Here is a 137,286-nt window from a genome sequence, read left to right as displayed (position 1 = left end):
TTGTGTCATCGGTAAATACTCCTATTGAATGGCTTCTAGATTCGGGTTGTTGTCATCATATGTGTCCCAATCGGGAATTGTTTGTTGACTTCAAAGAGCTAGAAGGTGGAGTTGTTTACACAGCAAGTGGCAATCCTTGTTTGACCAAAGGAATTGGTTCAATTCACTTGAGGAACCATGATGGGTCAATAAGGATTCTGGAAGATGTTCGCTATGTACCGAGTTTGACGAAGAAGCTCATTTCTGTAGGAGTCCTAGAATCAAAGGGCTTTGTTGTGACTACAGTAAATGGAGTTATGAAGGTATTCTCGGGTGCACAGGTTGTCATGGAAGGAATTCGGAAGAACAATAACTTGTATTACTATCAGGGTAATGCAATTATTGGGTCAGCTATAGTTGCTTCTAGTGATGATAATGAGCTAGAAGAAATCAGTCTTTGGCATTGGCGTTTGGGGCATGATGGTGGAAAATTCTTGACGGTTCTTGCAACTCAAGGATTATTGGAGGGACTACGTCCCTGTAATTGGATATATGAAGAAGGATTTCCGAACAAGAATGATATTGGCTATAAGGCAAAGTTGGTAGCTAAAAGCTACGTTTGGACGGAAGGAATTGAGGCTATCTCTCGAGTTGTTAAACATTCTTCCATTAGAATTTTGTTGGCCTTAGTAGCAAATTTGAATATGGAACTAGTTCAATTGGACGTAAAAACAGTGTTTTTACATGGATTCTTGGATGGGGAAATCAATTCGACTCAGCCAGATGGACTCAAGGTGGCTGGAGATGAAAATTGAATTCTACAGTATACTTTGAATACTGTGGATATTGGTCTAATATTTGGGCAGGACAAGAAAGATGGTCAATATGTAGTTGGGTATAATGATTCGGACTACGTTGATAAACGACGATCGACTATGGGCTATGTGTTTACACTAGCAAAGGCGTCGTTTAGTTGGAAGTCTACCTTGCAGTCAATAGTTGCTTTGTCTACCACGGAGGTAGAGTACATGGAAAGTGCAAAAGCTGTTAAGGAAGCAATTTGGCTTCATGGGTTGCTTAGTAAATTGGAAATTAAAGAGAATGACCAAGTTTACTATGCAAGGACGAAGCACATTGATGTTCGATATCATTTGGTGCCAGAGGTTATTGAAGAAGGTGGAGTCCTACTTCGGAAAATTTGGACCATGAAAATTCCTGCTGATATGATGACAAAGATTGTGAAAGCAGTCAAGTTCAAACATTGTTTGAATTTGATTAGTGTTCTCAGTATTTGAGATTTGAATGTGGCCCGGCCCACGCGATGCGTGAGGGGGGATTGGTTGCTCTGCTCGGTCATGCTATGCGTGAGGGAGAGCGTTGAAGTGGGAGCATCCCACATTGGTACTTGACTGTTACAGTTGAGAGTTGGCGCTTTTGAAGCGCAGTTGAAGGTACTATTGAAGATAGTCCAAGATGGTAGAGAGAAAATTCGCCAAGGTGGAGATTTGTTGGATATGGCTCATTTTAGACTTGTCCCACATTGTTTAGAAAAGGGACTTGTAATTGTTGAGCTATATACATATAGTGTAGAAATCCCACATTGCTTAGGAGTGGAGGGGTGAGGACTTCCTTAGCCTATAAAAGGGAGTCTCCTCTACCCATTGAAACTCATCTCACAACAAGTCTTATTAACTCCTAAGGCTTAGTTGGTTCTCTCTCGAGTTTGTATTTTGTTACAAACAATTAGTGGAGTATTTTGGGCAGTGCCCGAGGATGTAAGCCGGTCATTTCTGGCTGAACCTCGTTAAAAGGTTGGTGTTCTCTTTATTGTTTATTTATTAGCTAACGCTCAGGCTAGTTGGAGTTATATATTGTGAAGTTATTTATATCGTGTGAAATTCTGTCTAAGGAGTTTGGTACTTAAGTGGTCCGCCTGTGACCCACCATTCTTTCCTGGGAATTTTCCGGTATAATTATTTAGCACAATACGTGATTCGCTAGCGTAATCGATTGAGCTTCCGCAACACTTACTTCCTCTGGTTTAAACATGAAGGAGCTGTCATGGCCTGTACAGGCCGGCAATTTGGCGGTTACTTTTCACTGACAGTCCCTCAACTTTTATTTATCTTAGTCACTAACCTTTAATTTGTAACTATATTTTCCATGTACTTTTATTTTGTATCCGTATTGTCCTTGACGTCACTCAAACTCTGTTTTTACCAAGCATGGCGACCATTTGGAGTTCTATTTTGTATGTTTTACCGATCTAAATTGGACTCTAGTTGGCCGTCATGTTATTAGATTTTGATGAAAACGGAGCTGAAGTGATGTCATGGATAATATGAATTACCAAATAGAAGTTCAAGGAGAATATATTTTAAGTTAAAATTAGGATACTATAATGAGAGAGATGATATCACATTTTGAAAGTTTCTACTGTCTGTAAACATACACAGTCAGCAACTCTCAGTAAATTGATCTATAATGCATGCATTTACATTCCCAAGGGAGGCCAAGTTCTTGAACCTGAAGATTAGAAGTTCAAAAAGTACAGTACAATATTTCTATTACCTAATTCTATCCTGTTAGGCAATAACAATGTGATTGTCCAATAACATGTGCATCTGCTGATGATGGTTACAAGATCCTAAGAGACTACTAAGTTCATCATGTCGATCCTCGCGATGATCAAAAATTTTATGGACTAATCAGAATTCACGATTGATCATCAAACAAATTTTCAATAATGAGAATATATTACAAATACATGAATCTGAAGATTTAGAACAAGTAGGAATGGGAAGAATTATGAGCAGAGGCCATGCTCATGTGTTTTGTCAGGTAACTTGTTGTCCAAGAAAAAGGCTGCAGGACTGAAAAAAACATCTATCTAATGGAATTGGACAGAAATACAGTTGTAGTTTTAATGTTGTTCTTTGTAATAACTTATGCAATTTCCAAACTGTCAAATCTTTGCTCCTTTAGCTAAAAACAAAGAGTAGATAAAGATAGAATTTGCAAATTCGATGGAGTTGAATATATAATAAGTATATAACAAGTATATTATTATAAAAAAAATAGAAGGAAGAGTGTTATGAATTTTGTGGTGGTGATGAAAGAACAAATTGAAGTTTAGTTCTTATGCATGTGAAGCAACAGTATGGGTTCTCATATGGGTTGTCTTCATATTTACTTTTATGAGACTATTTGTAGCTAAAATAGAGCAGAAATGGAAATAATACTTGCATAAAACAAGTTCCAAAATTTTGGCTTTCAAATTTTAGAATTGAGTCGAATTTAAACTTGATTTTGAACTCTTCGACTTTAACTTGATTCGATTACATTCCTATAATTATTATCCATGTGCAAGCCAACATGCAAAGACCTCCAAAACCAATTCACTATTCTGAAAAATAGATTTTATTTTGGGAAAATTATAAGAATGGCTTAGACCCGAATTTGTTTATATTTTTATATGCTCAATATTCTCATTTTATATGTGAAAATGTTCAATTTGTATGCTATGACGCTACGTAAATGTATTAGCGATATATCTTTAAAGTGTAATACGATTTATCTGTTGAGGGTGTAAGAATGTTAAAATGAAACCATTTTTTTTAGATAAAGCATACAATTAAAAATTAAGGATTTTTTTTGGATAATTTTGTAGTTTCCCTTTTAGTTAAGTAGAACATTGTTTTATATGGAAACAAGTCAGAGTCAGGAATTAGGATATTGTGATGTTGGCAGATTTAATGGATATGGGGTCCACAATATTTATTGGGCCCTATGTGGGCTACCACTGAATATTCAACCCATCAGCTGTATTTATTACCAAGTAGACCACATAGAAATCAAATAACAAAACTTTCTATATTTGTATTAAATTCTCACAAAATAAAAATTCTCACAAAAATATGGGTATTCTTTTATTAAATAAAAATGCAAAAAATTTACACAAACATAGATTGATACACACTCTATCAAGCCTCATCTTCCTTTGTACATCAACAAAAAAATTGGCCTAATTATTTGTGAATTTTCTTTAGGAGAGGGCTATTGATTTTTATATCTACATTAATTACTGAATAAGACCAATAAAACAGACTTAAAAAAAAATTAAAAACTGTGAATTTAACTTCAAAAATGTGAAATGCATCTCCTATGTCGAGCAGCAACATTTTTCTTTTTTTGTTTAGTTTCTTCTTTCCAAGTCTTGGATATGTCAAGTGATACACTAATTGCATCTAGGGTTGCACCAGCTAGACCTTTTCTTGTGAATCCAACTGCATATAGTCCTTTTTTTCCTTTCCAACCATTTGGAAATGGGTCTTTAGGAATTCCATCTTCTGAGAAAAATTCATTCTCCTGTTTGCGAAAATGATACGTTAGCTCGATCCAACTCAACTCGACTATATTTTATTGTACTATTATCGGTGGCGGGATAAAAAAAATTCCGGAAATAAATAGTACGTGAACCATCTAATTCACCTTTGACCTTCCGGCAGCCCGACTTAACCTTTTTCTAGTCCTTACTTTACTAAAAAAATTGTTTCTTAAAAAAAAACAATTTGAAGATAGTCGGAACTGGAGCCTATGTAAGGATGTGAGTGATTCCGCCATTGACTATTATATTATAGATAGGGTGAGCAAATAGTCAATTCAATTAAAAACTTCTAAATGTAACAAAATTCGAATTAACCGAGTTATTTTAACTTTTTAATCAAACCAACCGAATTAATTAAAAATTTAAAAATATGAAACTAAACCAATTGAATTAGTCGGTTTTATAGTTCAGTTCAGTTGGTTAAATAAAAAAAATAAGAATAATTGCCAAAAAATCGGTTAACTGAATATTTAAAACTCATGACCGTAATCGAACCACGTTTTTCATTAATCAAATTAAACCGACTGAACTAGCCAAATTAAACATTAACCAAATTAACATAAATATATCGATTAATTCGGTTTTTCCAACCGAATTTTCGCTCACCCGTACTACGTGAGAAATTTAAAAAATACCGGAAATAGAAAAGTCAAATTGAATTAAAAGAAACCATATATGTACCTTGAGCCATGAAGGGACATTGCTACGGTATCCAGTTGCGAGAATTACAGAATCAATTTCAAGCTTTTGACCATTCACAAGCTCAACTTTGGCATTAGAAAATTTCTTGATTCCGGGAACAACTTTGATCTTACCAGTTCGTATTTTATGTAACGCACCAATATCAAGAACTGGAGTTTTTCCTTGAGAATTCTTGAGCTGCAATGGCCCTATTTTAGGCCTTTTGAGTCCGTGTTTTTCAAGATTTCCAAGAACTAGCCATGCAAGAATTAGTAGTATTTTGTCGACGGTCCAAAGGGGTAGCCATTTCATCATTGTTGCTGCTAATTCAAATGTTGATTTTCCGAATGTTTCTCTTGGCAAAACATGAACCTGCATGCAGATTTTAGAATAGGAAAATAATTAAAACACTGAGTTAATTAAATAAATTAAAGAATTTCTGAAACTCGGAGCCTCATTCGGTTTATAAAAAGTTTGTGCGGTTACTAAATTATAATATTTTTACAGAATAGTTACGGATTTTCAATTTTACTAACAATGACATGTTGTTTATATAGAGAACGGAAATAGAATATTCGTCATATTTTATTTATTCTAAGATTATCAAATTATATACTTTATTTCTTGATGAATGCTGATTTTTAGATAAAATTACTAAACGAAGAAGGTAGACCCTTTTCCATTCACCCCGTACTAAATTGATTAAGGGATATTGTTGTTGATAAAATTGAAGTTTTATCATCAAAATGTAAGATTTTTAAAAGACATAATTGTCCTTTTCCATTCACCCCGTAAAATACGTTTAAAAACTAAACTATATACTTTTTGTAAAACGGTTATCAACATATTTCTAGTTATATTTTGATAAATGAATTTTATTTTTAAAAAAAAATAGAAAATTATCCGATCAATTCCGGCCAATAATTGTCCATGTGACTGATGTACTGCCATGTAAGCAATATGTCGGCCACATATGCAATTATTCACCAAATTTGATTGGATAACCTTCCGTTTAAAAAAAAATAAAAGTTCAGTTACTGACATGAAATAAATGAAACGAATGATAATCGTTTTATAAAAAGTGTATGGTTTATAACTTGCAAAAATATTCTATAATTTGATAATGCCAATAATATTTTAACCCCCTTTAAAAATATTATGCTTACCGAACTCCGGACCACCATTGTTGGACTTGCATTTTGATTACAAAGATCAAGAGACACTTCCATGCCTGAATTTCCACAGCCAACCACCAAAACTCGTTTCCCGCGAAAACTTTCGCCTGATTTATAATCACAAGCATGCATAACTCCGCCGCCAAAGTCTTCCAAACCTTCAAACTCCGGCACCACCTTCTCAGCATTTTCGCCGCTCGCCACCACTAGCCACCGGCAGATATACTCAACTTCAGTCCGATCGCAACTCGTCGAAACAGTCTTGACTCGCCACAACCCGAAAGTCTCATCATATTTAGCAGACTGAACTGTTTCATTAAAACTTGGCATTATATCAAAATGTTTAGCGTAGGATTCAAGATAAGTAATGAACTGAAATTTTGTAGGGTACTCCGGAAAGCTTTCGGGGAACGGAAAATCGGGTAATTGACAGAATTTTTTAGGAAGATGAAGTTTGAGACGATCGTAGGTTCGGTTTTGCCAGAGAGAAGCAATGCAACTAGCTCGTTCAAGAAGAATGAACGGTACGCCTTTAGCTTTAAGACCGGCAGAAACAGCTAAACCAGACGGACCTGCGCCAACTATGACGGGCCCATTAACCCATATACATCGGCGAGATAGAAATTTATGATCTTCCGAGTCATAACAAGATTGAAACATTGTTGGTTTGTTTCTGTTTCCGTTTCCGTGCTGCTTAGAGTAGAAGTTTCAAGAATGATAAATTGGTTGGTAAATAAAGAAAGTGTGGGGTGATTTTGAGAATATAGGAAAATGGAAATTAGTTTGAATTGATGTTTGTGAAGGGGATAGGGAAGGGGTTTAAATAGGGGGAAATGGGTATCATGTGATTGGGATTTGAAATGTTAATTTGATTAAAGTGTTATATCAAATGATAAGTTTTTGTGGGTTGGGGCCGCCTTCTTTTGTTTATTGTTTGCATATTAATTAATTATTGCCATATATTATGGTATGTTTTTTAATTAGATTACATTCTTATTATAGATTTTATTTAATGTCTATTTTATAGGATTTAGATTCTACAACCAGTTTCTGATTAGGTCCTCTTAGGTAGACTTGAGGTAGAAATTTTATGTCACAAGCTATGATCTATGATCTTGAAGTCACGAAGTTTAATTCAGTTAGTTAAGTCATGTGTTCGTTAGAGATGAAAAATAAAATTAGAGGCTCATCTTTGTGATCAAAATATCTAGAGTAAGGTCATTTAAGGTTGTACTTATTTACATTTTAATTTGGAGTAATTGTAAAAAAAGTTTATAAACACCAGCGTGTGTTGGTGTTACAAGACAAATTTTAATTTACGAAAATCAGTCACCAAGTTTTAGTTTTTGGCAAATCAAAATATCGAGCTATTGTTCATTAAAAAAGATGAATTTGATAGATATTCTGAAGTTCCAATTAAAGCCACTTGGGATTCTTATCATTGCAATGGCTGCTTAGACTTCCATAACTCTTCTAATAATTACTTGCCTCAAGGATCTATAACTCTATAGACCCTGGTAATATTACGAATGGTCGACCTTCAATACGAGTTGATGATTTTTTTAAAAGGTATCGACTAATATTCGGAGTTACTGTGTCCGATTAACTCGAACATGACTACAAAATTTTTCCATAAGATTTTTGAAGTTGCTTCATACCCAAGACTCCAATCCTATGCATAAAATTTAGCTTATAAATTAATATACTAATACTCTGTGAGAAAGCTCCAGTATAATTATAAGATTTTGCTTGTGATCCCCTAAATAATTTTTTCATTATGATTCTAAGCATATGAAAGCTTCCTTTCTCCTCTAAAACTAACTCTTTTTGGAACATGTATCACTTGATGTCTGAAGCTATTGTTTCGACTAATTCAGATCGAGTCAGATAAAGTCCATTAAAACGATAAAATTCAATTAAAAGATACTTAAAATTGATCTATATATACTCAAAATTTGAATCTGAGACCTCTAATTAAAGAAGAATGAGCTCTTATCACTCCGTTTCAACTCCGCTAATTCTTTAGAACTAACTTTAAAAAAAGTTGAATCAGCTACTTTTGAAAAACCCTTTGTTTTAACATTGATACCGATGTTGAATCTTTGGTACCAATTGTCGTGACCGGTTCGTGACCGGATTGGTATGCGCAGCGGAATCGAAACCATTGGTAGGTATTTAATAATGGATTTGATCAACAAATAACAATATAGCAAAATAATAAATAACACAAGAGATTTACGTGATTCTGCTTTAAAGCGTACATCCACGGGCGAAAGATTATTAAAAGGAGTACAAAATTGGTGGAGAATCACCAAATATAGAACATATCTAGTAAATATGCCCTTAGAAGAAAAACCCACAAAGTGTTTCTCTCTCTACAAGAAGTACCCAAAAGGATAAGAATTAACTTATATTCCTCACATCACACACACCCCCTTTTCCCCTTATTCACATCAATGTCTACATTGTGTATTCGGTTTTTGGTGTTTTCTAAAAGGTGAATAAAGTAGGCTATATATAGTGAATAAATAATCTATATGGCATTAGGAGTATTAATCCTAATTGGATTTATACTTCCTAATTAGCCAATGATAACAAAGTTATCCTTCTCCCAAACACTTCATTAATAGAGTTCTAGGCATATTCCAACACCCTTTAACATATTTTTAGATTTATTTAGTGAACCAGTCAATATATAGAGTATAACCATTGAAGCAAGTAAGATTCACATGCTAAACTTGTTCAAGTACCCAAAAAAATAAGTTTGTTGGTTGGGCTTTGAAATTGAAGAAACGTTCTGCTACACCCTTACGTGCATTTGAAGAAATATAATCACAATTATCGTAAAACTTGAAGGAAACAAAATTACGAACATTCATTACACAATTTAGGTAAAAAAACATGTTCAAATTGTTAAACAGGAGATTGTCATTTGTCATATATAGTACCCAAATGGAAATAAACGCAGATGAAATCACGGATTTTAACTATATGAGGTTAGATAGCACATACACATCGTTCAATCAACGTTTTTCGTTTTAGAAGTGTGTTGTAAATTTAGTATTTCAGGTATAAAGTTTTTGAAATTTTCCTAATAAAATAACGTTATTTACCGTGTTCGTTTAAATGTTGCATTTTTATGTCCATGCTACCTGGATATGAGGAGATGGTGATTTCCTAAAATGATAAAAACAATCAAAGTGCTATTAATTCTTGGCAAATGGAAGTCTTGCTCTCTTCAAAAGTAAAGATTTTATTTTTAGTTAGAATTGAGATCATTTAAGAATATAAATATTTTTTTCCTCTCAAAAAAAAAAGAATATAAATATTTTTCCGAAAAAAATATCTTTAACTAATTATAAAAATAATTAATATTTTCTTCCTCCCCTAATAAATTTCATCGTTTTCATATAAGAAATTTATGCTGTATTTTTAGTATTTTTCACTTAAATTTCCTCTTTTGCCTATTTACTTATCTTAAACATTTATACGATAAGTAATTATTAAATAAAATTTTAATATATTTAGTAAAGTTGTAATAAGGATAAAAAATTCATCTCTTTCTAAATTGTGTATAAATTAAAATGAAAATATTAAAATAAAACGGTTTTACAAATAAGGGTTTTATTAGGTCTAATCATGTAAAAATATTTATTTATTTAAAATATTTTCCTTAATTAGGATAGATTGAGAATGTACCCACGTGGATTGGGGATTTGCAGCATTGGAAGGCTCATTTCCTTCTCCTATTGGAACTTGTAACCACACCACACCACCTATAGTTTCTAAATCAGTCTTGGTCCGCCCATTGGTCCATTTTGCATTGAATTAATAGAAATCCATTTCTCCATTTTCAATTTTTATTTTATTTTAGGCCTGGTCGTTGCAAGAATACTTTTTTTATTTTATTTGTGATCTAAATTTTAAATTTTTCAGTTTTAATTTATTTCTTAATTTTCAGTTTCAATTGTAATAATTTATTTTAATTAGAGTAAAAAATATTTAAATATAGCATTCATATTAATTTATGGTTGGAATCCTTAATGCTAAAAAGGAAAATTAAAATAACATGAAAAATATGAAAAGTATATTTAAATTTTGCTCTACTGCATTTTGAATAAATGGCTATCATTAAAATTAAACATTAAAATTGGCTAATAATTGACAATTTTAAAAGATTGGACTATAGACAGAAAAACTCAAAAAATGAGGTATTTTTTAAAAATTAGACCTATATTTTATGATATTATAATAGGGTTATACAATTCATGTGATCTGTTTACCACTAATACTAATGTAATTTTACTAACATCAATAATTGGAGTATATTTTTAGTTAAACTTCCATGAAAAATTCTCTTAATCAATTTGAGTATCAACAAAAATATTTTGAGTGTCAAAAAGTATTGCTCTCTTTGTTTTAATTATTTTTGACGTTTTAAATTATAATTTATTTTCTATTTTTAATAAACAACTTTTAAATTAAAAATCTTATTTTCTTTTTAGTAAATATGTATAGTTGTTCTTAAATGAATTCATTTTTCTATATTTTAATATAGAATAAATATTATTTTAATACAATTGTAAAATACACCAATAAAAAATAGCCATTGACATATCTGAAAAATTATATAATAAAAAATAAAATTGCAGAGATAATAAAATTTAATCAATTTAATTATATTTTTATTTAATTATTGTATTTGTTAAACAACTATCATTTTAGGACGGAAAGAATAATTATTTTATAACTATCAATATAGACAGTTCACATTTTTATCTATTTAGTATTCACATATAAAAATGTACTAGTATATAAATGGTAGATTCATTCTTTTAGTTGAGAATCAGTTCCCAAAAAAAATCATCTGGTTGTGAGAAATAAGGTAAATCCTAGTAACAGTTAAACTCAAAAATTGAGGCACAAAGAAGAGCTACTAAATTCGCAATCTAGTTTCCCAAAATTTAGATGGCAGTAATGCGAAAAAGGATGCGGCTGCACGTGCCATGCTCGTGCTTAGTAAAAATAATTTAAGAACGGTATTACTACCTCCGTTCTTTTTTAGTTGTCCATTTAGTCAATATTGCACATACCAAGATAATGTTTTTTTTGTCTTAATTTATAAAGAGAAATACTAATATAGCCCTATTAGTTAATAAATGCCTTTTAAATTAAAACATAGGGTCATTTATTAAGGATGGGTAAACTTGGAAGATAAGTAGCTAATATCACATGAAAATACTAAATGGACAACTATTTGTAGACAAATAAAATTGACTAAATGGACAACTAAAAAAGAACGAAGGGAGTACCACTTAAACTATATATAGTTCGAATGGTATACCAATATATTATTAAAATCGTAAGTTTAATTTCTTTCGTAAGGGTTCCTCTCTTTCAATAATCTAATAAAAACTATTGAACAACACATCTGAACTTTTTGTATTTAAATTAACCATCACTCGAATTGGTTATAATCATTATTTATTTAAGATTTAAACAATTGCATATATCAATAGTGTGTAAATGGTAATTTTATTTATTAATTCACCTGCGCTCTGAGCACGTGCTTGATAAGTTGCATTAAATCTAGCTACTCTATCCATGCAAAGATGAGGATAAGTGTTTGGTATTAATTTTCTTGGGCTATTAAGTTTTGGAACGAGTAGAAATCATCATTCCAAGAAATTAATAGCCCAAGAAAATTAATAGCCCAAGAAAATTAATTGTAGATTTTAAAGGGACTATTATGTATTATCACACACCACCACAAACAAAATTGATTTTTAAGGGGCTATTAAGTTTTGGAATAAGTAGTTTTTGTAATTTGGACCACTAATTCACATGAATCAATTGATAAATTTCCAAATGAAAATACTCTACCATATCCTTATATATACATGGGACCTATATATATATATTAATCAACATTGAAAGAAAAACGGCTGATAATTAAAAATAAATAAAACGATTAAAATAAAAAATAATATTGAATGAATTTCCGAACAACGATGCCCGTCGGCTAGGGGGCGGCCTCTTGGTTTCACCCGTGTTCGATGAAGGCGATTGATTCAAAATCGATTGATTTCATATAGCAGAAATTGTGGAAACTATGAAAGTAACTCAAAATTGAGCGATTGCATATAGTAAAATATTTGTGGGAAACATTAACCGTTCTATCATGTGGATTACATTTGACTATGCAAATCAACTCTTAATAATAATCTTATTCTTATTCCATTTCAATTAATCATAATCTTCTTAATCATGTGTATTAATTCATTATTGCTTGTCCTATTCTATAATCAGAAAATTTAAAAAAGTCACTAGTATACAGAATTATGTGCTTTGGAAACTTAATTATGTTTAAATAAAATCATAAAGGAGTTGGGAAGAAACAACAAAAGATATGTATCATGTTTAGGGCATATACTCAGTTTGTAAATCTTTTGGCAAATCTTCCCTTTCTATATATATTACCTTATTTTAAATGAAACTTGTACTATATTCCATATTTAACAACACTATAGCTACTCATTGCATTTGCAACTTCAAATTAATTGTAATTAGTATTGTAATACAGTAATTATTAGTGTTAATTATTATTATTCCCATCACTACTAGAAAATAACGGATCAGCGATGAAATTTTTTGTGTGTAAACAGTTGCTAAATAATATAAATTTGTTGTCGACTCCGTCAGTCAAAACCTCGACACCAAATAATTACCGATGCAAATTCAAGTCCGCCACCAATTTAGTATCGCAAAGTATCTCCGTCTGTACATCCCATCGCTAGCCCGCTGTGTTTTTTTAGTAGTGCATGAGTTTAGGTTAAAATTATTCTTTCTCCTTTAAATTTGAAAAATCACTATTTCTTCCGTGATGTTTATGTTCTCTTAAAATTTATGGAAGAAAGATAAAATGTGAAGGGGAGTTGCTGTTTTTCCGAATTTTATATTTCAAACCTAAATTGATTGAGTAATAGTGATTAACCCTAATTATTGGAGATTATTGTTAAGTTAAATTAGTATCATGATTATATAAATATGAATTGGGATTCCCTCAAATTTAATGAACTTGAGGGGGTTATGTTCATGATCTACATAATTCATTGTAAAATGAATGGTGTAGATTAATTTGATTAAAAACGCCGTTTATTTTGCAATGAACGGTGTAGACGTGAACATGACCCTCTTAAGTTTAAAATAAATTTGAGGGAATTTCAATCCTATAAATATATAGAGTATATATTGCTAATCTTCATTTTGTTTTTAGAATTAAGGATCTCCCTTCTCTTCACATGGAAACATGGGAAGTTGACAATATTAAATTGGAAGAAATATCTCCTTGTAGAAGCCTATGTGCATCATCTTCGGGAACATATTGGTTTTAGAACATTAGATAATATTTATAAAACTGAATTAAAATAAATTAAAACCCATGTTACAAACCCTTTAAACTCTCCCCTTTGACTTTGGTAATCTCTCATTGACTCGCTCTAAAACACTTATGCTTTTGTTAATCATACACATTATATTTAATCAGTATGCATATGATTCAACCAATACGAAGTAGCAGAATATATTTTACGTAAATAATGTTTATATTAAATTTGTAAATAAATTATTTTTGTCATAAAGGGTTCAAAAACAAATGATTAGTAGGTGACTATAATCAATAGCGGACCCAAAAATTGTTTATAAAATGGACATAACCATATTGAAAGTTTGTAAGATGAATAAAATTGACAAAATATAAATTTTAAGGTGGACAGTGTTTATTATTTCAAGGCAGAAAAATTATAATCTTAAATTTTATATTTATATTTTTTTTCAAACATTCAAAATATTAAGGTAGTCAACTGTACATTATAATCTCTTCCTAGGTCTGCCCCGCTGATAATCAATTTGTGATAATTTTATTAGACAAATTTGATACAGATTTCGTTATTATAAATAGCATAAATTTAAAATTTATTCGTCTTATTATTCGCATTTCTTTTCTTGATAAAAATTGTAATATTTCATTTTGAATAGAAAAAAAATTAAAATTATTTTTCTTATGGATATAAACTAAAATAATTACATGCTGGAGAATAAACTTTTGAATGAATTTACCTATAATAAATTATTAAAAATGGTATAGATACAAAAAAAAAAGTATTCCAATGGGCACATGTGACCTAAAGAGAGTTGAAGAGTAATCATAAGTTCCCAACAAAATCAATCATTTAACATTTTTGTTATATGATATCTTACTTTTCAAATACTTGTTTATACAAAATAATTTATGATTTATAAAATAGATCTACCAAATCCAGTCATCATTTGTCTTTATGCAAAAGATATATGTATAACCTTCTTTTTTTCATTATTATAATAATCTGGAGTTTGGAGTTGATGATGTTTATTATATTAATTGAAAGAATAAGAAAATCAGTTTATTTAGTTAAGAATAGAAAATGATTGTCAAATTAAGTAATTATTAAAAGAATAATTTAGGAGATGTATTAGTATATGTACCTAGTTAAGTATGGATTAGGTGAGATGATGGGCATATGGGAAAGCTAATTCTTCTGATGGTTTAATTATATTAATTTATGACACCATATCCTATGATAAGATTCAGTTAATGAAGTCGGTCATCAAGTTAAATGAATAGATGAATAAAAAATGTCTAAAATTGTGTCCATTGATCCTGAGACTGTGGTGGTAAATAGCATTTGGCTCAAACTAAAAAAAATGATGTTTTTTAGGTTCAAATAACATTTAACATTCAAAGTTCTCATTTATTTAAAGTCGAGCCGAGCAATTCTTTTATACAATACTCCCTCCGTCCCGTTTAAAAAGGGACAAATAACTTTTCCACATAAATTAAAAAAGCATTAACTAGTAGTCATTAATTATAAAAAGAGAAAAGGGAGTAAAAAAGGAAAATTCATAAAATTGGCACAAAAAACACGATATGGCCCTCTTAAATGGACAAATAAAATTGAGATATGTCCCTTCTTAAATAAGACGGGATAGTATTTTTCATTAGTGCTAATAGTAAAAAAGATACGAATTTTAGCAGGATTTGCAAAAAAAAAAAAAACTTTAAATACTGGCAAAATCAATTATCAACTTTTGTGTTTCACCAAATTATACCAATTTATTTTTCTTTAAAAAAATAAGAATGTGGCTGCCGAAACAGTTTATATTGACATCTCTACATAATTGTTTTTCAACGGAAAATAGCTTGATATTTCTTTTTTCTAAAACATGAAAGTTGATGGTCGATTTTTTCAAACTTTAAAGTTCAAATTTTATAGGGTTAATGTCATAAAAATTCACCAATTTTACACGTTTTCTCATTTTAATCACGCAGTTTTAAAAATTGTCATTTTCATATACGAACTACCAATTTTCTCAAAGTTCAAAAATCCGGTAAAAATTGATGAGTTGGCAACCGGATAATGACATGCCATAACGAACCACACAGTACACAAAGTTTTCGCCGGATTTTTAAACGGTGTATAAATTTGAGAAAAAACATGTAAAGTTGGTAAATTTTTATGACATTATCTCTATTTGATTTGCAAATCACACTTAATATGATATTTGTGGGATTCAAAGAGTGCCATGTAAACTATTTTAAACGACATCCACATTTTAGAATAACGTTGTTGGTAGTGAGGGCGTAAAAACCAATTTCAAAAACGTTAATGGCGTTTACGCACCTCTCTAAATATTAAAAGCACTATAGTTGATCTTCGGACCAAACATTAGGACATATATGATCCTTTTTCTATTTAATTTAGAGTCCACTGGGTATGCTGCAAATATTATTAAAACCTTCAAGATGTAGACAAAAGCTATGCAATCCTCAGAGCATTATCTAATACCAGAAGGTGGGATTCTGGAAGAATTTAATGGACTGCACAAAATTGAAATTAAAATTAAAATTGTTACTCACATATTGCTCAAAAAGAATGCACCCCAGAAAACATAGTTGTTGGAATAGTATATATTAAAAATAAATGTATTAATAAATATTTGAAGATGATGCAACTAACTCCATAACTGTAATAACTGAAAGAGAATCAGATTATAAATTTGAGTCAAATATTCTACAGAGCCGGTAGAAGAAGAATCAGACAAGAAATCATGTGATGACACATGTGACCACATGAATTTTGGAGAACAAATGGTCAACAACAACCTTTAATACCAAATTTTTCAGCTCCAGAATTGGCATGTGCTCTCACTGTAATTTAATCATTTGCTCACCACATATTTGCACTTCTACCGTTCTGCATATACATAAATAAATACATGGACAGCCAAAAATTCAAGGGGGGTAAAATTTTATACTTGTTAGGTAAAAGTTCATATAAACTGTTTTTAGTAAGAGAAAGGATTTAAGTATACAAATAGTTCAATGAGAGAAAATGTAGATGAATATATAGAATTATTATTATATTAAATAGAACTCTCATAATCTAAAGAGTTTTTTCTTATAACATAATAAATGTATTCTGATATAAAATAGAAAAAAACTAATGATTTATTATATAGAAAAAATGTTATCATCGAACGAAAAAAATAGCAGCAGGAGAAGTGAGAATGAGAGGTAGTCGGGGTGGGCGGATGTGCTATCTCCGCCACTGCGGACATACTATGCGACATACAAAGAGAGTTCCTCCAATCCTTTTCTCAACATACTCAAAAGTAAATTAGAAAGATGAAGGTATGTTTCAATTAAGAAAAATATTTGAAAGCTACTAATAAAATTAACATAACTATTTTTAAGAAAGTTGAACATCAAATAAATACATTATTTCTCTCTTTTTGGTAGTTTTCTTTTTCAACTATCCCTAAAAAAAATAGTCACCACACAAGCTAATCACCACATCACATATATTGTTTTTGTAACCAGACACAGAATAATAATACAACTTTATTCAATTTGCATTACATTTAATTATACTGTACCAAATGTAACTATTCAAATGTTCAAGGAAACAATTGTCTAATATTACAAAGAAACAACAATGTACAACAGCATTACTTAGCCAGCACAGAAAACTTCCATGGTTAACAAAAAAAAAACAAAGAAAGAAGGATATCAATCTATAACTAAATGAAAATAAATTTGTATACAGAAGTTCTGAAAAAGCATAATTGAGTATAAATATCGAAGGTCTGTTCCGTGACTTTGTACATGATTAGTCTCTAAACATCAGCACCCGAAAACACTACATCATCTAAGAATTTTTTCCTTCCTACCAGTCCTAAAGGAGTGCTAGCCCAACTGAAATTAATGATAAAAAAACTGTAAAACCCTATGAGAACCATCCTATGAGATTTTTACAATCCTAATTTAACATAATGATGTTACATTTGGGGCATTGGATGTTAAAATGACAGGAACACGCAGAAACGGATGTGGATTTACTGAATGGCGTCGACGGGAATTTCAGGTAATTGAATTTACGATAGGAAATTTATCGCTAAAAGAACCACAACTTTATTCCTGTAAAAAGTGGAAGTCTGGATTCTCAAGAAGGTCTGAAGCAGGTTTTATATCTGAAATGTCATTATCTTGAAAAGAACTCGAAACCTCATCAATTGAGAAAGGAATACTGCAGTAAAAATGTTCAATAAGTAAGGTTGGGGCTCAAGTTTCCCGTTTCAAAGATAAAGTTTCAATTCTAACCTGGAATCATCTTTCAACAAAAAAGACTTGCTATTTTCAATGTCGTGATCACCCATCAGCGTTTTGATGGTGGAAAGGACCTGCAACAAAATAGATTGAAAACCACGTCAAATAATAAGAACAATCTGCTATCAATTTATAAAACTCCTTTAGAAAGGGAATCCGACTGATCTTACATCCAAAGAAACAGTTTGAGTGTTGTGGTCATCATCCCAGTATAGCGTGCACATTTTGTTAAGCTGTAAGCTACTCAGGGCCTGAAAACAAGAACTAATCAGAGGCAGGCAGAAAAGGGAAAACATAAGTTTTACAGCTAATCTGTTTAGCAGTTTCAAATCCAGCATTATTTGAGGAAACTCGTTTACTTTACTAATGCTCGGTACTTCATTTTTCATTTAAACCCAATTCTTTTCCACTCAATGATTTCGTTCTTGATATTTTGCCAAAGACCTACAGGCCTCTTCCCAGGTTCTTTCATGTCTTCTCTGGATACAAATTTGTGATATTACGACAAATTTCTCGGATTATTTCCACATGTCAGACAAGGGAAGAAGAAGGCTTACCGGGCAAAGGTCACTAATAATTTCATCATAGGATATCGTTGACTTCTCATGTATAACCTGAAATGAAAGTTACTAAAATTAGACTTGGTTGGGAAGATCATAAAACACACGAAAAATATCTCAACTTGAGCTAAAGAAAGAGGAATAGCAGTTAAGCTGATTGCACATGATCCATTCTCCGAGCAGCATAAATTTATGGAGGAGATATATTACCAATTTTATCATAGTTTAAAGATGAACTTAAAAATTAAGGTCAAATTCAGTGATCAGTTAATCACGTAATCACTGAATTAATTCCATTGCCACTTCTGTTTCCCAACTTAACCATATAAACAGTTAGAAAAGAAAAGAATACTATTTATGCACAAAGATATTTCCAAGCCACACTATGATATCCAGTAAACATCAAATATTTGAACGAGTATTTTCCACAGATATACAAAATAAGAGATAGTGCATCATTCAGGCACTGGATTACCAAAAGATACAAAATTTGCAACTATTGAAAATAAACATACCAAGAATCCAACAGCTTGCCTTGTTTGTTTAAGTTCGTCCCAAGATGACCCTACATACTGCCATCAAGGAAATAATTAGAAAGAGTAATGCTTGCAGAAACTATTATTGAACATACTGAGATGTCTTAGACTTATTATAAAAAAGATCAACAATTTGTCAGCAACACACAAAACCTTGCAAAACCTATTTTTTCCAATTCCATTGAAATGTATATTCACAACAATGGGAAACACAGAGTAACATGACTGAATAAATATGGAAATTTAACACTTTCAACTTTCAAGTACTGATGGCAGGTTTTAACTCAAACCTGACAATTAAGTCAAAACCTAACCCTAAAATCTTTAAATTCCAGGTGATAAGAAAATATAACATTTCTTTGTTGATTGAGCCTTCTAGATGTTAGATTTCTGGGAGTTTATTCCAGGATTGGTGATATTACTATTTTGCAGAAACTCAAATAGAGTACCTCTTCTTTTGCCTGGCCACACCACAGTTCTAACTCAGCCAATCCGGTCTTCACATATTTTCCATGGCCAAATGTGCAGCATTCTCGATGAAGAAGAAGACTACGACAGCATACCACAGAATCAGAATGTCATGTTAATCTGGTAACATATAGGTTGATGCATTAACTTCTAAAGATAGAGCGTAATTACCTATTGAACAGCTGCACATTCATGTGTGAAAAAATTTGAGTAAAGATCTTTTGAACAAGAATTGAAGGTACCTAAAAGAGACCAGACATACCAAACAGTTCAGTAGAAGACAAAGAAAATCACTTCTATATAATGAGTAACAAACAAATAAATAACTTACAAAATTTTCTTTGAATATAGCTAACATCCCATCCAGGCTTTCAACAAGGCTGTTCCATTGATTTTCTGGACCAGAATCTAAAGCATTTCCCCTTGATGTACCGAGTACCTGAAACATTCGGATAGCATATCAATGGTGTTAGCAAATTGAAGTTTTAGGAAACAGTTACTCATTTTATGTACTAATGCATATGACGTGCAGTCCTACAAAATAGTAATCAAGAATTGAAAATTTTCCATCTCATCCACTCCTACTATCCTGCACCAAATATTAGAATTAAAATTCAAAGAGAAGACAAAGTCAAGCAAAGGAAAAAAAACAGATCCAAATTTTTGTTAAATGCCTATTTAAAAAACAGAAATTGTCTTTCCAGCAATCAGGCATTGTGAATTGCTAGCATAATACAGTTAACCTCGAATGAAAACACAATGTCAATGCCATAATCTTTCCAGGTAAATACATATATTTCAACAGGAGGGAGAGCAGAAAGATGCACTACAAGGATAAAAAAATGCAGTGAAAGAGGAAGAACTAATCAAAACAAAGGAATATGAGGTCGACATTGCACTCAAAAACTTTTTCTTTTTATCTTTTAAGGGGAAAAAATGGTTCAAATTAAAGAGAACAAAAACCTTCTATTGAAAAAATAAGAAAAGATCTCGACTCCTTTCAAAAGTTCAATGCTAACGATAACTTGAAATTGATCATGCAGTGAATTATATCCTGGAAGAAAATAAAGTCTATAACACACGATATGCATTATGCCTAGAAGGGTCCATACATGAGGATTCATTTACCTGAATACAGGAAGAGAGCAGTGGTGACAGGTCTTTCTTTAAATTCTCTCGAATGATTCCATATATTGTTTCTACATAAGCTGTAAGCTGTTCCTTAAATAACGAGGCTGGATATTTAGCCTCAACCATCTGTATCATGTCTTTACCAACTCTTAGGTTGGCAGAAGAAGGGGAGGAACGAAAACTCTGGAAAAAAAGTTAGACCACATAAGTTCTCTAAATAAACAGAATTCTAATAAAATTGACCGACTATGTCTTCAATTTATACGTGTCTGAAAAAAAAATTCGGTCATTTACATGCAAATAATATACAAAAAAAGTATCTCATTACTTGAGTCACCCTGCCAAAAAATGATGTTGGAATAGGCGGCTTTTGACTTCCTTTTAAAGTTCTTTGAAGTAAGCAAAACAGCATAGTTGTATTAGATAGCCAATAAGCCATGTGATCATTGTTATCTGCGTTCTGCGAAGGCATTGCGTACAAGATTAAACATGTCAGATGTTAGTCGTACCACCAAAACACATTTTATTAGTTCAGCTCCTCAGTTCATTGGTTTAGATAAGATTATTTCCAGTTAAGTTTGCTTGTTAAAATTTAAATTACCTCCATTGCAGAACCAATTATCTGAATAAGACGGTCAAATACGCTAGTTTTTTCTGCTTCAAATGATTTCCAGTGGACAAGGCATCTGTATATAGTAATTGCTGCAACGGGCTTTCCTTGACTGAAACCAAGATTTTGCTCCACACTTTTAATTAGAGAATCAACATTCTCCTGCTTCACAATAAGACAAAGCATTAAATAAAATCATAGAAAAACTTTAATTAAGAAAGAACTGTCAAATTGCACCCTTTTTAGCACATACATGTAACCGCTCAATTTGAGATTTCCCCAGTTTTTTGTCAGATTCTGTACCAAACTTTTTTGCTGGCGAAGAGCTCTGTGTCTCCTGTAGAAAGCAGGCTCGCTCAAGACCATAAATGATACTAAAATCAAATAATTGAAAAGGAAAAAAAAGGTAATCACTCATTCACAAAGGGAATAAACTGGTTGTCATTTTTCCTACTTACATGATGACCATTCTCCAGAGACTGTGACATTTACAACAAAAGGAAAGAACTCATAAGTTTTCACAATGGCAATGCTTTATAAGGAAAATGTTTGTACGTTCCCAACAATCTGTTGCATGTGTACCTGAGATGTAATGCCTAAATGTTCTGACATTTTTTTGACTGATGAACTGGATGATGTTTGGCTCCGTAGAATCTCATCCCTGGTTTCTCTATCAGCGAGTTTTTCTTCAAGCCTGAGAATTGAAGTAACAATCCACAATAATCATGGAGAATTCCAGTTATTTTGCCTCAAACTCACAAATAATAACACAAGAAAAATCACTAAAAAAAAACCTTTGCATGGCAGTTTTCAACTCAATTATCTTAGTCTCTGCATCCAATGCCTGTTTTAACCTTTCTTCACTGAGCTTATTGGTTTCTTGATACTTCCTTTCAGTTTCATCAATTCTCTTTTCGAGAGAATTTACCATAACCTGTGAAGATGCAGAAATAAAATACAATTCAACAGAAATTAATTTTTTCCATATTAATATCCTGTTCATGTTAGCTTGTTTTCAATTGCTCGATATGCTCATTAAAACCCTTGTAAAAACATTCAGAATAAAAGGTCTATACAAAAGCAATAAAAGTTGATCTTACCTTGAGCATCTCATTTTCAGAAGTAAGTTTATTCACTACTTCCTGGTCAACAACTAAGACCTCCTGGATGGTAGGAACATGTTCAATGGCTCTCTTTGCAGCCTCACATTCATTAATAAGACGGGCTTTAGTTTCTTGAAATTCAAGCTGCATCTCTTGCAAAGCAGAATGTAATTTAACATTCTCCCGTGTTTTGGCTTCCTCGAGGTCAGCCTGGACATTAGAGAAGGCCAGTTGCAAAGAATGACAAACCACACAATGTCAGAATAAACTCTAAAGCAACATTGAAAGATAGCCAACTTCTTGATAAAAACATCAGAAGATATTAGGAGAAGAAAAATCCAACATTCTTACCCTTCTTTGCTTTTCCAACTCCAGACTCCAGGTAAGTTCTTCAACTTGCTGTTCCAGTTTAACTTTGGCCTCTTGGAGTGCACCAGTCTCCTTAGCAGCCTGCAGAAATATGGGAAGAATCAGAAACATATTGATATAGCTACTTGATAAATGAAAGCTGAAAGACTATTGAAGCAAAGATATCAGGGATCCACCCTAGAAAATGCTCCATCATCATAAGGAAATGACTAAATTCATAAAATGATAATTCTGACCATGGAAAGTACCAGGATGAGGGGAGAGAAAGTAACATCAACATTCAAACGTTGACAAAAATTGTTATAGACGTCATAATGAAAGGAAGGAAAAGGAACAAGCACAAATTCAGAAACAGGAAATGAACTTATAGATGGCTTTTAAAAAGATAAAGAAATCAAGAAGAAGAACAGGTACCATTTTAAGTATCCGTAGTTCTCTACGTGCAACTCTTCTTCTCCAGGCACATTGCGTGATGATTGTTGCTTCCTTTAACATCAAATAATGGAGGGAGGTGAAGTATCTTCGGCACTCACTCTGTAGAAGCATTCAGTGCATTAAAATGGGAGAGCATTAATGTATATATAAAAAAATAAGGAAGTTTACTTTAAAAGAATACACCAATATAACCGGCGACTGGTCTATGTTTGTCGATTACATTGATTTTTTGGAAAGCTTACAAAACTAACAAGCATTGTTCTATATTCATTCAACAAATGCCAACTTGACACGGAGCGCCGAGCATAAACTTAAATTCAATCAGGGAAAAACTATAAAAATCTTAAGTCCAGAAAAAACATATAAGTTTCACCTGGATCACAATAGCAGCTCTTGTCTTCTTCCTGAAGCACAGCTCGATACGAGCAGCCATTCCACGCAGACCTGTCTGAATAGAAACAGCTGAAGAGCAGAGATTGTTGTAAACTTTCCTTGCAAGACATCTCCGAGAGTGTTTCTGGATCTTAAGACATGCAACTTCTCTTCTCAGATATTCATACTGATGACGTGCTACTTGGCCTGCAAATGATCCAAATAAAGCATGTAAAATTTCATCTAGTAAGATATAGATCTCAATGTACCATTACAAATTCAATTTGCTGACATGCACTACAGAAAGATAAATAATACCTCTGCACTGTGTCTGAATACTGATGGCCGACTGCCGCAACTGAACAAAGCTTTTGCGACAGAAGTATGAACGAACTTTCTTTTGAATAATGCTAGCTGATCTTCCTAGCACCTCGTTTCGGCGAGCATCTAGTTCTGCCATTTGACCAGCTCTGAGAAATACTTTTGTTTTGCCAATCTGCAAAAGAAAAGATCAGTGAGATTGTTTTGTTAAATGCTACAAACAGCACTGTATAGTGTATTGGCACTGGATGCTGGTAATGCAAACCCCACAATCACGTAACTGAACAAGAATTCAAAACGTTCCACCTGACAGAACTATTCCTAATATGCTTATGTCAGTGCATCATGTACAGGAGGACAGATGCAGGCATGAAGCATTACTTGAGATCTCCTATAGAAGTCATATCAGAAAACTACCTGATAACCTTGCAGTTTTGCCTTGTCCAAAAGCCTCTTACATGCAGTAGGCCCATCATAACTATAGTTAGACAAGATTAAGAAAAGAGGGAATAAAAAGTTAAATATGAACCAATTAAAAAGTGTCACAATCTAATGAATAATACATTTCCAAAAAAAAATCAGTAAAGCTACCTCCCAGTGAGAACATCTGGTCCGAGGATGCTAAAACGAGCAATAAATTCATCAAAAATCTTCCGGGTGGGGTATCCCGCACAGCTAATCCTGATTGCCTCCATGACTCCCTAAAGGTAAATGTATGTAGTCAAGTCCACTACAAATTAACAGGAAAAATACAAGGAATTCAAGTTCAAGGAATCTGAAATGATAAAATAATAATTCTTACCCCACAGCGCAGTTGCTGCAAAACATTATTGTTCTCAAAGATTGCTGGCTTTAAAATGTTATTTGGCTTTACACAACGAATGTAGTGTGGTTCAGTGGCACTCAGCGTTTCAAGCAAAGCTTGCAGTTGTTGCTGTATTATATACAGTGTAATAAGAGTGCAGTATATAAAATAAACTATTATGTACATCGCACTTATGGACAACCAAGTAATCGAACCTTAAATAAAGAACCTATAGACGAAAACTTTGATGATTTTGCAGAGTCCTCTGGTAATGGTGGGAACAGGCCTGAAACAAAGGAGCACTTGGACTCGCAAAGGAGAGCTTGGTGCTCTGCAACAACATAATCTTTGTTCTTATCCAGAAAGTATTCAGTTTGGTATGTAACCTAAAAGAAAGAAGAAACGGAAAAAGAACAAAAGTGAATAGTTGACTGCTAGTGTTATCACTAAAAAAACAAACAAGTGAATAATTGACAGCAAATCATAAATAATTGACGTACTCACATCACCCGCATAATGACAAATAGTGAAATCACTAAGTGCTAACTTAGGCTTGCTGAAGCGCTTATGGTCCTTAAAAGTATGATAAAGCTTTTGAGCAAACGTCTCATGTGTTGATCTGGGAAACATACTACAAGGACAAACAAGAGATGTCTAAACAAGCATAACAAAAAGAAAACACAAAACAAAAATTATCTTGTTTTTCTTTCACATACCAAGCCTCGTCAAGAAGAGCAATGATGCCTCCAGGTTTCTGAAGTTGAGAAAACACAAATTAAAATGATCAAATACAAAGAAAATCAAACATTTTCAATACATCAAAATAAGTCCCAAGTTACAGTTGATACTATATTAAAAAATTCTGTGATGGTGATTTGCACAATACAACAAGATCAGGATAAAAGCTATATATTTAATGTTTTTGATATAACATCACAAAATATACTAATATGATGTGGCCAATTTTCCCAAAACAAAAGAACTTCACCTTTTCAATTAGATCAAGCACATCCTGATTGTCAATGAACTCTATGTAACTCCAGTCAATTTCTTCTTTTGTATATTCTTCTTGCTCCATCTTAAAAACATGCTGGCAAACAAAATGTTTAGAGAAGATTAGGTAAAGAGAAGCTATTTGGAGGTTCCAAGGAACTCTAGAAAAGAAAAGGAATATGGTTAATGAGCAAAACCTGGTTAAAATGTTGCTGCAGCTTTTCGTTCGTCAAATTGATACAAAATTGCTCAAAACTGCAGAGAACAAGTTAAAAATTGTATAACTAACCATCAATAAGGCCAAATCAAGGCAACAAAGAGAAAAACATAAATTCTTTAATAATCAAAATAAAAGATAAATAGGATTTGCTGTAACTTATAAAAACTTTGTGATGGTACTCTTAGGCATTGTGATTTGTGAGTGAGATAGGGTTTCATCTTTGAGTTTCTGTGCTGGACCTTCTTGGTTTCAGTTTCTAATTTCTATGGGGCCATATACATTATTGTTGCCAGAAAATTATTGGCTTCCTTGTTCTTTGATAGATTATTTCAAGTTCTTAACCTGATTTGTTTCTTATGCAGAAAAAACTGCAGACTTTTCCTTATTAGGACTTTATTTAACCCTTTTCAGAGATGCATCTATTTAGTAATCTAAGATTCTTGACCGTCTATAAATTGTGTGCGGTTATTTGTTGCTATTCTTGAATCTCTGATGCATAATTAAAAAGCATTTCAGGCTTTCAGGTATTGCGACTCGGTTAAAATCATTTCAAAAGCTTCCATGAAAAGATCCATCATGTTAAATGTCACGCATTAGCCCCTAATGAGAGTAATAATTTGGATAACTGCTGCATCTGCAGGACGGCTAGGACATAACACTTAAAGGAGTCTTTTATATATGTGATCTGAGAAATTAAATGTTTGATCTTCAGGCGATGTTTAGCTATAGGGTTTGAATTTGTTTGTTCTGAAATTTCTAAGAGTCTTCATAAAGTGAGTTCTAGATATATAAAGAGTGTTGAAAAGATTTTTAAAGAAAAATAGGAAAAAAAAAAAAAAACAATTACTCCAGAAGGATCTAGCATTTCATATGTCCAAGTTCTGGCCATAGCAAGGGACTCCTGCACTCATTTGTATCTTATTTATTGCATCCTTTATTAGCTTCAGTTTGACAATATGCAAGGAATTCCTCATTTCAAAAGTACTTGCACAATCAACCCAATCACAAAGCCTTATGGTAGATATAGAGCTACACACAGTATCTGGAAGAAATATAAATAGATATAATGACCCACGTTTAAAAAACAAAAACCCTATGTTTAGAACCTTTAACTGAAGCTCACAGTTTAAGGATTCCCATCTAAAAAAGCAGGTATTTTTATGCAGTTTTCAAGGAAATTAATCTTCATAAATGATGAAAATAAAAGCGTACCGGTTAAGCACCTGTTTGTCTTGAAACTTTCAAATCCATAAATGTCCAGAACCCCAATCAAGGATTTAGAATTAGGGTCTTGACCAATAGAGTTATTAATGTTGTTCACAAGCCTGAAGCAAGAGATTTTAAAAATTAGACTCTTGTAAAGACTTCAAAAGAACAACATGATCTGGAGAAACCAAGCATGAAAGATAGTATATCCTACCAATCAAATAATCTCGAATAAACAATTTTGGCCAAAGCATCTCTGTTGACAGTGGCAGCAGCTGGATCAAGTGATTTTGTTATGGTCTCATCACGAGTCACTATCACGCGTTTGCACAAGGAGTCCTCAAGAGACTTTTCATCACACCTATATATAACTAGCAAATTACAGAGTTGCCTGAACTAAAGTAGACATAGAAACAATAAATCTAAGGAATTATTAAATCAAGGATTGATTACATGAAAAGTTCAGCAGCTGTCTTCAGATGGAACCTAGACTTATCATCCTTGGGTTCAGAAGAATCTGATTCATCTCCCTTCTCAAACTCAACATTGCCTAGATGTAGTATTGCAGCCACAACTCGAAATATTGCATCCTGCAAAGAACATTTTATAAACCATTCTCCTTGGAAAAGCCTCTATATCAACCAAAATATGTAAACTTGGTACCTGCTCATGAACATTTATTCCAACAACATCCATAGCCTTCCTAGTAGTGAGATACTCGTTAGAATCGTCCACTCCATCCAGCTCATAACAGTTTGACTGATTGAGATAATGAAATTTTCGAGGATTCCCAAGCTTGTACTTCTTCATATCCTGATACAGATGTTACGAAACACATGAGCATAAGACAGCTAACTACTACAGGAAACCCATTCAGATTCCACCAAAGTAGGAAACTTCAACAGTATGGCATCCACAAGAGCAAATTTCAATATGTTTATAAGGTTAGTGACAAGAAAAGAACACATACACCATACCCAAAAATTCAGGAGTTCTATAAATTTGCACAAAATCAGGGCTATTCAAATTTTATTTTGAGTAATGCAGTGTCAACTGTCAACAAAGGCATAACACATGCTCCTTCAGCTATCCATGGTTAAAACACCATGAACATCAGATACAAAATATGCATCCAATTTATCGTGAAGGTGATACAGATCTAGGTATAAAAATTTATGACTTATGACTTTCAGCTGCAGTCATCTGTTTTAGCATTTAGGTTTAAACTAATTTTTCAGATAGTGCGCTTTCAGATTACTTTTAAAGAAAAAATTTAATCTCCTTGACCAATTTTGGATGGTGCTTTTTTCAAAAACTACTGGGGGCACAAAGGCAGATAAAGCCCTGAATATAGCATCCAACCACTAGGTATTCTGGAGTGGGAAATAACTGTAGTAGATATAGGAACCACATCGAACTTCAGTTCGAATACAGAAATTTTTGTGATGTTACTAATATATGTTATATCTTTTCTTATATTTTTTTGATATTGATTTAAATTAATATTAATATCACTTTTATTTGTTACTTATTTGATATATTAATTATTTTATTATATTTTACATATTTAATATATATATTATGAACCATAACCTAGTGTCTTAAAAAGAATTACTCATTAGCATGCAGTGCTTCAGTTTACCTCCTCGGGAGATGAACATAGCATATTTAATAATATACTTTACGAATCATAACCTAGTGTCTCAGAAAGTATTATTCATATGCATGTAGTGCTTCAGTTTACCTCCTCAGGAGATGAACATAGCATGTAAAAGCAATGATAATTTCTCTCAGGGTCAGATACTTGACAAACGCGAGATCGTTCCAGTAAATAAGTCCTGATGGCAGCGCCAGTAATCCTCCCCCTTTGATCAAACTGAATCTCCACAAACTTGCCAAAACGACTGCAATTGAAAGAAGAAAGAATTATAAACTCTTAATATATAATATGACAAAATTTAGCAATCTCAATATTTCATTACCACCTTGAATTGTTATTTCTCACAGTCTTTGCATTACCAAATGCTTCCAAAACAGGATTAGACTGCAAAAAAAAGGCAACCAATCTATTACTTTTGAAAGAAAAAGTGCACGTATTGGATCATTGTAGAATTTAGGAGGTGAGCTTATGCTACCTCTAGAACTTTCTGCTCCACGGATCTTCCCTCACCTGCAGCTCTACCTCCCATGTAGGCCAAATAACGCATAAGCATCTTTGTACTCTCTGTTTTACCAGCTCCACTTTCTCCACTAACCAAAATTGCCTGGCTTATTCCCTCATTAATCATCAGTCTGAAATATCAATAATTGTGAGGAACCTCTGCTCCAGAAATAAACAAAGAGAAATAGAACAAAATTGAACAATTAAAACAGACGGCTTCATATGGCAATCACCTGTATGCTGAATCTGCAACAGCAAATGGATGAGGGAGCAACTCTCCAATGGCTGCCCCTTTATACTTTCTCATCACATCATTGCCATATAAATCAGGAAGTCTTTGAAAAGGGTTCACCGCTATCAATATATTCCCCGTGTAAGTCTGGAATCACCATTAGAGGGATTAGCTTTAACATGCCAACATATCTCATAATGAACTCGTCATCTATGTGGTTTATGGACAATGTTGTAAACATAACACGACAACTATCAAAAATAAAAATGGTCTTATCCTGCAAATAATCTTTTTAATGAAAAACAACAAAAAAGATCAGGAGGACAGGGACATATCACGTATTAAACTTACATATATTTCATTTTCGTTATATCTACAACTAAGATTGTATAGAACCCCTGGCTCATGCAGATATGCCAGCTTTGTCATATCATCCACACCGCAAGAAGGAAATTCAGGATCCTTTGGATAAACATCAGACGCTTCAACAACAATCTAAAATGAGAAACAATAACACAACCAATAAGATAGATAGAAAAATAACTATAGATTGCATCTGAACTACAATAATAACATCCAAGCATCTATCCAAATACAACAAATATTAATACAAAATTAGGTCAATTTCAACATAAAAGGAAGGATATGCATGTTTTCATGCATTTATATACTATAGTACATACTCTGTGTTGTCCACATAATGATATGATGACAAATTTAATATCACAAAAAGAACATTCATATAAAATACGACAAGAATAACTCACTGTCTTTCCAGACGTAAAGTTGACTGTAACCAATTCACCATTAATTGCAACAACTTCTCCATCTATCCAAGCTACCTGAGGATCCTCCAACCAAACCCAACATCCAACAAATAGATTTTCTGAAGCAACCTGAATGATCATCCATCAGAAAGGAAAAAAACTCCTTCAGAGTAGCCAAGGAATTAACAGAACAGTACAAGTTTAATCGTAAAAACAACGGCTACATCTATATATCCGAGGGCACATAAAAGGCGCACTGCAAACAGTTGAACTGAAAACTAGCAAACACTGGTGGCAAAGAGCATCAGATTCAAGTGATGCAACCAATATTATTCAGCATTTCGCTTGAAAAGAGACGTTAATTACATTACGATTCCTTTATAGTGTAACATACGCGCAAATTCAGTTGGCAGAACACTAAATAACAATTTTAGGATCCTGATTTACATGAACAGAGGATGTAAGGGGATATAAAAATTTATTCAGCCATTCATCCAAATTTTCTTTGCTCACACTACCTAAATTATTTATCCAGCATAACAGCTAACTTCACCATTCATTCATTGCACAATAAAATTCCCAAGCAGAGTCCAAAATTTAAGCAATATTTTTAGCATTATACTCAAAAATTAAACAAAAATAAAAACAAAATGAACTCACCATGATTAACCACAAAAGTTAATCAGATTTAGATCCAGCGTAAATCCAATGTTGCCTCCTCAACGCCAAAATGCAAAATGTATCATTATTCAAGCCAAACGACACATATTCTGATAATTTCAAATAAAACGCCGTCGCCTCATGAAGATCCAATAATTTCTCTCTCAAAATGCCAGGACCTGACTCGTTTTAATCACGTAAATGTTCACCTATAATAGCTTGTAATTGAATTCGCGCGGCATAACAATGCGAAAAAAACCTTGCTCTTCGAGTTTCAATTCAGAAATGGAAACACATGCGAAAATATGACAATGTTGCACTTTCAAAACCCTTGCAATTGAAGTTCTGCAACTATTATTAATTTTCTCTTTTGTTTTCAATTTTCTCGCGCTTTCCTTCACTTTCTCTCTGGAAAAGAAAATTTTCTGTTTTGTGTTTGTTTTGTTTCCCTCTTAACGCCAGAGGCAAAACGAACGTGAACTCAAACAGCACATATTTTTATTTATTTTTTTCTCGGAATTGCCCCTGTAATCTGTTGTTATTTATTCCCGGTGCAACGGTACGAGTGTTGGGTAATTTCTAATAAGCAAAGGGTCAATATGCCCCTAAACTTGTAACACGATATCACTTAATTCAGTTTTTACTTTTTGAGCAATTAATCTCTAAATTTTTTATTTTTAGGTCATACTATCTATAATTATATTTTAAAATGCGTGTAATACAAACTGAAAGTGAAAGATGTGAAAAAAAAATTAGAGAGCTTCCTAATTGTTATGATAAAATTATCCTAAATCTAATTTTTGCAATGAAAACTTAAATTATAGAGTTATCTAACCTAAAATTAAAGAATTTATTGGTTAATTGTTTAAAAAATTATAGGGTTATGATTATTAGGCAGTCATATCCTTATCTGATGTAAGGTCCACTTTTAATTTATTTGTAGATATCAATAAATATTAGTTCATTAGTGGATTTAAATAGCCGCAATACAAAAAAAATTGAGTTTAAAAATTGTTATCTTTTAAAAGTGGACAAGAGTTTTAGAACAATGATTTTTTCAAAATTGACAACTCTATTAGAACTAAGTGAGTAGTTTATTAATATCATAAGTAAATTAAAATTAGATTCTACATTAGATAAGGACATGATAAAAAGGAGAAAAAAAATTATAATCTGTAACAGTAGTTGTGTATTTTTAAACTGCGTGACAATGATAAAATAGACAATTATATTGAGACAGAAGGAATAATATCTAAAAAATTATTTGGATGCATGGTTAGCTTATGAAACCACCAATAATAATTACTCCCTCCGTCCCGTAAAGATAGAAAAAGTAGCTCTTTCACAAGAATTAAGAAAGTAGTTAATCTTAGGTAATTTGTGTTAATTTTCCTAAATTGTCCTTTTAATTTTTTGAAGTAAATCATAATAAATTAATGATTCACACAACCCAAAGCCACTATATAAATATTAGCCAATAGAATTGTAGATGCATAAAAAGTATACATTGAAACTCTAAATTAATTAATATTGATATAAGGGTATTTTAATAATTTTATAGTTAACTAACACTATTTTTTTTATCTTTATGGGACAAAAAAAGTAGCTACTTTTTCTATTTTTACGGGACAGAGGGAGTAATAAAATGGCTAGAATTTTATTTTCGGTTCTTGACACTAACCTTTTGTTAATAACAAATTATCAAATCAATGAGCTATATCTCAAATGTTGTAAATGCTAGGTAGCATACTGTTAGATTGTGGGTTCAAATTTTTTCACAAATACTCCCCTTTCTAATTATAAAAAAACGAAGAATATGATTATTGCAAAGAGAAAAATTGATTTCTTTGAAGTAGTGCAATCATCTACCACCAGATAAGTTTGTTATCCTAACAATTTTTTCTAGCTTGTGCATAATAGGTTGATGGGTCAATTTATAACATTAGGATTTAGGAACTCCATTTCTAATAATATGAAAATGACTATATTTTATTGATATGAATAATTTTATTATTTATGAATAACGTAATTTAAAAGTTTAACAAATCAACTTTGGACCTTTGGTCATTCCGAAACAGATTTAGAGGACTGAATACAATCAACCCGATCCAATAAAAATATTGTATCCATTTAAACTTTGTGATAAATCAGAGCAAGGTAGAAACCATTCAAATAAAAAAAACACGAATAATTATACAATACAACCGTTCCGCCATGTTATTCTTGCAACAAACTAATTGCGTGTTGGCCATGTGGAAAATTGAATGATCAAAAAATAAGTAATAACCAAAAGATTTTCTATAGCAAATGCTCATTGGCTTGATGTAAAAATAACATGGCGCAACGGTTGCATGGGAAAACACTCAAGAAACACACAAAATACGGCCAAAATCAATATTTTTTCTGGTAATTAGAGAGAAAGAAGCGTTTGTGGGAACTATAGCGATCTTGACAATTTACTACCGAGCGCTTATATCATTTGAGTTACAGCTTGTTGGTGCAATTTAATAATTACATACCGAATGGTTCTAAACAAATTAATGAACTCGAAATGATAGCTAAAGTACTATAGATGCGGGTATTTGGTTAACATAGTACTAATTATTGAACTCTATATGTATGTTAAAGTTAGTGGTTAGCTCTCATAATAATCACGAATTATTACTTTTCCAGAAGCTTTTATCAATTTATAGCCAAATTTCAGACAATGATGAAGAATGCGGGAGGGTTTTGTTTGATTATATGAGAAAATATGACAATAATAAATTAAGGTAGGAAAGGTTCAAGTTTGTGTGCTTATCTTTGACATAGTATAAATAAATTACATCATTTTCATGTGTTGTAACATTTTTTGAGGATGGAAAATAAATTGATATTGAGATCAAATTGAAAAAAATATTAGCAAAATATAGTTAAAGATTACATGTTATAAATAAAAGCAAGAGCTTAACTCTGCTTGATAAGAACATTTTTATTATCTTTTTTTTTAGACTTTAAAATCTAAATTCACAATACATATGTTTTTTTACTTTTAAAAATAATCACCATATAACTCTCCAGATTAGATTAAAATTACTGCTATTTTTAAATTTTAAGAAAAGTAGCTTTTTTTTTCTTCAAAATGTAAGCAGTAGATAATCGAAATTTCCTTACACGAGATTTTAGTTAAATAATCAAATTCTAAAAAGAAAAAAAAAACTTATTTTTTTAAAATGTATAATAGAAAACTAAGAATTTCAGCGGTGATACTTTTTATATTTTTATTTGTTAAAGCATATATCAATTCACTTTTTTTATATAATTTCAAATTAAGAAAATAGAATGGATTTTTATTGATATTGTTTTTTTTTCTATTTTGTATGGTTAATATTAATTCTTTTGCACTTTTCACCTTTGTATTTTTGGACATTCAAATAATTGATATCTTTATAGTTGGCAAATGGGTTCAGCCACTTTAAACATCTCCATTTCTATTTACTTTTGCAAGACTCAAAATTTAATATCATATTGAAAATGGAAGAAGTTTTTTTTTTTAATATATCAATACATGTTTTTAAGAGGTTATAAAGTAAATGACATTTTCGTTATTGTTCTAGAACAGCCGTGGTTATTTAGGAATCAGCTCATTATTCGTAACTGTACCTTCCTCAGGACCCATGATCAGAATGAGCGGCCGAGATCTATCTGAAAAGGGCCCACTGGATCCGGAAGTCCAGTTTCTCGTATTGTCCATAAAATGCTTTTTAGCGGGTCGTCTTCGTTTTGACGCTACCCCTTGTCGTTTTGTGATGACGTGTTCAATGTTCTATAACAATTATCAAATGCTGGAGTTGTATCCAACGGCTTAGAATTAATTCCGGAAATCACGGCGACCTTTGGCCGTTGGATATGGAGAAAAGAAAAGCGTCTTGTGGGGTTGACTACCTTGGCGGAAAAGAATGACTTTTCCCTTTTTAAGAGAAAAGGAAGACTTTGAGTAATTAAAATCTTTTCTTTTTGAATCAAATGAAAGCCTAATCATTTGAAATCGACTTTTCTATTTGTTGTGTTACTAAAATGAAAGGATTATTTCCGACTTATCTTTATTTGTTTTAATTTTATATAAAAAAATAATTAATTTATAAATAGTCAATGAGCTCTAACACGAGTGACTAAAGATAACTATTTAAAGATATCGACTCCAACTGGCTCACAGATAGCGATAAGGAAAGGATGGGCCGGATATAACTCTCCAAATGTTTTTATGAGATTTTAATTTGGAGTCTCGGCGCAACCAGTTTAGACCGATTTAACTTTATATATAAATTTAAACTACCAACTAACTTCTATCTCTAAAAAACAAAATAAATAAATTTATTATCAAAATAAATAATTTTATAAAATTATAAAAATTAAATTAATAAATAAATGTTTGTATAAAATAATTATAAATAAACTTATAAAATTTATTTGAACCAAATTTTGATTATGAAGAATTTAATGACAGTTGAAGAAAAGTACAAGGGTCTATATCAATTGAAGAATAATACAAGGATTTATTCGTATTGCTTGCCTCAAATTCAAAGTAAACCCACCTTATGGGAGCTCAGTAAGTTGAGGAGAAAAAAACTGAAGGCTTCTTTAAATAAGTACCCTATATAATTATATTTAATTAAATTTTTACTGTTGACTAAAAAAAAGTTGATGACATATTTTTTAAGTTTCTAAATTGCACAAATAACTTTATGATATTTGAGGATTACTGTCAACTATAAAAAAGGAAGGAAGTGGTTAAAAGAATCAAAATCTCCTACAAAATCTCAAAGCGTAAATATATAGCAATTAATATTCAAAAATCTTTAATAATCCTTAATTATAGTAACTGATAATTTGAATTATATGCCATAAACGGAAAAAGAAAAATCAAAAAAATAAAATGATTAAAAAAATGAAAACAGCAAGCATTTGAGAAACAAAAAAAATTCCAACAAAATAAAAAATTTATCAACTTATCATAAACAATAAACAAATATGAATACACAATATAAATTCATTTATTTGTAAAATAAACTGATATACTGTCAGTTTACATATAGTTAACCATTAATAAATTATTTTTAATAAAGAATTATTAACATCATAAAATCATTTTTAGATAAATCTAACAATAATATATCCTAAAATTAACAGTACACCAAATTAGTTAACTGTCAGTTAACCAGTAATCACTTATTAGTTAACTTTAACTAATAAAAAAAGATAATTAACATTATGTATTCATGTTTTAGATAACCAACACAAGTATAGTTAACCAATAGTGAACCGCTAGGAAACATATAATTACCCCCTAATTATTTTCAAAATTATTCAAATATAACAAAAAAAACAATTGAACATCACATTTCAATTATTTTAAAAATAATCATACGTATAAAAATAACTGTTAGTTAACTACTAGTCACATATTAGTTAATTGTAATTAAAAAAAAGTAATTATCAATATATATTCATGTTTTATATAAAAAAATCATACAAAGTTAGTTAACTATTAATTAACCATTAGAAAACATATAGTTAACCTTAATTATTTTTACATCATTGCTAATATCCCAATTACAATAAAAAAGACAACAGTTGCCAGCCATCGCGCCTTCGTTCATCATTCGCTTTCGTTCATAGTTTGCTTATTTTCGTCCCACTCCAACGACTACTTTCTTCGTTCAACTCAAACCGCCTTCGTTCATCGTTTTTTTCATCAGTTTGACAGATAAAAACTGCAATATAAAAAATAACAAAGACGATTCAAAAACTTTAAAAATGCTTGTAGAATTAAAGTTTCTGTTATAAATTAACTAATAGTATACTAATAGTTATCTAATGGTTAACTACATGTTACTGACAGTAATTATTTTTTAAAAATGCAAGAATGACAACGTTGAAGGTTGTTGTTTATTATAAGATCAAAGGAATTTTAATTAAATACGATGCATAATTCTGAACTCTAAAAGCAATTAATATAAGAAATTTTTAGAACAATTACCTTGACATCAACGGACGGAGGAGCAATCGGTTTGTTCTTTTTCACAATATTAACAGTGAAGTCCTCTTTTTTTTCTACATGAACTTCAATGTAAATAAATAAAGACGGTTCCAAAACATTAAAAATAAATTATAGAAGAAAAAAATAGCCCACCACCGCCACGACCTCCCGCCGACCTCCACGTCCGCCATCGAATCTTCCACCTCTTCCACGACCGCCATCGTCACCACAGATTAATGGTTCAATTTATTGGTGCGAGATAAAAGACAAAGAGAGTGAGAGCAGGTTTTGTCAAAATTGAATTTTAAGGTTTATTGGTTCATAAGTATTAGGTTTTTCTTTTGGATTAGAGAAAATGGAGAAATCAATGCCAAGGATCTCGGTGGAATCTTGAAAATTCTATCTAAATGGAAGATATGAAAATCCTTTCCAATTTTTTCTTACCATATTTTTCAAATTAAAAAGGTATAAAGTTGAGATAATAAAGATTATTTTTGCAAGCAAAAAAATGGCCATCGTAATGTTTAAAAATGAAACTTGAACCTATATGTTTGAGATTAATATGGGCTAAAAAGGTATTTTGTGTGATTTTCTCAAAACTGAATCAGTAGAGACTACAGAGTGGTTTAGCCTTGGATAAGTGAGTACATTAGAGAGAAATGACTAATGAGGCACTATTGAAAATTTGGGCCTGGGCTTGCTAGTGGGTTTGTAATCCTCTTCACTGCACAAGAACCTTAGGACTGACTGTCTATCTTAATGGTGGGCATTAATAGGACAAAAAATGAGATTTCACTTTTTCTGGAAATAAATCTCAGTAAAATGAGATTCTACCATCTAACAATATCAACATTTTAATTATTATGACCAACGAGATAAAAACATTTTAGTTGGCAAATAAGGTCAGTTTAATTGGTACGTTTTCGAATTTGAATTCAGAATTCGATCAAATATTATTTTAATTCAAAAAAAATGAATATGGAACTCAACAAGACTTGATTTGATTATTTAGATATATTTTTCTAAAATTAATTTAATAAAAAAATTCATTATAAAAATTAATGAAATAAAACTCAATTAGCCTCACGAGTCAAGTTGAGCCAAATATCTTAATGTTCGACTTCAACTAGAATAGCTTGAATTAATTACCAATTCGATTATCACTTTCAAATCTTTTATTAAATTAATTTTGAATAGTCGTTCACTTAGATGGAATATCAAATATGAAAGATAAACTAAAAGAGAGAAACCATTTGCAGTAATACACATCAAATTATCACCAAAAACTGTACCAATTAACGGCATGAAATTAATAAGAACCATCAACCCATTATTAATAATTACTAGTGATCCAACCTACAATATTCTACTTTCATGCAGCATATAAGTAACCAGACAAACAGATACAATAAACAGAGCAGATGCAGAACCAACCGATACCGATAAGAACAAGAGCTCTTCAAAAACAAAACATAAGATAAACCATACTACAAAATGTTGCAACCAAAAAACACATAATAAAGTTTTAAGAGTCTGCTGAAACTGCATTAAAAGATTACCGAATAATTGTGGTCTGCTCTTATTCTGCTGCGTCTTTGTCCTTTTTCTTCTTCTTTTTCTTCTCACTTTTATCAGCCTCGCCATTAGTCTTCCCTTCCTCAACAGTTGGAGCCTCCTCGGCGTCCTTATCTTTCTTTTTCTTCTTCTTCTTCTCACTTTTATCTGCCTCGCCGTTAGTCTCACCAGCTGCAGCCTCTTTATCTTTCTTTTTCTTCTTTTTCTTCTCGGACAATTCTGTATCAGATAAACCAGTTTCGCCTTTATCTTTGTGCTCCTTTTTCTTTACACTCTCGGTCTCTTTTTCCGATAAAGATTCATCACCCTTCTTCTTTTTCTTCTTTTTCTCTTTCTTTTCTCCTTCACTTTCCTCAACTGCAACTTCCTTTACTTCCTCTGCAATTTCTTCAATTCTAGCTTTCTTAGTAACAACGTTAGAAGCAGGGCTATCATCTTTATGCTTCCGCTTCTTCTTTTTCTCCTTTGCGTCCGCTACTTCTGTCTCTACTGCAACAGTCTCCTTTGCGGAATCAATGTTCGCAGCAGCAAGGCTAGCAACCATGGAATCACCTCCTGTGGGCAAGGCTACCAAATTCCGCATCCATTCTGAAGGAGTTTTCTCATTCGGCTTGCCATGCTTATCCAATTTCCCTTCAGCAACCAGCTTCTTCTTCATCGAAGCCTTCGGTCCCAATCCCCACTTCCTGGGGTAAGTATCCCTATCCATGACCACCCTCTTAATCTTCGCCACAACTCCATGATCACAAGTAGCCATCACTGCTGTAGTCATTTCAGCAATACCCAAAGCAATAGCCTCACCCTTAGTAGTCATCAGCACAACTTCCTCACCCGACTCAATATCATTCTCAAACCGCAACAGTCCAGGAATCATCAACTTAGCACCATAACAAATCGCATTCACCGCAGAATCCTTAACAACCAGCCTCTTATAACTTGTCAACAGAGTTTCTAGCGGCATAACAACTCTCCTCAAATAACTCTCATCTCTGTAATTATCATAAACCCATTGAGCATCCATAACATCATGCATAGTAACCATATTATCCTTCTCACCCAAAATACCCGACCGCACCCTCCGCAATTCTTGCATATGCCCACCGACACCAAGAATCAAACCTAAATGAACACACATTGTCCTAACATAGGTACCCGCTTCACAAGAAATCCAAAAAACAACCAAATTCCTATCGGCATCATACTCTAACAGCTTACTCTCGTAAATGGTTCGAATCCTAAGCTGTCGTTTAACAGCCGCAATCAACGGCGGACGCTGAAAAACCGCACCCGTAAGCGTCTCTAAAGCTCTAGCTACTTTAGCTGTATCAGCAACCTTATCATGTAATCTAGCAACACAAACATATTCTTTACCAGCACCTTGTTGAGACTTGACAAGACGGGTAGCTCTATCAATACAAACAATTAAATTACCTGTAACTTTAGGATCCAAAGTGCCGCTGTGCCCTGTTTTTTCAACTCTGAGAATTCGTTTAATCCACGCTACAACTTCGTGTGAAGATGGGTTCGACGGTTTATCAAGATTCATCACGCCGTAACGAATGTACTCGGCGAGTGGGCGCTTAAGCGGTGAGTAACCGGACGGGAGCGGCGTGTAGTGACCGGTTCGGACGTTGAGCCGGTCGTAGTTTTTTAGGAGGATCGGCCAGTTTGAGGTGTCCATTGGCGGAGTGGTGGTTTGGGGTTTGATCATGTCGGTTTTGTCGTTTGGTTCTTCCATTGTTGGGAAATGAGTAGTGACTGAGTGAGTGGTGTTGTACTGGTTTCTGGTTTGTTAGGGTTTGCAGTGTGGTTTAAATTTTGGAGAAGAAGGGTTTTAAGGTGGATTAGGGTTTTGCTTGTTTAGGGTTTCATGGGTAGTTGGGCCGGGTAGTAGAGTCTGGGTATTGAGCTTTAATTCATGGCCCATGGATTACATTTTGGAATTTCACTAACGTAAAAATAGAAAATACTCAAAAATATGAAATCATTAATCTATGATGTGTTCTAATAATAATAAGAATAAATTACTCTCAAGTGTTCCACATATATCATAATTTATAGTTTAGTCTTTTATGTTTAAAAATCAAATAATGTGGTCTTTATTTTTATTTTCATCAATAGTTTGATTTATTTGTCTATTTTTGGGTTAGACACTTGAGTCAAAGAACTTATGAGTAAATTAATTTTCAAACGCGAGTGACGGAATCGTTGAGAAAAATAAAAGTGAAAAACCATATTGTTTTCCTAATTTGATTTCGGCTGACTAGCACTAAAAATGAACAAACAGATTAAATTATTAGAAATATAAAAATGAACGATTATGTCGTTTGATTTTCATACACAAGAGATAAAAGTGTAAATTATAGTATATATGTTGGCCTCATATCGAATACTATCAAAACTAATTTACACACTAAATTGACAATTTAATGTGGGAGATGGACGTAGTTGATATCATACACACACTATGACTAGGTTGAGGTTGGACCCAAACCTTTAATCAAAATTTCATTATTCTAACACTATTAAGTTTTTGCCAATTCGAAAGCATCTTTAGAATCTTCCAAAATTCCACCAATTTAACGGTGAAACTTCTTTTCACGCTTAAAAATTGGTGTCTTTAAACTTTCAGAATTGTCCTGAATTAATGAAAAGAATTTTGCACATGTTTAGATATGGTCCTTTTTGGCCCTAGCTTTTCTCTTCAACCTTCTACTGCTGCACCGATTTGCATTGCTATAAAATGTGTGGATTTTTTTGACAACTTTTTTAAGAATGGTCTTTTTAATTTTTCATGTCAAGTTGAGAAGGTGAATTAAACTTTGGTTTGATGAAAAATAAAGGAAAAAGGATCATTTGTACCTTTAAGAGTGGACTTCAGAATCAAGTAAGCGCTCAACGTTTGTAAAGGTTCAAATATACCACCTACGTCTTAAAAAGTGAACAATGCCCCCATTTTGACTTATAAAGGGAAAAAGATCATCCATGCTCCTAAGGTTTAATTTTAGGATCAAACAAGCTCTCAACGTTCAAAAAGGTTCAAATAATGCCCCCAACGTTTTAAAAGCGAACAACCAGACCCCATTTTGACTTATAAATGAGATGTTGCGGGCCTGATTGTCGAAATTGGAGGGCCTGTTTGTTTATTTTTCAAGATGTTATGGGCATATTTAAACTTTTCCGGACGTTGAGGGCTTACTTGATCCTAAATTCAAATTGTAAGAGCATAAATTATCCTTTTTCCACTTATAAATGATATGTTGGGGGCTTGATTCCGGCTTTTTTCCAAAATAAAAGATGAGGTTTTGCATAGCCTATAATAGATAGAAACACATGAGTAGCTAAAACGTACATGAAAGACTAAACTAAAAGAGATAAAGAAATCAAAATCACAACACAAAAACACCAACCATTTGCAATAATACACATCGAAATAATCACAAAAAACTGTAACAGTTCATTGCATAAATTAGTAAGTACTATCAACGCATTATTACAACAAATTGTTGCATGAAAAATAGCAAAAACTTAATGAAAAATGGACCCATACAGCTACTACGGCACCCAACCATTTCTATATAATTATATAGTTTACTATGTGTAATTAGATTCCAAACAAAGTCATTTTCAAGCCAGGGAATCCAAGGGTGAGTTTGTAGAATTTAGCTATAAATGTATTTTTGTATGTATGTAGCGTATTTATGTCAATTAGCATGTATTAGGCAATACTCTGTACAAAAAAGATAAAATATACTTTTGTTTGCACAGAAGAAGTGAATATGCTCTGCATTTGTCTTTTATATTCACATCATTAAATATTTTCATTTATTGTGAGGGTTTTGATTTTTCTTTTCCGCGTTTAATTTTTAATTCACTTTTGATTTTTCGACAATCCGTTTAATCTTGCTTTAGTTCTGATTTACTGTAAATTTATCTTTATTTAAAAAACAAAACCTCTATTTCAAAAAAAAAAAAAAAATCTTAGCCGGGGCCGGAGCCTATACATGTTGAGTATTAAAGCTCGAACTTTATCATTCGACTTCAACCAAATCTTATTTTATGAATTCAATTTCAAACTCCTTAGAATATTTAATACTCAAATTATGCTCGGCTCAACTCGATTATCAATTTAAATATTTTAAAAAATTAATTTTAATATAAAAATAATAATATTGTTGTAAATATATATAATAATAAAGGATAAAAGAACGATGAACTAAAACTCGATTACATTGGCGTGTTTATTCAGCAGAGTATTTTAAACCTCGAATTTAACTCGATTAAAATTCGAGTAACTCAAATCCGAGCTCGATTTGATATTAAACAAGTCGCTTTTAAATATTTTTCAAATCAATTTCGAATAATTCGAGAGTTGGCTAGATTAATTTAGACCCTAACCAGCAGTTACTACCAGTTCTCTATAAATGAGACTGCCATTCTCAAACATCCAAAATTGCATTTGTCACTTCTCTAAATAAGGTTATCAAACAGTAGTCCAATGCATACATAATTAAATGCTCTCACCCACTAATTTCATTCTGACATATTTGAAGAGCCTTGCATTTATTGGTTCTTAGCTTGCATTGTAATATTACACCTTTATTAACATCATTTAATTAGTGATTGTCTTTAGATAATTAAGTGTTTACTTCCTATTTACCCTTTCTCATAGTGTTTGAATTATGCTTAATTACAATTATGTTATTATTGTGATACCATTAATTCTTACCTAAAGCCGATTTATAGTAATCATTCTCATATGAGTGAATTTAACAGTTTAAGAATAATGAAGCATAGAAGGTAGATGGGACCAATGTAAATCTGTCATTTTATAGGTTAATAATTGGATTGTGAATTGACTCAATCTTGTTACTACAATTATATTATGTGCTCCAAAAATAATGCATGTGAATAGCCTGAATATATGTTCATATATTAGCATACATATTCTTGTGCATAAATTAGACATTAGACATAGACAGTCCTCTTCACGGGTATACACATATATTTATGTTTTTATTAGGCATATAATAATTCAATAAATCAGGTTTTTGAGAGAGCATGAGTTTGGTTTTTGATAGGAAAAATGAATTCATCTACAAACAATTTTGATATATATTATAATCTTTAAACATTATTCTTTCGAACATTATCAAATACATTCATAACTCGTTTAGAGTTTAAGTGACGCGATATTATATACGCCGGATAGAATAAATTTTATACATGTAGATACTCCATGCTATATTGATTACGCTCCAAACAGTTCGTGGATATAATCGGCAACACCCGAAAAAATATTGAATATGGTAATTATGATAAAGTTTTGAGTAGATAAAATCATTTTTCCTTTTACTTATCAATGAAATGAAGGAGCCTCTGCAAAGAATTTATGTCATTCACACACTTTTTTTCTAGCTAACCCTAAACCCCACCATATTTCTATCACATTCTCTTTTCTTTTTTTCTTTTTCATTTTCCTAATAAAAACTATAGCTAAGCTATAAGAAACCAAGACTTTCTCCACTATAAATTACCAGCAGGTTAAGAGTATAATCAAGCCAAAAAAGAAGGGAAGAAAAAAAAGAAAAAAACTAGCTATGGATTGTTTTGGTGGCAAGAAAAGGGGCAATCGTGAGAAAGATTTTAGAGGGTTAGTAGAAAAGCTAAAGCTTCTTCAAGAGGAAATCAAAGGTATAATGTGTGAAAGAGAGAAGGAGAGTAAAGCTTATGAAAGAGATAATATGGTTTTTACATTTAAAGAAAGTGAATGGAAGCAAGAAAAAAAGAAAATTAAAGAAGAAATGAAGAGATTGAAAATTATGTTGGAAGAGAAAGAAGAGAAAATTAGAGTACTATCAATGGAAGATAAAAATGAGAACAAAAATTGGGTATTTTCTTCTGTTAATTCTAGTTTCTTGGTGGAGCAAATGAGGGAAGAGAGAGTGTGGAGAGATGAAGCTGTGGATAAATGGAAGAAACTGTATCTTGCTATCAAGATTGAGCTCGATGACCTTATTCAACGAACTCATCGTGGTGCATCTCTTTCTAATCATTTCTATGCAAACGCGCACACACATACACACATATAAAAAAAACAGTCATATTGTGTATGCATGCATTTGCATGAACGCATATATGATATATGCATCAATTTTGTAGAAACTATTACTTGATAACATTCAACATGCACTTTTGATTCATTCATTTTTCATATCATCTCATAGAGAAAGGTTCACAAGTTATAGCTAATCTAGAAGTTTGTTAACTAGTAGTACAAGAAACTGTCAAATTTTTACTTTTTACAATTCGAAGTACGAAGTTTTCTTTCTTTCTTTTTCATTTCGAATCGCCCATTAAAAATCCGACCAATCGGTACTGATGTGGAACGTCGGAACCAAAAAACAAAACCCATGGTAAGACGAATTCCATCGTCCACATCAGCATCGAGCGATTCGGATTTTCAATCGGTGATTCAAACTTAAAAAAAAAATTAAAAGTTCGTGTCTCAAATTATAAAAATAAAAAAAATAAAAAATAAAGTCACGTTGAAATTACAAAGCGTAGAGTTCGTAACTTTATTCAAATTTAATCCAATTTTTAATTTTCTCGAAATGACCATTTTTAATTATTATAGGAGATGGATTATATTGGAAAGCAGAAGAGGAGGAGATGATTGAAGAGCTGAAGATGGAAGTGAAAGTAAAGGATGAAACAATTGCAGAGCTAAAAGCTAAATTAGTCTTAGCAGAGCATGAAGAGTACAAGAGAGCAAGAGAAGTTGATATATTAAGGCAAAGTTTGAGAATTATGAGTAGTAAGAAATCACCAACTTATGCACCTACCAAACCCAAGTTACCACTTGTCAAACAAGTTTGGAAAGCATAGCTTTTCAAGTAATATTAAATTTCTACCTTATTAAATGAAGTTCAGTGTAACAAAAACTTGTAACTCTAAGATTGATATCATTGCTTTTTCATATAAATAAATTGACATAGTTACTTGTTTCTGTTTGATAGTCAAAGAGTGCACCAACTATAGAAAATGTTGTCTACAATAATAAATTGTGGTGCAATACTTTTGTAGAATAGACAAAAAAATGTGGGGCGCTATGAAAGATAGACCTAACTTATTGAATTTATTCTCCTCCCTATCTCTGGCTATGCATCTAAAGACCTAATTCAACTAGCAATCAATTCTAGATACAGAGTGGTCTCGTATCTGATAATATATTATCCATGTTTGTCCGTGTTTCAAAAACGGAGCTGACGACGGAACCAGTTCTACCGGAAAATGATGGCTAGTCCAGTTCGGGAAAAAATAAAGGAATAATTCTAGTTAGATTAAGATTTGATCGCTTACCGGTGTTTGTCCGGTGAAATCATTGCAATAAGATGTTTTTAGGAAAAAGAAAATCAAAAACTGATCAGGCCAACCGGTTAAACCACAACTAATGGCTCCTTCAGTTTGGCCAGTAGTTGAGTTTTCAAAACAATGGTTGATCCATACAAATGTTCTTGAAAAACTTTTCAAAACATAAGCTAGACTTTGGAGCATTCAGTACCAAATAACTTGTGGGTTCTGCAGCAAAACCTATAGAATCCATTAGTTTGAGCAAAATAAGATGAATATGTTTGCTCATCTCCTCACAAATTAGACCACCAAACTTTGAAATTAATTGTGTTCTATAACCACGGTCTGTTTTAGAAGTGATTTCTTAAGGTGTCACTACCAAAAAGAGAGAAATGGTTGGTTCTGTAGCGAAAGAAGAAAAATTTCATTAATACATTTTAACTCAAAAAGTTCGGTAGTCTGATCTGGATTGTGTTCGTGTCGTGGTAACCCACTTTGTTGACATAAGTAGGGGTCAACACGAATACGATCCAATTATTAATTATATCAATACAAAGACGACATGAAAACTAATGGCGTGTCAACTTATTTAACCTGTTTAATCTGGTGGGTCAATTATGAGTCGTAGTTTAACTCATTTATTATAAATAGATCGAGTATGAGTCATGTCAACACCACATGTAATCCATTTATTTAAATTGGTCAAATTTTAGGAGCACTAGCCCAACATGACACCACACAATAAGTTTCAAGCCGGTCATGAACGGGGTGAACGAGTTCACGTGTCAATCCGCAACACGAGATGTTTTAAGCCATGTCAAAACGGATCGATCCATTTACAATACAAACACGTTTAACCTCAAACCTAATCTGTTAATTTTTCGTGTTAGGCGCATCTTGTTCATGTTTCTATGACCCATTTTGACACCCCTAATACATACTGATACATATTGATACAGCATAGTGAAAGAAACATATTGTTCAAATATCAAAATTTCAGGTTCAATTTTGAATCTTTTCCTCTCCCATTGTAATAATAAAAAAACACCCAGTCCAAAGTGAAGAAATTTCTCCAAGCAATGATTATATTTTGCTAAATCAAAAATTACCATAAATTGTACCTTTCAAGAAAATATAATTAAAGGACAAGGGAAAAATATGCCGTGCAAGGCGTAGAAGAAAAGGAGAGAATGTGATCGAAGTATCGAACCCACAAATATCTTCCAGTGACATTATATGGAAACTACTTTCTAGCATCATTTTTTATATTATCACGCCTAAAATTTTACTATCTTAAGAGAGAATAAAAAGGGGTAAAAGAAGCTGTACAATTCTATTGTTTCCATATGCCTTTACAAGTATTCTTCCTATGAGATTCTTATAGGGACTTGCAATCTAGGGTCCCTAACGAAAGCAGTGTGCTGTTCTATAATAACTATAGTAAAGAGATATATACATACAAGCCCGATGCCCCAGCTACTGCCATTCAGATGTTACCATCTTGTTAGCTATTCGAAATCCTATCTTGTTCATGGCTCTCCAGCCTCCTAGCAGTCTGGTAATTTGATCTCACACTCTGGAGAAAAGCCAAATAACATCTTAATTAAGTTTCTTTTTTTTTAAATAATTGCTAATGGTGATGCTAAGTAGCTTGCGAGAATAAAAATCTTAATTACTACTTTAATTGATGAATCAACCTCTAACTCTAAGAGAACCACTTTTATTTGCAAAAGATTGTCATGGTAACCATCAATGAAAAAAGAAGCTCTTATGTAATTAGGGACATTTACCTCTAGCAATGTGATGTAATAGAAATCCTCCATATGCTGCATTAGTGCTGTACCATCTCGAAGAGCGCGGAATATATTGATTTCAGTTTGCAGAATTTTTTCAATCAGCTCCTTTTCTCCTTTCATCTGTGTAAAATGTTCAAATTCAATACTTATCGATCACAGAGGTAACTGTCAAGTAAATATAAGCATGAAGAAGTAAAGGGCGTCAATTTCTCTGATACTATTCAAATAACAACACGTTTATGTATAGGAACCAGGCAATGCATTCAACAAAAAAATTAAACATGAAAGCGTGTAACATCAGAGAACATATTCCTATAAAACATTGAAGTTTCTTGCACGTAGTTGGAAAAAAATTCAACAGAGACGAGAAACTTGCATATCATAAACGTTAAGCATCGTGACCACTTTGAGTTATATATTGGTAAACCAATCAAAGATGAATAAATTCATGCTTATATTGCGTCCACCCATAATTTGAAAAAATGAATTTTTCCTAAGGGAGAAAAAAAAATTCAAAGAAACTGCATAAAATCATATGAGCCAAATTACAGTTAAAAGATATTACCTACTTGAAGAACAAGATATCTGACCTGTTTTCATTATGTACAGATTGTGATAAAGAAGAACAAGTTGTACTTGACAATTAAGGAGAAAAATCAAACACCCAACTCTGGGATGCTGAAATTCTGTTAATTGACAAAGTATCATAAGCAATTTTAGGGATCCTCGCAATTTCAAAGTTCAATTTGACTCTTAAATTCTAGCATTAGATCCTATAACATTATGTTTATTACTAAATTACAAAGAATATACTGCAGCAAAAGTAAAAGAGAAAAAACAAAAGATCTGCTGTGAGACATAATGCAAGTTATAAATCAGAAATAAACCCTCCAAATGAATAACTAATGAAAATAGTTGTTTATTCGCTTTATATTTCTTACTTAACATCTGAAATAATCATGTGAACCATTATAAAATGAAGCTGAAATGGATTAAGAAAATGAATAAGCAGAAGAACATACAAATTCCTGTACAAGAACATCTGGTGTTGACTCCGCAATCAAATCAACTTCATAGCCATCTGTTGACAGCTCCAAATTTTCCTGAATAGAAAAATTTCAAATAACCATTAAATATTCACAAACTAATTTTATAAATGAAATTACATATATTGCAATAATCATTTGTTAACAGACTGTTCCACTATGCTGCTACATATTTCAGGTTAGCACAGTAATGCAATCGAAGACAAAAAGTTATCAATACAAACTACAGGAAGATCCAAGCATGGTGGTTGGGCAGTTTTGCACTGACCCAGCCTGTAACTTATTGTTATCAAAATAAGCTTTAGCTCCAAGATAGCTAGCCCGGAAAAGAAGTAGGATATTTGAACCAGGCACCATGAGATTACATAAGGATGCAAACAAGCAATCCTATTTAGCTTATGAATCATAGCCAGACAATTTATACAACTTGAAGAAAAAGCAGCAGTGAATGTAAAATAATATTTTCTTGCATTAGGGGGAAAAATTTAGCCTGATGCATAGTTAGCAAAGCAATTTTCCAAGAAATACCTAGCAGCAACGACGAAGGTGCATAAAAGTCTCAAAGACACATGGGCAGTTGAGTTATTATCTTAGACCCACACGTATTATTTAATGAACAAGCTATCTCTAATAGCAGCCATTGCAACTTAAATTCAAAGTGAGAAGAAACAACTCCTCATTCCACATAAGAGAGAGTTTAGCATATACAGTGTATAAAATATGATTGAAAAATTACTAGCACAGTATTTCGAAGCATCTGACATCCTGAAAATAATTTGTAGTCAGAAAAGTAACCCACCAAAACGTCTTTTAGTTCTCCAGCAGCTAGATAAACAGGCTGCGCTACATGGCAGTATCCCATCAAACGAGGAACTGTTGGTATGATATCTCTGTGGTTCACAACTCTCCAGGTATCTTTAACGTTCTGCAAAAGTGAGCATTAAATATCTGCTCAGACACTTCCAAATTGACAGTTTTAGAGCTCAGGAAAGGATGTAACTGAGCTAAACATGCATGAGAAAGTAATGCTTTAAAAAAAAAAAACTAGAGACCTAACACGAGGCGGTGAAGGCCAAAAATGAAATTTTTGAAAGGAGAGTGGACAGTAAACTATAGCCGAAGTCACATATTCTGACCAAAGTACAATTGGTTTGATTACAGGATTCATTAAGGGAAATAACACACATTGCTTAACTGTCTTGAAGATCAACATGCAGTTTACTCTAAGATTTGAGCTTCAATGTGTGTTTTTGTGTTTTAATTGTCAGTTATGAATTATGAAGATTAATAGGAGATAAATGGAAGTAGTTTCTTTTTTTTAAAAGAAAAAATAAATTCCTTATTATCCCAGCATTTATCAACCTGCAGCTAGTTGGATGGCTAATCCTTACGGCAAAGAATAAATACTTCATGCAAAGCAAGACAGTCAGAGTTAGCAATGCACGCAGCTCACTTGCAAATAAGGAATAGATCTCATAAGAAAGAGTAAAGAATACAAACAGAGTTCCAAATTTTACTCGAACAAAAGATTCTTACTACATTATCATACAATGCTGTATCACCTGATTATAGAGTTCTGCAAATCTTCTGTTACCAACTCTAGGAGATCCAAAGTTATACATACTCACTGAAATGGCAGCAGACCTGAGGAACATGATGAAAAAGAGAGCAAGACATAAATCATATTGTAAACCAAAGCTCACTTGCAGAGAACTCTCATATGTTAAACAGGATGTAAAAGAACTCACTTAGATAGCTGACTTGATGAAAGTTCAAGAGCAAGGAGGGTGGCCAATGCACCACCCAAACTATGACCAGTAACAAAAACATGCCATTTCACTGCTGGTTCAGCTCCATTATCACTGCAGAAAAATTGATACAGATAATTGTTAACTGATAAACTGACATTTCAAGGTAAATGTAACATCTATGAAAAAGATAAAAGCGAAATTGTGATTCCTTTGGATGCATTAACTTTGATTCTCTTACCCAGAGTATTAATTAGATGTCAATTAAACATGCAAAAAGGACTGCTATAAACCAAAATGTCAACATTAAAAGAATCCAAATACTAGCATGACCATCAGATTCACATCTTCCTTTGTGTTGAACGGTTGATAAAATCTAAATTCTCTTTCTCTAACTGGAAGTCTACCATACCCACTCTTTTCAGTGTGAGTATGTATCCAAAAAGTTTGCAGTACATTGGCGTGGAACATGCACCCATGTTGTCTTTGTGTCAACAAAGTTATCAGCTCAAGTGATGACTCAATTGGAGCACAAGTGCAATGGAATGATATAGATCCTCTGGCAAAACAAAGTTAAATATCCTCGAGGAAAGTTCTAAGGATTCACTAAAGTCATTTTCCTCATATGTCATGAATACTTAGCTCATGCTCAACTAGAGATAGTAAAACATGACAAGCATAACTTACCTATAACCAATTGCATGTTTGATGATGGAAATGATCCTTACCCTGACAGAATCATATGCACTCAAAAAACCACTATGCACCTGATAAAAAATAACAGCAATATCAACTACTTTATATTAGTTAGTGTCTAATAGCCAATCCACCTAAAATTAAGGGTCCAACTTTTACTGACTCCAACACACCCCGCATGAGAATGCCCATTGGGCTTGATGCATGAACAAGTACAAGCCCACTTTATTTTGTGCTCAAATATTTCAATAATTAAATGAGGATCGCCAACAATCGAGCACTCAATCAGCCTAAAAGTTCAAGCTGTTAGGTAAGTCTCCGACTATGGTTTTATTAATTCTAACAGCTGGCTACAGTTTGTGACACTGCATCCCATAAATATTGACCAAACAACAACAAATTTTGATGATGCATACCTGAACTTCTTGCTTGAAATCTCCACCGAGTCTTTCAGGATTTAAGCTACAGAAGGTGAATAGAAGTTGGGATTAAACAAAAAGTATAACATGGATGATTGAGTAAATAAAATGATTAGGGAACAAAGGACAGCCATACATAAGAGAAGTATAAACGATAAATAAAAAATTAGATGCAATGCATATAATATAGTGAATTCTGCATTCTGTAGAGTAACAGAACATAATAGTCACATTCATATATAACTAGAAGGTAACTTTCTGCAAGTACTTGCAATATATTTCCCCTTCAAAATATAATCCTACATTTATTTTATTTTCAATTAAACAAAGGAACTTTGTTATACCTACACCTACTGAGAAACTTTTGGTGCCAATCACATAACCCACCACCAAATTTGTAAAGTATCAGATTCACAAATGTAAAAGAATCAGTAAGATGTGTTAAAGCATATTAGGAATGTGGATATATTAGAATCAATTAGTCTATTAATTAGTAGCTAAATTATAGGCTAATTGATTATGATTGATTGTGATTGATTATTTCCTAGAATAGGATTTCCTTCCTAGAATAGAGATTCTATACTTGTATAAATAGCCTTGTAATTGTTGAACATAATACACAACAACTTATTTTCTATCTCTGTTTATAACATGGTATCAGAGCATTATTCTAAAGAATAGGATTTTTTTTTTTTCTTCTGCCTAAAGAAGCAGTGTAGTAGTATTTGCAGCAGTGTTGTGTTACCGCCTAACGAAGCAGTTAGTTGCAACTTTGTCGGTCATCAACTTTGGTGGAAATTATGACGGAAAATAAAATTGTGATTTGTCACTACTGTCATAGAGCGGGTCATATGAAGCGAGATTGCAAGAAGTTGCAGGCTAAGAGATCTCAGTTAATTTGTATTGCATCTACGGTTAAAACCTCTGTAAAAACGGTTACTATTTCTGCAGATGAGTATGCCAGGCTCATTCAATCTAGTTCAGTAAATGACGTTGCTGAATCAGGTAAATCTAGTACATGTCTTGTTTCTTCATCTTCAAAATGGGTCATTGATTCAGGTGCTACAGATCATATGACAGGTAATCCTAGTTTGTTCTCTAAATTTCAGTCAAATCAGTCTAGCTCTTCTGTTACTTTAGCCGATGGGTCACAATCTTGTGTTGTTGGTTCTGGAACTATTAAACCCACGTCATCATTACCTTTGTCATCTGTTCTTAGTTTACCTCAATTATCTTTCAATTTGATGTCTGTTAGTAAACTTACTCGTACTTTGAATTGTTCTGTCACTTTCTTTCCCGATTATTGTTTGTTTCAGGATCTTATGACGAAGAAGATTATTGGTAAGGGACATGAATCCGGAGGCCTCTACATACTTGATCCAGAAATACCAAAATCTATAGCTTGCACTGGAATTGTAACTCCTTTTGAAGCACATTGTCGGTTTGGTCACCCTTCTCTCCCTTTATTAAAGAAACTTTTTCCTCAATTTTCGAGCATGTCATCTCTAGATTGTGAGTCTTGTCAGTTTGCAAAACATCATCGTCTTAGTTCTAGTCCAAGAATCAATAAACGAGCTAGTGCACCTTTTGAGTTAGTACACTCTGATGTTTGGGGTCCTTGTCCAGTTACAGCTAAAACTGGATTCAGATACTTTGTTACTTTTGTGGATGATTACTCTAGAACGACATGGTTATACTTGATGAAAAATCGTTCAGAATTATTTTCTCATTTTACTAATTTCTGTGCTGAAATCCAAACTCAATTTAGTAAGCCTGTGCAAATTTTAAGAAGTGATAATGCTAAAGAGTATTTGTCAAACACCTTTCAAAATTATATGGTGAATCATGGTATTCTTCACCAAACTTCTTGTGTGGACACACCATCCCAAAATGGTGTTGCTGAAAGAAAAAATAGACATCTTCTTGAAACTGCTAGAGCTTTGTTATTTCAAATGCAGGTTCCTAAATATTTTTGGTCTGATGCCGTTTCTACAGCTTGTTTTCTAATCAATAGAATGCCTTCTACGGTACTATCTGGTGAGACTCCGTATCAAGTTCTCTTTCCTAATAAAACTTTGTTTCCTATTGAACCTAGGATATTTGGCTGTACTTGTTTTGTTAGAGATGTCCGTCCTCAGATAACGAAACTTGATCCAAAATCTTTAAAGTGTATTTTCCTTGGATATTCTCGTGTTCAAAAAGGATATAGGTGCTATAGTCCTACTCTTAGCAGGTACCTTGTATCAGCTGATGTCACCTTCTTGGAAAATGTTCCATTTTCTTTATCTTCAGGTCCTACTAGTCAGGGGGAGGATGATGATCTGCTAATATATACTGTTACATCACGCTCTGTACCTCCTCCTCGTGCTCCGGCTAAGCCTCCAATAATTCAAACATATTCTCGTCGAACACAACCGTCTAATCATGTAATTACACCTACTTCAGATCCTCTAGTTCCATGTCCTGAACCAGCATCTTCGTCATCGGATCCGCCTCCGAGCGATGATCTTCCCATTGCTCTTCGTAAAGGTAAGCGTACTTGTACTTATCCTGTGTCTTCTTTTGTTTCGTATGACCATTTGTCGTTATCATCTTGTTCTTTTATTGCGTCTCTTGATTCTGTTTCTGTTCCTAAGTCTGTAAAAGAGGCTTTATCCCATGCTGGATGGCGTAAAGCTATGATTGAGGAGATGAATGCTTTGGATACTAATGGTACCTGGACCTTAGTTGATTTACCTGCAGGGAAACGAACTATTGGATGTAAATGGGTGTTTGCTGTTAAAGTTAATCCTGATGGCTCTGTTGCTAGGTTAAAAGCTCGCCTTGTTGCTAAAGGTTATGCTCAGACATATGGAGTGGATTACTTTGAAACCTTTTCTCCTGTTGCTAAGCTTACTTCTGTGAGGCTATTCATTTCAATGGCGGCTACTCATCATTGGCCTTTACATCAATTAGATATCAAGAATGCGTTTCTTCACGGAGATCTTCAGGAGGAAGTCTATATGGAGCAACCACCTGGTTTTGTTGCTCAGGGGGAGTATGGGAAAGTATGTCATCTTCGCAAATCCTTATATGGCTTGAAACAGAGTCCTCGTGCTTGGTTTGGCAAGTTCAGTGATGCTATTGAGAAGTTTGGAATGAAGAAGAGTAAATCCGATCACTCTGTTTTCTATAAACAATCTAATTGTGGCATTATACTATTAGTTGTGTATGTGGATGATATTGTAATCACTGGCAGCGATTCCATTGGGATTTCATCTCTCAAGTCTTTTCTGCATACACAGTTTCATACTAAAGATTTGGGAGTGTTGAAATATTTCTTGGGAGTCGAAGTGATCAGAAGCAAGAAAGGCATCTTCTTATCTCAGAGGAAATATGTGCTTGACTTATTATCTGAAACAGGAAAATTGGGAGCTAAGCCATGTAGTGCTCCAATGATTCCTGGTCTGCAACTTACGAAAGATGGAGAACTATTTGAAGATCCAGAGAGATATAGACGATTGGTGGGTAAACTAAATTATCTTACTGTGACTCGTCCGGACATTGCTTATTCAGTCAGTGTAGTCAGTCAGTATATGGCATCTCCTACTATTGATCATTGGAAGGCAGTAGAGCAGATTTTGTGCTATCTAAAAGGGGCACCTGGTCGTGGAATCTTGTATGGTGATCATGGTCACATTAGGATTGAATGTTTTTCGGATGCTGATTGGGCTGGATCGAAAGAAGATCGAAGATCCACCACAGGATATTGTGTTTTTGTTGGAGGTAATTTGATTTCTTGGAAAAGCAAGAAACAAAATGTAGTTTCGCGATCAAGTGCAGAATCAGAGTATAGGGCTATGGCAAAGTCTATTTGTGAGATAATGTGGATATACCAACTCCTTGATGAATTGGGTTTGCAAGCTTCTAAGCCAGCTAAGTTGTGGTGTGACAACCAAGCTGCACTTCATATTGCATCCAATCCAGTGTTCCATGAGCGGACCAAGCATATTGAGATTGACTGTCACTTTATTCGTGAAAAGATTCAGCAAGGTTTAGTTTCTACTGGTTATGTGAAGACTGGAGAACAACTGGGAGATATTTTCACAAAAGCCCTTAACGGAGTTCGGGTTGATTATCTTTGTAACAAGCTGGGCATGATTAACATCTATGCTCCAACTTGAGGGGGAGTGTTAAAGCATATTAGGAATGTGGATATATTAGAATCAATTAGTCTATTAATTAGTAGCTAAATTATAGGCTAATTGATTATGATTGATTGTGATTGATTATTTCCTAGAATAGGATTTCCTTCCTAGAATAGAGATTCTATACTTGTATAAATAGCCTTGTAATTGTTGAACATAATACACAACAACTTATTTTCTATCTCTGTTTATAACTATAGAACTTTAAAAAAGTAAAAAAGATTATAAATGTACCAGACAATGGGGATATAATATAAATTTCACATTACCCAGTAGGAGCTAGCATTAAATCAGTCAGCAAGTCCTTCCATTTTGACTGGGAAAAAACAGCAAATAAGCATTTTCAATGTTTGCTAACGACATAAGTTCAATTATAGAATATGTAGATATGACATACTTGTTCCGTCCCCCTGAATGCAACAACTAATCTTTTCCGTGCAGGATCACGCCAGATTGCTACCTGCAGCATCCTATAACTTGGTGATTAAAGGAACAAAATCTTGTGGCCATTCACCACAAATTAAATCAGTCTGTTAGATGTTAGAAGGAATAAAAAACTTTTTTCTTTTGATCTGAATCCTCACCTGTGTATCCGTGGATGAATTATCTAAAAAGCATAATTTCTCAAATTCAGACTTAATAAAACTTGGATGGCCCAGGGAAGTAGCAAGCATTGCCCAAGCCTCCATTGCACTCTCTGCAGTTGAAAATAGTGCTCTCATCTCTTCAGCTTTCTTCTCATCAAATGCAGGCACATCCAGAGAGCGAATAGATTTCTCATTCGCAGAAGAAGTATTTTCTGAGAGGCCGGATTCTTTATTTAATTTAGAAACTGTTGCTGTCAAAACCATCAATGCACCTAAAACAGAATCAGTCTGCTTTAGTAAATCCTCTGTTGCCTTTTTTATATCTGGAAGTGAGGACTGAAGCGTGCTAATCGACAGCTGGTTACTTGCTTTATCACTGTCGACACCGTGGCCTTCAGGCATTGCAAGGCCTGATTCAATATAACCTGCTTCTGCGATCTTTTGTGATTGCAATCCAATCTTGTTTAATAAGTCAAATCCATCCAACTTGAATTCCATAGAAACAGGGAGGTCAAGTTTCTGGACAATACTTTGATTCACAATTTCAGCCAAGTTATTCCAGAATTGTTTATTTGATTGCATACTCCCACCAGCTTTTGTCACCAACTCCGCTGCATATCCGTTTTCTGAGCCACCATACGCATCATTTTCTTCACTACCGCTTGTGTGACCTAAAGAAGGTTCTGACACGTTCTCTATATCGCAATTTTTGTTGTCCAACGAGGCTTCTGAAATGTTCTCTAATTCTGAAGGAATGTCTGATACAATAGAATCGTTGGAACTCCCAACAGATTCTGAGCCATTATTTTTTGAAAATTGATTCTTAGGAAGATATGCATCATTGAATGACTTTAATTGGCCGAAAGCATATTCTACAAATTGACGGGCTTGAACCGTGTCAGAGCCAGCAACCATTTTCACTGCAGAATCAAAACCATTTTTCCGTAGAAAGTCTGAAACAAGGGGAATCCTCCACCACTTCTTTTCTTCTTCAATTTCACTGAAAGTTTTATACTTGACCTGAAACCTCATCAGAGGCTCACGAGTGTAAGCAAGAGAAATGTGTCATCTAAAACCACCAACAAACTTATGCATGAAACTTAAGAGCACTTAGATGTCAAAGAATGTTCCTATAACCTCAAAGGAGGAAGAACTCCATTCAGTCAGTGACAAAGACAATTCCTTGCACGTCCAAAATTTATCAGTGAACCAAAACTACTAGGATGATATTGATACATGGCACTGGATAAACATTTATATTTCATGGTCTCATCTATAGTAAGCCATCATATATTCATAGGCATATGAATGCTGCATGATCAAAACACGGTAATAAACACTAAAGTGTTGCACAATAAGGAAAAACAACAAGTAAAAACAATACAAAGTGGTCAATATACAGAATTGCTATGAAACCTTCCTTGAACAAGTTAAAGCGATTTAAAATTCTCAAAATCGGCAATTTAGAAATAAAATATCAAATCTTGCTAAAATTCGTCATGATTAATTGTCTCAGAATCATACTAATACTGCTGTGTCAGCCATCTGGAGGTAGCATGTGCGTTAAAAAAAACAGCAAGAAAGAAAGCATAAGAGCATTTCTTTAGCAGCAGCAACTTACCTCTAGCTGCAATTTCCCACCACCACCCATCCCTTCCAATTCCACCAACACCTCATGCAAGTTCCCTAAAAGAATACATTAATTTGTAAAATTTTAAGGAAATAAAGATTAAACGTTAATAATGTACTATAAAAACAATGTAAATTCTTTTTTGTAACTAAAATAGATCTGAATGTTCCTTTCATAATGAACTAAATACTAGTGCGATTATCAAGTTAACGGCAGAAAAATATTTAAGTTTCCCAATACTGTATTGCCAAGTATAGCTTTAGGAGATGTTAATGCAGGCCACTTAAGCACTAGGCCAAAATAAGCCAGCAATTCATATATTAAAGCATCTAGATCATGCATATTTTCAATATAAACTTACCATCGCAGAGGCATTCGAGACTGATGGCTGCATTACCCATGCGTTTATGTGGAGTTACAAGGTTCGCATCCCAAGCTGCAACCTGAAGTTCACTACAGCATGTAAGAGAATATTTTTCAAGATGTAACTCTGAATATATTTAATTCCAATATGTGAATCTTTTTCTAAAGTACCAAAAAGTGACGCAATTCCATCAAATGAGTTGAAATCAACCCAGGTATGATATAGTAATCCACAATGTATTGCAATAAGGAATCATCAAAGTAGTCATTTTTCATATTAGCAGAGACAGTACAGTAGAATAGAAAAAGCAACAAGGTAATGATGCAAATTTATAAGCAGTGATCAACAAGGAATTCATTGCTACACCTGTGTTGATGCAGCAATTAAAAAGAAACGTGAAAATACATATTGGAATTTGTATAGGATCATAGGCGATTTCCACATGAATATATGTTGATAAGAATAGGTATTTACCTGAAGACTTTTTATTGGATGCCGCTTAATGTTGAAAGTGAAATCCTCATTCCAAGTTGGTTCCTTTTTCCTTGACATCATGCATGTACATATACATAAATGAACAACTAAATGCTAATAACTGCAAGGCAAACTAGAAACTTTTTTATGCAAATGCCACAAGTAAATTGCACCGATAGTTTATAAGATTCATGAGGAAAACCATAACTTATCATAACTTTTACTCCACAAACTGCACGGATTGACTTCCATGTACCTAAAAAGTTCTGAACAAAATTTTTCAGTGCATTTTGTGACCATTACAAAATTCCAAACAAGCAATGGGCAGGGCTCATTTCCCTCTGTTTATTTTCAACAACGAAGGTTCTGACTCCAAAGTATTGCATGAAACAACATAAAAATATCACACAGCATATACCACTCAGCTCAGAACTCCTGATATGGAAGTGGCATAAGAATAAACATACTAAGAGAAAATAGGAAAAGTTATCTCTTGATATATTTTTCTTAGTGTAAATTGCCAATCATCTAGTAGTTCTTTTAGAAATCTTCAAGGGAACATGCTTCCCTAACAAGTTCCAGCTTCTACAGATTGTTACATTATGTGTATAATTAAACATAAAAGTACCAAATGCAAACGTTTAGAAAAACAACAAGACACCATTTATGAGAAAAGCATAAATAAGGAAAGATCGAGTCAGGGTATGGATGAGGCCCAGTGATAGATCCAACCTTGATAACATGCAAATTAATTTCTCATAATATTAAAAAACTTACCCCCATTTAACCTTGCTTTTGACAACCTGACTATCCAGCTGCAAGACCACATACGGATCACTCGTTCCCTGAAAGTACACCAGAAGTTAAATAAACAAGGCTCTAACAAAAAAAAAGAGCGAGTTATGAAAGGAACTCTGCCAAATAAGTCTTCCGCGCATGTATTTAGTGGTAACTATAAGCTGAAAAGAACAATGACGCACCCATGGATCCATCGCGGGCAAATCCAAGCCTTTTTTCAGTTTCAGAAATAACTGGCCATCGTATATCTCTCGCACAAATTCCCTACAAACATTCACATCTGATTTATGTTATTAATTGTGCTCAAGTGTAATGGCATAATAAATTGCATTCACGATGTTAAGAGTCAGTCACAGTTCAGTACAAATCATCTACTCTACAACAGCAAATATAAAAGCAAATAAACATGAAAAAATAATAGAAAAACAAGATGATCACATACTCTGAAAGGTAAATAGTTTTACAACCAGCAGCATCAACTTCCCACCTACCAATGTTTTCCTGATCAAAACAAATCCAAAATATGACAAACTAAGTAAATGAAAAACAAATTATATTCATCTTAAATTAATTAATTTACTTAATATAAACTTTCACGAACTCTAATTATGTATTAAAATTTAAGAGCACGACCGAATACTTTACTAATTTCAGCTGCAAAATTAACTAACTCAAGGAAAAATTGAATAAGGCAGAGCATAAGTAAATTACAGGCGGATCAGTATAAGCTTCAAAAGCGAAACCAGCAAGAATGACAGCAAGACTAATATCAAAACGAGGTCGTTCAATCTCATTCTCTTGCTCCTTATCAATTGAAGTGATAGCAGCGTCGCTAATATTATTTACTTTGCTAGAGCAAGTAATTAACCTAACTCCACTCCTGCTCGGTTCAAAAACCCTGTGTTTCGGGTTTAACCGTATCGGAAACCTAAACCCGCTGCGACAAAAATTTAACGTCCGGTTCTTGCAAGAAGAAGAAGAAGAGCCGAGCCTGTAACAGTAAAATCGAGGATTTGATTGAAGAGAAGCCATTGGATAACAGTGGCAGTTAGTGTAATTATTATTTTTAATATTTTATTTGAGTGGAACTATATGGAGGATTTTTGTCTGGTTGGGAATTTTAGCGGGAATGGGCATGATTAACGACTAACGTGTACTTTATTGGATGAAGAAGAAGGTTTTAGAAGTTTGTAGCTAATTTACGCAAATTTGGTCTGGATAAGAGGCAACGTGGGTGGGCTTCTGTTAATAGTACCGAATACCCTTACAGATGCACCGGTTACAAATCTCTAAAGCCCAAAGAAAAATATTTTGTAAATGATTTTGCTTTCTTTTGGAAAAATTACAAAGATACTCTAAAAACAGTTAATTTTTTAGAAAATATCTTTTCATTTAGTATCTATTTCTTGTTTCATTTAGCATCTAAAAGTTTTGTTTTATTCGTTATGTATCAGCGATGTGTTCTTGAGTATCCAAAATGTATCGAGGCAAAATTTTATAAATAACCCTTTTCATGTTCTAGAATTTATAGTAATAAAAAATATTCTCAAGTGAGCAAACCGTTGATAAAACTGAATTAATCGATTTATTTTGATTACATTTTATTGAAAGTTTTAATTAATTCAATTAGCTTGATTCGATTAATTAAATATTTAGATTCGGCTACGATCAATAGTATTAAAAATTTAGTAAACCGAATTAATCGGATATTTCATATTATAACTTATTATTCTTTATTAAACCGAATTAAATTAATCAACTAATTCAGTTGGTTCAGTCATTTATTTTAAATTTTTTATTAATTTGATTAATAAATTTTATTTAAAATTATTAATTTGGTCAGTTTCGGTTGGAAAATAAAATAATACAATTTTAATTAATTCTGCCGGTTACTATCAAATTAGGCCCTGTATTTAAAAGCTGATGCATCTTACATTAATTATTCTCGAATGTAATTAAGATTCTACTCCAAATCATAGAATAGAAACAGTACTGAACGAGCTAATTTCATCTGATTGTGTATGAATGAATGTCCGTCCATACCTATTGTTTATTGAAGTCCTAGTATATCACATGCTCACCATGCTTCAAGCTGAATGGCTGTTCATCTCTGCTCTACACGTGATTTGTGTCTTTCTTAGTATTTATTTAGCAGAAATCAGGTCAAGCAGATCTAAGGTAGAGACTGGAGATGCACGTATTTGTTCACATGATAATTAATTTTATGCACGCACAAAACAAGATCTACATCTTAGCTTTATCAACTCCAAAAAGGTCCGATGCTTTTGGGGTCAAATGCCGACCCTCCACTGTCTAGAGATGTCAAAACAACTTGACCGGTCGTGTTCGTGTCGTATTGATCGATCCTAATACTGCTATTAGGATCGACACAAACACAATCTAAGAAATAATATAACACAATGTGATTAACACATTAAGACAATCGGAATAACACGACTAACACAACCAACACGGCAATATAACACTTTTAATATGATTTGTTTACTGTGTATAAACAATTATAATCCTGTTATCACCTATATTATTATTAGTATAGTTTGTAGACATATTAGACGGATTTGCAGTCTATTTATTTCGTATTATTAATAGATGGATACATTTTCAACACAAAAACACGAAAACTCAATACGAATTTACTAATTTAATATCATATGACCCATTTCAACATCCTACTCCTTACCAGATGTAGAAATTTACGCCACATGAAATAATATTTAAATGTATAGTAATAATAGCAGATTTCCTGAATTCTTTTATTATAGTACAACATTATACATTTTGATATATCCCCTAGTTTTACATTTTTTTGCTCTTTATCGGTGCTCATAGCACATTTCTAGAGCTAGCTACAGCGTTAAAAAGGTAGCTATTATTATTCTTAATGCATTAGTGCCACTGCAGCCTCCTGAACTAATGGCTGACTCACATGAACAAAATGCTCAGCCTCACGCTCGACCTGCTCTCTACACCGATCACTGTTCTTCCCTTCCTTCATCTTCTTAATAAACGCCACAAACCGCCTCCAGTTGTCTTCCTGAAATAAATGAGGATTCATCCTCAAATACGTAAAAGCACACATCTCTTGATCACCCGAATCGCCATTGATACTCAACGATGATGCCTGCAAGATCTGCTCGTGGGCGGACTCATCGTATCGTGGCAGAGCATTTTCGCCAGCAAGTGGAACCTTTGCTTCTTGAGTTGCTAAAGCCACTTGCCTCACAAGCTTCTCAGGTGCACAAAGAGCATCCTGAGGCTGCTCGTGATCACGCATTTCAATACAAGTGAAGTTGAAAATCGCACCGTGGCGTCCTAACATTTGAGCAATAGGAAGGTAACCATCTCGGTATCTAGTGTTATAGTATCCAGCTGTGAGCTCTGGTGCGTGAGACCTTGTCCCATAGTGCCAGTGAATCCCTGCAACTTTTACTGAAATTTTTACCCCCGTGTTTTCAAAGATGGCTGTGGCTGATGACACTATTCTCTCGCCATGATCTAGGAGCATCTGCGAGTACCAATTGAGGAAGAATTCACCGTAAGGACTAGTCCAACCACCGCCGTCTTTTTTGAAAAACTGAGTATCTTCAGGCCAGTTGTTGTATTCACCAGCATCCCTAGGGCCTGTGCTACCCCATTCAGGCTTTCCATCAGCTTCAGCTGCAGCTTGCAGGCTGCTGAGCATATACTGCATCATGTCAAACAAATCAAGTTAAAACCAGAACAAAATAACGAGGCAATAAAGTTGAAAAGGTTCGCAATACCTTGTCATAACATTGGAAAGCTCCGATTCCTGGAAACCTCCATGTTCCATTTTGTTCAGGATATGACGGATAGCGAAGCTCACCAGCTGGCCCCATCCCAACTTGAATCTCCTGAATTGATTAAATCATAAAAGTATAAGATAACAATCTCTATCAACTCAATTCATCCAACAAACAGCATGAACAATACAAAAGGCTCTACAAAATAATCGCTCAGCAATTACCACAACGGTATCACCAAGAAGGTGCTTGAAGTTGTCTCTAAAAGCCCGCATAAAATCAGAGTAACATTGCACGGGTGTCCTCCCCTTTAAAACTGGAAGAGTGTCACACCCTAAAGATACATACTCATAGTTTCTTCTTCCCCACTGATCGGTATATGCAAGGTCTGGATCTCTTTCCATTTCCTCCACAGCCCACTTAGGTAACGGAATGCTGCATAAAAGAAACCACAACCACATTACTCAAAACCCACGACAAACAGAACACTAAACATAAAAAACAACCAAGTTATGAAAACCAGTTCCCAACGATGAATCATTTCAAATCAAAAATGTTAAAGAAATCCTTAAGAATAGGTCTAATAGCTTAAAAAAATCACAAACTTTTAATTCTCGCAAACTTGGATACCAACTTTCAATTGACAATTTTTCGTCCAAAAAATGTTGATGCAGATGTTTATTCCGGTGTATACATCAGCATTTTTTAGCGCTCGGTATCTAAAATTGCAAAAAAAATGATGGTCCATATATTAATTTGTGAAAATCCAAAGTTCCTGTTAAATTTGTAAAAAAATATGCTAAAAGTTCAAAAAGAATTAATATTTTTTTAACCTATTAAGCCTTAAGAACTTGCTAAGCTCGTCATTGTCTAATCCAAGGAAACAAACAAAACAACCAATAGTTTTCATCAAATAAGCCACAACAGTAAACTTTTACACGCAAGCATGATAATCAAACGTATGAACAATATTAATCGCGTGTGCATACGGTACTAAAAGTAGCCTAAAAAAAAGCGAAACAAGATAAAAAAAAAAAAAAAAAGAGGCCCACAAAAGAAAATAAATTACGTACGTGCAAGAATCACCAACGTTTCCTCCACACTGATGAAACGACATAACAGCTTGAACCTTAAGACCGTGTCGTTTAGCCATTTCCAAAAGCTCAGAATACCCACCCCAGTTATACACACCAGGATTTTCTCTCTCCACCAATCCCCACCAAACGTCCATCATTATCCCCTCAACTCCCGCGCTTTTCAACGCCTGTAAACTCGCGTTCATCGCCTTCCGTCTATTAACGGTGTTATTCATCGTTACACTATCTAACGGCATCATCACATACACCGGCACTCCCTTACGTCCCTCCGTTACACCTCCGTCTCTATACAACCTCTCCTCTACCGACGGCTCTAATTCCGCCACGTCAGCATACGCACGACACGCTACGGATAGATCTGCACGCATGCCGCTGAATATCGGCGACCTGCATGGGCTCGTCGGTTGTGATTTTTGCTCGATTATTTCCGACTTTTGAATCTTAATGTTTGGCATTTGTGTTTTCCAAACTGCGCTAACCGTCGTGGTATCACTTGCTGCCGTTGGTGTAATTGACTCCGTCGTCATCGGAGTTCCGGCGAGAGATCCGATCTGATGTGTAATATTCATCGCCATTTTTCAATTTCTGTTTTGATTTTTTCTTTTGATTTTTTTTTCGGGAAGAGAAAGAAATTTCTGTTTGTGTACTTAGAAAATTTACAAGAGCTATTTGGAATGGAATTTTGAAATGTGGAGGAGCAAATGTTTGGGAACCGGGCGGTGTAATTTATAGACAGCAAAAAGGATAACGTAACCGCTACTTTAATGACACGTGGACGTTGTAACACGTGGCGAGAAAGTATGCGTGCGAGAAGCCAACGGCTGTGATTGCTGCGATGCACGTGAAAATGACGGTGTGGGATCGGAAAGTGCGTGAAGATTCCAGCGAGGTAAAATATGACGCGCTTTTTGTATCGATGTTCCTTAACGAGGAGACACGTGTGAGTACGAAAGTGCAGTTACTAATAATAAAAAATATATTTTTATCTAAAACTATAAATATTAAACTAATATAACTGTCATTGCAAAAAAAAAATAACTGTATTTCTTAATTTAATTAATAAAAATAGTATTATAATTTATTTTAAAAGAATGATTGAATAAAAATGATACATTTAAAATATCATCGTAAAAAGCATCCAAAATTTCTAAAAACTTATTTATTTATAATAAATTTGTTTATTTAAATAATAATTAAAAATGAAATACTTATAAATTTAAATATTTTTAAAAAATTAAAAATGTGATTGTAGTTTAGTTTTATTTTGGCAAATTTTTATATATTAAGTCATTTAAATTTGAATTTATATAAAAAAATCTTACGTTAATACAAATTATAATTATATATTTAATCCAACATTACCAAAAAAATATAAGTAAATATGAGGTCACAAAACTCAATTAACTCAAAAAAATGAGCAAACATGTTAGTATGAAGAGTTTGATAGTGACTTTGTTTTTGTTCATTTTTAGGGCTTCTTATAAAAATATATATTTATGTGAACTGTTTGAGAAAATATATTTGCTTTATTTTCTTTACAAAAATAATTTTTTATTTTTATAATTATATATTTTTGGTTGGTCAACATAGATTTTTGATAGATCATTTGTAGATTATAAACTTTTGTTAATTTTTTTTTAAAAAAAAAGGATATGAATGAAGAAAAAAAATTGTATTTTTGTCAAAGTATAAAAAAGGCGTTTTAGAATAAAATAAAATAAAGACTTAAATGCACCAAAAAAACACCAACTTTCGCGTGTTTTTGGTATTTAACATAATTTTTTAATTTTGGAAAAAACATACATGAACTTTCAAAATTTTGCAATTAAGAGCGCGTGCGTATTTCCTTTGAAAAACAGGGCAATTTTATATCTAAAACGGCGCCGGTTTATTCTAAAACGGTGTCGTTTGACATATAAAATAATGCCGGTGTTTTTAATTATAAAATTTGAAAGTTTATGTACTTTTTTATAAATTTAAAAGATTATATTAAATATCAAAAACACACAAAAGTTGGTGATTTTTGGTGCATTTAAACCTAAAATAAATATAATAGTATTCCCCTGTTTTGAAGGAGGTTATGGAAAGTTTTAAAAGATTGGACTTTTGAATTGTCACATGGCGACATGTGAAATGGGTAAATCAGGCCTTCCCTCTTCTGAATGGGCCCTAGAGAGGAGGCCATTGGAGTCCAACTCTGCGAGGTGATACTAAATCTATTCATGCCCCCGTTTCGGGCCAGGCTTTAACTGAGCGCATTGAACCTTCAGAAAAGTCGAAAAATACTTGATTTTGTTATAATAATCTCAAAAATACTTATGTTTGTTTTTATTTGCGGACAATACTTATAAAAAAAAAATTGCACCTAGCACTTGATTTAATAAAAACATTAAACCTAACACTTAAAATCTTATTTCTCTAAACCCTAAACACTAAACCCTAAATCATGCTAAATCCTAAACCCAAAACCCTAAACTCTAAACCCTAAATCATGCTAAACCCTATATCCTAAATCTTAAACCCTAAACCATAAATCATGCTAAACCCTAAATCCTAAATCATGCTAAACCCTATATTCTAAATCTTAAATCCTAAATCCTAAATCATGCTAAACCCTAAACCCCAAACTGTGTTAAACCCTATATCATAAATCTTAAACCCTAAACCCTAAATCATGCTAAATCCTAACCCTAAAATCATAAATCCTAAACTCTAAAATCTTAAAATCTAAATTCTAAATCTTAAAAAAATGGAGCTAAATGTTGGATGAATAAAAAAATGGAGTTAAATGTTGGATGAAATAAAAAGGTTGGGTTAAGTGTTGGATGAAATAAAAAGGTGGAATCAAGTGCTGGATGAAATAAAAATGTATAATCAAGTGCTAGATGAAATAAAAAGGTGAGATCAAGTGTTGACAGAAAAAAATAAATGCTCAAATATTTTTGGAATTATTTTTGATAATCATGTAATTTCCTCTTGAACCTTTTCATTTTTAAAGTAAGTTTCAGTCCGGTCGAAGTCCGGTCTCAGCTTTATTTTTCTTATCCAAGCCTAGTTCTTGTATTTTACTTTTACAGGTTTAGACTGGATTATTTCGAATTTAAATACAAAATTATATGAAATAGAAATCCAATTCTGCCTAAAAATAGCGTGTTTCCTTCGAGATTGAGCTTGGATCAGGTTTGGAATCAAAAATTACTGTCCAAATTCGGATAAGAGAACGCGTCTGGACGGACAGAGCGAATACTCAGATCTATGAATAGGTCTACGTGAAACTCCAAAAACACTCATAATTCCTTTTATTTTATAAATTACGCCTTACACTCATAAATTACATTAACGCCTACAAAAAATATTTATATTTGCACGTTTCAAATAAAACGGATAATTTATTACGTTTTAGTATATCAGCGAGTCAAATATATGTTAGTTAAGAATTATGTGATTTTCTTATTAAAAATATGTACATACATTACATATATACAAAACAACAAATAGTGTTTATTTTATTACATTTATCACTAATAACGTAGTGATAACACATCTTATGGGCGAAACAATCCCATCGACATATAATGTCACTAAATTAAACGAGTGATCAGCATATCATATCTACTATAACACACCACGTATAGTTAACATATCAGTAGAGACTTTTCGAGATATACCAAGGGATAACCAATATACAACACCTCGGTCATCTTATGCAGAGTTGATGAAATACAAGAACATAACAGATATCTAAACCTTTGTATTTTCAAGAGCATGTGTGCTTAACAATTTTTGGGGACTACAGAACATCCCCTACGTTGCACGCATTTGATACACAACTCGAGGCATGATATAATGTGCCATCTCAGCTAATAAAATGCGGAGATCAAAGAAGAAGAAGGGAGCCGTCAGCAAAGGTTTGCATGGGTTAGTGTTTAGACTACCGTTTGCACCAAAATTAAAATTATAGCCAAAAGACCATAAAACCCATGTTATTTTCAAAAGGTAGAAAAAACTATAATGACTAATTGACTCTAGAGGTTGACTCCAAAAGTTAATTTCAAAAGTTGACTATATAGGTTGACTCCAGAGGTTAATTTCAGAAGTTGACTCTAGAGGTTGACTCCAAAGGTTAATTTTAGAGGTTGACCAATAATTTCTCAGAAGATTTAGAAGGCTCAAATCCATCTTCAAAAGAGTAAGCTCATATTTATAATGGCCGTTAAGCTGTGTTTAAATGGCAAAAAGCCCAAGGATATTTTTGTCAGAAGTTCAATTGGCAGAAGTCCAAGAAATCACGTGTTTTTTTGTGAAGCGACTGTTCAGGAGCAGTTTGTAGAAGTGGAGATGTGTTGTGAGAACGTGTGAGTTGAAGATAAGCGACAGTTTCTACAAACGTTAAAGGCTATAAATATGAAAGGAGCATGAAGATTTAAACCCCTGATCAATCATTAAAAAAACACGCATAAAGGCTAAACACTCAAACACTCTGCAATTTCAATTTTCTTCAATCAGTATAGAATTTTACGATTGAATCTCTATGTTTTTCTATTCAAGTTTTCTTAGTATTACTCATTGGAGTACTTGTAGTAAGGTTAATCAAACCTCAGTCGTTTGCTTTTAAGAAGTCAAGTTATGCAAATTGGAATCAACTTCCTGGCACGCCCGCAATTTTTTACACACTTGTTACGGTTATTCACTACGTTCGCAAAACGCCAGCAACAACTACCTTATGTGCAAACTTTAAAGATAATTCTTCTTTTCCTCACTACACTAACTTAAGCGTTAGAGCAAATTACTGGTGTCTTCCACTGGTGTTTCATCTTACCTGTATTTTCTCTTTATTCTCAGATACCCGGAAATAAATATGTAAAATATGTAAACTTTGAAATAAATTATACCATAATTAATTTGTAATTGTTTTTAAAATAGTAAGATCCTGTTTGTTTTCACCCTTTTGACCAAAAAAGAGAGTGGAATAACTTAATTTTAAAATTGATCCTAACTAACCCTAATTATCTCTAATTAATTTTAATTAAAACACTAATTAATTATATTTAATTAATACAAAATTAAGGATTTTTTCCTACCTTTTTTCCTAATCTTCTTCTTCTTCCACTACAACCTTCGGCTACCCCACCACCACCGACCGAAAAGCTCTGGCTAACCACCATCACCGATTGACCCAGACCCAGCGGGTCTGTTCCATCGTGAAGAACACCCGCTGGGTCTGTGTGAAAAACAGATCCGGTGGAATTTGTTCTTCATCGATTCCGGCAGTCAGACTGCCGATTTTTTTTTCTTAGTGCCGATTTTTTTTTCCGGTAGGTGAATGGATTGGGTTAATGGGTTTAGATTAATGGGTTTAGATTAAATGATAGAAAATGGTTAAAGTTAAAAATGAGTCCCTGTTTTTTAATTAAAAATTAATATGGTTTTAAACTTATGAAATAATAAAAAATTAATACGTTTTTAAAATTAATTAATTATCAATTTTATAAATAATATAAATATTAAGGATTATTTTAAACTTTTAACCATCCAAACCCACCTAAAACTGGAGAGTGTATTCAAGGGTGAGAGTGGAGAAAGGGGTATTTGATCCGTTTTTGCATACTTGTGATGCGATTTGATCCACTTTCACAATATTGGACTTATTTCATGTTTCGTGCTAAGTTTAGAGGGGATTTTGAATCTTCACTCAATAAAAAATCGAACAAAGGATCACTTTGGCCCCTCGACTTGGCACAAAGTATCAAAAACGTCCAAATTAGCAAAACGAGATCACTTTTACCCTGAACTTGTTAAATTTGGTACAAAAAGACCTCTCCCCACTCTCACTTAAGAGAGTGAGATACACTCTCCGGGTTTCTTTAATCCTAGGTGGTTTTAAATGGTAAAGAGGTTAAAATGATCCTAATTTTTTCTTAACATTTTAAATTAACTCCTAATAATTTAAAATAAAAACAATTTAATCCTTTTAAATTAAAATTTTATATAACAAATTAACCCCTAAATTTTTTTATATATAACAAATTAATCCCCAAACAAATAAATTTTTAACAAAAAAACTAAAAAAATTTAAATTTTTTTATAGACCCGTGGGTCCTCAAGAACAGACCCGTGGGTCTGTTCTTGAAGAAGAACAGATCTGGGTATCTGTTCTTCTTCAAGAACAGACCGGATCTGTTCTTGAAGAAGAACAGATCTGGGTATCTGTTCTTCAGAGAACAGACCGGCCGTCTGTTCTTCAGAGAACAGACCGGCCGTCTGTTCTAGACGGCGGGTCTGTTCTTCAGAGAACAGACCGGCCGTCTGTTCTCTGAAGAACAGAACGGTGCTGCTGCTCCTCAGGAGCGGCAGCTTCGTTTTTCCGGCGAGGAGATTCCTCCTCGCCGGAAACAGAAAAAAATTTGATTTTTTTTTTTGAAAAAAGTCTAAAAAGGTCCCTGAATTAATTAGGTTTAAATTATAATTAATTAGTATCTAAATATGATTAATTAGGGTAATTTTTAATTAATTAGTAACCCACTCTCCAATTAAGGTGTCACGTCAGCATAGGGGTCTTTTTGTACCGGTTTTGACAAGTTCAGGGTAAAAGTGATCCGGTTTTCTCAATTTGGACATTTTTGATACTTTGTGCCAAGTTGAGGGGCCAAAGTGATCCTTTGTTCATAAAAAATCACTCCTTCATAAATATTTGAGTTTTTCCGTACCCTGTGCCTTATTACGGCGATCTAATAAAAGATTCTTATTAAATTTGTTTTTTTTTTTTGATAAAATATTAAATTTGTTAGATAATAGTAGTACTAATATTTTTCGGAAAAATCTAAGAATCATCTAACATATACTTACAATTTGTCAGAAACACAAACAGATAAAACGTAAACAAATAAATTTTGTCTCCCCGCCATTTAAAATCGCTTTTCCGGTGGAATTTTCTCCGGAACGCTGTCGTTTTCTCGCAATTCAAATTTTCATCGGGATAATGGCGGAAACTTCCTCCTTATGTTAATCTTTGAATTCAAATCCCACAATGAGAGGCTCGTTTTGTGCTGACGATTCTAACGATCCATCGACCTCCAAATCCAATCCTCCAAAATCACGCCGCCACAGGTATTTGAATTCTTCAATTCTTCAAAATTTCAATTTCAAAATTTTGAATTCCGATTAGATTAATTTTGATTTTGTGCAGCGGTAGTGATAATAGTTATAAGAATGTGTGCGGATTGCTCGCACGACGAGAAGTTTGCCCACGTGCTAAGCACACATCTAAAAAGTTATGGAGAGAATGTACCGATCAGCGTTTCAATTTTGAATCCGATGCAAGGCGCGGTCTGATTTCTTGGTAAATCTTTTGTAGTTATTAATTGGAGTTTTATTAATTGGAATTGAAATTGTGGCGAAATTGTGGAATGATTTGATTTAGTTTTTTTTGGACTTGTTGTTTTTAAATTAGGGTTGAGGAGGAATCGTTGCTGCATTTATCGGCTAAGTATTGTCCGTTGCTACCGCCTCCGAGATCGACTATAGCTGCTGCCTTTAGCTCTGATGGGAAAACCATTGCTTCTACACAGTTAATGCCTGTTTTTTTATTGTTTGTTTTGTTTTTTATTTGATTTGGTTTCGATTACCGAAATTTTATTTTGTCATATGTTTGTGCAGTGGGGATCATACTGTTAAGATTATAGATTGTCTAACTGGAAAGTGCTTAAAGGTCTTGAGTGGTCATCGGAGGACACCTTGGGTGGTAAGTGGTGTGTTATGTGCACAATTACGATTATTTTCACTGTTGGAAATCTTAGGTTTTACTGCATGTATATGTTATGAATTGGAAAATGTGGTTATCCAGCAAGTCATATTTCAGGTCATTGTTTATGATTCTTAGAGGGTTGAATTGCACTCTGTCCCCGCTGGCAGTGTCTCATGATGTATTATATTATGGATACTTGTCTTTTTAAGCTTATTCTCAGTCTTGCTTATCTGACATTGATCGAACTTTTTATGCATATGTTTTTGACTGCTGTAGTTATGTTTTGTGAACTATGTTATTTTTCCTAACACCCGTTTTACATTTACAATGATCTGGATGTGATTGTAAACTAAAGGATAATGTAGAGATAGAGAGCGATAGGTAGTGAAACTGCATCTTAAAAAAGAGGAAATAAGCAATGTGGAAAGCACAGGATATAAATCTAAAGTTAAAAATTGTCAAAAGACAGGGGATCTCAGTTCTATGATTGCACTTATTATGTTCAGGAGTTATGGAAGCTGCTACTGAGGATAAATTTAGACGGATGTGCGAGGTATTGTTTAAAAATTAAAATGACTAATGGATATTCATTTTGGAAGTGACATTAATGAAGGTGCCTGAGATGGTTCAAGTATTTGTGATGGTTATGGACAGCGAGAATGGAGAAACTGTTGGCTTTCAAGTTTTAGTACGCAAGAAGAGGATTTTTACATGGACAAGGACATGGGTGATGACAAGATGGTAGTAGTTAATGTTATGGAGCTGAACAGTTCCTGTTATGAGTTTTGATAACATAATTTAGGGGATTTGATGAGAAAGGAAGCACACTGACTACGAAGTTGCTGTGTTTGCATTAAGTTGCAGTAGTTGGTTGGAGTAGCGTTTTATTTCACTTGCCCTTTATGGTTCAGGTTTTCCCGTGTTATTACTAACCACGTAAGTGGTGTGTTCTTGAATTTTATTTCTCTTTTGTGCTGTTTGATTGCTTTTTGTCCAGAGTGTTTCATCATTTTCTTGGCCTGCAATTAGGAGAATTCTTGTCCCATTTTTTTATTCATAAAATTCTGAAGTGTTACAGTGGAACCTTGATTCTAAACATCATATATCAAGCAAGGAGTTTTACATGATAGGGACAGTACATAGTTTGAAATTTGGGTTCTTATAAGTTGTCCTATGAAGAACTTAGTAGATTCAACGACATCTCTTATGTGAATGACACCAAAGGAAAGAGCTATTAAATGAATGGAATTGGGATATGGATGCTCGAAACTGTATGTCTATGCAAAGGCTCCACTATCTGAAGTTTAGTTTTTGTTTCATTTAGCACTGGTAGATGTAATATGGTAGAGAATCCTTTTATGATGTATATTTAAAATTTAGATTACTTTTTGTATGCAGAGTCTGGAGGTGCTTTTAGGACTTGTGATTAGGCCTTTCTCCTAGACCAATTAAGCTTATATTTGTCCATCTAGGTTGTCAAACACACCTCTCTTGTCTACGACTGAATTGATATCCGATTGTTTCCATATTTACCTACTCTTTTGCTATTTGCTGCTATAATCTCACATGCAGATAGGGTAAACATTTTCTTTGAAGTAAGGTGTTTCTTTCCTTTTATGTGTTACTGTAATTTTTCAGGTTAGGTTTCATCCCTTGTGTCCAGAGATACTAGCAAGTGGAAGCTTGGATCATGAAGTTCGCTTATGGAATGCAAAAACTGCGGAGTGTATAGGATCTCGTGACTTCTGTAACCACTTCCCCTGATGTTTTACATGGATTTTCATTTACAAGTTTGTTAAAAATTTATGGACTCAATTTCATTTATTTAACCATGCAGCCCGTCCAATTGCTTCAATTGCTTTTCATGCTCGTGGGGAGATTCTTGCTGTAGCTTCTGGTCATAAGGTGAGGTTGTTTTCTGTTATATTTCTTTACAAAATTAATTATGTTTGTCATCCGTTTGTTTTCTGATGGCCTTTGATGGGAATGCTCTATGCTAGCTGTACATGTGGCAATATAACAAAAGAGTCGAGACATCCTCACCACCTCATGTGCTGAGGACACGTCGTTCGCTTCGTGCTGTGCATTTTCATCCACATGGTGCTCCATTCCTTTTAACAGCAGAGGTGAATTGTTTTTGTTAAATCAAATTTGGATTGGATTTTTTACAACTATGTTTCTGTATGACTTGCTTTTGCAATATCATATATTTAGTAATTCACTTCCTTTGCAGGTAAATGACCTTGACTCATCAGAATCCCCAATGACACTTGCAACTTCTCCAGGGCACTTGTGTTATCCTCCGCCTACTCTATATTTGGCAGATACTCATTCTAGTGGTCACCTCAGTTTAGGAGATGAACTACCTTTGTCCTTGCCCTTTTTGATATCATTTGCTAGAGGGGGTAGAATACCTGTGCAGCAAATTGATAGAGCTTCTGGGTCAAGTAGTTCACAACAAAGACTTGATCAACCCACTTCTGTGCGGCTTCTGACATATTCAACACCATCAGGGCAGTATGAACTTCTTTTGTCTCCAATTGAACCAAATAGCTCATCTCCTGTTCCTGAAGATACAAGGAATGATTCTTCGGTTGACAGCATGGACAATGGAACTCCTCATTTTGTAATGGATACAATAGAGACTGCAGAAGTGCAGAGTACAGGAAGAAACAATCACATCTTGCCCATTGGTGATCAACTGCGCTGGGAAGTTCCTTTCTTGCATGGATGGTTAGTTGGTCAAAACCAAGGAGGGCGCGCTACAATGGATGCACATAATACTTCAGCTAATGAGAGTTTAATGGCATTTGATGATGAAAATCATATGTTGTCTGCTGTAATTCTTGCCAGTATTGGTCAATCTAGGGGTAATGCAAGATCAAGTCTACATAATCAATCTTCACGATCTCAGACGATCCCTATGACTGGCTCTGTTGGAACTACTGCTTTTGATAGCTCTTCGTATGGTGAAAATGATGTTGTTCCTGCTGCTAGCAGAATCCAATCTGAACTTGCTACATCTCTAGCTGCTGCTGCTGCCGCAGAGTTACCTTGCACTGTCAAGTTAAAAATTTGGCCATTTAATGAAAAACATCCTTTCACTGTTCTTGATGCTGAGCAGTGTCGCTTAACTGTACCACATGCTGTACTTTGCAGGTGTGACCTTTTTTTTCCCTCTGAATGTGCATTTTTAGACATTCAGTTTGCTATTATCTTATAACTTCTACATCATTTCGTTATCTAAGTTTAATTATATGCTAAGAATAAATGCCAAGATTAAAAACATCGCGTTGAATGAAAATTTCAAATTGCTCTGATTTCTTGTTATCTTCTGAATGTGCAATTTTTAGACTTTCAGTTTGCTATTATCTTATACCTTCTACATCGTTTCGTTATCTAAGTTTAATTATATGCTAAGAATAAATGCCAAGATTAAAAACATTGCATTAAATGACAATTTCAAATTGCTCTGATTTCTTGTTATTGTCATATTGCTCTTGAGCTGTTGTGGTAGCATAATTCCATGTGTGGTAGCATAATTCCATGTTTATGAAATAATGCATGTCCGTATATGCTTGCAGTGAAATGGGTGCCCATTTTTCACCTTGTGGGAGATTTTTTGCTGCCTGTGTTGCATGCGTGCTGCCTCATCTGGAAGCTGATCCTGGCTTACATGGCCAGGTGTTCCATGATAATGCAGGGGTCGCAACATCTCCGACACGCCATCCAATTTCAACTCATCAAGTTATCTATGAGTTCCGCATATATTCCCTTGAGGAGGCAACGTAAGTCTCAACCATCTCATCTATCTGACATTATATATTTATATTTGTGAATTCTTATTTATTGAATGTCTTACTGTTGTGAATTTAGATTTGGTTTGGTGCTATCATCCCGGGCAATAAGAGCTGCTCACTGCTTAACTTCAATTCAGGTAAGCTGCATCTTGGAAAATAAATATTTCACCCGTACATGATTTGTTGCATTTTGTATGCGTGTGTGTATGTATTCCTTTTTCTTAAAGATGTTTTGGGGCATATTGTATTGATTGCAACTCCTGTATATTTAAAATAGATACTGTTTTTTTGAAACGTAGAATAATTTACTGTGAATATTGATTGAACTTCACAAATCATATTCTGCACATGACTTGGCTCTCCTTCAATGATGCACTTGGATCCACAGTTGTAGTCTTCTGTTTTTTTAATGGTTTGCTAGTTGGACTTTGGTAAAAGTTTTCCCAGGTTTTGGCCTCTTGTTTTTTTCTAAGTAGTTCGTAAATATATACCTACCAGTTGGGAATGCTAATCGTAATACCCATGTCTGAATATGGCTATATAACATGGATACTTCTTGTAAAGTGAAAAGTTTAAGGTATGCTTTTGTAAATAACTGTGGTTAAACCAGTTGCTGTATATCGTGCTGAAGATTTGATACAACACTACTTGTGATAAGAATTTTGCTCACACCACTGCATTAATGATTTTTTGCATACCATTGTTAATGATTTTGCTCATACGCCCGTACCAGTAATGAATAGTGGGTGAACTTTGCTTATCAAATTATAGGCTGTGGAGGAATGGAATAAAAACAAAAGGACTAATGTGGATCTTTTGGAATATTTCCTCTTCGGTTTAAATCTCTGGTGGTCTTTTCTTGTCAAGACTTATGGTCTTGCATGCGCTCATTTCTACTTCATTTATCATGGGCAGAAACTGGAAACCATGGACATCATAATTGTTATGAAGTTGGTTCTTCTAGCTTATGAAGTGGTCCATGATTTATATTTATATGGGAATTTTTAAGGACCAAACAGCGGCAGATCCGGAAATTTTGCACATTGAACTCTTTATATTATAAACACCTAAATTATAAATATGTATAAATTTGTAACTATGTGATATTAAACTAGAAAGTTTTTAAAATTATCTTCGATGAGTAGTCATATCTTAAAAATAGTATAATTGCATCATGGTTAACACTATATAATGACATTATTAGTGTGAAGCAGGCTAAATCAATTTCAGTATAGTAAGGACTAGAGTTGTCTTTTTCTTCCCCTTTCTATTTGGTTCAACAAAGAGCACATTAAATTACTTAATGGATTAAACTCTATAAGTGAAATAGACCAATTTTTTTATTATTTTGGGAATATGATATGCTTTAAAGGTTATTTAGTTATTTTTTTGTTAAAAAATAATGGGATCATATGGAGATTAGTGGAGTCCAAGGACCCCATCATCTACATGCGGATCCGCCTCTGGGACTAAGCCTTATGGTGTTGCTGTCCCTCAAGCCTAGTGCAACTCTCATCCATAAGTTTCCTTTTTTACGTTATTATATTTTCTCAGTATTAGAAAGAGCCAAGCTTATAATATATTCCTTTAAATTTAAACACGCAAGTTGGACTTGATGTGAAATGAAATTGTTGCGAGTTAATGCTAGTTTGGAAGAGTCATAACTCCAATCCCAAGCCAATTATGTATTTTATATTGTTTTAATAAAACTCTTTTTTTTAATATGTAGTTCTCTCCCACATCTGAGCACGTATTGCTTGCATACGGTCGTCGCCATGGTTCACTACTAAAAAGTGCTGTCATTGACAGGGAGACAACAGTTCCAATTTATACTATTCTTGAGGTATAGATTCATTTTTGTAATTCTATTTGTTATGTTTGTCGTACACATTGTGCATTCTTCTTTCTAGTGAATGGAGCACTTTTAATGGCTTTTTATAGACATCTTTACGTGCAATAAGCTGCAGGGAATTAAATAATAGGTAGACTATTAGCATGCAGAAACTAGAAATCATTTAAATGAAACTTTAATCTTCAGCTTACTTTGCGAAAGAATCCCGTATAGTGAAAACTTTGTAGATGAAATAGATGATCTTTTAGTTTGTAATTTAGTAATAGATAGTAAACGCCAGGCAAGAGAGACGATGATATCCATAACAAACTCAACTCCCCAACACTTGGTTATTTGCATGAACATGTAATGCATCTAAATGCAAGCATTTCTGGTTATGTAGATACTTATGAAGAAATTCATGTGGCAATGGTATGATGATGCCCAAAAATAAAATTTTGAAAAATAATAAACTAGGATGCTGAATTCTGAGGAAACTGCTTAGAAAACGAAACTTGAAAGATTAACATGCTTTGAGTTTCCGGTGAAGGCAATAAAAGGTTGGAGGTGTTGAAATATGGTTTAGCTATGGAATTTCTGTGGGATATGCCATTGCTGTGTGATGAGAAATGAATAAATATTTACCTAGTGGCTAGTGACTAGTGAGGTCAAATGCTGAATGAGAGATAAGCTGATATTTGGCGAGGACTCCGTTTGATTTGGGATGAGCATTTTCTTTTAGCCATTAATTTTTTGATTTATTGGTGGTGTATTGATATGTATCTAGTCATGTTCGACGATCATGATTTGTACCGGCCACATTGACTGGGTGGATATGATTTTATAATTGTTTTTTGTTTTATTGTTAAATAAAAATATTTTTTCCCTTTTTGTCTTTGTCTGATAGTACTTTTACTTTGCCTATGAAAGAATTGGAATTAGAAAGCTTGCTTTTACTTTTATGTCAGGTCTACCGAGTTTCCGATATGGAACTTGTAACAGTCCTTCCTAGTGTAGAGGATGAAGTTAATGTCGCATGCTTTCATCCCTCAGTTGGAGGTGGGCTCGTGTACGGGACTAAGGTATGTGCCTAATGCAGAACTTGGGCTTTTAAAATCCCGCGGCTATTACTATGTTGACGTTAAAATGTTGTTATGATCCAGGAAGGGAAGCTTAGAATACTCCAATATGATAGATCTTATAGCACAAAGTATACGTCCTCCTCTGTACTTGACGAGTGTGTGCTTGAGGAAGAAGCAATGACAAATGTATGGCTACTCGTTCACTTCCCATATAAGCTGGCTTTATTTTTTGTGTGGATTCTAGCAGATACAAATAACATTTAGTTTATGAGCCTTCCAATTTAATTATGAACAAAGGGCAATTGCGGTCCCTGAACTTGTGCACGAGGGTCAATTGACTCACTTTTTTTGATCAATTGACTCACTTGACTTGACCTTTTTAATCAATTAAAAACAATGCTCTCTTCTTTTAGTCAACTAAGGACAATACTCTTTATTTTTTGGTCAATTAACTCTCTAGATTTGATTATCGCGGTCCCCAAACTCATTCATTTTGTACAGTTTGGGAGTTAATTGACCTAAAATAGAGAATATGATCTTTAATTGATTAAATGAGTAATTATGAGTTATATGACTTTGACGCACAAGTTTAGGAACTGGAATGACATTTGGTCATTGGAATTGAAAAATAGCTGACAGCTTTTAACACAACAAACTAGGTGTGGCTCATGGGTTTATCCTGCTGTGTGGTAACGTTGGATACATTGTACAATATTAGTCGGGCTCTGATATTACCTTGAAGGGTTCAATACGGACATGAAAGTGTAGTGTTCATTTGACTAAGCAATATATTAAGAATTTGGTTGTGAATGAACTTAAGATTGTTGTTGGATGATTTTGAGATCTGCTTCTATTTGTATTTTGATTGCTGATACAAACTTTTATCTCGTGCAGGTTCCAACGTTTGCTTTAGAGTGCTGATTAGTAATTCTTGGATATCTTGTGAGGCTTCCGCTCTCAAATGGTATGGTTCTATTTGAAATTTCTTAAGTTTTAACGGTTATGACAAATTAAAGAGTTGATTATTCATGCATCTATGGTTGTCATAAACTTCTCCGAGAGGGAAAGCCACCGGATATTTACGGAAACATCCCCTCTCTGTCTCTCATAAAAAAAATATTACTGTGATTTTGGTATGAATTTTTACTCATTTTTGTCATACTTCCAGGTGAGAATGTGTCATCGTGCGTACAATTATTATTTACTTGAGCTGTTGAAGAAATTAGGACTGTGCTTTCTCCAACAAATCAAATACAGTATCTTCCGATCCAAGCCACAGTTAGGGTTGTATATTTATAGAAGCATTATCATGAGAGTGGCGTTATTTATAATTAGGTTGTAATCATGTCCAGTTGTATTTGAACACTTGTTCGTATAGCAACACTGGCAAAAAAAAGGAAAAAAATAGAAGAAAGAAAAGAGATTCCAGATCCTAAATAGATTGTTGGGTTATGATATTTTTTTTTTGATATGGAAATTGGAACCATATTTATTACTTACTGAAATTCGGTTTTATTTGCACAACAAATTGTTAATTTAGAATTTCAAAGTTTACAATATAATTTCTTTTTACAATTTTATCACCAACAATCGACTTAAAAGCAGTCGGGCAACATAAATAGAAGTCTGATTATCAAATTAATTGCCAACTTAGAATAGCAATTCAATTTTATTTACACTATAAATTCAGAATTTAGAAATTGACTATTATTTTTTAGTAACGAGAACCCACTTTCTCGAGCTGAAGCCTAGAATCATTGTCAAATTTAGAGATATGGAGTGCTTCGCAAGTCCATATATCTAGCAATTCGGACTATAATGGCCATCATGGCCATCGCTCCATTTATCAGCATGGCACAAACGGGGTGGCAATTCAAGAGAACAAAAGAAGCATGGGCACAGATAGAGTGGCAATTCGAGAGAACAAAAGAATAAAAGGGTTATATCACGATGAGTCTTTGTGGTCCAAGATAAATAAATCATCAGGGCTCATAGACGGGCACCTTCACTCGGATTTCTCATAGATTTGGTCTGCTATTAGCGGAGTAATGATCGAATACTAATAGGATGAACTTTTTTTAGCTATCTATTCTCAAAGCAACGGACGGAAACATCTTTTTAAGTCACCGCAGATTCCTTTTCATAAAAATCGAAAATCCTGCGTAGGGATCGGCAGTTGGTCAGTCAAGACCAGTTGGGGTCTCGATCTCTCATTCCCCCCAAATAAATTATTCTTATTTGAACCCGCAACCATGATGCTCATGGCTGAAGCTTAGACCAGTATACCAAACTGGTGCAGGCTATTAATCACCATATTCCTTTTCACAATTGATCACCAGCAACCGGATATAGAAGCAGCAGAGTAAGCAGTCTAAAGCTCAGTGATTAAATTACAATTCAATTTTATTTGCAGAGTGAATCATGCAATGCTTTCAGATAATACTCCGGCAGAACTTGAAATAATCAAGTAATGCTTTCAGGTAATATTCCTTTTAAACCAAATTTCATTAATTTTAATTAACAATCATAGTAGAAAACAAAAGGACCAAACCCTAAAGGTAGATGAATCACAAGTAATACACAGCAAAAATTAACAGTAAAATTAATCCCATTAGATAATTTATATATTAGCAATCAAAGCAGCAATAAACATAATCATCAAATTAACTAACAGATTAAATTAATTGATGTCGCTGTCATCAAAATCATCCTCGAAATTGTTGAAGAAATCAGCATCAACCAGCTTGTTATCGATGTTCACCACGCCTTCACCGAAGATCTCCAACGGATCCACGTCATCAACGTCCATCGCCACCGACGATCCTTGCTCGTCCATGTCAGCAAAGTACTCCATCTGCATCGGCCTCATGTTCGCCGGAATTTCACCTGTTTATTCAATCTGTAGCTCTTCAAAGCTAAAATCCACGACCTTAGGGTTTATATACGAAATTATTATGAGTATAATCGACGTCGTTTTTATATTATGAAAAATTGTAGAAACGACGTCGTTAAAAAAAAGACGCGCCCCTTTCAAAAAGGCCAAAAATATTTGAGTTAATAGAGAGATAATGAGAAAGTGGACTATGGAGAAGCTACGTATCTTACGAACTGGTGGCTACAAATGGCCAGTGGCGGTGCTTCTGCCGGAAAATTCGTCGGTGCCGGAGTACTGTTGTTGACTAAACCTGGCTCCTTAAATATCCGTCGAAAACACTTTTTGCCATTAAAAAGTTCAGCACATTATTATTTTTTTCAAAAATTATCATATAGTTGTATCAGTCGCCAAAACGACTCGACGGTTTGGTCGCAGAGATTCAAATTTAGTAAGAATAAAAGCTATAGACAAAGCGGTGGTTTAGACGGAGAAGAAGAAGAAGAAAGTTCTGAAAGAAAACGCAAAAAGCGGAGGTGGTGGTCCGATGAAACGCCGTTTATGGAGGAACAAGAAGAAGAACCACCTGATATTTTGGAGGAATTTATTGACGATCTTTGGATTATTGAGGTAATTTAATTACTTATAAATTATAATTCATATTCTTATGTTTTTACTTTGTTTTTAATTGAATTAAAATTGTTGTTTTATTCATGCAATTAATGAAAATTCAGATTATTAGTTATTCGGATGTTCTATTAGAAATAAGAGAAATTCTTAGGTAAACTTAGTCCACCACGTTATCCGTAGACTGAGCTAATCATCTTATAACACGTTTGTAATATATGTGTGTAGATTTTAATTGTGATATTACAATAATTACTTCTGTTTGATAGAGAATCAAATTGTTTAGCTCATTGGTCAGTGCAGGTATTCAAATCCTACGGTTGGGGGCTTCCACTCATAATTATATCTTGGTTGATAGCCACTGGTCCTAAAGCTTTGCTTATGACATTAGCTTTCCCTTTTGGGCAGTTAATCACTACTTTTGTGTTTAAGAAGCTTTGGGGAACGGCTCGGAGTAAAAAGCCGAAACGCACGGCCGGAAAGAGGAGGAAAAGGAAACCATTTGTGACTTCTCCAAGTGATGTTGAAAATGAAGAACAAGAGCAAGAAATGCAGGAGGAGAGTGTGAAGGGAGATAATGTTAAGGGTTTTCAGTCTTGGGTAGGTAATGATGATGGTTCGGTTAATAAGGGAAGTAAAGAGGAGCCCTGTTTTGGTGGATGGGATGAGCTTGATCGGATGGAAGCTACGCAACGCCCACCTCGGAGGGACGGTCAGCCTCGGAGAAGAACATCGATGAATGGGAAATTGGGTAAGAGAGGAAGTAAAAATGATGTGCCTTTGCTGTTGAGATTGTTGATTTCGTTTTTTCCATTTTTAGGTTCTTGGACAAAGATGCTTTAGTAAAAATCTGGTATGCTAGATTAGAATCTGCAGTATTGTGAGCTTTTGGGTTGAAGCATGAGTTCATGATCGAGAAGGGTTGTTCGTCGACTCTGTTCGTTTTGAGCATTTTCCATTTCACAGAATTGGGAGAATATTGAGAAAAATTTCATGTTATTTTTGAAGTGTTTCATGGCAATGCAGAGGTCAGTTTCAAAACTTGTTCTGCACCTTATTTTATCTTCATATGTCATTGAACCTTTGTTAGTTCTCAGGGTCTCTCACCCTTTGTTTTATACAAACCCTTTATATATGATTACAAATTTAATCCTGAGGAATTAATTAGAAGTTTACTACAACCAGATAGTTCTGAGGCCTAAATGCTCATTTGATGGTGTATCTCCATCACTTGGAGTTAAATTTATTGAATATTAATGAATTCACTAAAGAAATAATTCGAAGTACTGTTTTTTTCCCGTTATAAACTGAAAAGTAATGCTTTAATCAATTTATAATAAATAGACTTTTTAGGCTGACAGTGAAACTACACTCTCACTATATAGAAAAACATTCGAACAATTAGATTTTGAAAATTCTTGCAAGTGCCCTCTTTGGAGTCATATATCAGAGCCCTCGTCTCTGCTGATGTCGTAATGCAGCCTGGACGGTCTATTTCGTCAGTAGCTGAAGCTAGCATAACTTGCGAATTTGTCTGGTTGAAAAATAGCGGCCTTAAGTTTGCGATATGACAAGGTCTCTTGAATATGTTCAAGGGAAATGTGGGAAACTTGATCCAAGTTTCTATTGAAACGATTGTTCGAGCTGGCTAATGAGAGGCAACCTTGTAAATGTCCCAAACTTGACTTCACTTCCTCTATATCTACTTTAGGAAGTATCTTGCATTTCCCCAAAAATTTCTGCTGCCAAATCAAACATAATTAACACAGTGTATATGATAAATCTTTTTCCATGTCTTTGATTTTAGTGTCACTGCATATGAGTGCCTATTGCCTGGTAATTGTTTGCTTCACCCTGGCAGAAGGGAAGGGATTCTTTTTTATCAACGGAAGGGATTCTTACAACCTTATAATCAAAGACAGATGAATCATATCCAAACCCTATAGCCTTCCATGCATGAAAAGGAAATATATGGTCAGGTTATGGGGAAGGTAATGTTGTAGGTTCTCTGGTAGAGGGATTCCATAGAATCAGACGCAGTCAGAGAAACACATACGACACCATCACAGCAACACATGATCTCCAATAGATCCCACGTGATCTCCAACGGATCCCAGGTTGATGGTGTAAAATCAGTCGGAAAGCTGTGTGATACATACATCTTCGCATTGTTGTTCTTCTACTTTTTTGATTGTTTCATAATCTGCCATTTTTATCAGCCAGCTTCTGCAAAGTTTCCGTGGCAGCTGTTTCTGCATTGCTTCAAGTCCTCGTGCAGTTTTCACAGCGTTGACAACGAACTTCTCTTGAAAAATCAAAGAAATTGTGACATTATGACGACTCTAGTAGTTCCTGGTGAAATTCTGCCATTGTGACGATTCTAGTAGTTCTGTGAAACTATGGCTGCTAATAAGAGAATTCCATTGCTTCGAAATGCACTTCAATCGGGTTAAAGATTCTCTCTGTGGACTTATAACTTCACCATTTCCTTTTTCAATTCTTTTGCGCCTCATGGTTCTTTTTATTTTAAAAAGCAATTTTTATAAAATAAAAAGCATTTCATAAATAAAGAGCAATAATTTTAATTCTAATACAATGACCTTTAAAGCGACAACTAAATAAAAATGGAAGGAATAAATTTTATTTATTTTATTTTTAAACTGAATTAAGTTTAGCTGTTGGAATATCTATTATGTCATAAGATTTTTTTTACTAATTTAAATGTTTATACTTTGAATTCTAACGTTTATATAATATATGAAAATAGTTTTTTTTTTACGATTTAACTAGTACAATGGTTAACCGATTCACACGATTGTTTTCTGATTCAGAGCGGTTGAACCAGATTTTTCATTTTCAATAGGAACAAAACCAGATTGGCCTCTAATTTGTGGTCAAACCTGCCCATCAGATCCGGTTCTTAAAACACCGGTTCCAATTCAATTTGCAATATTTTACATTTAAGAATAAATTAAAATGAACATATAAGTTTAAAAAAAAGAAAAGAAAAATGGACATATTAGTTTTAAAAAAATGAACATATATCTACAAATAAAGACCTTAGCTAATGTACATGCAACTTAAAGAACAGTGTAGGCCACTCCCTTGATTAAAGCGTCAAGCTTGGTCTTCACAAAATAATACTCTGGTTTCACTTGCTGCAGCCATTTCAAGCAACTGTAATCCGAACCAACTAATAAGCTTCTTAGAAATGTGATCAAAGATTTTAAAGTCCAATTTCATATTTATATTTATAGCCTATTTTTTAAAAAAATATACATGATTGATCCTTTTTCGGCTGAATTTAGGTATACCACAGGTTAAACAAAGCAAGCAAACCCACCAGACTCGGTTGTTATTGCGGCAGGCTATCGACCACTTCAATTATGGGTCATCTTGCAAATAGCTGCACTTTGTTGACATAACATGCCGATGTCGTGTCTTGGAGACAGCCGCAAAAACTCTCCTCATCCTTTGGGAACGATTTTGGCAGCGGATGATCCGGAATAACACCAACCTACGAAGCAATAAGAAAGTTGGTACGAATAAGAAGAGACATGCTAACTTAGCGAGATGCACAGTATTATAGAAAACCTTGTCAATATCGGTATGCGCCGGCGTCTCATAACGAGCAACTGTAACAGCCAAGCCAGAGCCATCAGATAGCTGAAAAACTGATTGAATCTTTCTGCAAATAGAATGAATACACTGGCAAAATTAATAAAATTATCCTTAAATGCTATGGAGTATAGAGGCACAAGTAAGTACCCTTTGCCATATGTGGGTTCTCCAAAGAGCACCGCACGTTTATTGTCTTTCAATGCACCAGCCAATATTTCACTTGCACTTGCAGTTCCCTTGTTCACCTAAAAAGAGAGCATTTATATTCTAGTATTTGCTGATTAAAATGTAAATGACTTTTAAACCGGAAAGCCCTTTACAGGTAAAGTAACAGCACATCCTTGATAGGAGTGTGCATCAAGTTCAACCAAATTAAACCGAATCAAAAGATTTACTTTTTCTAGAAAATCAAACTGAATCTAAATTTTAAGGAATTAAAATTTTCCAAACCTAACCGGATTTTTCTTTTTAAAACTTTTTCAAAAACCAAACTGAATCTAAATTTTAAGGAATAAAAAAAAACTAGAAGATTTTAGGTATACTTAAAATATAGAGGAAAAGCATACCAGTACAGCTAGGGGCTCTGAAGCTGCAATTGCAACATTTCCGTCTGCATCATATATGTCTCGAACACCACGACTATCACAAATATACACAATGACACCTTTGTCTAACCTGAATGGCATCAAGTAATACAAATAAGTACTAGTGTATGACTTGAACAAGAAAGAAAATAGCAGTTGATTTGATTGTACATTTGGTGTCGATAATGGCACAATATTGCATTATTCTGACAAACTTTGAGAAAACAAAAAAATATAATTAAACAAAAAGTTAGATTAATATTCATTGCCTTCAACATAAATGTTATTGGCACCAAATTCAAATCAAACTGCTGGATAATTAACTCAGCGACTAGTTCAAAGCAAACAAATATTAAAAAGTAAAAAGTATCATGTTTACGTCTAGCCATTGATTTAACTTACCAGATCTTGGCAATCTCAATTCCTTCGGGAAATGAGCCACCACTGCATAAAATTTTAGTTTAGAAAAGCTGCCAAATGACCAACTGAAAATGTAGCATGTTGAATGCCAATCACCTATTGTCTCGAAGGTCTAACACAAAGGCATCAACGTTATTACTCCTCAAAGTGCCAATAGCTTCCTTGACAGCAGCTGGAAAAGAAGAAATTATCAATAAGCATGTTAACTGTATATTTTTTACACTGAACATCTTATACAAAAACAAAAACAGGGCAGAGAGAAATGCAATGGATAAAATAAGACTTTAATGGAGCTAAATTTTGTTTCATCATGAAAGGAACACATGAGCTCTACAATCTAACAGATACATACAGCTCACACTAACTATTGTAAGAATTTCAAGGCACAAACAAATGAAAAATGCAATTGCATAGTAACTTAACCAGTTTAACATATTGAAAACATAGAGTCATCATATATATACATATTTCAAACAGAATAAATTTCTCTATAGGAGTATGATACAAAATCCATTCTTAATTACCATATAAATTTTTCCAAGAGTCATTAGGAACATGTCAGTACAGTTTCTTTAAGGAATCTAGCTGATAAACACAACTCTGGAAACTCACCTGAAGCATTTTGGTTGAATGTTGTAAGTTTAATATAGCCTATTTTGGCAGATTCCTTCCCTGAGCCAGAAACTTCACAGAACCTTGACTTCACTGGATTCAGAGACACCTTTTCTCTCCTGGATAGAAACTTTTAGATAGTTTTAATTCCACTAAACATTCTAATTAAAGTAGCTGAATTTACATCGGAATGACATAATGAAACACTTTTTTTTAGAGTAGAAGCAAATTTCAGGAGCGAAAATAGTTCTCAATTAATCAAAAGATTTGATAGCAGCGAAATTACGTCAAAGCAAGATGCTTTGTTTCAGGTCCACTGCGAATGGTTAATTCCACTGAACTGCCTTTGGGTCCCCTGCAATGATCAATAGTAGTTTAGCACACTAAAAAGTTGAAGAGTGATGCAAGAGGTCTTCTTGACTCTTTTATTATTATTCTTTATTTATTATATACTTTCTGGGTAGAGGTGTATCTTTGCTTATATTGAGAATAATCTGGCTAGAACTCTAGTGTTATACTATACAATAATGCACTGGAACAAAGATTTATTAGTAAAGCTACATACTGCAGACGATCTGCTGCATCATATATTCCCATGCTTTCCGTACTTGCATCATCTATTGCCAAAATCATGTCCCCAGATAAGATTCCAGCCCTACTTGCAGGACCCCCAGGAGATGCAGAAATGACAACAAGTCCAGATGGTGATCCATCAGAACCTGTAGGATAGCCTATCGATAGCCCTACACCTGTTACAGCACCTTGTGTTCCAGACTGCCTTCAGAGAAGCATGCAACAGATTTCAAATAAGAAATGTCAAATTTGTTCTTCCACAGTAAAGAATGGTATAGTTGATATGCAATTTCAGTAATTAAAAGAAATGCATTGTACCCTCAAACTCTTAAATTTCTCCGGCTCTAGAAAACGAGTGAAAGGGTCGCCCAATGTGGCAAGCATCTTCCTTATAGCCATGTCTGTTTCCAAAATAGGCCAATTGACTACTATCAGTGATATAAGGTTGACTTGTCACTAACTGAAATTGCTTTGAATTTACACCAGTCAAATATGATTCTTCAAAAACAATATTACCTATAGCCAAATTACATGACCATTACCAAATTATGAATATACAACAATGTCATTTTTCTTGAAAGTAAAACCAAATTAACTCCGCCGTAAAAAGGAAAAAAATGATACTTTCTCCCTCATCTGAATAACCATATCATAGATTATAAAATAAGTAAATGACATTTTAAATGATAAAATCATAACTTATGTAATATAACAGAGCCGTGGAGGTCAGGTGTTGATGCCATTCCTTTCCTAGTGATAACTATTGTTCGTTTGGTTCAAATGAATTCCACGAGATTCTTATAAAATCCATTTGTAAATGAATATAATTCTGTTTGATTTACTTATAAATTCATCAAGTACTTGTACATTAAAATTTTGTAGAATTGACCATGTTTATATCAAATGAAATACTATCATCAAAGCAGTAATTAGAATATTCAAGTAAGAATTCCGAAATCAAATAGAAAAACAGGAATAACAATTAACATACATGTCTCTTCTCTATTATTCATAGGTTCATTTCGCAGAGCATTTTCTCTGTACTTAAACCAACTCTGTCCATTGAAATTCTTATCAACATACGCCCGATCAATCGTCCTCCACGCCTCCAAGAACAACAGATTTTCCTCACTTAACGCCCCTAAAAAAACACAAAAAACAATCAGCACCAGAACAATCCATAAATTAACCTTACAAAATTACTTAAAATCAAATCAAATCAAATCAAACTCACAAGCAGGAGCATTGCTAGTACTCGTCGCAATAGAAACAGAGGTAACAACCAGCACTGTAACAACCAATCGTTCAATTTTTTTCCTCAAATTCCGCACGGAATTCAAGCATTTCGTCAAAAACGGCGCCGGATTACGATAAATTAGGTCATATTTAGATTCTGCTGTTGCTTTATTAAAATGAGTGTAAATTCTACGCGTGTGATTGAATTGATGTGATAATCGAGCTTCGAAAGTCGGCGGTCTCAAATTTAAGGGGTGAAATTGTGAATAATGGAAGTTTACGGGTGATGTAGTGGAGTTACGAAAAAAGTTAGGGTTTCTGTTAAAAAGTGTAGTTGCAGAGCTTGTAAGTATCGCCATTGCAAGGCAAAGGACAGCCCCTCAAGTTCGATAGTGTTTTCGTTATCGTAATTAAAAAGAAAAGGAAAAAGGTGCAGATACACCCTCAAACTATTAACCAGTGAATAATAAAGCTCCCATACCGCCATACGTTTAACCCAGTGTATACTTAATAACTTGTATACATTTAAGATATTTTTATAAGATAATCGTTTATATTTTTTTAATTAAATAAGTATTAGATCCAAGATATTCATAAATTAGTTGTTATTAGAAAATTATATTTAATTAAATAAATAAACATGTATTATTTATTTTAAAATGATGATTAATTTGAAAACGAGAGAGTATAAAATACAAATTCAATGGAAAAGAAAAGAAAGATACAGAAAGAGGCCTTCGATTTGATTTTGCAGATTTGGCAACTCATATCCAGACTTTGGACTAGTCCCGCACCAAGATGGGTATTTGTTTTCATTTTAAACGGATTTCAATTGTGATATAATATTTTTAATTTTTTTATATTTAAATTGATTTTTATTCAAATTATATGAATACCTTGTCGGAAATGTTATCAAATTTAAATTTATATATGAATATAATTTAAACTCATAAATCTATTTAAATAGAAAAACGTTTTACTAGTTCAACTATATTTTGAGAATAAGACGGGCATTTGTAAGCAGAATAAATGAAATATTAATGGCTGTCTGCCGTACACAGTGAAAGGTACTTTGTTCCACCACATAATCAAAGTCACGATGATTTTTAATAGTCAACGATCCCACTTTCATAGTAATCCTCTAAAATTGATTGAAATTAATACATTGCTTTATTATTTTAATTTAACCCCTTTTCATTGACTCGTCAACGGCCCCCTTCCAGAAAGCTTATGTAATCTTTCACTTTTAGAACATATTTTAAAATAATTAGTGATAAATAAAAAAAAATCATACTAAAGACAACGTGTGAACATAATAAAAGTTAACATGTGAACATGTAAAAGTTAACTTTTATAGGCATGCTTTAGTTCTACTAAGTTGGTTAATATTATGTCACAAAATGATATATGGAGTATTTTAAATTAATGAATGGAGTATTTTATTGCTTATTATTTTCACATGAATATAGTGTTTATCAATTGTTAGGTACCAACGAGCTCTAGCTCAAATGGTATAAGCGATGGGCAGCAAATGCTAAAGTCGTGGATTCAAATCCTCCCACAAACGCTTCCCCTCCCTAATTATTAAAAAAAAAAAAATCAATTGTTAGGTAGTGATGGATACCGAATCCTACAGTAAATAGAATGGAGCCGAGTCACAGGAGATCCGCTCTCGGGTGATACCGGACTCCTCACAAAGGTCTGGAGATATGAAGGAGATACCGAATCCCCTGAGATTCGGTGACATACCAACAAAAACCGAATCTCATACGATCCACCCAAAGCGCGTTAAGTCTGGGATTCGGGTAGACTACCAAAAATGGAAGTATTCTCCTATTCGGACACAAACATCGAATATGGAAGGATAAGCTCTACCTTAGAAAGATAAGACTATTTAGGAAGACGTTCCTAAATAGGACTCTTATCAGATTAAGGTAGATCTCGACAAATCAGGAGAATCCCTACTATATTGCCGAATTCCTACAAAGCAGGATTCACTTACCTATTATGACTCTACAAGGTATATTCGACTACTATAAAAGGAGCACGAGGTATGCCTAAAATCACAATTACATTCATATACACAAAACGCTGCTCAAAGCTCTAAACTGACTTTAGCATCGGAGAGTTAATCGGACAACCACCGTCCGGTTAGCTTTTACCCTGTTTTGCAGGTCTTACTCACCGGCTCAGAAGGCAGACTCCATCAGGTAGCAACATGATAAGAAGAAGAAGTAAAGGGTATCAACAGGAGTGTATATAGTTCTTCCATAATCAAGTAGTAATTTTTTTATAAAAATTAATCAAACTGAAATTTCGAATTTCAAGTAAATTGAACTGTAAAAATAAAAAATTGAAGACAACTCTATCTGTTATTGATTATAATATACTATAGAAATATTTGTTATAAAATAATAGTTTACGATACTAAAAATTTTATTTAAAAAATCAACTAATTAAATTGTTCGATTACTATATTAAAAAAAATTATTCGATTACTTTTCTATCTGTAGATTTTTCATTGTTAAAATACTATATGGAAATTGCTCATTATAGTGATATCAGAGAATTTTTTAGGTAGATTCGGTCCATCACGTCATCCGTGAACTATTACTTTATTACACGACATTAAAATATTAGCACTATCATAATATTACTATTCAAATGGGTAAAAAAATACTCCCTCCGTCCCACTTTAAAAGTCTCATTTGACTTTACACACAAATTAAGAAAAATTAACTATCTGTGTTTTTTATATTTTTTCATGTTTTACCTTTATTAATGATAGTGGAATTTTCCATAAAATGACTAAAAGAAGGGTTAAAAGAGAAGTTCAATGAAAAAATATTTCAGAAATAGAAATGGGACTTTTTAAATGGGACATTCCGTAATGGAATGTGGAACTTTTTAAACAGGACGGAGGGGGTAGTAATAAATAAAATTATGCTAGTACACGAATGACGTGGTAGATAGACTCTATCTAATAATTTCTGACTTAAGTATGCCCCCTCAACTTATAAGCAATGTGTAATTAACACATAAATTAATTTTGTGAACAAATCAATATACGAACTTGGTGATTATGGGTAATTTGTCCCATTTTGACAAATTGTCCCTTAAATTTCTAAGTTAATTGTCTCTTAAATTGACAATTTATCCCCTTAACTTGTAAGTTAATTTGCCAAAATGAGCTAATTGCCATAATCACCAAGTTCGTGTACTAATTTACTAATAAAATTAATTTATTTATTAACTGCGTCTTGCTTACAAGTTTAAGGAATAAATGGTTACTTAAGTAAATAATTTCTCAATGATATTATTATTTTTGAAAGAGAAAAAAAGATACTTCCAGCTTTATTGCATCATTCACAAGATCCTCTCCTCTTCTATTGGAAGAAAAAGAGCTAGCTGGCCCCATAACGTAGCAAACAATACATGACTTCATAAATGTCACGAATGAATCCATTTTTTCCGTTTTGTCAAAAGTTTATATCAATTCATATCACTAATTTTGTTTTCTATTTGATGGCTAAAAGTCTCAAACAACTTAAAAACACAATTTCATAATGACTACCCACTCACTCCATCTTCATATCACACATCCTTAGAAAATTCAAAGGTACAAACAAAAAAACCCAAAAAATTCCTATCCAAGATAAAAAGAAAAAATAAGGTCTCTATAATTTCATCATATTCATGTGAAGAAGTGAACTAAAAATTATAAATAGAATATAAAACCATTCTAGTCCAAGTCTTCGTTATCTTGAATATGGACACACACACCCACCAACCAAATATTGAATTTTTATCTTACAAATTCTAAAAGATAACATTTCCTAATTACTAATTTACCCCCTACACTTAAAATAACAGAAATTTAAAAAAAATACAAAAAAAATTCTAGATATTTGAATTAGGAGTTGTTGATGAAGGTTCAATTTTCCTCAGCTGAATTCCATGCTTGTGTGACTCATCATCATCATGGTAAATATAAGCAAACCCACCATGTCGGGTCATATCCATACCCGCCATTTCATCTTCAGCAGAAATCCTCAAAAGCTTCAGTTTATGAAGAACATAAAACAATGGACCCATTGTTGCACTAACCCACCCGATAATCACAAGAATCTGAATAATATGGGCACCCAGAAGCTTTCCACCGCCGCCCATAAACAACCCATATGGCCGACCCGGTCCATAAACTTGATCCACGAACCTCTCTCTAGCAAATAAAGCAGTAAAAATTACACCCCAAGCACCACAGCCACCGTGGAGCTGAGCCGCCTCTAACGGGTCATCATATTTGAAAATCTCAGCCAGTTTATTACACCCGATTAGAACCAAAGCAGCAACAAACCCGCAAATAATAGCAGCCCACGGGTCAACGACGGAGCAACCCGCAGTAATAGCAGCAAAACCGCCGAGTAAACCGTTACAAACATCTGTTACATTCCAATGACCGGATAAAATTCTTTTACCAAATAGAGTGGTTAAAGCAGCGGTACAACCGGCTAAGGTGGTAGTAACCGCGGTTCGACCAACTGCACTCCATTGACCGTAAAAGGCTTCAGAACCGGAGTAAGTGATCAAGATTTTGTTAAACGAACCAGGGTTAAACCCATACCAACCGAACCAAAGCATGAAAGTACCCAAAACAACGAGAGAAGCACTATGCCCACGTAACGAAATAGACCGACCGGAATGGTCAAACCGGCCGATTCTTGGACCTTCGATTACAGCACCCCAAAACCCAGCAATACCGCCGACCATATGAACAACGCCGGAGCCAGCAAAATCAATAACTCCGGTGCTGAACAAAAGATCGCCCGTATTAAAAGCCGAAGCCCATCCGTCAGCTGACCAGAACCAGTGAGAAACAACCGGGTAAACAAACCCGGTTAAAAACGAAGAGTAAATCAAATAAGCAACAAACTGAGTTCTCTCCGCTATAGAGCCACTGGTAATTCCGGCCGCCGCAATAGCAAAAGCCCACTGATAAAGAAAATTACTATAATCAAAAGAATCCGACGGTACTGAGTTCAGCGCGAAAAAGTGTTTTCCGATGAACCCATTCGACGGACCGCCGAAGGCGAACGCGAAACCGAAGAGATAATAGAATATCCCGCCGGCGGCGGCGTCAAGAACGTTGGTGAGCATGATATTCATGGTGTTTTTAGCGCGGACGGATCCGGCGCATAGCATGGCAAACCCTAGTTGCATGGAGAACACCAGATAGGCGGAGAAGAGAAGGTAGGTGGTGTCGACGGCGTATTTGGTGGCGGTGAAATTGTCATCGGAGGCTGTGAAACGAGAGCAGATGAAACTGGCGGCTTGTAAGGAGTTGGTTACGTTTGTACCGAGAAGCTGGGCCAGCTCGTCGGCGGAGCAGGCCATGGCTACCGTGGAGGCGGAGATGGAGAGTGATTGAGAAGATGAAGAGTGTTGTCAAACGGATTAAATTCAACAGATAAATATATAAAGAAGAATTTGTGTTATAGTAGGAAAATAAAACCGTGGAGATCCAAATATATAGGAAAAAGTTAAAGTGAAATCCTAATCATATCTTCATTTAATAAAAGTTCATTTTACCCCTTCAATTTATCATTGAATATTAAAAACTCACAATTTATTAATTTTATTATTATTTTGTATCCTAATGATGATTTAGAATTTAAATTGAGAAATTATAGTAGGTCGTTTGGTATAAACACAGATTTAATTTTTTTTGGTATTTTGTGCTAAATTGGAGGATTTTAATGACCCTTTATTATATTTTCATTATTATAAATTTCTATTTCTATTTAAATAGTATTGTGTCGTTGTTCTTTTACCAGTCAAACTCAATTATTCAGTATAGGGTACACATACGCGGACTTTTACGTGATTGGTATAAATAGTAAGTATTCTATGGTTGACTATAAATAATTTTACAATTAATTACTGAATAAAAGTTAAAGTCGACCGTCGAACTTGTATTCCAATTTTTTTTTTAAAAAAATTAATATCAAATCAATTTAAATTTCAGAATTTATGTTTTAGAGTCAAATAGATTACTTTAATTTTCATATTTGTATCCCGTAGTCAAATAAGTGACGCATTTGATATCCACTAGGGGTTACTTAATATACATTAAAACAATTTGAGATCTAATTGACTAAAAATGTATTATTTGACTTCTAAATATAAATTTAATTGATTTAAAAAATTGAAAATAATTTATTAAATTTTAAATATAAATTCGAAAGCTGAATTGATTCTTTATTCATTAATTATTAGACTATGTAGACATATATTAAAATATTTTGTATTAAAAATTAAAAGATGTGTCATCCATATTAAAAATAAAAACTTTTAAAGAATTAACTAAATTTAAATACTTTAATTTACTAAATACCGGCCAAGAATCTTCCGTATGGAATAATGCAACTCATTCCTAAATTTTAAAACAATTACAGTTAGACAGTTTGGTGCAATTTATCATTTGAATGTAAGCATTATCCTATTAGTTTCTAACTTATTTATCGAATTTAATTTTGCAACAAAATTATTTAAATTATCCGTATTACAGAATTAGAAACGGTGTATACAGATGAAGAGAAGAGGACTTCTTATTCAGTATCACTCATAGAACCAAAAAAAATCAGTACACTCATATTTTAAAAAATTTACATTTTTAACTTTATTTTAATTTTTATTACAAAAATATTGTTTTTAGAAATCACGTGAAACACTCAAATAACATCGTTAGAGTCTCGCCGGAAAATTTTCCGATCACAAGAATTTGGCGCAGTCAATTGCAGTCAAGAGTAGTCAATAACACTGGCAACAGTAATCAACATCGCGGTGAGCACATGCTATGTGTACTGTTGATTATTGAACTGTTGATATATTATATACGAGTGTTTTTAGGTGTATTTTAAGTGTTTATTTTGGTGCTTTTCAGTATTTTGAGCGTCCTTTCAATATTTTAGGTGTATTTTGTATAGGTCTAATTACTTAAAAACCACTCAGCTTATAACTTTTTTTCATTTATACCATGATTTAGGAAATTCTCGATTATACTGTATTTTCGATTTTTATGTTCGTTTGTAACCCAAAAGTAAAATTTTTAACAATTTAATTAATTTAAAGATGAAAATATTAAAAACAAGATACATAAATAATTAACATTAACGTTTTATTAGAGTATAGGTTTAAAATGAAGTACTAATTTAAACTCTTTTTCAAAAAAAAAATAGGTCAATTCAACTCGTTAGGGTAGAGATGAAACATAAAAATCAAAAATAGGGTACAATTGAAAATTTTACTAGGTCATGATATAAATGAAAAAGAAAATTACAAGGTGAGTGGTTTTTAAGTAATTAGGCCTTTTTGGGAAATTCTTACCTAATCCCGGTCCATGAATTTTCCATGCACCTACCCAACGAGGTGTTAGAAAATCTACCACAATTTTCTCTCTCTTCTCATTATTTTCTCTTTTTTTCATTTTTCTATCACCTCATTGGATATGTGCATGATTTTTTCATGCACCGGGTCTAGGTAAGAACTTTCCTTTTTGTATATTACATCGTTAATTTTAGAGCAAAGGATCAACGCAACACTCAAACTTGTGTCTCAGAATCAAATAAGCCCATTTTAAATTTTTTGGTCTATTAGGGTCAAAATTTGTATTTTCTGGGTCAAATAAATCAAATTTAATTTTTGAGTCAATTAGACCAAAAACTTATATTTTTAGGATCAAATAAGTTAATTTTAATTTTTGGGTCAATAAGACCAAAAACTGTCTAAATTTAGGTCAAGTAACCCATAACTATACATTTCAAAAGTGGACTTATTTGACCCGAAAGACAAATTTAGGATACTAGTTGAGCCAAAAATTAAAATGGATATTTGACTCCGAATATAGAAAGTTTTGGGCATAATTGATCCAAAAATTTAAAAAAAATTATTTAATTTCGAGACATAAATTTAAGAGCCGTGTTGACCCTTTATTTGTTAATTTTAAATGTATTTTTTTTCATATTTTTATTAAAAAAGGTTAGTATTTGGGAAAATTTAAAAACTTGCCCAAAATTTTTGTAAAAAGAAAATCCCGTTTATCAAAACGCATTTATTTTCATTAATATAAAAATTATTAATTAGATTAAAAAAATAAAAAGTGAATTTATTATTTTAATATAAATACTTTTTAACTTTTTTTTTTGGTAATTGAAAGGAGAAAACGATAATGAAATATGAAAACATACGATCTTGGCAATGTTATGTTGAACGCTCATATCATTTGATTACTACTCTCTAACTTAACATCCAATTTTAAAATCTGAAATAATCTTGTTTTGAGGTTTTAATATTTTTGTCATACGCTGTAGTATAGCTGTCACTATGCTAGAGTTAAATAATGGGAATGGACTCTTCAGCATTAGCTGTAATATTTGTAAACCCAACAAATACGTTTCTAATGGAAATTCAACAAATAGTTGTGAATTATGTGAATGGATTTACTATATTTACTTCGGGAAAAATCAAATGTACCATATTATTACTATGTATTAAATTAATTTATTATGCAATCAATATATTGCTTCTTTCTGAATGAAAAGATTCGTGCTGATATGGAATATTTGACCGGAACTTTAATAATTACTAGTGTTGCTCGTGGTGTGATTCGCCAAAATATTATATGTATGTTTAGTTAATAATTAATTTTATAATTATAAATTATATTTAAGTGTAAAATATTAAATAATTATTGATATAGTAGTTTATATTATTTATAGAGAATATAAATTGAAAATATTAAATAATAATTAAATTAATAATTTATTAAAATAATTTATCTTAATTAAAATTCTATATAATTAAATAATAATTAAAATAATAGTTATTAAATATTGAAGTAGTCTATTTGAGTTTGTACTCTAAACAATTATTCCTAAATAGTATTATAAGTAGTTTATTTTGATTATTACTCTAATTTTAATTAACACTAATAATTATTGTATTCGGAAAGATAATAATTAGTAGTAATTATTTGTAATCAAACTTTTTCTTTTGATTTTAATATATGGTTGCGAGAAAAATGATGTATATGCTATGAGGGTGTCAACCTAGTTGAGATGTTCGGGTGCGTTTTCTGATTTCTCGACTCCAATTTTTAATAAAAAATTAGTAGTAATTATTTAATTTTTATTACCTAATCTATTAAGTATTGTTATAAAAGACAACAAAAATATAAATTAAAATAATTAAGATTATCTGAATGCTAAACAAATGCAGAAAATTTTCATGCAAACTAACAAATAACAAAAAAATAATCTAGATGCATCCCATCATAATATATGATTCAATGTTTAACTATTCTTAACCACGAAATACTCTAAACTGACATATTAATTTTTTTTTTCTTCCCATGTGATAGCATACCCAATAATAATATCTGATAAATGACTGAGGAAACTTGCTATTGAAAAGAGGTTTAATGGACAAAATATTGTTTAAAGATTACATTGCATAATAAAAAGTTTTAGTAATTTGTATAGAATAAGGAATCTAATTAAATTCTTTTTTAGTAGTAGTAGTTAGATAGATTTCTTATTCTAATTCAATTATTCCCTAATAATAATAGTAAACGAATGTTCAAATTATTAAATTATTTGATTAACAAATTACCATAAAACCATAATTTAAAGAATCATTAAGGGAGGATTATTTGGTAAATTTGCCTGCCCCCCCAATCCGTGCTTTTATATATAGTATAGATTTAAATGCAAATCTTTCTCAATGGAACTTTCATAATTATTTAAGGAAAATTATTTAAATGCTAATAATCTATAATTTGATAAAAAAACACATTTTAACACTTTTAGAAACTTAATATATAGACGTGAAGACTAAATAATGTTCAAAATTTTGTGGCTAAACCGATTCTTAAAATAGAAAAGAAAAAATCATCTATTTAAATGAAAGAATTCCATATCTGGCAAAAAAGAAGAAGAAAGAATTCACTAAACCATTCAAATGGTATTAGCGTTGATAATATAGTGAAAATAAGAAATTCAATTTCTCTCACAAACACTCCCCTTTTTTTGATCTCCTTAATGATAAGAGAAAAATGAAGAAATTTTATACATATATTCATTAATGCCACTTCATAAATAAAATAATATCATAACACATCGTTAAATATATATAAAACAATTTTTAATTAATTATAGTATAAACAAATACACAACTATCGTCTGAATTTTTCTAAATTCTTTTTTTAGTTTTTTAACTTTTTTATTTATTTTAATGCTGAATTTATTTTAAAAGTATATTTTTAAAAAGTCTAATTATCACTGATATAATTTTTTAAATATAATATTATTGATTTTGTCCGCGGCGGTAGACATAATTTATGAAAGTATTTTATAATAAGCGCAATCTCTTAACTTCATAAATTTTCATATTGAAAAATTCAAATTTCTAACACAAACACAAGATTTTAAAGATAATAATAAAAATAAACACAAATCTCACCATGTTCTTCATTTGTGGCGGGATTCATGGTCCGTTGCGTATGCTTCATATAACAAGCAACAGAATGAAAATAATAAATTATTGTAATTCATTTATTTTCTTCGTAAGCTGTACATTTTAAATAACCAAGTTAAAAAGATTGTTTGTATCATACTCATTAATTTCCATTCAAACGAAAATAGGCGGAAAAATATACTAATAAGCCCCTACGATAAGAAAGTAGAAAATTTAAACATCTATACTAACAAAGACTCATTTAAACCCCTATCTTTCTGAAAAAATATACAAACAAATCCTATGGTTAATACAGTATCGTAAAGAGACCGTTCACAAAATCAATTATAAATGTCGGCGTCCGAATCATTGTCAACTAATAAATCTTTGTGATTACATAATAATTAATTTTGAATTTTAGTTGTCTCAGAATAGACTTTTAAGTTGTGTTGGATAATTTTGCTGTAAAAGAAAACATAAACAAAGTCAGCCTTTGTTTTTATAAGGCAAAGTAGAAAATTTAAAACTAAAGCCGGCATCGTTTGTGAATAAATTGCCAAATGGGATTAAATGCAAATGCTGACTTCGGAATTTCACCAATCATATAGTAATAGAAAAAGGTTCAAATAAACCCTATGGTTTATCATAAAACACAGTGTAGCCCTTTATGAATTTCACTATTTATATTCCATTGATCAAAACTTGCTTATTGCTTACACTCTATCTCCACGAGGAATGCTTCAATAAACTATTATATTGCTAATGAGTTATAATTTAAAATGGTATAAACGTTAATCAGTATTTTACTAGATCGCGGGGTTAATTTTTTTTTTAGTACAAACAATTTATTTTTCCAATGATAAAACAACAATTATTATATTTATTCCCTCCTGTTAATTTTTTCTTCTTTTCTGTCCGTAGAACTCTAAATCAATCAGAACAATAATAGGTATTTTTTAATGTCTTCTTTGTTTGTTAAACTTCTAAATTCCTCTTGGCAGGATCAGGATTAGCAAATTAAAAATCTTTCTTTTCTTTTATTTGGATTTGAACTTTCAAAAGTAGATTTTTCACATAATATAAATTGCATTTTTTGATGGCTAAACTTGTTGTTTTCAATTAAGATATTAGGCTATTATTATGTTTTGATGTATAATAATAGAGTAAAAATCCCAAAAAATGGTAAAAAAACTCAAAAAAAAAATCACATAAAAAGTGCAATTTGGATATTATTGCAAAAATTAAAAATTTTGAATATAATTGCAACAAGTCATAAAGGTTTGGATTTTTTTTGCCATTAAGCCTTATTTTTATATAAAAATACATTTTTTTTCTTTTTTTCACAAAGGTACGATTTTGATATTTATTTTTAGATAATTGGTAAATTTCAATAGATTGTAAAACAAGTTAAAATAAACGTATTTTAACCAAAAAAAATTAATCATAGCATATTTTTAATGTAATTTTTTTAGAAAAGCATGCAAGGCTTAATTTGTTCTCTAGAAAATTCACAAAATTAATTATAAAGCAGGTGGCTAATCAGAATCATTGTCAACTAATAAAATGTCAAAGAGAATTAAATACAAATGCTGACTTCCGAAATTCCACCGCTCATATTGCAATAGGGAAAAAAAATATCGGATAAGTCCCTATAGTTTATACCAAACCACAACTTAGCCATTTATGAATCTCACCACTTATATTTCAGTGCCAACACCTTGCTGCATATTTGCTTAGACTCCCTCTCACCAGAATATTTCAACAAGCCATTCTATTCATTGCCTCCTGCTAACATTTTCTTCTTGTTTCTCCGTTGATCTCGTAATCCTGACAGCGAAAATGTGAAAATTCAGAAGGGTGCGAAAAAACACCATATAAAAAACAAAAAGCAACACAACGGCGATTTACTTTTCTTCTCGTCTTTCCTTTTCCTTCTTAAGTTTTCGATACTTTTTCGTTTGTCTGCCATCTCTTTCACATCCATTCGAACCTAAGAATGACATATAGACAAACATCAAAAATTGAAATTGAAAATGATACAAAAGAACTATATAAAAATGGAGGGGAACTACAAAATAAACATGCAACTGTAACACGCCGCTACCTCATGCCCAGCATTTCGGAGTGCCTGCAGAGGCTCCACACAAGCCTGACCAATAACCAACAACTTCCTTCGTTTATTGTCCCTTGAGTTTACACCGTTACCCAGCTTTTGTCTAGCTAATTCTTCTAGTTGATGTTGCAAGAGGGGCGAAACACCAGACTGTTGTAAAATTTGAAGTCAGTGGTTCAAATCATAAAACACATTCACTCAATGGCTTCATTTTACCTAGTACAGGTATTATGCTGCATATAGGCATGAATCAACTATGCTTATGAACAACAAAGGTGCCCTAAAACTGGTAGCAGGATATAAGAAAAACCAGAATAAATACCCCTGCCAAATAGCGATGTGAAAATGACTTTGGCTGTAACGGACGTGAAAGCAAAGTATTTAGCTCCTGCAATTTGAGATGTAAAGAAATTGATTCATTTAGTATTGAATGAAAATGAAATGAACAAACTTTCTGATTCTAGTGAAGGCAGTTCATAATTACAGTAAGAATTAAGTTTAGACGACAAAACCTGCTGTAACTTGTTCAATTGTGTGGAGGTAATTTTCTTTTGCTTATGGCTGTTGGCTCTTTCATCCTCGCTGTCATCCTTCTCTAAAATTAACTCGATCGATTCTGCATTTCGTTCGAACCAACTTTTTTTTGCCTTCTCCTAAAGAAGAGGGCACAGTCAAGTTAAAAGAAACAGGTATAATATTGTAGGATTTCAGACTAGAAATTTTACACCCATAGGGCATTAAAGTAATAAAAGGGGAGATTTTGAAAGAAAAAAGGTAATTGAAGGAGAAAAGATAATGCAAACTTTTTAATAAGTCTCCAACTTTGAATAAGTTCATCCAAAAAACCATGAAGAAAAAATCAAAATGACAATCAAACTAAACATCACCAGAGAAGTATAGATTCATGCCTGTGAGTCTAATCGCGTAATCTTGTCTATTTGGCGTGCCAGAGATAATCGCTTCATCACCTCAGACATGTATGATTCCTCAAAAGGAAATCTTTGAAAACTTTCCTGTGCGAGGAGAAGATTCAATGCAAATGCAGTTAGCAGTAATAATTTGGCTGAAACAAACACTTAATTTGAAATTAAAAAACTCCCCAGTCGGCATTCTAAGTTCTATGTGAAAGATAACTAATTTGGAGGAAGGGGAAAAATAGAGAGGAAGAGGAAGCATAAATTTTTGCTCATTATGCATTCAAAATAAGAGAAAAACAAAGTTTCATAGTGCTACTACCTTTGAAAACGATTTGCATAAAGAGACAAATTTTGAGCTCTCACTTGGAGAGATCAGAGCAATACTGCATCCATCGGTTAAAGCTCTAGCAGTTCTTCCACTTCGGTGAACATAAACCTAACACAAACAGATAATTAGAGACTAATGAAAAAAAAAATTGATTACTTTGATAAAAAATATCTCAAAAGCATCTTCAAATTTCGCTTACTTCAGCTGAATGCGGGAGCTGATAATGAACTACAGTTCGCACACCAGGAATATCAAGTCCTCTAGCAGCAACATCAGTGGCAACAAGTATACAATGTTCATTTGAACGGAAACGGTCAATTGCCTGCATTGGATACGAGAAGAAAACAAGGGTTGGCATACTGGTGAAAAATTAAACAAATAAGTCTCAAGGTAAATTTTCCCATTCCACTAAACTACTAAAGCTACAATATCCACTATCTGCACTTACACATCGACAACCTAAAGGCTGTAACTGATTACAGTCTTTTGGATTACTTGGAAGCACAAAAAAGTTAAACTCCATTATTTACAGAAAAAATCACAAACCTTCAATCGAGCTCGCTGCTGCATTTGAGCATGAAGTGTGCAAACATTTACGCCAAGAATTCGCAATATGGAAGAAATATGGCGCAAAGCTGCAATTGATGTACAGAAAACGATTGTGCGACCTTGTCCATGAACACTCAATATGTAGTACAGGTATGCATCTTTGTCGTCTTCTTGGCAGCTGCAAAAGAACACTAAAAAATTCAGGAACCTGACTTCAGTCAAGAGTTATGAACAAAATTACCAAATAACATTAGTGGCACAGACGATTAAACTACTACTTTATACAATGTAATTGGCATTTTTTCACTGGTTTCATGTGAATAGAGAAATCACCAAAATCATATGTTAAAAGGCTACAATCAAATTACTTTGGCTCCATTGTTGATCTAGGAGATGCCAATGGCTGCAGGGAAATAGATTGACCATGCATGCCTGGATATATATGTCACGTATGAGCTGAAGATAAGCATTAACATATAGCTAAGCTATATTTATTAAAGTGACACAAATACTTGTCAAATCAAATTGCTTGGGAAGTCATAACTTTAGAATAAATTAATCTCAACATATGGCTATCATTGCGATTAGTTTTGCGCCATGGGAAGTAATCAATGTTTTTACAATGCGGTGTAGTTACAGTTTCGAACAGCATGCCTGTTATGACAGGAAGGAGAGGGAGCAAATTAGGAGCTTATTATCCAAAGCATCTACAGCACTACATTTCTTACTTCCAGCAATTGAATAAAAAATATACATTTTAAAACCTATTGTACAAAAACAGTGAGAACCTCAATGCATGATGTGGTCTCATTGGACACAAACCGAAACTATGCTTACCACATAAAGCTCATGTTTGCATTTAATTAAGCTCATTTAAAAGCGAATAATAACGCATTATTTTCCATATGTGAATTAATCTTTCAACTAAACAAGCTTACCACATAAGCATAGAACATTTAATTCCACAAGCATTCAGTTTTTTGTTCTTATTTTATTTAATTATACGAAGGACAATCAGCAATAACATATGGAAAGATGGACTTTCATGGGAAAACACCTTGCAGATAATACAACGAGAAACAAAAGCACTCGGAAACACAATATATATGCTTTAAAAGTCTATTCATGCTTACTATACCATTGAAATTTCCATGACAATTTTACTGATGAAAACTGATTGGATTAGGCACCTATAAGAAATTTTCCTAAACATAAACAAGTATGACTGTGAAAGAACTTGTGATTTCATAGGAAGCAATCCAAAACCGCCAAAATGGAAACTTGCTTTTGCATGTTAAATATGAATTCTCCTTTCTTATTCTTTTTCTATGAAAAAAAAAAGAGGAAAAGGGAAAGGGGATGTGTGCAAGAAATGAATTACGATTACAGTTATTAAGCATCCTAGGGGATCTACATGGCTTACCACTGGAAACAAAAATAGAAAGCAGATAGTAGCTTCTGACTATCACGCCACAAGTCAATAAAACAACAAAATGAATAGTAAAACAAGGAGAAGAGATTCAGATGTCAGATGCAATATATCATATAATAAATGCCATGTGAAATACTTACTCAATAAAAGATTCCTCAAGCTTATGTGCCAAAATTGATGCATTTGTCAAATCAATGATGGCAGCATTAGGCCTCATTCCTGCACGTTCAGAGAGATTTTCTATGGAATTCAATCCTTCAGGACCTGATTGCTTTTGTTTTAGCATACCACGCTTTAGCTTCTTGCGAAAATCAGCAGATAATGCTATTGTTGCAGAAAAAACAAAAGTTTGCCTTTTCTTTCTTTGCAAGCTTGAGCGAGTCACACAATTCTGCGTGTCTGGAGATTTCCCATCTACAGAGCCACTGGCCATGGGCAGCATGTCAATTATTGACTGCAACTCACGAAAATGTCCATTTTCAATCATTCTATCAGCCTCATCCAGCACGAAGAAAGACAATGAATGCAACTGCAGACATAAACAAAAAACAAAAACTAAGGTCAAATAAGTCCTCCTAGGAGTAGAATGTACAAAAAGATGATAGTGAGTACTGAGTAGTCTTCAAGTGCCTATATGATGTTAGCAAATTACGCCACCTATTGTAAGATGCATTTCTTAACTACTAGCAGTGCGCTGTGTGCTTGGAAACGATGATACTTTATTTGTAGATTCACAGGTTTTACATTTATTACAGGGCAGAGAGAGAGAGAGAGTAACCAATCGCCTCACTGCACTATGAGGCAAAGTATCTAATGGACCAATATTGTAACTACAAAACTCCAGCTTTTTTACACGGACAATCGGGAAACCAGACAACTCTCAATTGGCGATCCTGCCATCAATACATCACAGGATATCAGTTACCTCAATAAGATGACTTTCTCCTCCTGACATAAGTTCCCAAAGACGACCAGGAGTTCCAACAATAATCTCAGGCCTTCCTTTCAAAAGTCTTTCCTGTTTCTCCGTTGACATTCCACCAACAATAGTCATCATCTTAATGTTAATACCCTTAGCTGCTGCCTTCAGATGATCTGTAACCTGGAAAAAAGAAAAATATTCAAATTGAGCGTTTTTTTTATAAAATTACATTATACATATGACCAGACAAAATAGAAGATTAATATGACTCATATAACATTTAAGCCAATTAGGAAATCTACAATAAGATATGTTGATACATATCAGCTGAATCTTTGTACAATGATTACACATGATATGTAGGAACTATCTGTGACACTAAATTATAAACTAACGAGAATTTTTCAGCAGGATGCTAGGATGCTTTATAACTGTACAAGCTTGTTCATAAATGCCATATTGTCTTACTCTAAGTCTTTCCGCCTATGCCACAAGACCATCCAAAGTGACTCAGACCAATTATTGCAAGAGAGGAACTCAAAATGATTTTTGATTCATAGTATCAGCAGGACAACTGAGATGTCAACTAAGAAGACAAGATGTTATCATACCTGAAGTGCAAGCTCCCTAGTTGGCGTGATAATGAGTGCCCGCAGAAGGCCAGTTGGAGCAAACTTTTGAGCTTCATTTTCCATTTCGTCGACATAATTTGCAGCCTTTTCTCTTTCTTCCAAAAGACGTTGCAAAATAGGTAAACCAAAAGCAAGTGTCTTCCCAGAACCAGTCTCCGCAGCACCAATAACATCCTGTCTCATGAAGACATAACAATGAACACCAAAAGAAACTGCAGTCTCCACAATAACCCTCAGGAAATAATTTTATCTGACACAACAAATTAGACCAACCTTTCCTTGATGAGCTGCAGGAGGAATACAAGCCTTTTGTATTAATGTCGGTTCCTTGAACCCGAGTTTGTATATCGATTTCATTAGCAAAGGATGAAGTCTCAGCTCATTCCATGCATAAAATTCATCCTCATCAACAGACTCTCCATCAGAATCATTCTTATCACTGCAAACTACATTCATAATGCACAGTTCACAGTCTGACAAATTTTCAAGCTACTATGAACATAAAGACATGCCTTCACTTGCAGCAAATTGAAATATAGAGTTAACCACTTAAATTTGGCAAATGGCCATCAAATCACTATAATGCTATAAGTAAAGGACTAACCAGCTGGAGTTTCCTCGATTTTTTGGATTTCATCCGCCTTTTTCGTTTTATTCTTCTTCTTCTTCTTTCTCTTCTTTTTCTTTTTGTCGTCCTCTCGAGTATCTTCCTCCTCTATTTTCTCATCAATGCTATCATCAGCATCAGCATGCTTATTTTTCTTCAATTTCAATTTCTTTTCTTGCTTCACTTTCTCCGGTTTAGGAATTTCTAAACCGTAATCCGCCTCATCGATCTCTTCGAGCGAAAGAAAACCTACAATTCACAAAACAATCAAACCCAAGATTAAAACCTACTGCTAAATTTGGTCTGAGAATATAAATATCTAATTATAAACATAACATTTTCCATTAAAGTGACATATGTCCAAATTAATCTTAATTGCCCAAAAACACAAAATGCATTGATATGGCAAAATATAAAGTTTGAAAAAATGTTTCAGTTGAGTCCAAACTAAGAAACAATTATGAAGATAGGTTAAGAAGGATAGAATAGGGAAAATTACCTCCTTCAAGGTCATGAGAACTAATGAAGCCAGAGAAGTGATCGTCTTCAGTTAGAGATGAGTTCCAAGGGAGCGAGTCAAATCGTTCGAGTCCTGAGTCTTCATAGCTTCTCTTTCTCTTTCTCGCTAATTTCGCCTTTTTGTTGGAGGCGGGTAATGGTTGCGGCGGTGCTGTATTGGCGGCCATTGTTACACTCAGCTGCTGCTTGTGTCGCGAGTTTTTTTAAACTTGGACAAGAAAGACAAGACGCAGGCTAGGTGATGTCGTTTTTATTAGGCTTGGTTTGTTTTGCAAAAGGATTAAAGGATATTACAGCCAAGTCCTTGACGTTTAGTGTAAGAGCATCTTAGTCCTTATATTTTTAAGAACTCTTCTTGTAGTCCCTAAGTTATAAGATGTTAGGACCGTAGGGGCATGCAACCGAACGGAATTAATTGTAATCGAATTTTACAACTTTTTTAACCATAACCAAAATATGCATAAACTGAATTGTTATCAAATCAAATAAACTGAATTTTATTAATATTAATATCCATATATATGATAAATTATACCTAAATCCTATATAAAAATTACAATTCGACTAATTTAGTCGATTTGATTAATTTGACAACTTCATACAAAATCAGTTTCTTTAATTATTGATTTTGAAATTCTAACAAATTGAATAGAATTAACTAAAATTTTAAAAATTACGGATCATTATAAAACCAAATTAAACAACAATCAGAAGAAATTAAATTTTTGATTTAGTTCGGTCGGCTGAGTCTGAGCTATGCACAATTTGAGCTATTTGAATTTGATTCGAGTAAGCTCGGGTTCAATAAAAAATATTCATAAAATTATCATATTCAATGCTTTTAATTTTTTATTATGAAATGATATAATCTGGATATTTTATATAAAGTTAATATAGTAAAAAAATAAATTGTTATTTTATATGTGTTAAATATTTATTTAAACTTTTAAATTTTATAATTTTTTTAATTTAATATTCAAAACCGACTCGAGATTAAATTAGAGTAAATAATATTAAAGAAATTATAAATAGCACTTGGCAAAGTTAAAAAAAAATAAAAGTCTATTTGCACCCTTAAAGTATAGCAAAAAGCCAAATTAACTCCTTTCTAAGGCATTCCGAAGTTATTAACCACAAGAACACAACACCCAACCAAAAACTGAAATTCAGCTAAATCTCATGTTTTCACTGTCACTCCTCTCCAAATCCATACTCACTTCAATAGCTTACCCAAAAATCCCATTCCCAATTTTACCCTCCGCCATGTCCATCTCCACCGGCGCCGCCGCAAAATCCCGCTTACGCGGCGTCATTTTCGACATGGACGGAACCCTGACGGTGCCCGTAATCGATTTCGCCGCAATGTACAGAGCCGTGCTCGGAGACGAGGAGTATCGAAGAGTTAAAGCTGAAAACCCATCTGGTATTGATATTTTACACCACATTGAACAATGGTCGCCTGACAAACAACGTACGGCTTATGAGGTTATCCTTGATTTTGAACGCCAGGGACTTGATCGTCTACAAATTATGCCTGGTGAGGTTTTATTGATTATTTGTAATGTTTGTGGGTGTTGGCTAATTGTCTAAATTGATGCTTTTGTGAAATTCAGGTGTTGTTGAGCTGTGTAGGCTTCTTGATTCAAAGAATATAAGGTGAAAAATTCTTTCGTTTTTTTATACTGTAAGCTTAGTGTAATTTTCTAGGTATTTTTAATGTTTTTATCTTTGTTTACAGCTTGACCTTTGACTAATTTTACTATTTTAATACATAATAGCTTGTAACAATGGGATTATTTCTGGTGCGACGCGTCTAATTTGTACCCGGTATAGATGTTTTGTTGTGAAATTTACTGAGAAATATAATTATACAATATCATGATCATGTTGTTTGCAACATTTCTTTTGTGATTTTGTGCTTGTGACATTGTAGAAAATTGTTTATACTCTTTTATTTTTCTCGTACAGACGAGGGTTAATTACTCGAAATGTGAAGGAAGCCGTGGATCTTTTTCATTTACGTTCTGGGGTGAGTTTTACTATAAAGTGTATCTTGTAAAATGTTGTCCGAATGTGATGTGGAGTTTATCTAATTTTTGGTAATATTCTGCATATCCTTTATCAAATGCTAGAACTCACTGATTTTCTGAACTGCTTGGAAGTATATTGCCCTTTAAATAGAGTAATCCTGTATATTCCAAACTTCAGTTCTTCTGTCCCTTGAGCTTGAAGACTTGAACACCTAGAAAGTGCTTTTTCTGATTCCAGACAACAGTAGGCTTGCCTGGTTTTGTATTTGGATGCTTTACTCTTAGGGAACTGTTTTGTCCATTTTATTGCTCGGTTTAACATGTCATTGTACACAAAACATGTGCATACACTTTTCACCCGCTCTCCATTTACATGCATGCTTTGCTTATGAACATCTTCTTCTTCTTTTGATTTTTCCTCTCCAAGACATTAAGGAGATGTAATAATTTTCAGTATTGTCTGCTACGTTAAAATATTGCAGGTAACATTCTCTCCAGCATTAAGCAGAGAGTTCCGTCCTTATAAGCCAGACCCAGCTCCTCTTCTTCATATATGTGCAGCATGGAACATTCAGGCTAACGAAGTCATCATGGTTGGTGATAGTCTTAAAGATGACGTGAGTATGGTCTTTGATTCTTGAAATTTATTTTCAGACACTTTGATGAATTCCTTTTCCCCGTTTTTGAATCGTTATCGTAGGCTGTCCTTAAAACATAAACAATTGATATTCAGATCAAATGGCAAATATTTTCTTGTTCAAGCATTTGATTTGATAAATTCGATGGTTGGTGATATTAGTGAATCCAGACTTATTTACAAGCTCCTTTATGTGGCATTAACAGATTGTCTGTGGGAAACGAGCTGGAGCATTTACGTGTTTGCTGGATGAGACGGGGAGGTATGGTTCTTCAGATTTTTCCGAGTTGGGAGAACCAGATTTTAAGGTGGCTTCCCTAGCCGAGATTTATTCCCTGTTAGAGACAAATTTTGATTTGATGCCATAATTTCTCAAATCCACAACGGAGATTATAGTCAAGGAATCATAGTATTCTGTGGTATGAATGATGTAGTAATGGGGATATTCTCTGGTGTAGTAGTGTTGATACTACATTGTATAGTGTATTATGATTAAAAAAATGAGATTCACTTGTTTTATCTGGTTGATTTAGTTTCTGTTTTCGTTTGATTTTATAATTTTTGTTCTGTTTTAGTTTGATTTTATATTTACTATAAATTTCATGCTTTCTAGTTTTTGTGAGGTGTTAGTTTCATAATAATTAAAGTTTGGTTAGAGTTTAATAAAAATGCAAAAAAAATGTAACTGTATTTTTATAGAAAATGTGGCTTGGCGCCAAATCTGGTTTATTAATGCCATGTCATATGCCGGCCACCGTGTTGAATTGCTATTGGCTGTAGCTCTATTTGTCTACATAACAGAACACCTTAAAAAGAACCCACCTTCATTGCTCTGCATTTTCTTTAATTCGGCAGAATCCAAAGAAACAGTAAAAGATTAAAAATTTCAAGAAAATGAGTGAACAAAATCAAGAACCTGAAACCACCGCCGTTACCCAACTCCCTGAAGAATCAATCGATTTCCACCTTCTCCGCCTTGATTCCACCCCCACAACCACCGCCACTCACTTCCACACTCCATGCACTGCATGCGGCTGCTCCGGCGCCGCTTCTTGCAATTTCCCGACCATCTCTTCCAATAACAAACGCCGCTCTCCTGACCAGCCAACTACTTCCCTTTTCTTGGACCCATCTTCACTCCAAGATCATCAAATCCCGAAAAAACCAAAGAAACTGTTTCTTGATAATCCACCACTTCAAGAAACCAAAGAAACCGTTCCCATTTCACTCCGTGGTTTCACCAAGATTACACTCCCTTGCATCTCCCCTCCTCTCCTCCGCCGTTGCCACTCCGATCCACCGACGGCCCACCACTTGGAATCTTTTTCCGGGTTCGGTGCCAACGCTAATCATTTAACTACTCCCCCACAATCTCCACCAGACAATGTTAAAATGATGGCAGGTGGAAATTCTGCTGATACTAATACTGATTCCGGTTCCGGTGCCAGTGCCGGTGCCGGTGCTACAACTCCTGCTTCTAAGACACCGGTAACTGCTTCTCTGCCTCCACGGCCACCGCTGCTCAGGAGGACCGTTTCTGAACCTTCTCCTGATAAGAGCCTTTCTAGAACTTCTAGTTCTACTGATTATGCTTATGCTGCTGATTCCATCCCTAATTATCAGGTTATTTAGATTTATTTGGGTTTTTTTTTAGATTCATTTTTTACTTTTTATTTGTTTTTTTATCTGATTGGTTCTATGTTCTGATCAAGAATTGGGTTTCTTTATTGATTCTTAAAGATTCTTGCTTTGATCTATTTGGTTTGATAATTAGGTTAAAGATTCATGCTTTGTGAATTGATTTGATGATTAATTGGGTTAAATATCTGATGTTGATTTCATAATTGGGTTATGGATTCGGATTTATATGTACGAATTGATAATTGGGTTAAAATTTCTTGTTTATTTGGTCAATGTGCTAAAGATTTATGCCTTGTGTGTTGGTTTCATAATTGTATTTAAATTTTGGAATTGATGGTTAATGACAGTTGATGAAGAGGATGAGAGATTACACTAAGGAGATGAATCAGTGGTGGGATCAATTTCTGCCTGATCAAGACACCGGCGAGAAGCACGAAGAAGAAAATATCACTCAACATGCTAATGCAAAAAAGGTATTTGTTATTTACTGATTATGCTTCGAAAATCTTAATGTGGTTACTGATTATGCTTCAAAAATCTTAATGTAGTTACTGATTATGCTTGCCTTGGCGATAGAATTGAGTTTCAAAATTCCTAAAAATTCCGGAAAACCTGAAAGTCCGGTCTTTGTTATTAGTATCCTCTATCCTGTACATCTTTTTGGCTGAAAAGTGAACTGATTAGAATTGAAAATGAATGAAATGGAAATTTGAAGATAGTGTTTGATTATGCTTAGCTGTAGCATTGAGTTCTGAAATTCCTATATTTATGGAAAACTAATGTCTCTAGTGTATCAGGCGGATTTGGTTACGGATTTTGAAGAAGCTGTGAATGTGGAAAAGACCGGAGAGTGCTTGACCGTCCACTTTAAGTGTCCGTGCAGCAAAGGCTATAAGATTCTTCTCGACGGTAAAAGCTGTTACTACAGGCTCATGTAGATGGAAGATACCGGCTCCTAAACGAGTCCTTCATTCTTTGCTGAAAAACATTTCATTTACCGTGTCTACTCGCTCATTCGATAATCTTTTTCGTGTTTCTGTAGGTTCCCGTCTTATGCTTAAGTACAATATTTAGGTCAGAATAAATTCTGTTGTAGTAATTGCATATAGTTCTTTGTTGGATTGTGTAGTTAAGGAATGTTAGCTTAGATGAATCTCATATTCTAGTAGTAGTAGGAAGTTAAAAACAAAATCAATGAACTGCAATGTGTAAAAAGTTACATACTTTGAATGGATCATATTTTGAAGGTTCTCTCTTGAAAAATCTTATTAACATCTGTTGTAAAATGATAAGATGTTTATTGTTGCTATTATATTCATTTTGTTGTATGTATAATGGTATAATTTCCCTAAATCATCAGTTTAGTCAAAATAACCCTTAAACATATTTTATTTATTTTACTGTTTAGGTTGTTATGTTCTAAATTTTAGGGTGAACAAATGGTCGGTCGGTTAGGGACTCACTGATTTAATTAAAATTAAATTAACTGAATTATTTTATTATTTTTTAACCAAATCAATCAAATTATCAGGTTAAATCAAAATTGATTTAATTGAATTAACTAAATTTTAAAATGTAAAATTGAACCGATCTCATCAGCTGATTTGATTAATTCAGTTAAATTGATAAAATTAAAAAGTACAATAATTAAAAATAAACAAATAAACATGCATATATTGTTCAGTTAACTTGATTAACTTGGCTATTGGAATTTCTAACCATAATCGAACTAAATTTTTTGTTGATGAACTTGAATTACTCAAAATCTACCCAACTATTGCATATCTTCTAACTTCAACCCCTTTTAAAACAAATAAAAAAGGAAATAAAAAACAGAACTTCAGTAACATAAAATTGAAAGATACATTTTTTTTGGTACATGATGCATGAGCGGCAGTTTTAATCCTCCCACATTTAGACTGCCTTCTAATTCAGACGAATTATCATTCGAGAAGTGTGGCTTTTTGGCGGGAGATCTCTTGTAGGAAAACTCCGGCCCCAATTGTATACGATGCGGTTCGAACCCGCAACTTCACTTAAACCAAAATAACGTTTTACCAACTCACATGCACCATTTAGTTGCATGAAAAGGAACCCAAAAAGAAAAAACAGAGTGAAACTCTGTTTCTCAAACAATAATAAGGCTTCTTTGTTTCGTAAATATAATATTTTGTCTCGTGTGAATAACGGTGCACAAAACATAGACTGTCACGGTCAATATATATATATGTAAACCCTACCACCTGGTTCTTGATTATGGGTCCCTTCAAATCCTCCGTGACAATTACCAAATTAACAAAGAAAGGTATCATCATCATGGGTTAGAACTCTCTTCTTGTCTCCTCCATTATTCTAGATCTCTCTCCAATTCAAAAATTATTAAATTCTTCTTCTTCTTTCAGTAATTCCTCAATTGGGTTAGCAGAATTTCTTGGTTTTTGGGTCAACCATGGCGATGGTTCGGGTTCCTCCATCAACTCTAACTAAAGACCCGAAAAATCCAAGATTTTGTATTCACACTACCAAGTTATCTCACCTCTGTTTGAAACCAATTCAATGCTCGTTTTCCAATCTCAATGCTGTTCACAAGCCTGTAAAACCAGTGACTCAAAGTCCGGTTTTTTCCCAAGTGGGTGGTCAGCAAATGGTGGGTTTGAGTGGGTTTGGTTATTGGGTTCAGGGTTTTAGGTGCTTTCCATGGCTAGCTCTTAACTTTCATATGGCTAACCATCTGAACCTGCATCCATCGGTGTTGCAGCTTGTGCAACATTCCGGTAATCTTCCCATGGTGGCTAAGCCTCTCTATGGGATCCTTTCGGATGCTTTTTATATTGGTGGTGCTCATAGATTGCCTTATATTCTCATTGGAGGTAGCTCAGTTCTCTCTTAGATTATCAAACTTTGCAATGTGAATTTGTTTTCTTTTGGTTGATCTCCAGGTAGCACGAACACGGTGAAGCGGTGTTATTTTAAGGTTTTCTATGTTAAAAATGAAGTTTCATGTCCGAAACGGGACTTGTTGAATGAATGAAGTGTCCGTGCTGCCTATTTTGATCTTAATTTGTTGCATTTTGGTTTGACTTTTTTTGTTAAATTTTTGTTCTTGTAGCTTTGTTGATTTGGAATATTTGGTTATGTTCTTGAAGTTAGCTTCACATATTCCTTGGAATTGTCTTTTCTTATTCTTACAATGGTTGTTTTGATTGATCCTCAAGTTTTCAAGGTTGCTTGAATCCTAAAAAGAGAATCTTAATATGGATTTTGTCAAAAGGTTTTTTAGTTTATGGAACAAGCTAGAATACTTAAGGCAGAGAATATCATGTGGCTTTAAAGATTTTGTCTGCCTATATTTTCATTTGATTTTTATCATTATATGCTATCATCTGCTTCTTGTGTGAGTTTCCATGGAATCTTTGATCTTTTACTCTAAATATGAAAATTCCATGATAAGTAGAAAGTTGAAGTTTACTCTCTGACGCAGCTGAGCTACGTAGCACGGACACTTCATTTAATCAATGTTTTCCGTCTAGGAAACATGTCGGAAACTTGAAGTTTCGGACATAAAACTTTATTTTTAACATTCGAAACTTTAACATGACACTGTTTCTCCGTGTCTATGTCCAATGTTCCGTTTTCCCGTATCCGTGTCGTGCTACATAGCAGCTGAGAGCTAAACTTTTTACAGGACAAAATCCTGAGTCAGTTTTCTTACCTACTCTGACTAAAGACTGATGCAAATCAAATTATCAGTCTTATTGCAGGTTCTATCTTGGGCTCCATTGGCGTTGATCCCAGCTGCACGCGAAGGCCTTCCTAGCGTTTTGGCATGCATTCTTCTCGGCAATCTTGGCGCATCAATTGCAGAAGTTGCAAATGATGCTCTTGTTGCAGAGTATGGCCAAAAACACAGAATGAAAGGCCTACAATCTTATGGTTTTATGGCTTTGGCTGTGGGTGGAATTTTAGGCAACTTGTTTGGTGGCTGCTTCTTACTGAAAACACTACCTAAAAACATGTTCCTCGTATTCGCCTGTCTGTTATCTTTTCAACTTGCAATTTCATCAACTTCTAGAGAGGACTCTCTTGGTATATCACAACCAGCATATCAAAATCTTGCAAAGCAAGCAATCTGGGAAAATATCAAGAAACAGCTTAGCGATCTGAAAATGGTGTTATGCGAAGACATTATCTCTCGCCCTCTTATATGGGTCGTAGCCTCTATAGCCGCAGTCCCAGCTCTCTCAGGTTCGATCTTTTGCTATCAAATACAATGTTTGCATCTTGATCCTTCAATTATTGGCCTGTCACGCGTGATTGGCCAGTTAACGCTTCTCTCAATGACTGTACTCTATGACCGTTACTGGAAAGATGTGCCAATGAGAAAGTTGATAGCTGCGATCCAGTTCGTATACGCTTCGTCTCTTCTTCTTGACTTTGTTCTAGTGAAACAGATAAATCTTAGACTCGGAATTCCAAATGAGGTATTCGCGTGCTGTTTTTCGGGTTTATCGGAAACTCTTGCCCAGTTTAAGGTTCTTCCATTCACAGTGCTATTGGCAAGTTTATGTCCTAAGGGTTGTGAAGGGTCTCTTATGTCTTTCGTAGCTTCGATGCTGTGTTTATCGTCGATTTTCAGTGGATTTCTAGGTGTTAGTTTAGCTTCCATGATGGGAATAACAACTGGTGATTACTCAAGCCTGCCTATAGGAAGTTTGATACAGTTCATTGCAGCATTACTGCCATTGGGATGGATTATGTACATACCTTCTCAGCCCTCTATTGAGAAGGAACGAAGGAGAGGTGCTAGTAAAAGATCTCGAAGAAATAGAAGGATCGGAAGAGTCGCGCTACCTCCAATTTTTGTTTACAGGAGAGAGAGAGAATCTGAGACGCAGAGATAGGAGAGTAGTTGGTCTTGCAATGGACTTCGAGTAAAAGAACTGGAAGAAATAGAAGGATCGGAAGAGTTGCGTAACTTGCGGTAGGCTCAACTTCTGTTTAATGGAGAGAAAGAGAATATGAGACGCAGAGGTAGGAGAGTTGGTTGGTCTCGCAACGAATGCTCTGGCATGTTGTACGGAAACAGCAGCGCTGCAGCGCTGAAATCTCTGAAGCGGGAAATGGAAAAACGGTGTAGTTTATAAATATTGGTTATAAATTTAAGTTTCGGAGATTCGGAAGCATTTTTAGAAAATGGAAAGGAAACATTGAAATGTAGTATTCGACAAGTTTCCGACTAATATTAGATGCTCTGGATTAGTCCTGAGTGTAGTTTCATGCTGCACTTCCTTTCATTTTCTTTTGTGAATATAAATTATCTTCATTTTCATATCAGAATTTTGCCCTTGTTTATTATAAGAATGTTTTCGAGTCACTTTCATCAGTTAGTTCCCTCAAAACTTTGATAATTCACACAGATAATAAATTGATTCCCATACAGTACCTTGTTTGTTTTCATCTTTTCGTTTTTAAGGATCTTATTGTTTTGCTTCGACTTAATTCTAAATGCAATAAATGATGTGTTAAGAAATGGTTGGATTATTTATTATAATTATGTCACGCGGCACATTATTTGTGGATGGTTATAGTCCTACGCGGTGGATTAGGTTCACCTAAAAATTTCTCGCATGGTTAGTATATTTATAACACTCCATAATCATTAATTACACAAGAATGTCGAATTAAATATGAAACAAAGAGAAACATCATATAGAATATGCTAAAAGGGTTGGATTTAGCAAATCAAGAAAAGATTACAAGTGAATTAAGTGGTAAATGACAGAATCTAGTTCCAATCTTTATGTTATTAATAAAATGGATTAAATAAAAGAGCATTTTGCTTATGTCATTTGATCTTTTATCATGCAAAGAATACGACAGATAAAATCATAAAAAGTTTTTTATATTTTTATCTTTGAACTTCAAGTTTCGTTGGGTTAATATTATTCTTTGATCAACAATCAAATCAAAACTATTTCCTTAAAAAGATGATGAATTGAAGGAAAAATTTAAATAATAATCTTATTTCCGAAAATCTTATGACAAAATTCAATTGATTTTATTATACGATGAAATTCAATTGATTTTACTATAAAGTCTATTAAACGAATTTACTATTTTTATATTTAAATCATGGTGTATAGAGTTTGAGATTTAATAAAGCAGATTACCTCTTTCTTAGAAGAAGAAAAAGAATTACTAAATATAATGAATAATTTGCCTTTAATTACTAATTAACATTAACAAATCGAAATACTAGGTTGTAACAATGTTGTCTCATGCTTAAAGTACACATCATTAGATATGATCTCATGTGTTAAGTTTAGCAGATATCACTTCTATCAAGGATGTACAATCAATTTTCATTAGTTGTGCTTAGTAGATTCTATCGTAAAAACCGACCAACTAGGGCTCAAATGATATATGCGTTAAGCACAAACTGATCATAAAGTGTACAATTTATTGAATTGTTTAGGATTATGCACAAAGATTTAATACATTCAACACATATTACTAACCCATCATTAATTAGCAAGTCATTAATTAACCCTTCAATAATTCAGCTTCTCATATGAAATTGGATATTCCCTCCGTCCCGTTTAAGAAGTCTCATATTTCATTTTGGGATGTTCCATTTAAAAAGTCTCATTACTATTTTTAAAATATTTTTCCATTGAATACCCTATTTTACCTTTATTTTAGTTCTCTTAAAAGAGTTCTATAAAAAATTCTACTATCATTAATAGGGGCAAAACATGAAAAAACATGAAAAGACAAAAATAATTAATGTTTTCTTAATCTGTGTGTAAAGTCAAATGAGACTTCTAAAGTGGAACGGAGGGAGTATTTAACAGAAATTCTTATATAGACTGTTCATCACATCATTCATATACAAATACGGTCAATTAAATTATAATTTATAACACATCACTTAAATAATAAAAATAATAATATACTTTCATTCATTCAAGTTTTACACATTAATTTTTTGTTCAGGAGCGGAACTACCTTAGTCTATACATCATTATCATCATCATCATCATAATAATAATAATAATAATAATTTCATTCAAGTTTTACACATTTAATTATGTGTTCAGGAACGGAACTGCCTTAGTCTATATAGGTTTCAGCTCATGCTGAAATCAGAATTTTACTACAAATAAGTTAATATTTTAATAAATATACTAGTTCATAATAAATTCAAGGATAGATGCAGATTAAGTCCGAGATCACAAAAAATCAGAGGCAAAAAGTTAAATCAGAACTGGAAAAAAATCGCAAATCCGCCATTTGACATGTCATAATACGACTGACTCTGTTTACGGATGATGTGGTGGACAAAATCGATCTAAAAATTTCTCTTATTTCAAAAAAGAGAGCAAGCAACCAAAATTTACAGCTTGGAACATTAATCCAAAGCTGCAGATTAAGAGTCTACCTACTTTTAAACCCATTTTGGGTTGAATTACACAAAACAAAACCATCAAAACTAACAAAAGGGTGCCACTAAATTATGAATGGTAGCTTTGCCTGATGCACATGTTGCAGGAACACCATAATTACCATGGACATCATCCAAGTTCCACAGTCCATCCCACAAGCTATCCTGTTCATCATTACAGGCCTCATGATCATCAGGAACTGAACCATTAGTATATAAAAGTTCATGCTGATCTTCATTAGGGCAGAGTAAAGTTGTTGTTTCTGGCCATATTTGAGGACTAAATGGTAATTTAACCTGATAATTCTCATCAAGTAAGGACATGATTTTTTTCATGTCTAGTTGGTTTAGTTGCAGCAGCTGCTGTTGTTGAATCTGCTGCTGCTGTTCTTGAAATTGTTGTCTTTTCAAGTGATGAGTTCTTGATTTGTTTGAGGTTTCAGGGGACATTTTGGTCTTTTTCTTGAAATGTGTTCTCCAATAGTTTTTGATTTCATTGTCTGTTCTTCCTGGTAAGCTTCTTGCAATTGTGGACCACCTGAATTTTATTTTGTTTTTAAGTATGTTAACTTAAACAATAATGAAAAAAAAATTAAATAGAAATTAAAGTTGTGGTGGTTAAGGTAAATTACCTATTACCCCACCTAGCATGCAACTCAAGAATTATGGTTTCTTCATGAGGAGTTATTTGTCCCCTCTTCAAATCTGGCCTTAAGTAATTCACCCATCTCAATCTGCAACTTTTTCCGTTTCTTTTCAGTCCTGAACGATTAAAAACATATACGGCGTAGTCAGAAATATAAAAGAGCGGAACACACACGAAAAAGAACACAATCACTCATTGTAGACAAAAATATAAAAAAAAGCGGGTGGAATACAAGCGTAAAAGAATGAAGTCAAAAATACAAGAAAAAATTACTTGACATAGTCAAAAATACAAAAAAAGACGGACTACAAAAGAAAAGATTGTAGTCACTTGCCGTAGGCGGAATACAAACAAAAAAGGCGGAACCAATTGGCGTAATCAGAAACACAAGGCGAAATATAAACGAAAAGGAAGACAATCACTTGGTGTACAGAAAATACAAGAAAAACGAACGAAATACAAGCGAGAAGGAGCGTAGCCTCTCGACCAAAGGGCGAGACAAACATGTATGAGAAAACAAAATGAAGTGAACAATGAAATAAAAACAAAAATGAAGTGAGATTGAACAAACCTGCAAGCCTAGCAACAGAATTCCATCTGCCTTCACCATGTAACCTAACGTATTCAATAAGCAATCTGTCTTCTTCACCAGTCCAAGGACCTTTCCTCCAACCTTCTTCATTAAGGACACCCCACCCTAAATGCCCTGCCATTACTACTACTAATTTGCTTCTAATTATGGTTTTATGAACAAAAATTATTGCCTGTCTTCCAAATTCTATGACAATGGGGTCATGTTGATTGCATATTTATATATGCACTAAACACCTTTTTGTTACTAATCACTTTATTTAGTGTCACTATCAAATCATCCATATCCTTTCATGTACTACTTCATGATCTCTCAATGTACCATCATCCTTTCTCATTTTTACCACTTTACCCTTAATGTGTTATAAAAATGTAAAATTTTAAAAATAAATATTAATCCATAATAAAACATCATCCCCGAAGCTACAAATTTTTGAACTTCTTTGAAAATGTATCAACATTTGTCCGATTTTTGAATTTATGGCTCGAGATTACGTAAGTCAAACTTGACTGGTTTTGATAATTTAGTTTACTCTCTAAAATAATGTCAATACTTATACATTTTTAGACCATATTAAAATATTTTTATTACTCCATATATACCAATTTCAACAAGTTGCATTTTTTGTTTATTTTTTAACATCTTTATATTTAATAATGTAACAAATAAAGGGCATTTAGTGAAATTCGAAAAATTGTCAAGACATTGGGTGACATGTCTTAGTAAGGATCAAATCTTAATTAGATTACATTAATTTTGATGCAAGACAAAAGTGAAAGAACAAACTCATAATTTTGTGACACGTATGGACTTAGGGCTTATGTATCTAGACATATATACTACTAAAGTAATAAATCTAAATCATAATCTAAGATTTAGTAAATTAAAAATTGAAGTGGGTGGTCGAATTATTTAAACGGGAAATTAGTGGTGTACCAATAATTTGTAACCAGGTGTGTTGTTTTTTGCTTTCTTCTTAAGGAGATAGATCCATGTAGTCTCTAAAAACCCTAATTAAATACTATTTGTTGGATGCCATTTTGGGTATTGGAGATGTTAAAATATTGACTTTTATGGACAGGTGGTGAGTTTGTAGTTTTTAACTTGCAATTAAAGTGTTAACTGGGTTTGTAGTTTTAATCGAGAGAGAAAGTTGATTTTCATCGACGGTGATTTTCAACTTCTAGCCGAAAAATATTATTTCTTATCTCGTTTATTTCATATATTTTTTTAAATAAATTGTCCTGTTTTTTGAAGTTTTATGTATTTTTATGTGTTTTACTCGACATACAATTTGTTTTTATATAGATCATTAAATCGTTTAAATTTTTTAGCATTTGTTTAAATTTCACATTTAATTTTTGAAGATTAATATTTTTTATATCATCGTCTGAAGTATATTAGAAGTGGAACAAAAAATCAATGAAAATTAAGAGAGTGCAATTAGTATCAGAGAATTCTCCATACTTAAATTATTCTTGATTATTTAACACCTAAAAAAATTGTATCTTTAAATTTTTATTGTTATTTTATTTCTTTTTATATATCGGTTATAGGGTTTCAAACTGTACTAATCTTTATCTAGGAGAATCAAATTTTGCATCTTTTGATATCCTTGGAAATAAATTATCACTTGATTACTCCCTCAAATTTAAATTATATTACAAATAAATTCTTTTTTGAAAAAATCCTCTCAACAAAAATTACTAAAATGCAATGACAAACTTGGATGATGTTTTATGAACCACTTGCATAGCAAACTTAATTTGATAAATGATCAATCAACAAAAAGTTCATTTTGCCTCTCAAATTGATAAAAATGTCAATTAAAATAAATTTATGATTTTGGATAAAAATATGCAAATTTTGACTTATTTGTCTCATTTTTGTAAGTTTTATCGTTGTATATTACTACCGTTCGTTTAATAAATTATCCACGCATTGGTATTTTAATTTGTTAAACGAACGTGTATATGGATGACTCAATGAGTAGCCCGCTAATTAAGTCCATTTTTATTTTCTTTACTTAAGACTAGTTCATCATTTTCATGAGATGGTATTTCTTTTTATATATTTATAGATTGTTATTTTTTTCAGACAATAAATTATTGGACCATTTAGAGTTGAAGAGATAAAACGAGTGAAAATGTCTATTTTAAAAGAATTTTTGTTTAAAATGTCCTTTAAAGGTGTTTTTGTTTAAAATTATGATTTTTGATTTTATTTAATTTTTCGTTTCAAATTCGAGAGGTTAAATGAAACTTTGTTGAGCGATAAATCAATGTATAGCTGAAAAGCCTTGTATACTTGTCGATTAATTCTAACTTCTTTGTTTCCTCTCAAAATTAATTCTAACTTCAAACTCAAATAAACTGAAAATAAAAATTCAAACTACATCAAAACTAGCAAAGTGATCGCCATATGCCATTTTACCCTTATCTCTTTCAATAAATTATTGGACCATTTGGAGTTGAAGAGATAAAACGAGTGAAAAAGTCTATTTTAAAAGAATTTTTGTTTAAAATGTCCTTTAAAAGTGTTTTTGTTTAAAATTATGATTTTTAATTTTATTTAATTTTCGTTTCAAATTCAAGAGGTAAAATGAAACTTTGTTGAGTGATAAATCAATGTATAGCTGAAAAGCCTTGTACACTTGTCGATTAATTCTAACTTCTTTGTTTCTTCTCAAAATTAATTCTAACTTCAAACTCAAATGAATTGAAAATAAAAATTGAAACTACATCAGAACTAGCAAAGTGATCACCATATGCCATTTTGCCCTTATCTCCTTCAATAGTAGTAGTAATTAATTAAACTCAATTAGACACCAATAATCCGTGTTTTGTACGGCTTTTTTATGCTTACACTTCTTGGTTAACAGCTAAGCATTTGCACACTTTGAGCTTTTCTAAAGTAAATTTAATTAATTAGATGTCTTTTTAGTTATCATATGCTTCCTTGATTTAACATCTTTAATTAATTAGATGCCTTTAATCCATTTTTTTTGTACCGTCTGACGTGACAATTAAAGAGTGGATTGATTAACTTCTATATTTTAAAATATACTCCCTCCGGTCCGTAATATTAGTCGCATTTAGCTCCGGCACAGGAATTAAGGAAACAATAATTATGTCTTAATTTATGTATAATTTTACCAAGTTAACCCTATTAATTACACTTTTAAAAAAACTCTTTACTACGTAATCAAGTTTTGGAATTCTCAATATTCTTTTTGAAACAAGGAGTTGAAACTAACATACAGTATATATATGTGCATGTTTGTGTAGGCGAGAGAGATGAGTTCTTGGAAGTTGCACTATTCATTCTTTTTTTTTTTGATAATTGCACTATTCATTCTTTGTTTGTGTATTGTATTATTTCAATGTACATTTATTAAGGGTAAATCTGGAAAATAAAATAAAATTTATCTTGATAATCCAAATGCGACAAATATTATGGACCAATTTTTTTTTCCAAATGCGACTAATATTACGAACCGGAGGGAGTATAATTTTGAGTGAAAATTGGACGAATGAAATCTTACCACATAAGATGGATTAAAAGAGTTGGATTAAAAATGTGAGTTATAAAATATTGTCATTTCTTTTATTAATGTTTGAATGTCTATTCAGAGTAGATTACGTATATGTCCATAATTTTAACATATGTTAGTATATGTACCAGGATTTTTAAATTTTATAACATAATTTTTTAAACCTTTATCGTGTATTCATAATTCGTTTAAAAGCTGATGTGGTGGATGCTATCTTTTATGCATATAAAATTAACTCTACGTGCACAGTGGTAGAACTAGAACTCTAATTTAGGAGGGTCAAAATTTTCATTTTCGGCTATTTAGAAAAATCAAACAACAGTAAACACGGTCTAAATATGGTAATTTGCACTTGTAAGGACGGTTATAAAGAAAAACTGCCCCTAAATATATGTTTTTTTTTTCGGAAAAAAGAGTCGGCCGATCCTCCTAACCCTCCACTAGTTTCGCCCATGTACGTGCATATATTTGAGGAACATCAACTCTAAAATAATTGTAGATATATTTAAAGACAATAATAATAATAATATATATATACTAAAATTAAAAATTAAGATTTATTTAATAAAGTAAAGTAATGATAAATATATTTTCTCTCAACCTAAAAGAGAGTCTAGAGAAGAGCCTTCATGATTTAACATTCTCATGACTTTCTAGAAAAGCTTGATTAACTCTTCCAAAGAATTAGATCACTAAAATGTGAATTACAAGATTTTAGAACATTTGATTTAATAAACTTTTAGTTAATTGAGGTTAAATCATTCCTGATATTTAGATGAGTCAGAATTTCACTAGCAAGTTGGACCTACAATCATGGACTAAGGTTAACTTTAGCTCTAATTAAGCTTGAATATCACTTGAATTTTAATTTATTTACATTTATAATTATTCCTCGAAATGAAATTAGAAATAAATGCCAAAATTAGAATGATCTCAAAATCTTAATTGCATTAACTATACATCTTCATCTACAAGATTGGATTAGATATCAAATGCTTAAATCTGATATGATATTTTACAGAAAGCATGATGCTAATTGATATTTTCAAGTTGATCTAAATAATAAATCATTTTTCTAATCCAGTTGGATGCAATTGTGATTCAACCACCATAATTTTGTGGCTATTCTCTGGCTAATTATTTATCCCACAATTTAATAGATATCATTAAAAATTCTCATGATATCTTATATACACAATAAAATTAATTAATATATTAGACACATATTTATCAGGCCTAATCACTTAAAAATACTTCACACTTTTTACTTTTTTATTTATGGCCACACTCATCATTCAAAATCTTCAATTTTAGCGCGTTTTTTAATTTTTTTTCTTTCAATTGTAGCCATTTATTTAAATTGAAGTGTAAAAAGATTCAAATAAACCTATTATATTGTTTCATTTTTAATTTTTTTTTTTTGATAATTTTCATTTTTAAAATTTGTTATGATGAAAATGTAAATTGAAACAATATGAAGTAATATTAACGAAATATTAAATTTTTTCCATTTCAATTTGGACACAATGGTTATAATTGAAAGTGAAAATTAAAAAAATTAAAAAATAAAGTTATAAATAAAAAAATCAAAAAATAGGATATCTTTTACTTTAGTGATTAAGACTACTATCACCATTAGTATGTTGTTTCATTATGAAAAAAAGGCACATGTATATTCAAATGTTTTTTTGTCAAGAGATATATACTGAGTAGAAAGGCATAATACAAAGTGAATTACACAGAAGCCCTAAAATACATTACAGCACAAATCTTTTCACGTTAGCAAGTAAATGAGCTTCTTTATTGAAAGTTCTACTAATATGCGTAAAAGACGATTTTTGAAAGATTGTAGCTAAACGCCAGATATCTTAACAAATTCCCCAAGTTAATGTCAAAGGAACCATTTTTGAATTGATTGCCTGAGAAACTTGCAATGCGTCATCCTCGAAAATCATTTTACGTATAAAGTTTTTTTTTAATTCATTTGAAGGTTAATGTATCGCTTTTATTTTTAATATGTATTATATATAACAAAAATATTTAAAAAATAAATATAAATATGTGGAGATGTAAGTTTAAAATCTTCATAATTCTCACGGTTTGACATTACCAATCTAAACACTTTATGATTGGTAAATTTAACGTCCTATTGATCATTGCATTACTATCTTTTCGATCTAAAATATGTGAACTAAAATTAATAAAAAGTTATTGACTAATTATATTTATTTTTCGCTAGATTACTATTTTTTTTTACCAAAGCTAGATTGCTATTTCACCCGGCTTATAATATTTATTTGGTTAGAAAACAAAATTTGATCCATAATATTTTATAACATTAAGATGATTAAAAAAATTATTAAAATAATACTATAACACAAGAATCAATTATAAATTCAATAAATTTTAAAAATAAAAATAATTTAAGTTTTTTAATTTATGTGTTGATGGTTAAAGCGATAAATATTACGATTTAGAGAACAATTTTTTTTTAGATAGACTCAGTCCATCACATCATAACACCTCATTAAAATGAAAGTATTTTTATAATATTATTATTCAAAAGTGTATGCAAATAACAAACGAAATTATAAAAATATTTTTATTTTAATAAAGTGTTATGATATGATTGGCTTAATTCATAGATAACGTGGTAGACTGAGTATATATAAGAATTTATGAGAACAAAAAATTCTTAGGTAGATGTTAGAGAACATATGCGGTTTATTGCACAGCATTTTGAACTAAAAGTTTGACCAATAATTCCTCTATGTATGTGGTTGACTTGACTGTATCCATCAAGGAAGGTAAAAAGAAATAGGATAAATTTTAAAATAGAAGAAACCTAATTTTATTTTTATCAAACTCAATTAAATACGAATTAATTAAGATATAGATTTGATTATCATTGACCCATGAGTCTCAATTATTTCTCTTTAAAGACTAATCTCTGAGAATGTTTCCTTTTACTTGGACAATGTTTGCTGACACTACTAATTAAAAGTGCTAAAAAGCCTAATCAAACTTTCTTTACATGTAATTATTAAATTTTATTTTTCGGTTCATCCTAATCCTTTACTAATCTATCAATAATCACTTATCACGAAATTAATTTGATTAAATTTCAGATAGTTATTTGAGTATTAAGATCATGCTTTAATTTTGGTCAACTGGTCAACACCATCTTCTTAAAACACAATTTGGGTAGGCATACAAATTACTTTATTTTCCACCCTTGGATTTTATTTTTAAGTGTTAGATTAAATATTTGGAGGGGGGAGGTAGCTAGGTCATATTCTAATTTGACAATATAAAGAGCTATTGAACATTTTAACTTTCAAAAATAAATCATAAAAAAATATTATTTCTACAGGTATAGTTTAGCAATAAACATGTTTTATTTAAATTTTAAGTTTTATTTTACTCACTCTTACATGTTTTATTTAAATTTTTAGTTTTATTTTACTCACTCTTTCTTATTATAATAATTAAAGCAATACATATCTCATTTAAAATAACAAATAAAATTTCATTTATTTTAATTTCTAATTTTAATTATGAAAGAAGTTGACAATAAATTATTTTAAAGTTAATTTATGTTAGAGGTGTTTCAAAAATATATATGCGATCGAATAAATAGATCTATGAATGGATCGGACCAAATTTCAAAAGCTCAAACATTATATATATAAAACTGAATTACTAAACCTAAAATTAAAAAAAAATACAAAAGAGATCATTTAATATTATTTTAATATTCTTACATCTTCCCCTTTTTAATTCCATTAGCAAATGAGTATTTTCAAAATAAGTTAATTACTGATTAGTTTATTAACTAATTATCTTGAGAAATTTCAAAAAAAAAACTAATTATCTTGAGATTTTCTTTAAAAATTATCAATTTCTACGAGTATTAATATTATTTTTTACGAAAATAGACTCGTTATAACCATGTAGTACATCATTTTGATCCCTTTCTGAGAGATTTTTATAGTAAATAGAATTTTAAAAGCATATCATATTTTTTTTAAGTGTAATTAAAAAAAAGAATGAAAAAGGAATTGAATTTTCTCTTATATCAACTCAATGGGCTTGGGCTTGGCATAGGATCTGAAATTGTTCTCTTTGAGTGACCCAAGACTAGCATTTTATAAACCGGCCCAACTTTAATGTTGGTCAGTAAACCCGCTTCATCAAATGGATTCATCTTCACTCATCAAAAACCTAATTTCATAATAAACCCTAGGGTTTTTGAACATGCGTTTCGACACTGGGAGCTAGCACTATTTTCTAGGGTTTTCTCTCCGAGTTTTAGCTAATTTCTTCCTTAAGGTACGTTTATTAGCTGCTTAATTGTTTCGATTTATCAAGTTTTTTGTTTTAATTTTTGAATTTGATATGCAGATATGTATTCGTGTGTGTTAGATTTGAAAATATTTGTTTGGAGTTTGAAACTTATTGTAAGGAACTGAGTTCTAGTAAAATATAGGCTTTGAGTCGATATAATCGGATTCTTGACCGTTTAGGTTGTCTAATTTAATTTCACGAAGAGTTGCTAGTTCGCGGCTTTATGAGTGCGTAAATTGAACCGTTATTGGTTTGAATCTTTGTTTTTTGTTGTTTGCTGTTCAATTTCAGCTATAAAGATGAAGAAAAGGCAGAATATTGCCGACGAGTCGAATTCTGAATTTGATATCAAGTCTCTTATCCATGAGAATTCTGTGTTCTTCGACAAATTGATTGAGCTTATTCCTGCTAAGTTCTATTTACCTGTTGATGATACGGATAAGAAATGGTTCCAAGGTCTTAGCAAGGGTGAGAAAGCGTTGGCAAAGAAAGAATCTAGAGAAAATATTAAGAAAGCGCGGAGACAGAGGCTTGATCCGGAGAAGTCATCAGCGACTACTCTCGATTTGCTTATGAAAAATTTGGAAAACGAAAAGGCAGAAGAGGATGAGGGTAGTGATGAGGAGGAAGTGGAGATTAATCCAAGGATAACTGATGGTGATAAGTCGGCAACTTATGAAGAGCTACGGCAACGGCTTCATCGCAAAATTGAAGAGCTTCGTGGAGGTCGGAGTACTGGTGGTTCGGATAGAGTGAGGAAGAACAAAGGAATTCTACAAAAGAAACGCAAGAGGGAATCAGAGTCGGAAAATAAGGGGCCTGCATCAAAGGAATCAACGAAAAAAGCAGATAAGGATTCCGCAGCAAAAGAGGACCCAAAAGATTTCAAGTTCAGTCATGTTAAGCTCGGAGATGAAGAACACGGAAAGAACAAGAAAAGAAAGTTTTCGAAAGTAAAGGAACTCGAAAAGGCGAAACAATTGAGGGACGCTAAGAAGGATCCGGAGAAAGGGGATATTATCACGAAGAAGCATTCATGGAAAGCAGCGGTCGATAGAGCTGCGGGGATCAAGGTTCATGATGATCCGAAACTGTTGAAACAGAGCTTGAAGAAGGAGAAGAGGAGGCAGCAAAAGAACGCGGAGAAATGGAAGGAGAGAATTGAATCACAGCAGAAAATGAAAGCAGAAAAACAGCAGAAGAGATCACATAATATAGCGGATAGAATTCAACAGAAAAAGACTAGGAAAATTGCGAAAAGAGAGAAGAAACTCATGCGGCCCGGATTCGAGGGTCGGAAAGAAGGTTACATTAATGAAGCTCCAAATGCAGGTACTGCAGTTTAGAAATTTGTACATGTAATTCACTAGCAGAAAGAAAGATCAGTTTGAGTAAATCTGTTCTTCGAGAGAGTTTTTTTTCCTGTCCTTGTCTTACCTTTAGTATGTGCAATTATGCTGTTCGAATGTTGAATTTTATTTGCAGTGATGAAATTAGATGATGCTGTGAATTAATTTGATTTGTTGGATTATGAGTTATTCGATGTGTTGCTATAATTTTAGGATTACCTATGAAGAAATTTATAATTTTTTTCATTTAAAAGTTGATAATTCTATTCACCTATTTTAGTTTTTGACAATTCTATCAATGTTTTAAAATTTGGTAACCATAATTTCATATGGTAAAACAGCTCAAAACCTACCAATGAAATGCACCATTTTATTTATGAATTAATTGTAAATGAATTCATAAAATTCTAATATATAAATTACTACAATTAAGTTTTTCTATATAAAATAACTTTTCATATATTTTGATAGCAAGTCGGCTAAAATAACGGGATTTTTTTTTGAAAAATCAACAAAAAAATTGTATTAACTCAAAATCGTAATCACCTTTAGAAATAGGCAAAAATACTGAAAAATCCCCCACCTTTGAACTTTTTTTCAATTCCACCACCACCTAGGAGAATTTTCAATTGCACCCTATTTAGGGTTTTCAGTTTTCGTCTGCACCCTAAAATAAAAAAAATTGATAATTTAAGGATAAAATTATTAAAACCAACTAAATAGAAGGATTATATCATTATTTTTTTCATTTGAAAAAATACAAATGAAGGATTAATTTAAACTTTTTTCTAAATGAAAAGAGGTCATTTTAGTCAATTAGGGTACAGGTGAAAACTGAAAACCTTAAATAGGGTGTAATTGAAAATTCTCCTACGTGGTGGTGCAATTGAAAACAAAGTCAAAGATGGGGGGTTTTTAAGTATTTTTGCCTTAGAAATAAAATACTCCATGCTATAATATAAATGCCGACTTTTAACAATTAAATCATAACTAAACTAGAACCTGGGGACCCCATTTGTAAATTTCATTTTTCGAAGGGTGTTTTCTTCTGCGTATGGAAAAACCTCTACAAATCTTGCTATTTATTGCTCTCATTCTTGGTCCCCTTCATCAAGGCAGGTGCTTTATAAATGAAACAGCATCATTTACATAATTACAGGCCAAGCAAAATCCAAATTTAATAAACACATAAAGACAACTTAGATATATACATACACATCCATACTTATGTTACTATTATATTGAACACACCGTCATGATAACTTACAATAACTATAAAAACACAGCACTCCCTGCCAAAAGGGATGACAATTAAAATGACACAAACTTCTTACATTAAACCTACACATTTATGCTACCGACCGCTTCATCCTACATTCAAACCCTAGAACCTGCGACTGGAACGCCCTTGGTTACCGGTTCTCCACCAGCTCCGACGCCGTATTCCGTGTCGCGGTAGCCAGGACCGTATCTACTGCTGAACACTCCGGCATGAAGCAATACGACGTATAAGAGTTGGGTAAAGGCTAAGATTATCATAAATGCCTCCACCATCCTCAGTCTCCATCCTCTGTGCCCTCCTAGGTTTATTTCCTTACATGCCAAGCTGACGATCAAATAAATCACAAATTTTAGCGTATTAAGACAGGTAAAAAAATACCGATATGGACACCATAATATAGCGATTAGTGTCGTACCCGAAGGCCAGAGCGGTGACGGCCCAAGCCATCAACGAAGCCGAACCGGCAGCGGCTAAACTGTCATTCCTCCAAGCTCGAATATGGTTACCACCTGCAAACTTTGAAACTATCCCAAGAACAGAAGCTATCATAGAAACAGTAAGAAAAAAACTTGTTGCTCCATTTCCTCCAAAACCTGTAAAAGAAGTTATCATTTTAATCTACCCAAAACATACATATTTATAAATATATATAAAGAAGAAGAAAATATAAAATTAGGACTTACTTGGATGATAAGTTTGGCCATTGATATACCTGTTAAGACACCAACTAGCAAACCCTAAAGCTATAAAATACATAACCAAGTTCAGAAACAGAAGTGGAGCTGCAATATTTCTGCCTACTGTTGCCATTTTTGAACCTAAAACTCGAACAGAAAATTATTTTTCTTAAGTTGGCTTGAAATTGTTTTGGAAATGGTGATAAATTTTAGTGAAGTGAATCTTAATATAGAGAAGCTTAGCTTCGTGTATAGTCTGTAAGCTTACGTGTAAGCTAACGAGGGCATGTATAGTTTCTTATGGTTACACGTATTAGGACACGTGTCGACTTGCTGTTTTTGTTTTAATTCATTCGTGGAAGAACCCAGAAAACGGTGCATATCCATTTTTATTGTCTTGCTGTACTAAAGAAAGTTTACGTAGTTTAATAAAGAACTTTAAATAGCTTGTAGAAACCATCCATAAATTACTTATCGGAATTGGTTCGAAGTATTAATCGGCTTGATATTAGTTAGTAGATGCAGAAAATTTCTGCTGATAGATTTATTCACCGAATTTAAATTAATCTGGGCGAAACTTTGACAACCGGTTGGACAATCAAAAAACCATCCATAAATTGCATTATCAAGGGAGGTTTTATCATTTATGCATGGTGTGTAAAAATCGAATGAAAAACATAAATTTGGTTATGTTTTCAAATAATCAAACTGATTATCATGGATATATTATTTGCCAAATCAGTTCAGAATTATTTATTCTCTTCCAAAAATGAGTATTATTTGAATAATTCATCTCACTCTTAAAAACTTATATGTTCAATGGATGTGTTTGCTATTAAATTATTGTACACGTTACCAATGGTTTGGTACAAATGGTAAATGGTTTGATATCGCTTAAATAAGGTTTTGTGTTCTAATTTTGTGAATGCAGAGAGTTCTTGCAGACAGACTTACCCACTATACCAGATGCACAACGCGAATTGAATCCGGATTAGTTAAAACAAAATCTTGAGAATTGGATGAACAATTAAAAAAAGTATGGTACACATTGCAGGATCAGCTCATTTGGGAGATTATAAAAGGTCGCAATACAAGAAATTTTTATTTATACGAAACAACTATGATGGATTTGGTTTACAAAAGTTTTATTAGAGTTGGATTCGTTTATAGATGTTTCAATCCTTTTTTTCCATATTCAACTTTTGATTTTTCTAGTAATTCAAATTATATTTTAATCTTAATTTAGGGTGGAACTAACTTTGGTGGAATGGGGGATTAACTATACAATTTTTGGGGGGTTTAATTGATTTTTTTAATCTAAATTCTTTTGTTTTTTTTAAATATTTTTATTCATAAAAAGGAACATATTTCTATGCACATTATTAAAAAAATATAGGACTAATGGATTAAATAATTTAATTTTCTTCCTAATAAAAGCCTTCAAATAATTTGAGTCTAATTTAAACATTACCAGAGAATTCGACTCAATTGATTTGATAGAATCTGTTCGATCTCATGCGACTTCCACTTTATAAAAAAAACTAATGGAAATGGAATTTATGGACTTCGTTTTTACTTTTTATGTATAATTTTAACCTAATTAAGCGAGGTGTTTAAAGATTTTGTAAATGTTTATTTGAATAAAATAAAATTTTAAATTTGTATTATGATTATATAAAAAAAAGAATTTGATTTGGTCTATTAAACTATTTGTTAATCATTTAACATATACTTTAAGTTGTTGAAGGGCACAATAATCTTTATATTTTAAGATCATTATTCTAATCTTAACTATAGCATTAAAAGTGTTTAGTTTTATATATATATATATATATATATATACCAAATACCTTAAATAGAATATATGTCAACCATATCATCAATTTAATAAATATATTTTATTAAATTTATGCATATTATGTTTTATATCTATATATATATATATATATATATATATATATACTAGTTTCACATTACGTGCTACGCACGTGGCGCGTAATGTGTCTCGTCAGTTTATGTATTAATTAATTTTTTTATGATTATGTGAATGTATTTTATTCATAATCAATATTAAAATTATTATAAATTTTTATTATAAAAAATATAATATTAATAAATTAATTGACATCTAGAACATTTACTTATAATTAATTATAATTATACCAATGTATTTTATGTATATTAGTAAATTAGTTAGATTTTTTGTTGGGTTGGAAAATCTCTTACGTGTTTCACACGTGACTCGTAGTGTAATTCGTCAAATAATGATAATTAGTAATTATATTCATATTTAATTAATAATTAAGTATAAAATCTCAAATAAAAATTAAAATAAGAATTAATTATAATTTGTTTTATTTATAAAAAATATAAATAAAAACATCAAATAATAATTAAAATAATATTTTATTTGAAATGATTTACTTTATTTAGAATTCTAATTGATTAAATAAAAAGTGAGATAGTAAAAGTTAAATATTTAAAATAGTTTATTTTAATTATTACTCTAATTTTAATGATAATTTTAAATAGATAATTTTATTTTGTAAATATAAGATTTGAATTTGAATTTGATTTAATTTTTTTTAATAATTCTTTGTTTAAGTAGTGTGGAGTTTGCTTGGTTCCTTTCTTCCATTTATAGCCTAATCCTATTCCAATTAGAACAATTTAATAAGCTACCTTGTAAATAATTTTTGTTGTACGTAGATTTAACATTTCTCATTCAAATTAAACTCTAACTACATTATCTCTTTAATTGCTTTATCTCATTCAAATTAAACTCTAACTACATTATATCTTTAATTGTTTTATTTACGCGTTTCACACGTGATTTTTAGTGTGATTCGTCAAATAATTATATTTATTGCGAATTAAAAAAAATTATGGTAAAATTTGACTTTACTTGGTTTTTTAGAATAATATTTTTAAATAGCTAATTAAAAAGAGTCCAAAATAATTTATCAAAACACTAATCAATAGTCCATCATGCACGTAGAATGTTTTAGTATATACCAAGCAATTTGAAGGCTTAATTTTTTTCTAATAAATTTGTTTATTGGTATTACACAATTTGTACTTGTTTGGATGAACATTATCGCATTATAAACAATTTAGCAAGTTGCCTTTCTATGTAATCTTTGTTGTACGATAGGTTTAACAATTTTCTTATTCAAATTAAACTCTAATTGTGTTGTATCTTTAATTAATTAGATAATTATCATATATCTTCACGTAAGTTTAATATTTTTTTATTCAAATTAAACTCTAACTGAATTATATATTTAATTACTATATTTTTAATTAGACAATTACCATAAAACCTTTAATTAACTAAACAAATAGTAATAATTTATAAAAGGTTATTTAGTAAATTTGCCTGTCCCCCCCATCCGTGCTTTTATATATAGTATAGATATATATATATATATATATATATATATATATATATATATATATATATATATATATATATATATATATATATATATAGAGAGAGAGAGAGAGAGAGAGAGAGAGAGAGAGAGAGAGAGAGAGAGAATTTTAAAATAAAACCTGAATCGGGCTAAAAAGAAATTTTGTTCAAAAACTTTGAAACTGTTTTTTAATTCTCAAGTAATAGTCCTTTTACATAGGCTAATTGCTCAAAAGTATTACATTCTTTTTTTATGGCTCAAAATTTAAATTACTCTAAATTTTAATAAGTATTTTTATTTGAAAAAATATAAAGTTTAGTTATAAATGATAAAAAAAATGAATGTTTTATATATATATATATATATATATATATACATATATATGTATATATATTTAGCTATAATTACAATATTTTTATCAAACTTAAGTTAATGTTGATGCTTTCAAAAAAATTGCATTATAAAATAAAAAACATTAATTTTTTTTAAATGATTAAATATGTCTAATAAAAGATTAAGACTTTAAAGTGCAAGTGAATATGATCACATGCACTTTTGGGTCTAACACTTTGAAACTTTACAAAATATTCTGATGATTAATTTATTCCTTTGCTTTCTAAAAATTTAGGATTTGAGAAATGACATTGGGCCATAGCTGAGGTGATCATTGAATAGTGCCTCTTATGTCTGTGATGCTGTCCTTTAAAGGAAAAAATTACCATTGTTCCATGCGCTACTAAAACTAATCATTTAACGTAATAATAATGGTACATCATTCGTATAACAAACTAAGACGTATGTAATTTTAAAATACTTAATAATAAAATTAAAATATTAAATTTCAATTTTATAAATATCAATTAGTCGCTGTGTGAAACCGAATGAGACATCAAGTTATTTTCGAAACGGATGCAAATGGTCTTGGTCAGTTTATAAACCGTCGATTTCAATCCAATTCGATCTTTTGAAAATATTGAAATTAGAATTCATTTTTTCAATTAATTATATTGAAAAAAATTGGCAAAGAGGGATGGGTTGGGATTAGTCATGCACGGTTCATGGACTATCAGTTTTGGTTCATAAATGGCGGTTTCCTTTCCAACTTGCTTATTCATGGTTCCACTTTTGATAATCTGATCCAAAAAAGTTATTATTAGACTCATATTTTTAAACTATAGTTGGAATACAAAAATGACTTCAAGGTTAGTGATTAATTATCTCTAAAATTTAATTTGCAGTTTATCCTAGATTTGGTAATTGTGTTTATATATATTTACGGTAGGCATAATTATATATTCTATATAAAAAGAAAATATAAAATTTATAGTTAATATTTAAAGAAATGGATTTTTGAGTAATCAATATTGTATATATAATAGAATATAATTATATTTTAATATAAAAGAAATAACAACTTTATAATTAATATATGACAAGAATGTCAAATTATATAATTTTTTTATTTCTAACGTGAATGGCCGTTTTCTTGAAACAATTTCATTAGCACGAAGGTGTCTATAGAGTAGACCTGTTCATGAGTCAGATTTGGGCGGGTTTTGGGTCGGATTTAGGCGGACTTGACTTTTTTAAAGACAAGCCAGCGCCCGCCAAAGTCCGGTTTGATTAAATATACTATCCAAATCCGGCCCTAATTCACTATTTTTACGGGTTCGGATCGGATTTGGGCGGGCTT

General features: G+C 32.7%; 18 protein-coding genes across 25 annotated transcripts; 7 read left to right on the top strand and 11 right to left on the bottom strand.

The window, feature by feature from the left end:
• Window positions 1-3,883: 3,883 nt before the first annotated feature.
• On the bottom strand, window positions 3,884-6,986 carry LOC126667019 (probable indole-3-pyruvate monooxygenase YUCCA3). Its single transcript, XM_050359963.2, has 3 exons — window positions 6,214-6,986; window positions 5,048-5,419; window positions 3,884-4,347 (listed from the first exon to the last, which is right to left on the bottom strand). The coding sequence occupies exons 1-3, from the start codon at window positions 6,880-6,882 to the stop codon at window positions 4,120-4,122; spliced, it is 1,269 nt and encodes a 422-aa protein (XP_050215920.1). The 5' UTR covers window positions 6,883-6,986; the 3' UTR covers window positions 3,884-4,119.
• A 10,383-nt stretch (window positions 6,987-17,369) lies between these two features.
• Window positions 17,370-31,362, bottom strand: LOC126667885 (myosin-6-like). 3 transcript variants are annotated; one of them, XM_050361009.2, is made up of 39 exons: window positions 30,876-31,362; window positions 30,216-30,344; window positions 29,800-29,943; window positions 29,450-29,595; window positions 29,191-29,347; window positions 29,041-29,099; window positions 28,800-28,959; window positions 27,719-27,868; window positions 27,509-27,645; window positions 27,270-27,416; window positions 27,073-27,174; window positions 25,827-25,884; window positions 25,625-25,726; window positions 25,353-25,390; window positions 25,141-25,267; window positions 24,852-25,022; window positions 24,634-24,765; window positions 24,423-24,532; window positions 24,249-24,309; window positions 23,829-24,006; window positions 23,512-23,717; window positions 23,118-23,237; window positions 22,686-22,784; window positions 22,332-22,544; window positions 22,026-22,165; window positions 21,814-21,925; window positions 21,690-21,710; window positions 21,485-21,568; window positions 21,223-21,393; window positions 20,950-21,081; window positions 20,619-20,804; window positions 19,822-19,929; window positions 19,662-19,732; window positions 19,472-19,571; window positions 19,002-19,058; window positions 18,484-18,540; window positions 18,097-18,177; window positions 17,921-18,000; window positions 17,370-17,846 (listed from the first exon to the last, which is right to left on the bottom strand). In XM_050361009.2, the coding sequence occupies exons 1-39, from the start codon at window positions 30,876-30,878 to the stop codon at window positions 17,732-17,734; spliced, it is 4,464 nt and encodes a 1,487-aa protein (XP_050216966.1). In that variant the 5' UTR covers window positions 30,879-31,362; the 3' UTR covers window positions 17,370-17,731. The 3 variants fall into 3 exon arrangements, with proteins under 3 accessions (XP_050216966.1, XP_050216965.1, XP_050216967.1); XM_050361008.1 differs by lacking the exon at window positions 30,876-31,362 and having other exon boundaries at window positions 30,216-30,356; XM_050361010.2 differs by lacking the exons at window positions 28,800-28,959; window positions 29,041-29,099; window positions 29,191-29,347; ... (2 more) ...; window positions 30,216-30,344; window positions 30,876-31,362 and adding an exon at window positions 28,033-28,201.
• A 6,990-nt stretch (window positions 31,363-38,352) lies between these two features.
• Window positions 38,353-40,306, bottom strand: LOC126667887 (H/ACA ribonucleoprotein complex subunit 4-like). The gene has a single exon (XM_050361012.1). It carries the CDS (start codon window positions 40,205-40,207, stop codon window positions 38,474-38,476), a length of 1,734 nt encoding a protein of 577 aa, XP_050216969.1. The 5' UTR covers window positions 40,208-40,306; the 3' UTR covers window positions 38,353-38,473.
• Window positions 40,307-43,880: 3,574 nt separating this feature from the next.
• LOC126667888 (uncharacterized) lies at window positions 43,881-45,478 on the top strand. Of its 2 annotated transcripts, none has more exons than XM_050361013.2 (2): window positions 43,881-44,505; window positions 45,107-45,478. In XM_050361013.2, the coding sequence occupies exons 1-2, from the start codon at window positions 44,070-44,072 to the stop codon at window positions 45,355-45,357; spliced, it is 687 nt and encodes a 228-aa protein (XP_050216970.1). In that variant the 5' UTR covers window positions 43,881-44,069; the 3' UTR covers window positions 45,358-45,478. The 2 variants fall into 2 exon arrangements, with proteins under 2 accessions (XP_050216970.1, XP_050216971.1); XM_050361014.2 differs by having other exon boundaries at window positions 43,889-44,502.
• Window positions 45,479-46,995: 1,517 nt separating this feature from the next.
• Window positions 46,996-60,730, bottom strand: LOC126667886 (uncharacterized). Its single transcript, XM_050361011.2, has 18 exons — window positions 60,279-60,730; window positions 60,010-60,068; window positions 59,750-59,831; window positions 59,547-59,614; window positions 58,770-58,839; window positions 58,293-58,374; window positions 57,923-57,987; window positions 56,299-57,321; window positions 56,112-56,174; window positions 55,984-56,030; window positions 51,525-51,570; window positions 51,100-51,179; window positions 50,413-50,526; window positions 50,227-50,308; window positions 49,464-49,589; window positions 48,641-48,721; window positions 47,613-47,738; window positions 46,996-47,398 (listed from the first exon to the last, which is right to left on the bottom strand). Exons 1-18 carry the CDS (start codon window positions 60,597-60,599, stop codon window positions 47,327-47,329), a joined length of 2,607 nt encoding a protein of 868 aa, XP_050216968.1. The 5' UTR covers window positions 60,600-60,730; the 3' UTR covers window positions 46,996-47,326.
• Window positions 60,731-62,327: 1,597 nt separating this feature from the next.
• On the bottom strand, window positions 62,328-65,153 carry LOC126668989 (beta-amylase 1, chloroplastic). Its single transcript, XM_050362263.2, has 4 exons — window positions 64,423-65,153; window positions 63,574-63,784; window positions 63,350-63,460; window positions 62,328-63,273 (listed from the first exon to the last, which is right to left on the bottom strand). Exons 1-4 carry the CDS (start codon window positions 65,019-65,021, stop codon window positions 62,467-62,469), a joined length of 1,728 nt encoding a protein of 575 aa, XP_050218220.1. The 5' UTR covers window positions 65,022-65,153; the 3' UTR covers window positions 62,328-62,466.
• A 6,089-nt stretch (window positions 65,154-71,242) lies between these two features.
• Window positions 71,243-80,418, top strand: LOC126667403 (uncharacterized). Its single transcript, XM_050360369.2, has 15 exons — window positions 71,243-71,553; window positions 71,633-71,785; window positions 71,897-72,013; window positions 72,103-72,187; window positions 73,829-73,937; window positions 74,028-74,095; window positions 74,191-74,316; window positions 74,424-75,349; window positions 75,775-75,978; window positions 76,067-76,127; window positions 77,720-77,833; window positions 78,790-78,903; window positions 78,985-79,089; window positions 79,798-79,867; window positions 80,072-80,418. Exons 1-14 carry the CDS (start codon window positions 71,474-71,476, stop codon window positions 79,822-79,824), a joined length of 2,289 nt encoding a protein of 762 aa, XP_050216326.1. The 5' UTR covers window positions 71,243-71,473; the 3' UTR covers window positions 79,825-79,867; window positions 80,072-80,418.
• A 1,075-nt stretch (window positions 80,419-81,493) lies between these two features.
• On the bottom strand, window positions 81,494-81,838 carry LOC126667405 (small acidic protein 1). Its single transcript, XM_050360373.2, has one exon. The coding sequence runs from the start codon at window positions 81,770-81,772 to the stop codon at window positions 81,584-81,586; it is 189 nt and encodes a 62-aa protein (XP_050216330.1). The 5' UTR covers window positions 81,773-81,838; the 3' UTR covers window positions 81,494-81,583.
• A 117-nt stretch (window positions 81,839-81,955) lies between these two features.
• On the top strand, window positions 81,956-84,846 carry LOC126667404 (uncharacterized). 4 transcript variants are annotated; one of them, XR_007638178.2, is made up of 3 exons: window positions 81,957-82,405; window positions 82,706-83,430; window positions 84,264-84,846. XR_007638178.2 is itself a non-coding variant. In XM_050360372.2 (2 exons), the coding sequence occupies exons 1-2, from the start codon at window positions 82,025-82,027 to the stop codon at window positions 83,243-83,245; spliced, it is 816 nt and encodes a 271-aa protein (XP_050216329.1). In that variant the 5' UTR covers window positions 81,956-82,024; the 3' UTR covers window positions 83,246-83,583. The 4 variants fall into 4 exon arrangements, 2 of the variants coding, with proteins under 2 accessions (XP_050216329.1, XP_050216327.1); XR_007638179.2 differs by having other exon boundaries at window positions 84,210-84,846; XM_050360372.2 differs by lacking the exon at window positions 84,264-84,846 and having other exon boundaries at window positions 81,956-82,405; window positions 82,811-83,583.
• Window positions 84,847-85,334: 488 nt separating this feature from the next.
• On the bottom strand, window positions 85,335-89,851 carry LOC126669904 (carboxyl-terminal-processing peptidase 2, chloroplastic). Of its 2 annotated transcripts, none has more exons than XM_050363546.2 (13): window positions 89,462-89,851; window positions 89,204-89,353; window positions 88,531-88,613; window positions 88,205-88,413; window positions 87,926-87,994; window positions 87,640-87,758; window positions 87,124-87,199; window positions 87,010-87,051; window positions 86,590-86,698; window positions 86,171-86,268; window positions 85,997-86,090; window positions 85,746-85,919; window positions 85,335-85,579 (listed from the first exon to the last, which is right to left on the bottom strand). In XM_050363546.2, exons 1-12 carry the CDS (start codon window positions 89,805-89,807, stop codon window positions 85,794-85,796), a joined length of 1,521 nt encoding a protein of 506 aa, XP_050219503.1. In that variant the 5' UTR covers window positions 89,808-89,851; the 3' UTR covers window positions 85,335-85,579; window positions 85,746-85,793. The 2 variants fall into 2 exon arrangements, with proteins under 2 accessions (XP_050219503.1, XP_050219502.1); XM_050363545.2 differs by having other exon boundaries at window positions 89,447-89,850.
• Window positions 89,852-93,104: 3,253 nt separating this feature from the next.
• Window positions 93,105-94,951, bottom strand: LOC126669155 (ammonium transporter 1 member 1). Its single transcript, XM_050362533.2, has one exon. The coding sequence runs from the start codon at window positions 94,840-94,842 to the stop codon at window positions 93,349-93,351; it is 1,494 nt and encodes a 497-aa protein (XP_050218490.1). The 5' UTR covers window positions 94,843-94,951; the 3' UTR covers window positions 93,105-93,348.
• Window positions 94,952-101,496: 6,545 nt separating this feature from the next.
• Window positions 101,497-108,216, bottom strand: LOC126669149 (DEAD-box ATP-dependent RNA helicase 13). Its single transcript, XM_050362522.2, has 15 exons — window positions 107,960-108,216; window positions 107,458-107,709; window positions 107,127-107,299; window positions 106,833-107,027; window positions 106,225-106,401; window positions 105,440-105,828; window positions 103,865-104,045; window positions 103,518-103,640; window positions 103,310-103,426; window positions 102,982-103,086; window positions 102,586-102,726; window positions 102,396-102,461; window positions 102,065-102,223; window positions 101,869-101,950; window positions 101,497-101,787 (listed from the first exon to the last, which is right to left on the bottom strand). The coding sequence occupies exons 1-15, from the start codon at window positions 108,144-108,146 to the stop codon at window positions 101,732-101,734; spliced, it is 2,403 nt and encodes an 800-aa protein (XP_050218479.1). The 5' UTR covers window positions 108,147-108,216; the 3' UTR covers window positions 101,497-101,731.
• Window positions 108,217-109,095: 879 nt separating this feature from the next.
• On the top strand, window positions 109,096-111,165 carry LOC126666743 (haloacid dehalogenase-like hydrolase domain-containing protein At2g33255). The gene is made up of 5 exons (XM_050359604.2): window positions 109,096-109,516; window positions 109,593-109,635; window positions 109,948-110,008; window positions 110,492-110,626; window positions 110,853-111,165. The coding sequence occupies exons 1-5, from the start codon at window positions 109,159-109,161 to the stop codon at window positions 111,012-111,014; spliced, it is 759 nt and encodes a 252-aa protein (XP_050215561.1). The 5' UTR covers window positions 109,096-109,158; the 3' UTR covers window positions 111,015-111,165.
• A 313-nt stretch (window positions 111,166-111,478) lies between these two features.
• Window positions 111,479-113,538, top strand: LOC126667078 (uncharacterized). The gene is made up of 3 exons (XM_050360043.2): window positions 111,479-112,269; window positions 112,635-112,760; window positions 113,085-113,538. Exons 1-3 carry the CDS (start codon window positions 111,541-111,543, stop codon window positions 113,223-113,225), a joined length of 996 nt encoding a protein of 331 aa, XP_050216000.1. The 5' UTR covers window positions 111,479-111,540; the 3' UTR covers window positions 113,226-113,538.
• An 893-nt stretch (window positions 113,539-114,431) lies between these two features.
• LOC126670702 (probable folate-biopterin transporter 8, chloroplastic) lies at window positions 114,432-117,618 on the top strand. Its single transcript, XM_056104819.1, has 2 exons — window positions 114,432-115,157; window positions 116,038-117,618. The coding sequence occupies exons 1-2, from the start codon at window positions 114,737-114,739 to the stop codon at window positions 117,186-117,188; spliced, it is 1,572 nt and encodes a 523-aa protein (XP_055960794.1). The 5' UTR covers window positions 114,432-114,736; the 3' UTR covers window positions 117,189-117,618.
• Window positions 117,619-119,621: 2,003 nt separating this feature from the next.
• Window positions 119,622-121,186, bottom strand: LOC126669587 (transcription factor MYB24-like). Its single transcript, XM_050363095.2, has 3 exons — window positions 120,949-121,186; window positions 120,364-120,493; window positions 119,622-120,269 (listed from the first exon to the last, which is right to left on the bottom strand). The coding sequence occupies exons 1-3, from the start codon at window positions 121,088-121,090 to the stop codon at window positions 119,780-119,782; spliced, it is 762 nt and encodes a 253-aa protein (XP_050219052.1). The 5' UTR covers window positions 121,091-121,186; the 3' UTR covers window positions 119,622-119,779.
• A 7,524-nt stretch (window positions 121,187-128,710) lies between these two features.
• Window positions 128,711-130,407, top strand: LOC126670298 (uncharacterized). The gene is made up of 2 exons (XM_050363995.2): window positions 128,711-128,854; window positions 129,161-130,407. Exon 2 carries the CDS (start codon window positions 129,169-129,171, stop codon window positions 130,213-130,215), a length of 1,047 nt encoding a protein of 348 aa, XP_050219952.1. The 5' UTR covers window positions 128,711-128,854; window positions 129,161-129,168; the 3' UTR covers window positions 130,216-130,407.
• Window positions 130,408-131,311: 904 nt separating this feature from the next.
• On the bottom strand, window positions 131,312-132,362 carry LOC126670226 (membrane protein PM19L). Its single transcript, XM_050363905.2, has 3 exons — window positions 132,184-132,362; window positions 131,916-132,093; window positions 131,312-131,824 (listed from the first exon to the last, which is right to left on the bottom strand). The coding sequence occupies exons 1-3, from the start codon at window positions 132,308-132,310 to the stop codon at window positions 131,596-131,598; spliced, it is 534 nt and encodes a 177-aa protein (XP_050219862.1). The 5' UTR covers window positions 132,311-132,362; the 3' UTR covers window positions 131,312-131,595.
• Window positions 132,363-137,286: the final 4,924 nt, after the last annotated feature.

This window comes from Mercurialis annua, linkage group LG2, assembly GCF_937616625.2.
Source record: "Mercurialis annua linkage group LG2, ddMerAnnu1.2, whole genome shotgun sequence".
NCBI lineage: Eukaryota > Viridiplantae > Streptophyta > Magnoliopsida > Malpighiales > Euphorbiaceae > Mercurialis > Mercurialis annua.
The sequence above is the reverse complement of the archived record's forward strand: the minus strand, read 5'-3'. Positions and strand labels throughout refer to the sequence as shown.

Coding starts and splice junctions, on each gene's coding strand:
- LOC126667888 (XM_050361013.2), top strand. CDS start 44,070: ATGGATTGTTTTGGTGGCAAGAAAAGGGGCAATCGTGAGAAAGATTTT. Junction 44,506..45,106: donor TATTCAACGAACTCATCGTG/GTGCATCTCTTT, acceptor TAATTATTATAG/GAGATGGATTATATTGGAAA.
- LOC126667019 (XM_050359963.2), bottom strand. CDS start 6,882: ATGTTTCAATCTTGTTATGACTCGGAAGATCATAAATTTCTATCTCGC. Junction 5,420..6,213: donor CAATGGTGGTCCGGAGTTCG/GTAAGCATAATA, acceptor ATCTGCATGCAG/GTTCATGTTTTGCCAAGAGA. Junction 4,348..5,047: donor ATGTCCCTTCATGGCTCAAG/GTACATATATGG, acceptor TTTCGCAAACAG/GAGAATGAATTTTTCTCAGA.
- LOC126667405 (XM_050360373.2), bottom strand. CDS start 81,772: ATGAGGCCGATGCAGATGGAGTACTTTGCTGACATGGACGAGCAAGGA.
- LOC126669149 (XM_050362522.2), bottom strand. CDS start 108,146: ATGGCCGCCAATACAGCACCGCCGCAACCATTACCCGCCTCCAACAAA. Junction 106,402..106,832: donor CTAGGGAGCTTGCACTTCAG/GTATGATAACAT, acceptor TCTTTTTTCCAG/GTTACAGATCATCTGAAGGC. Junction 101,788..101,868: donor AAGGAAAGACGAGAAGAAAA/GTAAATCGCCGT, acceptor TTTCGCTGTCAG/GATTACGAGATCAACGGAGA.
- LOC126667886 (XM_050361011.2), bottom strand. CDS start 60,599: ATGGCTTCTCTTCAATCAAATCCTCGATTTTACTGTTACAGGCTCGGC. Junction 51,180..51,524: donor ATTTCAAGCAAGAAGTTCAG/GTATGCATCATC, acceptor ATTTTTTATCAG/GTGCATAGTGGTTTTTTGAG. Junction 47,739..48,640: donor ATGTTCTTGTACAGGAATTT/GTATGTTCTTCT, acceptor CATTTTACACAG/ATGAAAGGAGAAAAGGAGCT.
- LOC126669587 (XM_050363095.2), bottom strand. CDS start 121,090: ATGGCAGGGCATTTAGGGTGGGGTGTCCTTAATGAAGAAGGTTGGAGG. Junction 120,494..120,948: donor TTCTGTTGCTAGGCTTGCAG/GTTTGTTCAATC, acceptor TTAATCGTTCAG/GACTGAAAAGAAACGGAAAA. Junction 120,270..120,363: donor CATGCTAGGTGGGGTAATAG/GTAATTTACCTT, acceptor AATAAAATTCAG/GTGGTCCACAATTGCAAGAA.
- LOC126667403 (XM_050360369.2), top strand. CDS start 71,474: ATGAGAGGCTCGTTTTGTGCTGACGATTCTAACGATCCATCGACCTCC. Junction 72,188..73,828: donor ATCGGAGGACACCTTGGGTG/GTAAGTGGTGTG, acceptor GTAATTTTTCAG/GTTAGGTTTCATCCCTTGTG. Junction 74,317..74,423: donor CATTCCTTTTAACAGCAGAG/GTGAATTGTTTT, acceptor CTTCCTTTGCAG/GTAAATGACCTTGACTCATC.
- LOC126668989 (XM_050362263.2), bottom strand. CDS start 65,021: ATGGCGATGAATATTACACATCAGATCGGATCTCTCGCCGGAACTCCG. Junction 63,461..63,573: donor TTCTTGGTGATACCGTTGTG/GTAATTGCTGAG, acceptor TAATCAATTCAG/GAGATTCAAGTTGGGATGGG. Junction 63,274..63,349: donor CTTTCCAATGTTATGACAAG/GTATTGCGAACC, acceptor GACATGATGCAG/TATATGCTCAGCAGCCTGCA.
- LOC126670702 (XM_056104819.1), top strand. CDS start 114,737: ATGGCGATGGTTCGGGTTCCTCCATCAACTCTAACTAAAGACCCGAAA. Junction 115,158..116,037: donor GCCTTATATTCTCATTGGAG/GTAGCTCAGTTC, acceptor TCAAATTATCAG/TCTTATTGCAGGTTCTATCT.
- LOC126667885 (XM_050361008.1), bottom strand. CDS start 30,356: ATGATCATTCAGGTTGCTTCAGAAAATCTATTTGTTGGATGTTGGGTT. Junction 19,059..19,471: donor GTGGCCAGGCAAAAGAAGAG/GTACTCTATTTG, acceptor CCTTGATGGCAG/TATGTAGGGTCATCTTGGGA. Junction 18,541..19,001: donor GGCAAGCTGTTGGATTCTTG/GTATGTTTATTT, acceptor CTTTCATTTCAG/GTTATACATGAGAAGTCAAC.
- LOC126670298 (XM_050363995.2), top strand. CDS start 129,169: ATGAAGAAAAGGCAGAATATTGCCGACGAGTCGAATTCTGAATTTGAT.
- LOC126669904 (XM_050363545.2), bottom strand. CDS start 89,807: ATGGCGATACTTACAAGCTCTGCAACTACACTTTTTAACAGAAACCCT. Junction 89,354..89,446: donor TACTAGCAATGCTCCTGCTT/GTGAGTTTGATT, acceptor GTGTTTTTTTAG/GGGCGTTAAGTGAGGAAAAT. Junction 88,414..88,530: donor AGAAATTTAAGAGTTTGAGG/GTACAATGCATT, acceptor CTCTGAAGGCAG/TCTGGAACACAAGGTGCTGT.
- LOC126667404 (XM_050360370.2), top strand. CDS start 82,025: ATGGCCAGTGGCGGTGCTTCTGCCGGAAAATTCGTCGGTGCCGGAGTA. Junction 82,406..82,705: donor ACGATCTTTGGATTATTGAG/GTAATTTAATTA, acceptor TGGTCAGTGCAG/GTATTCAAATCCTACGGTTG.
- LOC126666743 (XM_050359604.2), top strand. CDS start 109,159: ATGTTTTCACTGTCACTCCTCTCCAAATCCATACTCACTTCAATAGCT. Junction 109,636..109,947: donor CTTGATTCAAAGAATATAAG/GTGAAAAATTCT, acceptor TTTCTCGTACAG/ACGAGGGTTAATTACTCGAA. Junction 110,627..110,852: donor GTGATAGTCTTAAAGATGAC/GTGAGTATGGTC, acceptor TGGCATTAACAG/ATTGTCTGTGGGAAACGAGC.
- LOC126669155 (XM_050362533.2), bottom strand. CDS start 94,842: ATGGCCTGCTCCGCCGACGAGCTGGCCCAGCTTCTCGGTACAAACGTA.
- LOC126670226 (XM_050363905.2), bottom strand. CDS start 132,310: ATGGCAACAGTAGGCAGAAATATTGCAGCTCCACTTCTGTTTCTGAAC. Junction 132,094..132,183: donor TGGCCAAACTTATCATCCAA/GTAAGTCCTAAT, acceptor CTTCTTTTACAG/GTTTTGGAGGAAATGGAGCA. Junction 131,825..131,915: donor GTCACCGCTCTGGCCTTCGG/GTACGACACTAA, acceptor TTTGATCGTCAG/CTTGGCATGTAAGGAAATAA.
- LOC126667078 (XM_050360043.2), top strand. CDS start 111,541: ATGAGTGAACAAAATCAAGAACCTGAAACCACCGCCGTTACCCAACTC. Junction 112,270..112,634: donor ATTCCATCCCTAATTATCAG/GTTATTTAGATT, acceptor GGTTAATGACAG/TTGATGAAGAGGATGAGAGA. Junction 112,761..113,084: donor AACATGCTAATGCAAAAAAG/GTATTTGTTATT, acceptor CTAGTGTATCAG/GCGGATTTGGTTACGGATTT.
- LOC126667887 (XM_050361012.1), bottom strand. CDS start 40,207: ATGGAAGAACCAAACGACAAAACCGACATGATCAAACCCCAAACCACC.